General features: G+C 38.3%; 7 protein-coding genes across 11 annotated transcripts; 2 read left to right on the top strand and 5 right to left on the bottom strand.

Annotated features, from left to right (window-relative positions):
- Positions 1-3,605: 3,605 nt before the first annotated feature.
- LOC116265427 (ATP-dependent Clp protease proteolytic subunit 6, chloroplastic) lies at positions 3,606-14,501 on the bottom strand. The gene is made up of 10 exons (XM_031646017.2): positions 14,365-14,501; positions 14,205-14,278; positions 14,017-14,060; positions 8,432-8,501; positions 7,397-7,598; positions 7,219-7,284; positions 5,783-5,923; positions 4,804-4,857; positions 4,135-4,227; positions 3,606-3,914 (listed from the first exon to the last, which is right to left on the bottom strand). The coding sequence occupies exons 1-10, from the start codon at positions 14,365-14,367 to the stop codon at positions 3,867-3,869; spliced, it is 795 nt and encodes a 264-aa protein (XP_031501877.1). The 5' UTR covers positions 14,368-14,501; the 3' UTR covers positions 3,606-3,866.
- A 3,617-nt stretch (positions 14,502-18,118) lies between these two features.
- LOC116265260 (uncharacterized) lies at positions 18,119-18,912 on the bottom strand. Its single transcript, XM_031645814.1, is given in 5 exon segments — positions 18,119-18,484; positions 18,486-18,506; positions 18,586-18,612; positions 18,614-18,666; positions 18,777-18,912. Coding segments are annotated over 5 exon segments (603 nt in total).
- A 21,462-nt stretch (positions 18,913-40,374) lies between these two features.
- Positions 40,375-42,949, top strand: LOC116266415 (5-amino-6-(5-phospho-D-ribitylamino)uracil phosphatase, chloroplastic). Of its 2 annotated transcripts, XM_031647626.2 has the most exons (3): positions 40,375-40,539; positions 40,820-40,898; positions 41,356-42,949. In XM_031647626.2, exon 3 carries the CDS (start codon positions 41,554-41,556, stop codon positions 42,682-42,684), a length of 1,131 nt encoding a protein of 376 aa, XP_031503486.1. In that variant the 5' UTR covers positions 40,375-40,539; positions 40,820-40,898; positions 41,356-41,553; the 3' UTR covers positions 42,685-42,949. The 2 variants fall into 2 exon arrangements, with proteins under 2 accessions (XP_031503486.1, XP_031503485.1); XM_031647625.2 differs by lacking the exon at positions 40,820-40,898.
- Positions 42,950-55,684: 12,735 nt separating this feature from the next.
- On the bottom strand, positions 55,685-78,423 carry LOC116266448 (uncharacterized). 2 transcript variants are annotated; one of them, XM_031647671.2, is made up of 5 exons: positions 78,117-78,417; positions 77,793-77,859; positions 57,970-58,018; positions 56,908-56,952; positions 55,685-55,959 (listed from the first exon to the last, which is right to left on the bottom strand). In XM_031647671.2, exons 1-5 carry the CDS (start codon positions 78,291-78,293, stop codon positions 55,893-55,895), a joined length of 405 nt encoding a protein of 134 aa, XP_031503531.1. In that variant the 5' UTR covers positions 78,294-78,417; the 3' UTR covers positions 55,685-55,892. The 2 variants fall into 2 exon arrangements, with proteins under 2 accessions (XP_031503531.1, XP_031503532.1); XM_031647672.2 differs by lacking the exon at positions 56,908-56,952 and having other exon boundaries at positions 78,117-78,423.
- Positions 70,706-73,951, top strand: LOC126410614 (uncharacterized). Of its 2 annotated transcripts, none has more exons than XR_007575019.1 (2): positions 70,706-73,117; positions 73,221-73,951. XR_007575019.1 is itself a non-coding variant. In XM_050080932.1 (2 exons), the coding sequence occupies exons 1-2, from the start codon at positions 73,101-73,103 to the stop codon at positions 73,501-73,503; spliced, it is 300 nt and encodes a 99-aa protein (XP_049936889.1). In that variant the 5' UTR covers positions 72,926-73,100; the 3' UTR covers positions 73,504-73,951. The 2 variants fall into 2 exon arrangements, 1 of the variants encoding a protein (XP_049936889.1); XM_050080932.1 differs by having other exon boundaries at positions 72,926-73,117.
- An 8,992-nt stretch (positions 78,424-87,415) lies between the features above and the next one.
- LOC116265162 (uncharacterized protein At3g17950-like) lies at positions 87,416-90,739 on the bottom strand. Of its 2 annotated transcripts, none has more exons than XM_031645689.2 (4): positions 90,458-90,739; positions 89,863-90,248; positions 89,620-89,769; positions 87,416-88,152 (listed from the first exon to the last, which is right to left on the bottom strand). In XM_031645689.2, exons 2-4 carry the CDS (start codon positions 89,872-89,874, stop codon positions 87,688-87,690), a joined length of 627 nt encoding a protein of 208 aa, XP_031501549.1. In that variant the 5' UTR covers positions 89,875-90,248; positions 90,458-90,739; the 3' UTR covers positions 87,416-87,687. The 2 variants fall into 2 exon arrangements, with proteins under 2 accessions (XP_031501549.1, XP_031501550.1); XM_031645690.2 differs by lacking the exon at positions 90,458-90,739 and adding an exon at positions 90,338-90,439.
- A 33,543-nt stretch (positions 90,740-124,282) lies between these two features.
- Positions 124,283-132,299, bottom strand: LOC116265682 (uncharacterized). Its single transcript, XM_031646478.2, has 5 exons — positions 131,065-132,299; positions 129,216-129,274; positions 126,805-126,933; positions 125,665-125,800; positions 124,283-124,851 (listed from the first exon to the last, which is right to left on the bottom strand). Exons 1-5 carry the CDS (start codon positions 131,767-131,769, stop codon positions 124,543-124,545), a joined length of 1,338 nt encoding a protein of 445 aa, XP_031502338.1. The 5' UTR covers positions 131,770-132,299; the 3' UTR covers positions 124,283-124,542.
- Positions 132,300-139,541: the final 7,242 nt, after the last annotated feature.

Below are 139,541 nucleotides of genomic sequence, written 5' to 3'. Positions count from 1 at the left end.
CTACTGGTTATGCCTTTTCATCCATTAAGCAGGTGTTTGCTAATCTTGCCAAACCTAAATCATGCAACATGCAAATATGAAGCAAGATGGATTGAATTCATAACCTTTCACAAGGAACACCCACACTGCTAGAAGGGTTGTCGTTGTCCGTCTTCCTCCATTCTCTCATCAGTGCAGTTGGACAAGGCATGTTTGCTTGGTGTGAGAACTGCTGCAGGGCTCCATAGCAATGGAGAAAACGTTCAAAAGCCATGAGAGTAGCTGAGTATCACATGCATGAGTATGTCGACAATAAGTATGGTGTGCAAGTATGTAGGTCTCCATTCATTGAAGATGACATCGCAGATGAAGATATAGAAGACAAGAAGTTTGAAGAACGGAAGTGCAGCTACAAATGTTGGATAACTTCTTTTGTGATTGCATGTTTTCTTTTTTGGATATGTACTCATTAAACTTCTGTTTTTCTGGATAGTAGGGAATACACTCATTTGTGGATTTGTACTCATTAAACTTATGTGGACATGTACTTTTGTGGGTATAACTATGTTATTGTTATAAATTTTATTTCGACAACTATATTGCACTGTTGGATGTCATGGTTTTAACTGTGTTTTTTTTTTAACATAAATATGTTGTCAGTACCTTGTGCATCTTGTTGTTTTCTGGATGGTAGAGAATACACCCTCAACATTTTGTTCTTGTTGTTTTCTGGATGGTAGGGAATAAACCCTAAACATTTTGTTGTTTTGGTTTCCACGTCAAATTTGTTGCGTTGTCTTGCCCTTTCTTGCCAAGCCCACTAACTTTCCACTTCAACATCCAACCCATAGAGTGATGGGCTTTTGAGGTCCCTTGCTATGTTGTCTTCTTGGCAGAAGGGCTTCTCCAAGATTCTACTTTGTTGTCTTCGGCCATTAACGTACATTATGCCAGAGGAAATACCCATTTGATTGTTTTGAGTGGACAAATACATAATGTTGTTTTTTTTTTTTTGTCCAAGTGTTCATCCAATCGATACTTGCAAGATTTTTTTACCGCTTTGCAAAGCTCATAAGTCGACGAAGTCCTCTCATGTTGATGCCAAGAGTTCAATATAATAGTACCTTCAATTTTTTTATCAGCTTTTCTGCTTGAGAATCGAAGTAGATGATTCAGAGCGATTTGTAGCAATCTAGTCATCATAGACCCAATCAAAGAGGAGGAGCAAGAATCAAAGGTTGTATTGGCAACTCCATTTACAATGACATCGACTTCCTCTGCAATCTCCTCAATCAAATATGCTTTCTTGATTAGATTCTCATATGTTCCCACCACATGTGAGGGCATTGCTCATGACGTGACGTGACAAAGTCAAGCGAAGCAAGTGCTTTGCCCTTTTGCGTCGCTTTGCAAGTTCCTTGAAGTAATGGAAGCATGGTTGCTTTCGAAAGAGATCTGTTTCATCCGGTTTGATCTCTGATTCACACGGTGGTCGCGGAGCTATCAATAGTTCATGCCAATTGTGGAGCGAGTAAGTCGAGTCATTGAACCTGCCGATCCTGCGGAGGCTTATTACTGAAGACTAGGGGCTCTTCAAATGGAACGAGGCATCAGAGGCGGATATGGCTATTGGTCTTTCAGTACTTGTTGCATTAGCTAGCTATAAACAAGTTGTAGATACTTTTGCCACGTAAACATTGAGAGATGATTGCCATTTTGTATTCGCAACTAGTTGACACAATCATACACGATCATACATATAAAAGTGGTCTTATTTTTTTACATAAAAAACAATATAGTGCTGCCCTTTTTGCTTTCTATTAGTGTGTAGCTGAATACGTTCTTGTGCATCTCATAAACGATTGAAAGGAAGGTTGAGAGACAACAAAAACTCCCACAGTTTTTAAAATTTTCTCCTCCCATAGTGATCAGGAGCTCACCCTTTACTATAACCATTATTCGCGAAGGCAATTGGGTGAAATTCGCTCCCTTCAACCCATTCAAGCTAAGGGATATACTTGAGTCTTCCATCCAAATCCACAATCACAATGTCTTTGAATTGGGGCATTTTTTCCTTTTCCTTCTTTTTTTTGAAGTAATACAGGTCGAATTTCCTTACAAAGATAATGGATTAAATCTAAATATTCTATTCAGATATATTTTGCAAAATTGCTTTTGCAAAAATTGGCATTGTACTTTTCTTTCTCTCTTTTAAGCAATACGAGTGAAACTCTCCTACTTCAACTCATTCAGGATAAGAAGTTAAAACAAGAATCTTCTATTCATATCCAGGTTCCAAAATTGCTTTTGCAAAATGGGGTATCGCTTCAGTTTTTCTTTCAAAGTGATAGTGGTCTCATTTCCTTGCTTCACTCCTTTTCAAAGTGATAGTGGTCTCATAGTTTTAGCTCGGATTGGACACTATTAACTTCGACCAAGCTTATATCCAATTAGTCTTAGTATGCCTAACATTTTTATAGCTCACCATGAGCTCACGGCTCCCTGTTCATGTTTTAATTCATTTCTTCATTTCTACTTTGCTCCACTTACTCTCGTTCACTTGCTATGAGTGACTTCAGAGTAGATTTCTAGTTGAACTTTCATCAAATTTCCTATGTAACTATTTACTTTTACATGATAACCTAACGGAATTTAGCAACGGCAAATTTCCACCTTGCAATAGTAATCCAGAAAGTACTTTCATAGTAACAACAATCGCAGATTATTGGACAAACAGAAATAAATATAACTTATCTACATTGTGATACTAGATAAGTGATAAGAAGATGCCTTAAAAACGGATGAGACGCTTGAAGAGTTGAAGTAGCCAACAGCAGTGAGAGTCAAACCAAAACAATGTGAACTGCACAATTGTTTCTACATTCATATCAACGATTCTTTGACTTTGATGAGAACTCGAGACATCTACTGATGAGGATTTTGTGAGGGCTTTGTTGTTCAAGACTTCATGTTGCGCCACACGTTGTTAGAAGGGTTTTACATGATTCTCTTTAATGAAAGGCAGTTGCATCGATGTACAGGTGCACAAACTGTTTAACACTTATTCAATGGTATCTACATCTTATAATGGTGGTCTCATTAGGCTAAAGAGGGGATACAATACTTTAAACTTGATAGTAGACATTAATGCCTTATTACTGATGCATGTACATCTTTGTACTAATAGAGCATTGGTTCAAATGAAAACTGATTCAAGGGATAAGCATTATAGCACATGTGCAGGAACGTGCGTTATAGATGGGGTCGCTTGTTAACCGTCTAAAATATAAACTGCTCTGCTCTTTTAATCTGTTTCTCAAAGTTCCAAGCCAACTCAAACCGACGCAGAACTCCAACAGTCCAGTTTGGGGCTCATTTGCGAATTGCAAAGCACCCTCATATTTTAACGTTTCCAGTTAGATGCTTCAGCTGAAGTAGATGCCATATAACAACTGAAACAGGCAGTTAAGAAACAAGTTTGGAACTTCAGCAAATCATTTTTCCTCAATAAAAGCTACATGCCTACCTGAAAATATATCTAAAACAACCGGTAGGCAAACCATATGCCCTTATTGTTGGCAGAGAAACTTGTTTGGCTTGAGCTTATAGAAGAGGGCTTCCAGAAAGGTGCCAGAAGTTACTTTCAGATGCTTTCCTATTACGAATTAATAAAAGCATCTGAAAGAAGCAAAATTAAGAACATGATCAGAGTAACCAAATTATTTGTACACATTTTTACAACGTGATGAAATGCAAGCCCTGTTCATACAAAAAAGCCACGTAATACAAAAAAGCCACGTAGTCAGCCATCTGAATTAACACAGGCATCAGAATATGTCACCGCAAACTCAAGTGGTCGATCTGTCAGTTTGCTGATGTTTGGATTTCTAATACTCTGTTTCCAGAACTCCATCAATAAGTCCAAACTCCATTGCCTGAAGAAGACACATGTATAAGGTAGATGTAAATTTTTGTACCACAATTTTTTATTTCTAAACGATTTTTTCTGTCTCGGGAGTGTGCATGTGTTTGTGTTTAAGTTTGTGTGTGTGTGTGTGTGTGCAAGAGAGAGAGAGTACAAGTCTTTTTCCACTGAACAAGAAAGACAACTATCTTGACACATTGCATGAAGAAAATTGTATACTAAGAAAGTACCTCAGAAGACGAGAGAAACCGATCCCTCTCAGTATACTGCTGAACCTTTTCCAATGATTGACCAGTAAATGCAGCATACATTCTGTCAATTTTCTGCAGAGACCGAGAGGCAATTTACTCAACAAAAATAGCACATATAACATCCATATATGAGTCAAAAGTAAAACGCGTTATTTAAAAAAAAAACTGAGAAAATGAAATGCCGTTTAAAACTTAAAAAAACGTGTTCTTTTAAAAAACGTTAAAAACACGTTTTAACTTTTTTTAACGTGTTTTTAATGTTTTTTTTGCGTTTTTTTCACTTTTTTTTCTTTTTTTTTTTCACTTTTTTCACTTTTTTCATTTTTTTCATTTTTTTAATGCCAAAACAGTTTCTTGTTTATTTTCTGTTTTTTATTTGTTTCAAATCTACTTATCTTTTGATATTTGTGTTATTATTTTTTCACTTATTTTATTTTTCCCTCATTTTTAGTTTTTTTTAATTTTTTTAAAAAAATACCATTTTTTTCCCGTGTTTCTCAAGTCTGCTGTATTATGCCAGACAAAACCTCACCATTTAAAACTCCGAAACGTTATTTGTGACTATGGTCAAAACCGTAGATTAAAGAGAATAATGATATACACAATCAGCTAATATTCACAACCTATGTATGTGAAAAAGGAACTTACATGACGAGATTGAACTGCTTCATTAACTTGGCGCTTTACATCCTCCACATGACCCTGAAGCAATGATGCAAAAAGGATTGATATCATTATTAAGCAAAGTAATTCTGAATTGTATTCATCAACAAGATAACTAAATTTGGCAATGCTAAGAGGTTGGTTGATCCAAGGTCCATATGGCAAAATGTAAATTTCCTAAACAAGCTGAATCATGACACACACAGTCATTGCTATTAACAAAACTGACCAGTACTCAACACGCCAAGCCTTGGGGTCCGCCTCAGATAGAAAGTCAAAGAAAAAGGTTCTAACATATATATATATGTGTGTGTGTGTGTGTGAGTGTATATATATATATATATATATATATATATATATATATATATATATATATATATATATATATATATATTGTCTTAAATCAGGCTTTAACAAATAGTTAGTTTTAAATCTTCTACAATGTTAAATATTTAGTTTTACATCTTCTACAATGTTAGAAGATAAGCAACTTGCAACAAAAAAGCATGCACTTTTAAACTTGTAAAAAGAATATCTTGTAATCTATGTCACATGGGTGCAGGGTGCAGGTACGGATGTGGCCAACTTTTGAAAAAACTTTAGGTGTGGGTGTGGCAAGAATGTATATAATTCTGTGTGTATATATGCATATAAATCATTTGCTACATAACTATTTAACATTTTAACTGCTTTGTAGCCTTATTTATCTATATTTACATATAAACTTTTTTGAACTAGAGATAGTTATGTGCTAGTTGTGTGCACATTTAAAATTGCTAGTTTTGGCCTGGTTCGGCTGACTGAACCGGATGTGCTGTGTCGGAGAAGCACAAGCACCAGCGTCGACATGGGTGCGACAAGGGTGTAGCAGCCATTTCAAAGCACCCATGTGATAGCTTGTAATATGTTCTCATAGAGAATGCAGCATAATGTAATTACAACAGATGTAGAAAGAAAATCTTACTCCACAACCACTTTGCGGCTGATGAATCATAATGCGTGCATTTGGCATTGCAAAGCGCATTCCCTTTTCTCCTCCAGCAAGAAGAAGAGCCCCTTGGCTTGCAGCTACGCCAAAACATATTGTGCCTACCTTTGGTTTTATCTATACAATGAAGAAAACTGACTTAGTGAGCATCGTATATAGCTCTCTCCCTGCAAACAGTGAAACTGGTGGACAAGATCCAAATACAGGTGCAAGTATGTGGAATCAATCTGACAGGTGGTTGCATAACAAAACTCATATTTTTTGTCCATTAAGTCTCCATCCAACTCAAGGTAAAACACAATTCCTGCATAAAACCAGGTCCAATAGGCTCAAGGACAAAGATTTTTCAGCTTAGGCAAATGAACATTGAGATATCAGCAGGTAGCACCATATATCCACGGACTGACAAGCAAGACAAAGGAAAATTTTGCTAGCTTTCACGTGATTTTCGAATTAAAACTCCTTGCAGTGTCCACGACTTGAGAAACGAAAAAGCGAAGCACTGTGTGAACTGGAGGTTGGAAGTGGGACACCTTAGGCTTTACGAAGAAAGGTGGGAGGAAAGAATTGAAAATAGACTGGGAAAGAAGTAAAGAACTGTGCAAAAAGTAAATCAAACTGGAAGGAAGCATAAAGAAAGAAAAGGGTAGAATGAAAAACAAGAAAGAGCTAAAGACAATGCCAGGAAAGAAAGAAGCTCTTTCTATAGAAAGTGAGCTTCCTCTACAGCGAAGAAAGGACGTGCATGTCCACAAGACAAAAATGGTGTTTCCCACTATGTTTGAGAAGTGCCTTGCTTCCTGCTTCTAAAGAGCAATACCTGGAAAATATGCTTCCCACCCATTATGCACTTATGACAAGCCAGCTTCTAGTTAGCCAGAAGAGTGGTAGCTTGAGTTTGACAGTCCCTATAGATACAAGCCATAGCCAATCTTGCACCTCATGGGCCAAGATATCTATCCAATTAGTGGTTTACCCTCAAAATGTAAAAGGAAACAGTTATTATTGACCCTATAGCGTCCTCCAGTGGCTAAAACAATTGGTTATTCTAACTGGAACACTTATGAAGTAGGAGTTGATATTTTCCTCAGCTTTTCATCCTATTCATTTTTAGTTATACTTATACATAACAGCAGGCTTAAGATCATCTTCCTCAGCAGTGTAGATGGCTATTGAGCTTTGGAATAAAACAGAAAGTGTGATGGATAAAGATCCAGATGAACAATGCTGCAAAATTAGTTTGAGTATCAAAATTTTCAGGAGAAACAACAGATCGACACACATATAAGCTATAAACCGTACTACAGTCGCATAGATTTTGAACTTTGGAAGAAAACAAGCAAAATGGATAAATATACACTAGAATTATGCTGCAATGTTGGTGCAAGTTTCAAATAATAAGTACAGCTTACCCAAGACATGCAGTCATAAATAGCTAAGACAGAGTATGTACTTCCACCAGGGCAATTTAAATATATCTGCAAAATAAAAGTCAAATGCAAGAATCACTTCCAAAACACATGAATCAAATAGAGCTGAAAGAGCATTAAAACATGGTTAGCACTAAAACATGGTTATAGTACAACAGACCAAGATATCTGCTTCGCTATCGATGGTGGCTAGTGTGACAAGCTGTGATATGACTTGTTGAGCCACTTGAGAGTTAATTGGCTGCCCTATGAAGATGATGCGGTTGCGTAACAGTACTGATGTCAGGTCAAGAGGACCTCCTGGAGTCATTACTGCTGGCATTATGGGTGGATTCCCTTTTCTTGCTTCTATAATATCATAGCTGTAACAATGCACCAGAAAAGAAAAAAAAACATATTGTTATTATCAATAAGAGGAAAAGAAAACATGGAATATTATCAACAGAATAGAATGGACCAGTAAAAATTTTACCATGAAGTTTATATAGCTCTAACAAGAAAGATAGCCATTTGTACATCAACTCCACCCACATATGAGAAAGGAAATGGTTGTGCAATGAAGCATACAGTAATGCATCAAACATATTTTTAACAAGTAAAAATCATAGATTATATTGAAAACAGCAAACAGGCTTCAATACAGCAGATCTTCAAATTAGAAAGGCATCCAAAAAAACTTTTTCATGAAGTAGTTAATGAAGTCTAAATGGTTATGCATGTTTATTCTGCTTGGAAAATTTCCATAAAATTCACCTAATTATTATCCCTTCCAGGCACATTATTTTATTTGTAGGATACTAACACAATATTGTAGAACTAAGTCTTATTAAACTGTATTTTTCACATTTCAAATGCCAGGTTACACTCGTTCCCCTTTTGATTTCTTGTGCTCATCTGGTGGTCCTGCACCAGCCGGATTGTTTTAAAATTGCCCATGGCATTCTCAGTCCAAACATGGAGATTGTTTCTGCTGCTCTTATCACCTTGAGGCGGTTCATTTAAGCAGGTACCAGGTCTTCTTGGATGAGAAAGCTCTCAGGCTCATGAACAAGGCAAATGCAGTTCACCTCACAGTTGAACAAGAAAGAGGAACATAACTATGTATTTATGAACTCTCTGAGAGAGAAAAATACATACTTCTGCAGAAATAAGCTAAACACTGTAAAGTTTAAGAAAGTATATTCCAGAAAATTACCTAGATTCACTCAGGTAGTTAAGTCTTTCACCAAAATTTGAAGACAAGTCCTTCCTTTTATAGGATAACCCTAACCACAAAATGGTGAATGTGAGAAAACTCATGCACAAAGTGAATATACATATAAATCTTTTATGCAGCTATCTAAGTTAGGAAAAGAGCCAAAATAGTGCAATAAAATAAGTGTAACACAAAAATATGAGCCTTGATTATGCAACTAACTTTCAGGCATCAACAGTAAATGTTGTTGGAAAGCGAAGCAAACTGTAAGCAAACAGCTGAGACTCATCTATTAAGTCACTTTTACCTCATATGGAATCTTAGAAGCCAAAGTCAATAAAAGGAAAACTAACTTGAAAAGGATTGCTACTTCTAATCCATGTGACAGGGGACAAGCTTGTTCTAATGTTTCCCTAAGACAGAAGATGGGATATTATGGAGACTGTCAAATAATTTTTCAAACACCGGAACAAACTGAATACAAATTCCAACTAGGCCTATGTGAAGTTAACAAGTTTTAATAGTCCTTCAGGATGCAAAGTCAATTGAGTTATGAATATGGAAATATAATAACGACTGTCAGAGAGAAGTAAAATTAGACCTGTGAAGACTTTTTCAAGAAAACACCAATTTCAGGCAGTGAGGCAGATGACTTCCAATACTTTCAACAAACAAAAGATACTTGTACAATTTCTGGTAGAAAGAACTATATCTCATATACAGATCATTCCACTAGAATGAGATGCTTCAGGACCACATAAGTCATTTTCTAATGGCCTAAGGACCTAGGCTAAGGTGTTCCAAACCTACACCATGTCAGTGGCCTAAGCATTCCATGTCCTTTGTCAGAAGCTATAAAATGGACCTGTTATTCACATGCCATCATAATTCAACCAAGTCAGGCACTGTGAAGCTATATCACATGGGTGTGGGTGTGGGTGTAGGTGCTCATACATAAGAAAAGCAATTTCAGAGAACATGGGTGTGAGGACTAGCGATGTCAACAAATCAGATGTACCTTTCATTGTATCTCATTTATCAGATGTCCACATATTCAGGTTCAAATTTGAAATGGAATATGGAAGAAGTCGATATACCATATTCACAGTCCAGATCCGACCTTGAAGTTCACATCTGAGAGGTTAGTGAATGATTTTGAAATATAGACTACCTGGTAGTCTATTATTATTACTTAACCCAGCCATTATGATGGAATTCTAACCATATCTTATATAGGTCCTCTTATCTCTTACTTTTAAGAGCTTGGGTAGTGAAAAAAGGAGCGAACAAGAAGTATCAGCAACAAACGCTTTTATTATGGGCAGAACATAGTATTCATATTGACCTATTATCTGCCCTTGCATTTGGCATTGAGTAGACCCCATACACTAACTGTCCTAGTTATAACGTACCTTTTGCTTCTAGAACAATTTGAAATCCCTTTTTGATTATAGATCTACTCACAATGCTTTCATTCCTAACCTTATCAGTCAATATATAATCAGTATTTTATACATTGTGTGGCTAGTAAGGTTGGTGAACTAGACGAAGATTCAGAAAGCAATAGTTCAAACCCTTGGTAAACAAAAGCCTACAAAGCATTTCCAATGCCAAGCCTTGAACCACTCAGCCATCTGTGGTACATAACCTTATCTTATTAATTATGAGCCAAAAACTAAGTGGATAATGAGTCACTTATATCATTCAGTATAGATATGACCAATTCAATATCATATCAAAATTTTCGTCATGGGACAATCTTCCTTCAACTTTAAAGGGATAAAAAAGAACAACATACTCATCCTTGTCAAGATGATGGGTGTTCCCATCTTGTTGTTATTATATTTATAATGAACTAGACCAATGGGTTGGAATGAATCAACAAATGGATCCTATCCTTTCCAGTTTCTGTCCAAACTTTTCAACAACACCCTTCCCATGAGTTATAGTTCTATCATAAATTGATGAATCATCCCATAGATTTTTAGTCTATAACCTTATGGTGTCTTCAATTGTCATTGCCGGCTGGAATCACAATATTTTGAGATCTGGATCATGGTTTGCGTCTATTAAATAAATAGTTGAAATGCATAAAATGGCAAATTCTCCAATTGGAGGGTGTAGACTCTTCTTGCTGATCAATGTGATTACTGTACTGGGTAACCCCATCATAGATTTGATACCACCCAACACATATATGTTTGAATTGAGATAACTATCTTTTCAATGTTGTTGCATCCCCATTCCGGAAAATAACTTTGTCCCTCGTTGGCGCTTGGTCTCAAGTCCATGAAAGTGAAAGCCTTATTTCTATAGTGAACCAATTCATTGACATACACCACCAAGCCCTATGTGCAGCTGATGCCATTGAATCAGCTGCCTTACCTTTTGTACCAGCTATTAAGAAGTGTTTATGAAGTAGCATAGGCACCTTGTTTAAGTGGAGGTACCACCAAGTCATCCTTCAGTCTGCCCTTTATTGGGTCAGCCTAGTAGGAGGACTTGTTCTTTATTGATTCATTGAATCTCAGCTTAATTCAGCTATTTCTTGGCTTGAGTCAGCTGTTTCTGGGCTTGACTCGGCCAAAACTCAATTTGATTTGATTGAAACTTGGTTTGACACAACCAAAACTCATTCGGCTTGGTGGAACCCAGTAATGAACTTTGTCCTTTTTTATCAAATGAGGCGATTTAGTTACTAGTTATTTAATTCCTTAATTTTGACAAGAATCTTCTAACTTATGGAATATAAGAATTTAGAATGATTGTTCATCTATTAATTACAAAAAGTTGAAGCTAATTAGGCTTAACTTCAGGTATGATTATCTATTTTTTTCAACTTTTAGGGCATTGGGCTCCCTACTTTTTGACTTTTAGTTTTACAGAGTGTATATGTACATGCTGTATTTATTAACTACTGTATAGTTGTAAATGTTAAATATATTGATTTTAAAGCATGTTTTTTGTTTACTTGTTTTTCATTAATATATTGATTCTTGCTACTCAGTTTTTTGAACTATGCAACTATAGAGTAGGAGCAGCAGCTTCATTACCTGATTTTCTTGTTATGGAATAAGTACAACTTGAGTATTACATTACTTGATATTAGGTTGACTTATTTCTAAGTTGTACATGTATTCAAGTCATTTTTCAACCTTTTTATGTTTAAATGATAAATTGTATATTGTTTTTCTTTCAAAAACAATAGTTAACAAAACCAGGCCCGAATCACAAAGTTGACCTGCCAGGTACACCGTGAAGAATAGATAAATCACATCTGAAGCACTAGGTTTTAAAACATAGTCACTGACTGTGTTGGGTGCAGTCAACGCACCCACGACCGAGTCCATCATTTTCTAGTCTCAGTCAACTTTGACCATGCTCAAAACTGTCCAGTTTTTATGATTTTTTTTTAATGTGTACACATATGCAGGGCATGAAAGGGACTCCTTTCATGCTTATCTGCATTTCATCTTTTTGTATTTTATTTTGTTCTTACTATTGTACATATAGTCATATACATTTTTCTTTTATATAATATGTGTGTGTGTGTGTATATATATATATATATATCATCCAGTCTTGTCCATGCACCCACATTTTTTGACATTACTTCATATCCATGCATGCACCGCACCTGTACTGGTACCCATGTGACATAGAGTGTTTTCCTTTTTATTGCTGCATCAAAAACTAAATCATAGGCTTATGATAAAAAGAGCAATTCTTGTAAGATTTTTAATATGAATATATTTACGCTTTGAAGAGATGCATGGTACTGTTCTAGGATTCCCTTTCCTAGTATCATGAACCCCCATTTCCATCATCTCCAAATTGATGTTCCAAACATATTCTTGTCATTTATCTCCACACTTCCCCTAGAAAAGAAGAGGGATAAGATATCCTGAAATTATTCCATTGAAACCTTCTAGTAGGGTTAACCGTTGATACATAGTCCAAGCTTCATTATTAAATCCTTTACTCTAGGTTTTGATATTCTCTTTATTAACAAATGGCGATTATATAACTTAGCTAATAACAAAATATGCTTTTATGGACAATAAAATATATCACATCACATATAATGGTTGTTCTGATGCATTATAAAAACTCTTTGGTTTTGGGATGAAAGAACATTCTCTGCAGTGGAGCAAAATATATCCCATTTCCCCCCAAAAAAAAAAAATTGTTTTTTGGATTTCTAAAGGAATGTTGTTGTATTCCCTTAAACAGTGAATGAATTGCTTGAATTCAGTACAAACAGCTATCATTACCCCATAACAACATTTGCTTTCAGACTTTCAAACCAATCAATATAACCCTAGAGAGTGGCTTTTGCTAGAATTCAAGTTTTCCCTGAAAATTAGCTTCTGATATAAAATTTTGAATATTCGGAAATGCTCTCATTATTCCCAACAGGTCAAGTTGGTAATAAATAGCTTCTTCCAAGTTTATTCCAAAGCACGACCTACTTGCTATGCTTGCAACAATATGATTGGTTCACCAGGTGAAGAAACATTAGATGTTCGATCTCCTGAAACCAACACTTTTCATGTTATTTGTTGTATAGTAGTCTCTATAAGCTTATTCCAAATTTGTATCCCCTGGGATCAGTAAACATTTTGGAACTTATTAACCAAAGCAACACATCTTTGTGCCATTTTGAGCTCAGCACCAATCAAGAGACCTCATAGGATGGAAAGTTATAGAACTATGAGACCAAGCAACGATATTAGAAAATATCAATTATTAAACATTGTCACACATATATTTTTTTGGTTGGCCTGTATCCTATGTTGCGAAAAGGTGGTGCGTAGTCTTCTTAGGGGCTGGATCGACTTGTTTCCAACTTCTGAATTTGATCATTAGGTTTTTCTTTGATCTACATTTCAGATCGTGATTTCTGTTACATTTTTCAGGGGAAAAAACAGAGGTTTAAATTGATTTTGCAAAAAGCTTCAAACTTTTCATTGCTAAATTTTACTTGCAGTCTGAGACCTTGAATTTTCACCTCTTTCAAAAGCAGATATCGGCACTGAACATAGGTAACGCAACATTGGCTCTCTTCTAGGTAAATTTGGATAAATTCAAACGACAGCTTAGATCAATCAAATTACCCGGAACTATGTTTTCTAGCACGGTCCTACTGGGAGAGCAACAAAATGCATTTTAAGGAACCCATATTGTGTGTGCGCGGGTTTCTATGTGTGTTTGCTAACGTAGACGCATGCGTATGCCGAACCCAAATACATGCCGTATCTCTCAGAAAATATTAACTAAAATCTACAAACCAATAACATAGACCGGAATGACATAATTCCAGGTTAACAAGTAGGTAGAGCAAACATAATTCGACAAACACCTTATCTAAACAACCTATATGTGTTAAGGAGCAGAAGATCACTGAATTGATGAATTCACTCGGCAGCAGGAAAATAACCAGACAGTTCAGTACAAAATCCTAATTCAGCCAAATTCATGCTCTTACCATGCTAGCAGTTGGAAAAGACCAAGAAGGCCTGTAATAAACACTAGATAAGCAAAACAGTTCGATTAAGAGCAGATGAACACAACAAGATACTCACCAGAGGAATTAGGCAATGCGCAAAGGAAGGGCTTAAGCGAACCCCTGCACATACACACACACACATAGGCACACTCAACAACTCAGAGAGTAATAAAAAACCACTCGTCTGCGTTTCATCAAACAAATAACAAAGAAAAGGAATTAGTGGCAGCAGATTGAGAGTAGCTGAAAAGGAAATCCTTTTACCTGCTAAGGGAGGAAGGAACAGACGGCCGCCTGATAAAACCACCCTTAAGATTGAATGGTGCAGAAATGGCCGCCTGAAAATGAAGCAAAACCAGCGTGAGAGAGAGGCAGAGAGAGGGGGGAGGGAGCGAGAGATAGAGACGGCGAGCGTGTGTCTCACCATGGTTGCCACTGGCGGTCAGGGGAAGCAAAAGGAGAGATAGAAAAGCACGAGGACACAAGGGAAGCCCGAGAGGGAGAACCCGCCGTTCTTTCCACCAGGATAATTTGTTTCCCCAGCGTAACCGCAAAAGTAAGGAAATACCAAACATACCCAATTTAAAACTGATACGTATTTAGCAAATATTTCAAAACTTAGGTAGTGTTCAGATGACTAGAAAAAATGATTTTTCAGAAAGCTTGTTTTGTAAAAATGATTTTTTTTATGAATTTTGAAAAAATATCTTTCATATGTTTCGGTGGCTAGGTGAAAACTGAATTTTTGATGAATACCCTGAAGGGTAGTTTTTTCACAAACAGTGTTTTCAAAAAACTGATCTGGTTTTTCTGAAAACACTGTTTTCAAGCCATTCAAACAAGCCAAAAAAATATACATTTTGAACATTTTGCTTCTAGAGTGCCTTTTTAGTTGTATATCCAAACGCACCATTAGTCATGTTCTTTGAGATTTTCCCAACTGTAAATGCAAATTAAGAACATTGTTTTCTTTCTTACTCACATTTTGGTGGTTAGTGAGAGGTAAAGGTAAAGACTGTTTTGAAACCTGGGTGATCTTATGGTATTTCTTTCAATTTGAATACCATGTATTATTTGTAGTTCAAAGAAATAGCATTCATAGAAATCGAACAAAAAACATGTCGTCACCATGACACTCAGTCCGATCAACTATATCACACCCCTCAAGGCTTTTTTACACACGTTTTACTAAGCTCATTTGACAAATTAGATTTTGCCCGCTGTTGATCGCAAGACTTTATATTTGCATGGTTCCGGTTTGGATGGAAACAAATAGAAGGGAAATAAAGTCAAGAAAAGATAAATATGTGAGGAATTTGGATGGAAAAAAATGAAGACGGAAAAGGAAAACAATGTTATTTTGGATGAAATAGAATGAAATGAGAGGAAAGAAAGGAACAAACTGTTTATTTCCAATCCCTCTAAAAATTGAGAATTTGAAAAGGAACGGAATGGCTGTTTGTAAAGACGGCAATTGTGCATATTTTTACCAAGTTCATTTTGATAAGGTGATAGTGCATGGGAATCCTTTAATTCAATGCAGTATACTCAAAAGGAGACATGCATATACCAGAACCGTTCTACTTCACACATCACAGCCAAAACCATTTGCAAAATAAAATAAAGAAGAACAATAAAAGGAAAATATGATATGTTTAAGAAAAGGAAAACAAAAAATATCATTTTTCATTATTTTTAAATTTTCAATTCTCGAAATTTCCAAAGGAAAAAAAATTCTCATTGAAAATACAAAGAAAAATCTTGCCGATAATATATGACTCTAATTTTCTATAACATTACGGGACATCAAACCAAGGTTGTCCATCTTTTTGAATATCCGACGGTCCTTAAACATTAACAATTTTTATGTGAACAGTGTCTATAGTGGTGGAAAATGGAAGTGGGAGGAGAAACCGTCCCATGCTTTGATAATTCAGATACATATTGATGCAATGACTATTTGTAATACATGAACTATTGGACACTCGTTGAGAATTGTACGGTGATGATCCCGCCCAGACTTCAAGACCTGATGGGGTCAATGCCTAACGAGCTTTTGGCCCAGTAGATTCCCTATCCCCACCCTGAAAGCTATATTATATAAAGAAATTTACCAACTGCTATTGGGAGGTGGAAGTTGTATAACCAGGGCCATTAGCGGAAAAGCTGTTGCAGCAAGAGTAGTAAATTGTTAAAAAGCGCCTTCGGGTTTTTTTTTTTAAAACTAAAAGTGGCAATTGGAAATGTGATATCCTTGTGATTTGTATTGCATCATGCCTTTAAATGTCAGTAGTTTGACTGTTAACCTATGCATTTGGTTCTTGTGATGACATGATTGTGTGTCATATACATTTATATCATGCATAACTTGCGTTCTTTGCATCTACATGTAATTGGAATAACAAATAATGTCGGTAACCTATGAGTATATGAAAATATATTCATTTGTATCTCGACTTTATTTTTCAAGCAACCTTAGTACATCATAACTGTGAATGGGATCTGGCTAAGGAATATGAAGGTCAGTAGCCCACATATGCACAACTTTATAGTCTTAACTTGCTTACATACTCTAGTTAGTTCAAAGTATATTAGAACAATACACATGTCAGGAGATATATTCAGGGAAGTTATGGACTGGAATCAGAGATTTGATGGACATCCCAAACAGAGAGGAAAAGAGGAAGCAAACAAGGCTAGCTCATGAAAGAAAGCCTTGCAACTACACTATATATTGATATTGCAACTGCGCTAATAAGGGCACATCAGCTTTCTCTGTATGTGGATTTTGGAGTCGCACTGATCGACAGGAAGAGCTCAAATTAGTAGACGGTGATGCAAAAGCTTTCACAAAGACACTCTTTTGATTTGTATTTTGTTATATGTCATTTTTAGTATACTAACTGAATAGTAGAGCTCAGCTGGACTAAGTGAGGCAGTACTCTGAGCCATATCCGAGACCATTAGACCATTAGCATGAGTTCCCCTCTCACCAAAGCTTCCAAACTTGCCAAGAAGTGGCAGGGGCCTATTCCTACAGCTATCAACTCACTCAAACACTAAAGAGAGGTGGAGCAGGACATCAATAGACAAGAGACGAAGGAGCGAAAGCCACTCAGTTGCTTGCTCAATGGAGGAGAGCAGAAGGCACCTTGCCTAATCGGAGAAGGGGCGGAAACCACTCAAATCTTCTTTGTGAAATGGAAGAAGAAATGGGCGGGCAGCTGAGACTCTTTCCTGAAGAGAGCTCCAACCAATAGATGAGATTAGAAGGAGACATATCTTTCAGAACCAAGAACGGGATGTTCGCATTAGTAGAAGAGAAGGAGGAGAGCCCAGCTTTCCTTAACGAAGTCATCTATGTCACCAATGCACGCTTCAAAGAAAGCAAAGAGGGATGCTCGCTAGTAGCTTCCAGGGATTTCAGACCCTGGCAGGGTTCTTGTTGACAAAGAAGGAAAAGGGCATTTGAGGGTCTTCTCGTTTTCTCTCTCTTCTCCATGCGTGGGATCTCTCATGGCTGGCGGCTACCGTGCCTCTCTCTTCCAACCCCCGTACTGGCAGTGACTGGAAAACTCTTGCAAACTGACGACCTCCTCTATCTCTGCTTCTTTTTCTTGTCCATGTTCCCTTCTCTCCATGGCCGAACGTGTATAGGGAGCGGCTGTCGGCATCCTCTCTAGCGACTTCAATCCATGCAAATCCTGACTACCAACCTACGCAAATCCTAAGAAGCAACCTTACGGTGCATTCTCCTCAACCTCCAAGGAGTTTAGATGGTAAAGACCCACCCCTTATTTCAGTCACAATTAGTCCCCGTGACCCCAGGACATTGGCTTCTGCCAACAATGAACTATAAAGGATCGCATCTCGGGCATATTCTACATTATAGCGGGCAACTGATTCATCTTCCACTTCTGGGAGATCAGACAAAGCTCAATTAGTTTTTGGTAGACAAGGAATGAAGAACATAACCATATCTGCTTTTGCGCCATGACAATATCTGCTTTCTGACAAGGGAATAACAGACCATATCTGCTTTTGCGCCATGACAATATCACTCGAATTATGGGGACCTACACATATTAGTACAGTATACCGAGGTCCCTGGCCAGAACCACACGTGCAAGTTTCCCTGCATGTGACTCGTCTGTGCTTTCTGAGGCGCTGCCTATGACTCAGGGGAAGGGGGCATTCGAAACAGAACAAAAAAGTGTGAAGAGCATTGTCTGAGTGAGTAGGCATGGTGAACCTCTCCTTGTGATCGGGATGAGGTAGATGCCTCCTAGCCATGAGGCAGATCAAAGCAGAGTTTCCTTAGGTAGCCACCGACCTACAATTATCCTGACACTTTCGTGCTTGGTGGAAATAAAGCGAACAAGCTCGCTTGATGTCTTGTTCTCTGCCGCGGACTGGGATCGCTCGCTGGATAGGTCAGATTGGAGCAAAATTGTATGAAAACATATTACCCATCTTTGGGGGCAAGGGGTGGAACAACCTCTCGATCTACTTACTGCAGCTCAGGATGGGCGTTGTCTAGGCGATTCCCTGTTGCTCTGATCTCTCCTACGCCTAGGACGTTGTTGGGCCAAGAGCCATAGTGAGTTGCTGTTTCTGTTTGGTTGATTTTTCTCGTTGTTGATACCGGCAAGACCCAGTTAGATGCTGTCTACTGGCTGGTTGGTAGTGAGAGGACTCTGAGTACCCACATACCCGAAAGGGGGCGCTGGTGAAAAAACAAGAATTTGATTGTCTTCCTTGCTCTTCCTTAGCAGCAGGAAAGGAGTGATAATCTGCCTATGTTCAGGTAGATTTCCCCCAACGCAATCTACAAGCAGAAATTCCACGATTCCCTTGGTGGATCAGTCCGACGACTTAGTAGCAGTGCAGAATGGAGTTGTTCGTCCAGTGGATATGATCTATAGTTCAAGGGGGCAATACATAACAAAAGGTTCGAAGAAGAAATGTGCATCAAAGTATATAACCAACCAACCCTTATGTATAACCTATTCACATGAAGCGGCTGGATGCAATAGGGAAATTCACATTTGTGAGACCTGTTTCTAGATGCATAGGACAAATAGGGGAGTACGCCTACGAGCACGGAAGAACGTGGGTACCACTGACTATGCTTAGATTCTGAGCCCTATTGATGACTCCATCTCAATTACAAGAAGCGAAAGAACCCTTTCATAGTAGGCCTCCCTCCCACCTTGTGATCATAGGAGAAAAAGGGAAGGCATGGAGAGAACCACTGAGAACGGATATGCCAGGAAAAAAAAAGGCGGATGAAGGGCTATCGGCGAGGGAATTTCAAGGCGAGGGTAATCAGATCTAACCTTTCAAGCAAACAATGATGCTTTTTTGACTATCTCTTTCCTCTTCCCTCCAGAGACTCCCGTATTTCCTTCCCCCAATATCACGTTCTGATATTAGCAAAGCCCAAAACTCACAACTTTGAATGCACCGACGCTTTTCATTGCGTCTCACTCGCTTCACTTGACTCAATTACGCCACGTCATGCAATTCAAAGTTGCAAGTTCCCCTCCTTGAAAGTTGTGAGTGCTTTTTGGTTTGACTTTGGGAATTATTTCCTAGCGAGGGGAAGGGTTCATCATGCCCCCGACAGAAGTCAATACATTAGAAGCGGGTTTCCATCCCCAGTCGAATGACAAAAGTCCCTTTACCTAAAATGCCTTCTTTCTCACTCTTGGTTCTAGCTTCTTGGTCCTAGCCCCCTCCCTCCCCCTCTTTCCATCGAGCAAATGACCAGAGGAGAGTGCTCATTCCTCGCCGTAGGGCTACATACAAGTCCCTCAAGCCTGGAGCAGCTACTAGGGTGGGCTAGTTGTGCCTCAAGTCTTCGAGGGAGGAGCTATCAACCACTTAGCCATCTCTCCTAGAGACGATCTTCATTTTCTTGGCCTGAATCAGACTTGGCCATATGAGCTGATACTGTCACTATCTGTAGAAAGATTGTGGATCCGATCTCTATGTCTTGGATGATTTGTCACCAACGTGGTCAAAAGTGATAGTGATCAAACTGGAAGACCCCTAAAGTAGCAGTACGTTTGGGAGTTCCCGTCCTTCATTGCTGATTGCCGGCTCATTGAAGTTTGCGACCCAAAATTGTAGTTCCCATGGTCGAACCTACAACAAGGGGCCAATTATCTATGTTGCAAATTGGACTATTGGTTGGATGTTTCCTCAAATGGGTTCGAGCAAAGCTAAGAATCCTTCAACACTCCACCTCGAACCAAAATCCGTTCATCTTTGAGAGGGTGGGTGAAGCCCGTTCCCCATCCCATTCGTTGAGGTTATCAAAGATGTGGGACCTGCCACCTGCGCGATTCGTTGTAATGACTCATGGCTCCTGGAAGGTGGCTTTCTTAAAGGGAAGAAGTTCCATTTCTTCTACAAGGTTTCACAGAAGAGAACCTCGTGGAAAGAGGCATTCAACCATGCAACTGAAAAGGCTCTTTGTGAAAGATTCAACATTCAACACAAAGAAAGAGATTTGCACAAAGCCATAAACCATTGCTTCCATCATGGAAGAGAAAAAAAAGTCATTCATAGAACTAACGAAAAACAAGGCTCCTCCAATGGCCAGACAATCATAACTATATATCTCAGAAAGAGAAAGAGGCTTCTCTGACAAAGACACACCATCAGCCAAAGAAAGACCAGGATGCAGCTGCAACTAATGAAGACCATTTATGAAAACTTTAATGAAAAGAAAATGGTCTTATTGAAAGGAAGAGCAAGATTCCTCGCGTACCTCCTACCATTGTTAGGAGAGTAACCGAAAGCTAGAGCAAAGCTATGGAAAAGGCAGGTGTATGACCGTGGAAAAGCCTTTGAAACAATGGCATGGCCCAAAGAGCTCCCTAGACAACAAGATTCGTTGCTTGGGTCGTTGCCGAGAGACTATGGACCTCACCCGAGTCAACAATGTTGGGTGGGTGAGTTGAGCAATAAGAGTGGCAGAAGGATGGTCCAATCTACCCACAAAGATTGCGAAGAACGTGCTTGAGGGCAAGCTCGATCCAAGGAAGGTGGATTTTTGAGACGTGCCAAACTCAGACTCCGTCGAGAGCCATGCCAAGGGCAACGACCAAGGCTGTAGGCCGTGGTCAACCGAGCAATATAAAGTGCTTGGCTCAATGTTAAGTGAGGCGATCTTACTACCCAAGTGCTGAAGATTGCCGAAGGATGCTGCCAACATAGCTGAGATGCAGCCAACATAGTCGAGCTTGGCAAACGAGGGCCGAGGACACACAGCCAGCGATGCGGCTGAGGCTGACCACACGCGGCAAGCTAGGAGCACGCGGGATAACAAAGGCTTTGTTGATCTAAGTGAGGTTAACAAGGGAGACGGGCCGTTGAACCAAGAGGAGTTGCAGCTAATGAAGACTAAGGGTGAGCTGGATCTGAAGCCGAGGAGGAACTCGGCAAGACATCAAGGCGAGCAACACTTCAAAGGGCTCTTGGATGAAGACGTCAAGGATCTTATGGTGCAGCGGCTTAGGGCCAACCTAGGTGAGTTGGGCGTGAGCCCAGACCATTTCCAGCACACAAGGACGAGCATAGGCATCACCTAAGCAAGTGCAGGCCTAGTGCCCAAGTTATTTCTTGTAAATACTTAAGTATCGAGTCATTTGCATATGTATCGTTTTACTTGTTTGTTTTGCACCCCGGTTCAAGTCAATAGGGGACCGATGCACTTAGGAGGAGGTATTTAAGCTTATAAAAATGTGTAATGCTCATGCTTTTGATAATGAAGATTTGAAGTTTCTCTCTCCCCCTCTCTCGTGAGGAGATCTCTTTGCCGTAGGGCGTAGTGTCTTGAAAGCATTACACCGAAAACTCGATATTGTGCGAGTATGATTGTCGGAGATTCCAGAGAGGTAGCATCCGAGCCCTACCACCGAAGGGTTCGATAACGACTTCCCCAACCTACAATGCATTCTCTTTGACAACTGAAGAGTTTAGAGGCCAAGACAACAGCGGCAAGGTGCAACGGAGAGGAGTGACACCCGTGGTTCTGGTGATGGTTCTTGAAGGGGCACAATGACCATCGGCAAGTCTACAACTAGCAGTTAAGTATCCGATCTCCCCGAAATTTTCTGTTGTAGGCTTGGTTATAGCCAGCCGTGTTGATCTAATGTGCGAATCACCTTACAATCTCGGTGAAAACTGACCAAACGTGGTGTAGTTCAAGCCATTTCGACAAGGGTTGAAAGATCAAACCCGATCGAGCTAGTAGGAAAAGTACCTATGCATTCAACCATTTCAGTGGCGGTCTAACACCAGTTCTTGTCTAAACGATCTTGGGTTTGATACAGTCATCCCCGCCCACGATTTGATTGTCATTTCGCTTATTTGTTGGTGAGGAAACGAGGGCAACCAGGGAGAAGAAAGAGGACGACGATCGACTGTTATTCAGCCAAACCTAAGTGGCTGGAAACTGCGGCAGCCTGATCAAGGGGCGGAATCCGGTGAACGGTGGGCGTTTCAAGCGGGACCTATATCATCTTGGTCGCCCATTAGTTATGAGTAATCTGGCCAAGTTTGACCGGAAATAGAGCTGTATTAGTGGAGTTATGAGTGACAGACGGATTCCGGATGTGCACCGGTGTATTCAGGTAGAACCTAGTCGGAGCAGCCAAGTTGTCGTTTTGGGTGCATTTCTAGAATTGCCCCTAATTCGAAATGTTTCTATAATTTTGGGGGTTGATCTGGTCGTGTGATCCAAAGGAGGAAGGAGATTGGGACAATTGAAAAGGGAAGAGATCAACGAGAGATTCAAAAGAGCTTGGCACCAACTTGGTAACCTACTCCCTTTCGAGAATATCTCCAACGAAGGAGGAATGTGCTGCCACGTGGTGAGGCGAACTCCCTTGCGTCAAGTTAGGAAGATGCATCATGTGAGGGGTGGAAGTTGCCACATCCAGGCGAGGAGTTACAACCACCCTTGATAAATTTGGAAGGTGCCAAGACCACCCAAATCGGAAGGGAAATTGGTGGCGACAAAGTACGAAAGGTGGAAAAATGTTGGAAGGGATCTCGAAAGGGAAGGAGAAGGAATCAGCAGGTGGCTGCCAATGTGTAGAGGATCTTGCCTAAATCATTGGAGCCCTAAAAGGAAGGTGAACCATCTTACACCTTTCAGAGAGGGATCAGCCAACTCATGCAACAAATCTGGCAGGTTGACTCGAGGAGATCACGTGGGGATCTTGAACTGAATTTGGGAAAGAGAACTTACCACATACGTGGAGGAGGATCATGCCAACTAAGGAATGTGTTGCCCAACCCTAACCGCCAAGGTTAGAGAAACACTTGCCTTAGTCATTCTTTCCTAACTCGAATCAAGGGAAGTCAACATGGTCAAGGCCCTACAGAGGAGTCCAACGGGTGAAGGGTACGTGGAATACCAAGGACCAGCTAAGGCTGTCGGCATTCATCCTTGGTCTTTGCTAGAGGAGACCTCGGACGTGGCCCCGAGAGGTAAAATTTGTGCCACCCTATAGAAACAGGCATGGTGTTGTTGATTCTAAACCAGCCGACTAGGCTTATAACTAGCGGGGGGTTCTTCCAAAGCACGCTTGCTTAGGACACAACTCTGAGTTACTAGACCACATAAGTGATTCAGGCATGGTTTGGTACGACCTAGGCATGGTTTAGTAGGATGGTTTGTGGCTTGAATGCATGTATGTTGAGTGAGGAGTGATTGAATGTATCACATGTGATTTGTATTAAGCCTCATCAACCTGTAGTTCATTGTAGTAGGTTACAATCGGGAGGGCACCTTCCAAGTTTGGCACGAGCTTCCTAAATTCTTGGTTGCGTTTTGAGTAGTGGTTTGAGGTGAGCAGTTTCCTCCTTCAGTTTTGGCAAGGTGGACTACCTTTTGGGTACATGATCTCCACAAAATCCGCCAGGTAAAGATTTCCCTTTTGGACGCAATCCTAACTGCTCCAAGAGTTTCCCAACGTGGTGTTAGGATTTCCTCTAAAATCGGTGCAACACCCTCTCCTCCCTCACTGACTGAGCTGCTTTACTATACAAGTGTATGTTCTCTCATTCATGGAAAGTCAATGAAGAGATAGGAACGGAAAGACTAACCAGAGGGAAGGAAGGACTGACCAACCCTGGAGTGACCTTGACCTCGGAGCTCTTCCCTATCGTTCTGGGACAGAAGAGACCAGACTAACCGACCGACGGGAAGGAAAGAATGACCAACCAAGCCAAGAGTGACTGGTTTTGCTCGGGCTTCCCACCTGGGAACCCCTCGATGTCTTCCCACTGCTGGAATTCCTCTTTCTTTCTCACCACTGAGCTGACACTGTCCTACTTCGGTCGAGCTCAAAAGGAAAACCTTGACTCGAGTTGAGATAGATGAGACTACTCTCCCTCTCTGTCTGAACTCTTTGTCTTTTCGCATTGTTTTTCCTCTCTTCTTGCATATTTTATCTGCCATCCTCTCTATTCTTCCATTCGAACCAGAACTGACATATCTCTACCTCTACTATCACTATTCTACTCGTTCTTATCCACATGGAAAGTCATAGGTAGTAGATCACTATGGATCTTGATTCACACAAGTTAGTCTAGTTGTGAATCCACTACAAAGAAACGAGACAAAAGGGTCAATAGAGAGTGCAAGTCTTGTCTTGCTCCTGACCTCGCGAGACGAGCAGGAAAGTGTATCAGTGCCCGGTTCACCAGGTTCTACCTTTAGCAGGCCCAATCTACCTCAAAAGAAGAGTTTGATCCTGGCTCAGAATGAACGCTAGCTATATGCTTAACACATGCAAGTCGAACGTTGGGGAGCAAACCCGTAGTTCAGCATAGTAGACTTGAAGGTCAAGAGCAAGTGATGGAATGAGAACCCCAAAATGAGAAGCAGGTCATCGGTCTCAAAACCTAATGCTGGGACTGATCAATAGGAAGAGGAGTTTGAGTAGGGCTGGACAAGACAAAGTGAATGAAATCGTTATTCAAAAATTACCGAATACGAATGCACATCTAGGCCGTTGGGTAGCTGCTCACCATTTCAAAGTCTATCTAGTTGGTTCTAGAAATGGAATTGCTATTATCAATTCAGACAAGACACGCATTTGTTTACAAAACGCTTATTTTATAGGATCTCCCATTCGTCAAAAAGGTCGTTCCTTCTTTGTAATACCAGTTCATTATTCGATGAGATAATAGAACAAATGGTGACGAGAATCGGCTGTATCAATGATAATCAATGGAGGATCGGGGGGTTTTTGACCAATTGTTCAAGTCATTTGTTTCCAAAAAGGATTTGTTAGAGGAAGAAGAAGATCAATTTCAGGTCGAAGAGACCATTCAACCACCATCTTGTGAGTTGGTTTATGGATTGGATGAAGTCAGCCTCACTCCTTCCTTTAGTCGTGAGGCTGCAGGAACCAAAAAAACATTCCATACCGAAAACGAAACGCCATTGTCATCTTTCCACTGCGGTATTTTCACTATGCTTGTAGGGCAACCTGTAGCTATAATCTTCCAGAATCCTCATTGCTAGATTACATTATTTGCCTATCTATAATCTTCCAGAATCCTCATTGCTAGATTACATTATTTGCTTATCACAATCATGTCATGCACCAATTACATAGATAACCCTTATATTGTTCTCACAACATAAGTTGAGCCATATGCTAAATGCATAGACAAATCTCCCCATTATCATGTTTAATTCCATTTTGCACAGTCATTTAATAATTTAATTTGAGGTTTTCTTGAGGCATTACACATACACTTAGAATGTGCCTTCCCATGATAAATATAAGCATGAAAGTCATTTACAACGGCATGATGTAATTATTAAATGATTTTCACAAGAGAGATAATGTGTTCTACATCTAAACATATAAAAGAAAAATACGGTACTTATAAAAATCATAACCCTCCAAATCATGTGTAAACTGAAAACCATCTAGCCCTAAACACTCTAAGTGAGGTACGACAATAATTAACTTAACAACAATTGGTCTCTTCAAAGCTACTCTATGTAATTGGGATTAGGCCTAGTGGTATTTGGTATGAGTTTAGGTGGTGCATGAGTGCTTCCATCAAATAATCCCGTTAGATCATATGTAATGAGGTGGGAGTGAACTGACACTCCCAAAAAATATATAATTGACTATGTTGAGTTTAATGGACATGTTGAAGGCTATTAGGAGATTGCAAGATATTAGAACCATGTGTACCAGTTTGTTGTACACTTGACAAGTCGAATGTAAAGACATTGTTGTTGAAAGCAACACTTTAGAGGAAGATGATGCCAAAAACCTTATTGTCTGCCTAGAATGGCTCTAATACCATATCCAAAAAAAAAAAAAAAAAACTAGAGATGAGAAAAAAGTGGACAACACAATTAATGTGGTTTGGTCCTTGCCTACAACCATGAAAAGGGAATTTATTTTACTACTCTCTATCCTCTATACTCATATGGTTAAGTGTTTCCATACTTGTAAGTACTTTACATTCAACCATGCTGAAAATTGTTGATGATAGTTACAATCAGTTTTCCATCCCATGCAACAACAAGCACTTTCTTTTGGTGTTCTTTATTGCTATATTAGTGCTTTCCTTTCTTCCTCAACTTGTCTTTTTAACCATTGGTTTGTTGAGTTGCCTCTTCCTTTTTCTAACTACTAGTCTTTTATGCTAGAGACATGATAGAACAAGCTGAAAATGTGGTGGAATAGGCAACATGCACATCATGCATTGCTGCCTTATTCACAAGATTGACACCTGGAGTGACACCTGGTGCTTCAAGAAGACCTTTGCGACATCTAGGGTAGCTAAACTCATTCAATAGCACATGCCAGGTATTGATGTATAGAATAAGAATGATATGCAATATCATCATAACATATCTATCCTCACCATACTTTAATCCATAGTAGAGACAAGAATACATAAGTACAAAATGAAACCAAAACTTTAAACTATATTCCGCAAAAAACTTAATATGTATTTATTACATAATAGCAATATAAATGTAAATTACTACTAAACCAATACATCGTCTAGTGATGAAACACTAGTACAAGTAACATGTTCGTGAAAGACCTTGAGCATTACACCCTTAGTGAGCGGATCCACAATCGTGGAGTTTGTACTAATGTATTCTAAACACACCTAATGTCACACCTGACTTTTTACACTCAATTTTTGTTTCTTTCAATATAGTACATTGAGGTGTGATGGCACAACAATTGAAATAGAGCTTCGTATATTATAATAACAATGGGGCGAATAATTCAGTTATGCAACATAGTTTGTACAAAAATGACTTTCACGTGATTATCAAAGACTCTCATGATGAAAATGCCCTTAAAATAAAACATTAATGTTTAAGCAAAAGCAAGATATCAGTGAAACAAAAACACAATGCGTTCACACAACTATACACAAAATCTCTTCAGTAGAATGTGAGCTGAGCCATCTGATCAATCTACTGCTCCGGGTATGCCAAAACCTGAAAAAGGGAAACAACCAAAGATTGAACCTTCATAGTATGATAACAAACCATATAAAACTCTAACATCTAAGGTAAGGGCACATATATGAAAACCAAACATACAAAAGAAACATAATCAACTTAATATAATGCTGAATATGTGCATTCTCATAAACTGTCATTGTAATCCCATTCATATTCTATAATATGTAGGAATTACTCAATAGTCACAATCAATACACTTATTAATCATATTTGATTCCTTCACATTCATTTCATTCACAATGCATTTAATTGTCAGCTCCTATGGGTGAAAAACACTGAAACATACACGCCACATGCGACTTTTAGTTGGGAGACAACCCCGACAGTGGTCCAAAACAATACATATCCTTACACATTGCAGCGGTAAATCAATTCGCCAGAGAATGTGTAAGGATATTTTGTTTAATGCTCCAAGCACAACACACAATGATATCTTGGGGCATTGCATCGCCTGTGCTTTATGCTCTGAGTAGGTGAGACTAGTCGCGATGAATATATGTATCCCAAACATATTGCTATAACCCACTGATCTCAAATCAATTAATCTTTCTTAATTTATCTTTATAGAGTCACATTCACCTTATGATTGGCTAGCACATGAGGTTGGTTCACTTCAAGGGTGCAACAAGACCCCAAACTGCTTTCATAAGACGGTCACACATTCAATCGGTAACTAAATCAGGCGTTATGGATACTTCTACCTATTTAGTCTATTCAATGATCTCACTTCACAGTGACAATGCAAACAAAAATCTCATAACAATCATAACAATTAAACGTAACAATCACTCCATGCAAAAACTTAGATGAACCCTGTAGAGTAGTCATGATCCGAGGTTGGCTCGTAACTGTCCTAAGCAAATATCACATTATAACGCTTACTAATGCATAATGGGGGTCGATAAGGTACTCGACTCAATCCCTCGCCTAAGTGGTCATAAACAATTATAATTATAACATCCATATGTCATTCACGTAATCATTTAAAAGCAGTCAGTGTGCCTTACACATTTTATTCATTTGTCAAGAGACATGCCATATCACAAATTATTCAAACAAAAATACATTCATAGGATCCAATGATCTTAAAAGCCCATACTTGGGAAAAGCAACATACAATCCACATTTGGTCTCAGGTAGAGATTTTCCTAGAATTTTATCATACCTCTCACGTGCCTCCACAAATACCAAAATCACCTCGAGTGCTAGATCCTGTCACCCAAGATCTGCTTGATGTAGTTGGTCCACCTGCAAAAGCTTAAAACAATAAGTTTCTACAAACACACACACTGCATTCGTGGAATCTATTTATGTAGGAATTAGGATTATCAAGAAAAAGTTTGTCGACTCTAGAAAATGCCATGAGCTTCAATCTGCATGTAGGACATTTCTTTAAACTTTTCTTATTTAGAAGGTCGAGACAGACTAATCTAAACCCTAAGTCTCCCATTCAGCACATCAGTCACCCACTTAACGTCAAACATGGTGTACCCTCAATCCTATGATCACAGGCACACCATCATATTATAAACTTCATTTTACATCTCTCACTTGCTAGCCCAAGCAACAACGGGATCACACAATTGGGGTCACTAAGCATGAAGCTTCCCAAATACAATGGTACGTGCATCATCAATTAATTAGACACCTAATCTAAGAAGCTAATGCCCTATTGAGGCATCGGCATTTGTAATTATGCTTTCCCATTGGCATTCGAAGATGATGCAATACTATTTCACTAACAAGAGCGTAACATCAACCAAATCAACTATAAACGAGCATTTCATTGGTAGCCTATTGTAAGACCGAATCCTAACAGCTTATATATTTTGTCTTCCCCTCAATCCGAAATTTAACATGCAAATCAACATACTCTCCCACATGCATCATACTATCTGTTGCAGCGGAGAAGAAGAGAGTGAGAGAGAGAAGCTGCCGTGAGATTGAACCTTAAGAACCTTTCCTTACGATAACCCTCATCTCTCTTATAAAAGAGATTAGGGTAAAAAGGGATTTACAAAATAACTCAATGGAAAATAAGGAAAATATTAAAGAGATCTTATAACTCTTTAATATTACAAGGAACCTCCTAAAACATAAAACTTTTCTTGTTCAACACTCCCCCTCAAGCTGGAGCATACATATTAAACATGCTCAGCTTGTCACAACATCTAGAGAAATCACCAATAGGAAGAGCTTTGGTGAAGATATCTGCAGCTTGATCTTTTGAAGGAACATGAGCAGTGGCAATGGTTCCTGCTTGAACGAGATCTCAAATGTAATGGCAATCCACCTCAATATGTTTAGTTCTTTCATGAAAAACTGGATTGTTTGCAATGTGTGTGGCTGCTTGATTGTCACAATACATCTTCATGGGAAGTGTGATTGACACACTTAAGCTGGATAGCATGGATCTAGCCCACGTCATTTCTGCTGCTGTTTGAGCCATAGCTCTGTATTCAGATTCTGCACTAGATTTTGACACCACACCTTGTTTTTTGCTTCTCCACGATATGAGGTTTCCTCCCACAAATACACAAAATCCTGTGGTAGATTTTCTGTCCTCTACTGAGCCAGCATAATCAGCATCACTATAGGCTTCCACTTCCAGAGTCTTGCCTTTTGTGAACAAAAGGCCTTTGCCAGGAGAAGATTTCAGATATTTAACCACCATCAAAGCAGCATCTCAATGAACTTTCCTTGGTTTTTCCATAAATTGACTTAGTTTTCCCACTACAAAACTAATGTATGGTCTTGTCACGGTAACATAGAGAAGTTTTCCAATAAGGGATCTGTAAGATCTAGAATCCACTAATTCTGTTTGGTCATCATGAAGATGTATACGTGGATTCATAGGTAAATTTGCCGGTTTAGCTCCTAGCATCCCTGTGTCCTGCAATAAATCAAGAACATATTTCCGTTGAGAGAGAACAACACCCTCACCATTGCGAGCAACTTCTATTCCCAAGAAGTATCGTAGAGGACCTAGATCTTTCGTCACAAAGTGTTTTTGAAGAAACAACTTTGCATCAGAAATTTCTTGATCAGAATCACCTGTCAGGATAATATCATCAACATAAACCACGAGAACAGTTATACCTCGGGAAGCCTTCTTGATAAACAAGGAATGATCAAGAGGAGATCTCACAAAGCCACACTGTGAGACTACCTCGGAAAACTTGTGAAACCACGCACGAGGACTCTGTTTGAGTCCATAAATAGCTTTCTTCAGCTTGCACACTTTTCCACACTCCCCCTGTCGTTCAAATCCCGGTGGTTGTTGCATATAGACAGTCTCATCAAGATCACCATACAAAAAGGCGTTTTTGACATCCAGTTGATACATGTGCCAGTCATGGTGGACAGCCACAGAAATAATAAGACGAATGGTTCCCAACCGAGCAACTGGAGAGAAGGTCTCAAAGAAATCCACACTGTAGGTCTGCGTGTAGCCCTTAGCAACCAATCGAGCTTTGTATCGTTCCAAAGAACCATCAGAATTATACTTAACTGTGAATACCCACTTTGAGCCAACAATATCACATCGAGGAGGAGGATCAACAAGTTCCCAAGTGCCCCTCTGCACTAAGGCATCTATCTCATCTTGCATAGCCCGTCTCCATTGGGTGTCTAATAAGGCCTGCTGGTGACACGTAGGAACTGTATGAGCAGCCAAAGCATGAATGAATTGTTGCATATTTTTACTAACCCCATCAGTAGACACAAAATGAGATATAGGATGTAAAGTACATTGTCGTCTGCCTTTGCGAAGAGCAATAGGTAAGTCTTGACAAGGATCAGAATGAGTAGGGCTATGCGCTTCAGATGTACTTACCTCCTGAGAAACGGTTGGCAAAAGATTATGAGAAGGGTCCTGTCGACGTGTGTAGACCAGCGGTGGATCACGAAACTTGGACACAACAGACGAAGGAGATTCAACAGGGAACGACTCCAAAGGAATAGGAGGAATAGGTAGTGGGTCTGGAGACCATAGCATCTCAGTAGACATAGGAGTGAGGCTATAATAAGGTTGAGACTCAAAGAAAGTGACATCCGCACTGATATACTCTTTTTGGGTCAAGGGATCAAAGCATTTGTAGCCTTTATGGTTTCTGGAGTAGCCAATGAAAATGCATTTAATGGCTTGGGCTCCCAATTTGTCACGTGTGGGTCCAAGAATGTGAACAAAGCATGTGCAACCAAATACTTTGGGAGCCACTGGAAACAAAGATCTTTGTGGGTGCACAAGTTTAATGGGGATCTGGTTATCAATGGAGGATGAGGGTAAACGATTGGTTAAGTAGCAAGCAGTAAGAATAGCATCTCCCCAAAAATATGCAGGGAGATTAGTATGAAGCATAAGGGAACGAGCCACATTTAAAAGTTGACGATGTTTTCGCTCAACTATTCCATTTTGCTGGGAAGTATGGGGACATGTAAACTGAGGAGAAATGCCATTATCTGAGTAAAACTTCATTAAGGTAGATGCCTTAAACTCAAGAGCATTATCAGTGCGAATGTTTTTAACAAGAATACCAAACTGGGTCTTTATTTCAATAATAAGGTTTTTGAGAGTACATACGACTTCAGACCTTTCCTTCAAAAGGAAAACCCAGGTGACTCGAGAATAATCATCTACGATGACAAAAAAATAACGAAATCTTGACCTACCAGCAACTCTGCTAGGACCCCACACATCAACATGAAGAAGATCAAATAGTCTACAACTGGACGTACTAAGACTCGATGAAGAACTACTACGAGTGTGTTTGCCAAGTTGACAAGCTTCACACTGGAACGACTCTGGTAAGGAGAGATGTGGAAGGAGATGACGGAGCTTGGAGACAGATGGATGACCAAGTCTGAGATGCCACTGGAACGAGGAGGACAACGATGTGATCGATGATGCTGCAATACCCACGGGATCCGACAGGAAGTAGATGCCCCCTTTCTCATAGCCTCCACCAATCGTCTTCCCAGTAGGCAAGTCCTGAAATGAACATAAACCAGAGTCAAACGTAACACGACAATGTAAATCATTAACCAATTGTCCGACAGATAACAAATTTGTGGGAAACTTAGGAGCATATAACACATTGGGAATAGTCATAGATTGAGAGATCTTGATATCTCCATATCCCATAATGGGTGACAATCTACCATCTGCAAGTCTCACATGACGTATCTGAGGTAGTGAGTGTAGCACAGTAAACATAGAAGGCGTACTACAAAAGTGCCTCGATGCCCCAGAATCAATAATCCAAGTAGTACCTGTATCATGTGAGATAGTGTCAACAGACATAGCATTGTCAGTCATAACTGTGGAGGCCGATGGCTGAGTAGATCTGTGTGCTAGAAAGTCCTCATACTCTGACTTATTGATACTCACAGTCATTGTCTCAGGCTGAGAAGAAGATAAAGACCCATCTACTACTGATGACGCTGCTTGGGCCGCTCCAATAGAAGACTGTAAAGAGTTCTTCCCTAGCTTTGATGTAACATTTCTGCCTAAGGATGGCGCTGCAGTAGGACGACCATGTTTATCCCAACATCTGTCTTCCAAATGACCTATTTTCCCACAATAAGTGCACTGAAATCTCCCCCGACCTCCTCCTGACCCACGGCCCATGCCTCTTCCCCTGAATAAACCGCGTCCACGTCCTCCTGAAGCTGCTAAGGCAGAGGCATGGATATCACTGGCAGGTGAAGAGAGGGTCACAGCAAGACTACTAAGCCTGTTGTAGGCTTCAGCTAGATCAGGGATTTCTGCTCCAGTCAGCATCTGAGCCTTTGCTACTGCATATTCAGAGGAGAGACCCTGTAGGAATTTCGCAACCATAGACTGTTCACCATGAGTCTTATAACATGTTGGACATGGAGGACGTAATGCTTTAAGTCGCTCAGAGATGGACTTAAGGGAAGCGAAGTACTGAGCAAGACTTTGGTCACCCTGTTGCAGATTAAGTAGTTCCTCCTCTACCTGCAATATTTTGCTAATATTCCTGTCATTCGAGTAAGTCTGTTTCAAGAAATCCCACATTTGCTTAGCCGAGGTATAGTATGCAATAGTTGATGCAATTTGGGGTTGCACACTATTCATGATCCATGACATGACAATATTATTATCTTCCTTCCATGAACTATATTTTCCACTCTTTTCAACAGGTTCGTTTTCTTCTATAACATGCTCCTTTTGATGTCCAATCACAGACATCATAAACACATGAGACCAAATCTCATAGTTAGATCCATCTAACTTTACAGTAGAACCATACGAAAATGGATTTCCTCCACTTTTAACTTCATGAGAAAAATCAGATTTATTACTTTCAGCCATCATAAATCTGTCCACAAGAGATCAACCACCAATAGCGAGAGAATATATATATATATATATATATATATATATATATATATATATATATATATATATATATATATATATATATATATATATTTCTATTGAGAAAGAAACTGATCAACAAGAACCGACGTCCCACACGGCAACGTTAGATGCGCAGAAACAATCAACGTGCTGTCCAACTGTTGACAGCAATACCACAACAAAGAAGACTGCAATCTGAAGACAGAAAAACGCTGCTACCAGCAAGCCCACAACTGAAAACGAATCCCCACTGTTTGTATTGTTTGCGCTGACCAACGACTTATCTATTTATGCATCTAACGCTGTTGTACCACAGTTTATCCTTCAGAGATCATGAATAATGACAGCAAATAAAACAATCAACATAAACTTGCCATAGACGTCATAGATAGCAGTCCTCCACTTGGCTGCGTTGATCATATAACATATCAAACCATAGGCGATTAATCAGCGCAGACTCCCACACAGCTGCAATACTATATATACTTCTGAAAAATCCACGGCTGGAGTCTATTCACGCATCTGTCCTAGCGTGAATAGACTCCTCCACACTGTTCCGTTGCTGGAAAACAGCAACTAGAACAGGCGAGAGATGAAGAAGAAAGAAGACGGAGGAAGTAGAAGAGATCAAGCCTGAAAGGAGACGGAGGATCGCCGACGGTGTGCGTCACGTCCGCGCGCTGGCTGTGTGCTTCAAGTCTCCAGTCACGTCCGTAGCTCTGATACCATGTTGCAGCGGAGAAGAAAAGAGTGAGAGAGAGAAGCTGCCGTGAGATTGAACCTTAAGAACCTTTCCTTACGATAACCCTCATCTCTCTTATAAAAGAGATTAGGGTAAAAAGGGATTTACAAAATAACTCAATGGAAAATAAGGAAAATATTAAAGAGATCTTATAACTCTTTAATATTACAAGGAACCTCCTAAAACATAAAACTTTTCTTGTTCAACACTATCCAACTACCCAATATTATAAAAATCTCTACCGTGCTCCACAAATGCTTTAAATATAAATTCATCATGCTAACAAGATAATTATCAAGTCCCTTAGGGAAAATATCCAACAAAAAAATAAGCTTGTTCATTCCTGTTCACCCCTTTTACAATGCTCTAGCTGATGTAGGCTTGCCAGCGGCCACCTCAAATGCTCAACCAGCCACCAAAAGGTGAAGACAGTCCATTGCTGCCGCCTCCAACCCCCCGTATTTGTTGGAAAGAGGGGACACACATAATTCCCAAGCTGCAAGGGAGAGTTCCAAGGCGAGAGAGGGAATGGGAGAGCATGAGCATGAGAAGGTGCAGGAGAAGGACTATAAGCTTGACTGCGGTAGGGAGAGATCAGAGACTAGGAGGGAGGAGCGGAAGCACTGGACAGAAAGAATGATGGGGAGATTAAGATCGTCTGAGCTGGTATATAGTACTGTATATAACCTTGTTGAGATCCTAAAACTGTGTAATGTTCTACATAAAAATCAAGTCAAGTCTAACTCAGGCTCCACTAACCAAGATAAGCTAGAAACGTAGTAGATAATTTTTGTTCATAGGTTGCCAGTTGAAACTTCTCAATTGAACAAGAGGAATATTTCATTGTACCGTCTCGCTGGGAGCTAAGGTCCTCACCCTTCCCCAATCTTCCTAGGACATGCAAGTTGAAACTTTCTTAATTTATCTTAATGCCTTCCAATTAGGCACAAAATGTCTAGTATGTCGATATTTGGGGCCCTGTCAATTTGTTTACTTATTCAAACCATTGGCCAACTCACATAATTACATATCAGCCTATTGCCCCTTTTCTATTTTATGAATTCAAGAAATAAGTTAAGATATTTTAAATTGTCAAAAAAAAAAATTGGGACAAAGAGATGGTTAATACGCTTTGATATGATTCCGATAACTTTGCTTCCAACAATATTTAATCAAAGGAGATACTTAAAAGTCTGTTGCCAAAAGATTCTACCTTCGTTTTTTTTCCTTTCTAATGCTTTCAGTTGCATTCAAATGACACCTTGAAAAATGATTTTTGTGAAAATCCGGTTTTGTGAAAACCAATTTTTTTTTTATTTAGAAATTTCAAGAATCCAAAACCTCCAGTAAGGGTGGCTGGAGGATGAGGCAGGCGGGAAACTTCAAATTCCCTATATATATATATATATATATATAATATATATATATATATATATATATATATATATATATATATATATATATATATATATATATATATATATATATATATATATATATATATATATATATTTATTTATTTATTTATATTTATATTAAAAAAATTGAAATCTGCTAGCTACCTTTGTAGTTGGATGGTTATGTTCTTATTAAGTGTCGTTAGACGCTGCCACGAAGGTGTATTTTTTGACTAATAACCGCGGTCTAGCAATTGACCATCACAAATGCACCTTTTTCGATGGTTTTTAGTGGCACAAAATTTCCAAAAAAAAAAAAAAAAAAATCATCCGACCACATAGTTGAGCTGGCTGATTTTTAATTGCTCCCTATATTAAATATACAACTTGCTTCCTTCTCAAAGAATCAAAACTCTAAAAAGTCTGCACCCTCCCCTTTGTCCTTTTCCTCCAATACAAGCCCTTCTTGTTTGAAGATAAGGGTCAAAATGGATCCACACATTGCTTTTTCTTTCCTCATAGGAGATAGTACTTGGTCTCTTGATCCAACCTCCATGTATCTGGACCACAGTTGGACCTCACCAACCCAGCAGCTTCAACACTTGGGTTCGGATAGAAAGTTATTCCCAACAAATGGGAGCAAAACCAGATCATTTAGTAAGGTCCAAACACATCATCGGTTTTAAGTGCTATATTTAGGTGCCGGAGGAGAAGCCAAAAAAGTTAGCTGGCGGGGCACTTGATTAGCAACATTTATAAGTAAATATTAAAATTTACCAATTTAAGAAAAAAGTAGTTTGAAAAGGTTGGTGTAAGCAACTGCCCACACTAGTTCACATGTGACTACGCCATTGCTAGGTGTAAACGTGGTTGAAAACAAGCTTGGTCCAACTAGCCCGTTCACCTTCAACCTAGACCCTGTCGGTTTTGAAAAATAAAATTTTTACTGTTAAAACTTTCAATGTTTTAATTTAATGCACATAAAATTTTTGAAAAAATACGGGTGACCCTTGTGAAAAACTTTTGGAAATTTTATTGTTATAGTGCATACAGGCCAACGAAATGTGTTTATTTTTATATTGAAATCTCTTGGTAGTTTTTGTCATACATATAAGTGCCTTTCAAAAATTTAAAGTTATATAATTTGTGGTCTTTAACTCAAATTTTTGACCGGGTAAAGCTGGATATGGATCCCAATACAAAGGGTCGGACCAGACCCGATACCGGTGAACGGGGCCGGCTGCTCTGGCAGGTGGGACGGACGGTGCCTTACGGCAGTGGGAAGGTTCAAGCACGCCATCTATGAAAGGTAGGTTGGATCAAGGAATTGCCACGTGGCATCTCTCGGACCACCGATCTCTCTAGCGATAGCGTTTCGTAGGTGCAACCTCCCGTCAAAATTGGACGGTTTGGATACCCAAAGACCAGTTTGCCCTTGTTTTCTCTCCGTCACCACATCCGTCTAGGAAATCAATTTTACAACCAGCGAACGAGGGCGTTTAAATGTCTCCAGCCTTTTTTTTGTTTTTAAACTTTAAAAAGGAACTTGCCAATCTTCCACACTCGCTGTATTTTAAACAATGCACGACTTCTTATTGTGTTTATTTTCTTCCTATTAAAATTTTGAAACTATAATTTAACCCCTTCAACTCCACTTTTGCTTCATCTTTCTCTTTTATACATGCACATGTATGCGCAAGTGCATGCACAAACACATATCAGTAGCAAGGACACATGTTTGCTACTGCCTGTAATTGCTCACAAAAGTTCACATAAAATTTGTTTATTTTTATATTAATATGTCACCATCATTTATTTTCTTAAATGTTTAGGGGCCTGCCCTACCTCAAAAAAAAAAAAACAAAAAAATTATATGTAAATTTTAAAAAATTTCACTTGTCATACATAAAAATTTAAAAAAATAATATTTTGACCCCTATCAAAATATAAAAACTTTAATTCGACCCTTTTCATTAAAAATTTCTGCCTCCTCCCTTGAAAAAAACAAATATTCTTTGACATAAACCTCCTCGTGGTCATTTAGTTATTTATGTCTCAACTACCCCTTAAAGATTAGAATTTGATGTATTAAAGCTAGAAGCCTTCAGCCCAAAATTTCTAGGTCTACCACTAACCATATACACATTTAAATGTATGAAAAAAATACGGACAAATTTTGCAAGTTCGTTCCGCGGTTTCATGACGGCATTCGATCGTTATTGGTGTCACTCTTTACATAAACCGAAGATATTGGCATAACTCGTAGAGTAAAGACATGTACACATAACGGAGGAGTTTGTATTCTGCCTTTAATAAAGGTTAGAATATTCCTCGGCATAAGAAATGTTAGAATTTGTGCACAGGGATGTCAAGCGAATCAGATTCGAACCATAGATATACTCTATCATATCCACTTTTTTCAGATATCTATATATCTGGATTAGAATTCACATTCAAATTTGGATGAAAAAAAATGTATACCATATTCGAAACTGAGATCTGAATTCATAATCTTAATCTGGTTCAAATATGATTTAGATTAACATCCGAATCCGATTTTTAAACTGAACAAACCATATTATAAATATTGAGTATAAGGTATTTATTTAAAACTAACCATATTATAAATATTGAGTATAAGGTATTTATTTAAAACTATATCTGATCTTAATCTGAATTAGCTGAATATTTACTTAAATCTGAATCCAAGTAAGATCAGATGTCATTTCATATATTTGAATTCAATCGAAGACATCAATTTTTTTTTCATATCCAATTTCTTTTATGTAGCACGGTTGGATATTATATTTATTGACATCCCTGTTTGTGCATGCTCGTTTATTGTATGAAGGTTAGTCATTTGAGTAAGCAAATAGTCTAGAATTTGCCAACCAAAGGCTCGGTAAAACTTTTTTTTTTTTTGGTGGCTTTGGTTACCTCCCAACATGTGTTTCTTCACATGATTTGGCGTGGGTTTAGATCAGCTTGGTAATTAGAAAACCAAAGATAACATTTTATTGGCACCAAGAGGATAAAATTGGAAATATATTGAATTTATCTGTGCATTAATTATTATATATTTTTAAAACTTTTTTCATACAAACCATACGTTTATCTGCTTAATCATTCTTTTTCTTCTTCTTTCTTTTTAGATTGTGACTTCATTAATATGAATAATTTAGTATCCAGTCATGCAGTTTTGTTTGAAATGCTATTTCAGGGCCAAGCCATTGAGTGGGAAATTGCTCACCGAGGCCAAAAAATGTGATTTATTTCACATTGGTGGTCTCCAATTTACCAATTCATATATTGGTGCCCTTAGTTATTTGGCCGGTGACCTTCTATCATTTTATTATAACCATCTTTTTTTTGAATTAATGGTGCTTAGACAACAAATTTGCTGGCTCAAATAGTTCCAAAAAATAACTTTATCATGAAATGAACAATTTGTGATGCACTGGAAAATGCAGGTGTGAATTTGATGATATCTCTGTGAAAATTACAAAAAAGTCAATATTCAATAAAAAAAAGTTAAACATGGATTGAATAAAAAATCTAAATGGGAAGAAGGTCCTTGTTTTTTTGAAATAGTTATTTAGGAGAAATGGCCTTTGGTCTAAAATTTCAAAATCATATTTTTATACTTTTAAGGTTTCAACTAATAGCATAGCTACATTGTGATTGGTGTCGGCAGTTTCTTAAAAGTTTTTTATTTTTAAATAAGAATCGTAAATATTTATTATATATATATATATATATATATATATATATATATATATATATATATATATATATAAACAAGTGCTCTTCCACCAAATTTTTTTAACCGCTATTAGTTTTGGAAATTTTTTTAACGGCTATTAATTTTGACTTGCTTGAAGGTCTAGGTAAACTTATAACATAATTTTTAACATAGATATTATGTTTGCCATGAATTGCAATCCAAAAGAATATGAATGGACGTAGGAATTTTTTGTTATAGAAGTTAAATTATAGTTTTAATTGATAGCCCTTTCTTACCTTTGTTCTTATCAAGAAATAATACACGGAAACGTGAAGAGGCGTTCTAATGCACCGAAACCTGACAACCGTTGTAAAAATTGGAACATCCATGATCCAACCCCTTAAACGTGGGTCGCCTAATGGTGTGGTCAAGTTTTTTAAATCTAGGTTTAAAAAACAAAAGTCGATCGCAGGGCGTTTATGTGATTTGTGCAGTTGGTAACGGCGATTTCGGTCATTCGTTCTTCGTCGCGTAACCCCCTCGTGTCGGTAAGCAACGGATACTTCACAACGAAATTACCTGCAACAGCCGGTTGAAGTATAACGTGTATGTAAATCACACAGGCACGCGCACGCAAAGGAAAGGCCAGGGTGGAGAGAGAGAGAGAGAGAGAGAGAGAGAGAAGGAGGGTGAGGGAGAGACAGAGCATCTAGATTCTGAAGTTCTGATTTTCCGTAACATATCAAGCGATCTCTCCTCGCTCTCTCTGATTCTCCCACCAGGTTTCTGCACGTTGGATCTACCACAGGTTCTATATTATCTGCGTTTTCTCTTAATTTCTATATATCGTATTCGTGTTTGGTTGGTAGCCATAATTCTGCTTTTTGTTTGTTTGTTTAGTTGTCAAAGCTGGAAAAAAATCCGTTCTTTCTGCTCCTTCTCTTTTTTTGGTAGTTGGATCGGTAGAGTTTGTTTGGGTATGAAATTGATGCGTTTCTATATTGTCTTTTTGGGGTTGGAACAGTTCCGGTTGCGTTTTTTTTTTCCTTTGTTTACAACTTCTCCTTCTTCCTTCCTTGGGCAAGTAGGTTTGGAATAACCTTGGTTGTGGGAAGCTGCTGCTGTGTGTTGAGAACATCCCAGAATTTGTTTGAACGTGGAGAAGAGGTCCTCTTTTCCCTCTTTTTATTGTGTATTTCTGTTGGGTATTCGAAAACTATATAGTTTAATTTTGATTTGTAGTGTTTCATGAAAAATGGCATCATATAGCTTTTATTTTCCTTGTTTCTTAATTTTTCTCTGATAATTCAGAAAAGAAATATTGTGTAGCTTTGTAACATAAAAGTTGCTGGAATTTGATTGAAAAGGGATAAAACTCTGTTCTATTTCGTTTTCGACCACTATCTCAGCATCGGTTCCAAAATTATGGAGTTGAATGTTGATTTAGAAAGCTCGTTGAGATGGGAAGTGCCTTTGTAACCCAGTTTGATCCTGTGCAAGTGCTTGTTTGATGCTCCAGTGAAGCAAAAACCAGAAAGTTGTGCCTTTTTTTCTATAGCTTATATTAGGCTGTGATCTAGCTGAAGGAAAAGACTGATCTTTTGTTTTTAATATGTGAAAACAGCAAATTCCGAAGTAAAGAAGTATCACTTAAGAGAACTCTTCTGATTCTTGTGGATTTGGAAATCTGGAATCAGGCTTCTGGATTCCTTGTCAATAAGGTGAAGGTGAATTGAAGCACACATCAAGGATACCGTCTTCTCCATTGCATTAAGGCATTTGATTTAGACCATCTGGGCGGTATTTCAGTAGGTGAAAAATCATGGATACGATAGCCGCGGCACCTCTGGTCAGTTACAGGCCTGTGTATCAAAGATCCCCTGATAACCTCCATGTTTGCTACAAGGATAAAATGCGATTCAGTTATTCTCAACACGCCATGTTCATTTCTGATTTTTCTGGTCAAGGGCTCAAACCAAGAAATCCAAGGGTCAACATGACAAGCCTTTACAGTGCAAAGTCTGAAATCCGAGCGTTTGCAATGGAGCTAACAAAAGAAGCCCGGTCATCTAGGGAAGGGGACAGATTTCCTGGGACTCTGAATTATGCCACAGAAAGAAGTTTAGGTCCTAAACTGTGGCCGCCACCAAACAAAGCAGATGACCCTTCGTTGGCAAACCCTTTGCTTCGTCAAGAACGCATGGGCTGTGGTTGGCTAGGGGTCATTTTTGAAATGGAAGGAGTCATTATTGAAGAATCCTCTGATCTGGAGAATAGGTCTTGGTTAATGTTAGCCCAAGAAGAGGGTAAACAACCACCTCCTGGTTTCATTTTGAGAAGAATAGAAGGAATGAAGAATGAGCAAGCTATCTCCGAGGTTCTGTGCTGGTCCAGGGATCCTGCTGAATTGAGAAGAATGGGGTTGAGGAAGGAAGAGATCTATCAAAGCCTTCATGGTGGATTTTACAGGCTTCGAGCTGGGTCACAGGAATTTGCTTTGAATTTGATGAAATATAAGATACCTATGGCTCTAGTATCTACACGGCCTAGGAACCATTTAGAAATGGCTCTAGGAGCCATCAATATTGCAAATGTTTTTGCTGTTGTGGTTGCAGCTGATGATGTACATAGAGGCAAACCCGATCCAGAGATGTTCAGTTATGCTTCACAACTTCTTAATTTGATACCTGAACGATGTATTGTCTTTGGCAATTCAAATTCAACTGTTGAAGCCGCCCATGATGCTAAAATGAAATGTATAGCAGTTGCAGGTAAGCATCCAATGTATGAATTGGGTGCTGCTGATTTGGTAGTCAGAAGATTGGACGAGCTATCTATAGTGGATTTGAAGAATCTTGCTGATATAGAAACGGAGTTTGAAATGCAAGAAACAGAGGTAGAGCTGGAAGAGGATCCATCAACATCCACATCTATTGCAGTTGATTTCTGGTAGTCTCAGTGTATAAAATCTTTAAGATTAGTTTCATCTTTCCGAGGCATGGATTACATTGTATGCACTAGATTTTAGTAGTGCAACATTGTCGCCTCCTTGTATATAATTGGTGGGGTTGTCTACATTGGGCACCTTTCCTTCTATTGTATGTATTATACACACTGGATGCTGATTTAATGATGTATGATATGTAAAACAGCACGAAGAAACTCATCATCTCTTACAAGATAAGTGTTAATACAACTCAGTTTCCATCCTTTATCTATGCTTTCTCTAGCGTTCGAGTGTTCTACTGTGTCATTTCTGCATATTGCTTCTGTCATTGTTTCATGTTATCTTGGCCATCACAGGGTAATGGTTGAACCTTAACAGATAAACTATGGAGTGGTCTATTAGCACGGACGCATGGTGAGTAATAACTTGTGCGACCATGCATGTCAGCAAAAAAGGAGCCACATATTGCTCGGTCTTATATGTGCATGATATATCCTATTGACATCTGCACTAGAATTGTTTATTGAACAATATGGGCCAAGAGGATGCGTATATGATCCAGAGCCGGATCTGCAGATTGACTACTTTTTGTTTCTACCAGTTTTATATGAATTGTCAGTTTCCTAGTGTCACGTGATCGGGACTCTCCAAGTATTTGACATTGAATACCAATTTCGCATATTTTTGTCTTTCTAGCGCTTGTGGTTGTTACCATGGCTGTGGAATATAATGTCTGTTGACTGTTTTCTACTAATTTCCTTACTATATGGCAACATGCTGTTTTCAACGACATCAAAAATACGAGTTCCAGTTATGCATCAGAATTTTGCTTTTGCAATTTTAATTCCCTATCGTAGAAAAACTTGTTTTGACATTGTTAACCATACATGCCAACAATCACGCATATTTGTATTGATATAGCTTACTTACATAGCTTGCATCAACAAGGGCTTCCTTTATCCCTCTTTAAGTTTATATCTTGGAATTTGTCAATATGTCTTGCATTCATATGCATGATAACACTAGAAATGTGTTGGAGTTACTGAGCCGACCTACTGTCCACAAGTAGGCTTATCAGAAAATCGAAGTCTAGGTCATTAGCCAAACTATATTATATACTTTATTGCAATTCAGGTAAGGAGTTATCTGATCTTAAAGGTAAAGAGTTATCTGACCTTAAAGACACCTGTGCCACAAACACAATCATAAAGGAGAGATGTATGCTGTGAAGGGTGAAAAGATGTTGCACTGGTGGGGTTTTGGTTATATGTGGCTAGGACAAAATGGGGGGCGCCAGCATTCTCGAAGGTGTCAAATCTAGTCTAACCGGACAAAGATTGTTCCAGATTTGGATCGCTGAGTTGCTTCCACAGCTATAAATCCTTTTCTTAGCCAGTCTCCTTTATGAGATTTTCCGCGATGCCAAAAATTATGCAACTTACAGTAAATGTTTAGACCTTATAAAAATGTATAGGGAAACTGAAAAAAGTGCTAAACAATAATGTTCATGAAACTAGTAAGGAACAGTAAACTTGTCGTTTATAGCCATACAAGTGAAAACAAAAAGAATGAAAAAGGAATTATGTATGCTTACGGTACCTAAAGTGGTTATCTATATCCTAATATTTATGTTTTAACTGTATCTGAAAGCATTTCAAATTTGTACCGTCAATGTTTTAGCCAAAGCTGTTTCCACATTAAGATAAGGACATCTTTGACGTTATTGCAGTTGTACTGACCTACTTTACACTGTATCCACTAAAATAAATACCTTCTCATGGATCTTGAATATAGTGAGGACATGAACATTAGATCCAATGTGGAAAAGGTTATGACGGGCATTGTATTTAGGTTTTTCACCTAGGTTCCAAAGCTAAGGCTGTGCCTCGCCCAACTTGGACAGGGTTCAAGCCCAAAAATTAGGTACCAGGCTGGCCCGATAAGTTGTTGGGGCCCGGTTTACCGACTCCCTCCGATTTGGCCTGATAAGTTATTTTTAATTTTATTGAATGATATATATAATTACATATATTTTATGATTAATTATATATATATATATATTATTTTATATGAAAAAAATATTTTTAAATGTTGCCGGGCTCAGGTTTTGGATGTCAGGCTGGGTCCGGTTCACAGTCATAGGCTGTGGCCCAGCCAGAGCCCGACTCTTTGTTGGGCTGAGCCGGCCTATTGCTCAGCCTTACCCATAACAGCCATCGATTTGTGGGGGTGGGGGAGAAGGGGAAGAGGTTAGACTCCTTTTTGGGTATTCTGGCCTCACCATCCCTCTCCCCCAAAAGGCATGGTAAATTGTATTTGTTTTTATGTAGGTATTTCACTCATGTTCCGAAGCAGTCCTGAATTCTAGGGGCAAAGAAAGAGAGAAGGGGTTATGGAGTATGTCTCCCATCCTCTCCCCTGTTCTTTTTTTTAGGTGTTGTAAACTGTATTCATTTTCATGTAGGTGTTTGTAAATTATATTTGTTTTCATAGAGGTATTTCACTCAGGTCCCGAAAAAGTCCTGGATTCTAGGGGCAAAGAAACAGACAAGGGTTTACATCCTCTTTGGAGCATCACTCCCATCCTCTCCCCGCTCCTTTCTTAGGTGTTGTAAACTGTATTCATTTTCATGTAGGTGTTTCACTCAAATTCCAAAGTAATCCTAAACTTCAAGGGCAGTGGCTACAACCTTTTCAGGGTATTATGCATGTATTCGAAAATGGACTTTTGGTTGAAGTCTAGGAGTAATAAACCCAAAGTGGTTGATGGTAGGGGGTTGGGCCATAGATGTGAGATAGGCAGTCAGGGTTCAGTTCCTCTGTCCATCACTTTTGTGTAAACTAAAGCTGGGTGTAAATCTTAGGGTGAAGACAAAAAGACTGTTGGCTGTTGGTTCCCTGAGAGTTCAGATATGTTTCCCCACTTGGACTTCCATAGAGAAAGAAAGGCACAATAATGTGTTTTGGGAATTTTGTCTTCTACAATATTGATTGATTTATCTGTTAGCCAGTGAAAAGTCCTATGCAATCAAGTAAAATTACTATTCTGATATTCGTTTTTGCCTGCTCTTCTGATATTTTATTTGTCATATAGCATTTTGTTGTGGTAGGTTTTTCTATCTGGTAAACTGTTTGCTGCTTGTATCCAAGCATCCATTGGATATAAGACATGACTTTCCTCACATGAACTGGTATAAGCAAAATTTCTTTTCTTACTGAGTTGGTATGTTTGACTATCGCCTGTAGTAAGGAATGGCCGACAAAGGACTGGTTGGCCATGAGCAGGAGGGAGGAACATGAGGTGAACAATAGGCGAGGATTGCCAAACTGATGTTAAAAATATATTTGGTGGGCCTATATATGTCACATTATCGTACATTACATGTTATTTGTATAGATAGACATAGGGACGGAGCCAGAAATTTTTAATGAGGGAGACCGAATTATAGTTTCTAAATTTTGATTAGGGCTGAAATATCATTTTTCAAAATTTTAAAAATAAAACAAATGAAATTTGTCAAGATTTACATGTACTTTTTTTTTTTTTTAAATTTTGAGTAGGGGCCAAGGCCCATCCTACCCTGGCTCTGCCCTTGGATAGACACAACTTAAGGTGATCTAATAAGTTTGAGTCGGTATCATCTAATTTAACATGAATTATTTGTATAGAAACTAGAGAGGATCCATATATAGTTTATGATGGACATAATAATCTTTTAAACCTTCATAAGTTAATAAATAGGGTTGAGGTCCCTAAGGCTCAAGGTTAGGAAAAATTCTATTATGTGATTTCCTTGATTTCCATCTTAGAGGATTTTGTGTCACACCTTTGAAGGCTCTAGAAGATCCACCGGATTATTTTCCAATTGTGCGATGGACACGGTATGCTTCCGCTAGCTTCTCTATGTTGAGCATGATTGATTTTAATGGTTTTGGCATGTATAATACATTTGTTTGTTTATAGTTTATACCATCAACTGACTCACAACAATGTTCAAGTAGTGACAGCAGGTGGAGGATTGTCTGAGCCTAAGGGGCTATGAAGCAGCAGGGATGTGAAGGAGAAAGGGAAGAAGAGAAGAAGAAAAAGAAAGAGATACAGGGAAAGAGGAAGAGGAACAAAAGAAGGGAACAGTGAAAAGAGAGAAAGAGGGCTAGCGTGAGGGAGATAGATGTAGCCATGTAGGGAGGAGAAAGTTGACAGCAAAAGAAAGCTAGAGAGAGAGAGAGAGAGAGGCAACGTTACTCAAACTTTGCCACAAGAAGGGAACCATGAATAAATAGTACAACATAATAGCTCAATAGGAACTTCCGATGAAAGAGGCCTAAAACAATCGGGCAAGATTGATGAGGGAGAGTGAGAGAGAAAGAGGCAAAAAAAAGAAAAGAAAAAGGGCAATTAAAGAAGAAAGCTTAGAAAAGCAAAGATAAGGAGGAAGAACTAGAGGTTTCTAGAAGCCTCCGACTTTGTGAGCATAAAAGGAAGGGGAGTTTGACAAAGAAATATGGGTAAATGGGGAAGAGGATCTTAAATGGAATGAAATTAGGGAAAATTTGATGAAGAAATATGGGTAAATGGGGAAGAGGATCTTAAATGGAATGAAATTTGGGGAAATTTGATGAAGAAATATGGGTAAATAGGGAAGAGGATCTTAAATGGAATGAAATTTGGGGAAATTTGATGAAGAAATATGGGTAAATAGGGAAGAGGATCTTAAATGGAATGAAATTTGAATAAAATTCAGGCGAATATGAAAATCACATAGATTTATTTATGAAATTTAGTGAAATTTAAGAGAAATTGATTTTAGATATATTAAGATTTGATGCTATGCAAATTAACACAACATAAGATTGAAATTGCCTTGAAAATCAAGTGCAATTCAAGTGAAATTGGCGCGAAATTTGGTCGAATTTAAGTAAAATTAAAAATGGTTTTGAAATTCAAGCAAAATCCAATGAATCCACTTAAAAAATATTTAAGGAAACCTTGGTAAATTTAAAATAAAATATCATGAAACTCATCTAAAAGTTCTTGAAAATTTATTGAAATGATTGGAAATGACTTAAAATGAGGGGAATTGGTTAAAAAGTTCACTAATCATCATAAACCTTTCAAAATTATGGAACGCATGATCATGACTTTCTGTTATTTGAAAAGGAAAAATAATTTTATTTTGTCTAGCTGGATATCCATCATTGGAAGGATTTAACACCAAAATTCTTGGATATCCTCAAAATAACTACGATTGAGATGGTTGAGTGCCTAGTTACAAGAATACTCTACCACAAAAGAGGAATTTAGCCACTCGAAATGCATGAGCGATGAACTGAATTATTCTTATGCCCTAAGTCACATGAATATGGGTATGAATTCGTATACGAGGAAGCAGATGCAGGTACAAGCACAACAACTTTAAAAAATGTGGGCATAAGGGTACTATATATATATATATATATATATATATATATATATATATATATATTACATCAAAATCTAAACTACTCTAAAAAACACAATGAAAAAGTGAGTTAGAAATAAACTAATTATTCAAGTACATTAAGTAGTTTAAATCAGTTTTGATTTGAAAAGTATCAAGTGTGTCCAAATACCCACTTTGGCGTGGCATGGATAAAAGAAGCATACTGAAGTACCCATGTGACTTAGCCTATGTCTTGATCGAGTTTCATTAGAGATGTATCACCAACGAGGGGCAGAATAAAAGAGAATTTGAACAAAATCACAAGCAAAAGATGAAGTCACAAGTAACATAATTTAATGAAGCTTCATAAATTCATAAAAATCAGCATACATCAGAGGCAAATGTGGGGGAATATAAAGATAATCGATTTAGCTTCCACATTAAAAATAGAGATGTTCGATCCCATTCATCTAGGCTGACTATTGTAAGAGACCAAATACATAAAAGAACGTCAACAATATCAGATCCTTATAACAGGTTGGCTTCTTCGTCTTGATCTTCTGAGTCTTACCCATTGACTTACAATGGCCAGCCTTTTGTTTCCGTTTGGGTACCTCTAATGGCAAGAGCAGAACAACTTGGGATCGTCCAATTGAACGAGTGATTTTGCCCTATGGAGCATAGCTTAGCTGGTCGAACTGGTGGGCCGGTCAAAACCAGGTTGTTAGTTAAGTTCTTGTCGCCGCTACTATCCTCTGGACTACAAATAGTAGTAGTGCGACACTCTAACTGATGGTGGTAGAGTAAGGCGGTTGTAAAAATTTATGGCTACAATGCATGCCTTAATAGGTATAGAAATGGTTTTAGAAAAATACTTCCAAAATAAACACCTTTTACCTCCCATTGAAATCTTGAGCGATGGAGCGAGATGATCACGGATGTAGGGGTGAAACCTAAACTACATTAAAATTGCCTATTTTGTTCGTTTCTTTTTTCTTGATCTACCTCCTTTATAAAATAACAATTTGGTATCAGACCTAGCAAATTAGATCTTGTGAGGCCGAGTTCTTTTGGTTGTCATCTTTCTTCCTGTGTGTGCTGATCGTTGTGGTTGGCAACAACTCAAACATGTCGAACCCCACAATCAGAGCCTCTAGCCAGCTAAGTCCTCTTCTACAATCCCCTGCTAATACTTCCTTAATGTTAAGATCATGTCTGAAAACTATTTACTTTGGGAATCTCAGTTTGTGCTGCTTCTCATGTTGCATGACTTATACGGTTTTATTGATAGATCTAAACCTTGTTCGAGGAAGCATTTGACTGATGGAAACAAATAAGCACAAAAATAAATCCTGAATATATTCCTTGGGTTCTGAAAGATCAACAAAGCCTATACATGCTCAGATAGTAGGCTGGAAGACATCATTAGAAGTGTGAACCACAATGAGAATTATACATGCTGCTCATTCTTGACAAAGATCCTACAACTACGAAAAGAAGACTTTATCTCTGACTGATTATTTTCAAAAAGCTTGCATGCATTGGCTTGCATGGCATCAAAGCCAGTTGATTAATACAACATGGTTATGCATATTCTCAGGGGACTTCCATCTGAATGCGGATAGTTCAAAACATCTATTGCAACAGAACTGAAAAAATTTCCCTTGCCGAGCTGCACGAGCTGATACTAATCTAAGAGGCACAATTAAAAGATCAAGAAAAAAAAATCGTGAGTCTCCCATCTGCTGCTCATTTTCTCTTATTCAATAGATAATAACAACAAATATCGTGGATGTGGTGGACATGGTAGGGTTCTGACTTCTAAGAGCACACCACCCTATGCACACAACAAATATGCACTAAAAAAAGAAGTGGAAGTTAGAGTATTTTGGGTTTTTTTTTTTAAATGTCTTTTTTTGTCTTTTCATTTTTAATACTTTTTTGTCCTTACAAAAAAGATTCTCCTTCTTATTGATAGGGGCATTCTAATGCACATATTTTTGTGCACCAAGGGGTACCTATAACCAGCTTCGGGTTTCATGGATGAGAATGGATTACCAGGTAGTTTGTTAGTATTGTGATAAACTTTGGACATGCGGCCAAAAATTGTTTCTAGATCACTAAAAGGAACCGGAACCAGCAATCATAGCCTCTTCATGCCAATGTCTCAAACTCGAAGCAAGATAGGAATCGATTAGGCTTACAAATAAAAATTATTGGTGTCTCTTGACTTCAAATATCTGATTCAAATGTTAATATTTCAAAAGTATTGCATGTTGCAAAGATTATGCATAACTTACTCCCAGTGCATCATTTTGCTGTGATAATAATGTTTGTTTTGAATTTCATTCAGATGTATGTATTATAAAGGATTGACAAACGGGCAAGCAATTGGCTCTTACCAAACTAAAAATGGTATATATCATTTGCACTTGATCAAACCTATGCACTTTGGAGATACAAATAAAGTTGGTTAGATAGTTGAACAAACTATATGGACTGGTGGCACCAGAGGTTCAGGCACCTAGCTCTTAGCATAGTTCAGAAAATTATTGACCAATTTCAACTTCCTCTTTCTAGCAATAATGGGAATAAAAACATGGTGTGTGAATCTTGCAACGTGCCATGATTTGCCTTTTTCAAGTTCCATAAATTCTACTCATGAACTTTTCGAGATTATTCATTTTGATGTTTGGGGGCTTGTGCATGTGACAAGTCTTGATAATTATCATTATTACACTCAGGATGCTTACCCAATTATATGTGGGTCTATTTGCTTGTAAACACATCCGATGTTGCTCGACCATTTAAAATTTTCAAAACTCAAGTTGAAAATTTGTTTTGAAAAATTAAGAATTTTCAAAGCGATTGTGAAGGTGAATATGATACTTTTAAGGACATGTTTCAGGAATAGGGCGTTGAGCGATGGATTTCATGTCAGTAGCATGAAAAGCTTAGTGACTGACATCACAACATAGTTGAGGTTGGTCTAGCTCTCTTAAAATAGGCAAATCTACCATCGACATTCTGGGCATCATGCCTTCTCCACATATGTTCATTTGCTCAATCGCCTTCCACCAAATGCTCTGTAGTCATAGTCATATGAGATTCTATTCAAATGACATCCAACTATAATATGTTTCAGGTCTTTGGCTGCACCACATATCACAACCTTCAACTATATAGGAGTCATAAGCTCTATATCATGCATAAAGTAGGGGTGGAGGCAGAAAATTGTTTTCATAAGTATTAAATATATGAACAAATTTTCACTTGCCTCGCCCCTGGCGTAAAGGCTGTAAATGCTTGAACCCAAAAAATAACAAGTTTGTCATTTCTCGACACGTGGTGTTTGATGAGTCAAGTTTCCCACCAAAAAATAACAAATCACTAGGTATGCTGCCCACTTCTGCCGAACTTCCCTTTGTTCCTTCTAATCCTGGTCTCCCATCGTCTACACCACAACCTCCCTTACCCATTCAAACTGACACCCAATCAAGCTTTTCACTTGATGCGGCTACTAGTGACAATGCCTTAAATCTTACTCCCCCTAACCCTCATTATCCTCATGCTCTACCCTCGTTACGAACCCACCATATGGACATGAGGTTCCAAGATGGGACTGGAAGTGCCAAAGTTTACTTGTCAAACAAGTACCCCTTTCCTCTTGTTCTTGTTGCCCAAAACCAATAAATCTTTGAACCTAAGACTTCACTGGCATGCTGCTCGGCATTGACATTGGATTCAACCTATGCATCAAGATGTATGCGGTTCTTCACTACAATAAAACTTGGACTCTTGTCCTTGCTAATGTAGCAAACCATGTTATTAACTGCAAATGGGTTTTCAAAGTTAAGAGCAATGGAATTGTTGAATGTTACAAAGCTCAGCTTATTAGAAAAGGCTACAATCAAGTTGAAGGTGTTGACTACTTTGACATATTTAATTCAATAGCCAAACCCACTATTATGCTCATGATAACTTTTATTGTTGTTTCTCATTGTTGGATCATCAGACAACTTAATGTGAACAATGCTTTTCTACTTGGAGATTTAATCAAACAAGTTTGTATGACCCAACCTCTAGTTTTTCTTGATACAGAGAGACCAAATCACATCTATCACCCGAATAAAACCTTATATGGGCTCAAATAGGCAAAATGTGTCTGGTTTCGTCAGTTAAGTGACACATTTTTCTATAAGCAATTTGTTGGATTCACTAATATGTTGCTATTTGTTGTCTCGCAATGAATAATTTTGTTATATGTCATTGTTTATGTTGATGATATTTTGGTGACAAAAAACTCAAAGTAGCATATTGATAAACTTATTCACTCTCTTAGTCAAGAATTTTTCTTCCCAAGATTTAGGCCATCTACAATATTTTCTTGGTATTCAAGCCATCAAATAGCCCGCGACATGCTATTATTGCGACACAAATATGCAGATGGTATTCTCCATTGAGTAGGAATGCTTAGATGCAAACCCATCTCAATTCCTCTATCGACCTCACTTTCTCTTACTAAATCTCGAGTTCCATTTCAAGATCCAAAATCTATATTTAACCATCACAAGGCCACATCTCTTGTTTGTAGTAAATAAAGTCTATTTATGCAAAACGCACCATTGATCATTGGTGCACAGTTAAGCAAATTCTTTCTGCATGTCAAGGAAAGTATTCACTTTGGTCGACAAATCCAATCTGGTCCCAACTTTCAACTTAATGTTTACTATGATGTTGACTAGGCCAGTGTGTCATATGACACAAATCAACTGGAAATATTTTAGTTTTCCCTTGTCCTAATCTCATCTCCTAGAGCTCTAAGGAACGAAGTACTATTGTTCATTCCTTCTTTAGGGCCGAATATAGATTTATCACTAATATTGGCGCTAAACTTTTGTAGATTCAATATCTTCTCAAAGAGCTTCATGTTCATGTTACTTTTCCCCTTGTTATTTAGTATGATAATGTCTATGCCACATGCATGACTACCAATCGTCCTTCACCATCAAAGCAAACATATAGAAATTGACATCCATTTTATTAAGACAAAGTAGCAAAAAAGCTTCTTCTCATCTGACATGTCCCTGCCACACATCAACTCATAGACACTCTTACTAAAACATTGCCCAAGTCATCATTTGTTGCTGCTAGATCCAAACTCAATGTCCTTTTAGGAACGTTGAATTTGAAGGGGATGTTATCCAAACTCAATCTGGATCCAATCAGGCTAGATCAAGATCTTCACCAAGACAGCTCAATAATGGTGTGATGGCTAAAGGTGGCAACTATGATCCTCTCAAGTCAAACACAGTTGTAATCGATTGTGATAAGGAGAATAAAAAATTGAAGATCTCATGAGATATGATGAATTGTAAGGAGATGAAATCAAGGGAAAGAAGTTATTCACTTTCCTTACCTTGTGTAACCTGAACCATATACTTGAGTGGAACCTCCCATCAAAATATTGAGAGATGGGGATAGATAACTGCGCATGTAGGGGTAAAACCTGAACCACGTTAAAATTGCCTGTTTTATTCTTTACTTTCTTCTTGATCTACCTCTTTTATCAAATCACAATAGAAAATATGATGCAATCCAATAAAATTTGCTTAACATGGTTTTACATTACATAGCCATTTCCAAGGCCCCTTTGGCTTACAAAAGCTAGTGCAACCACTGAGATTGACATAAGTTAAAAATTAAGAAGCTTATGATTTTTTTTTTTTGTGGTTTTTTTTGTTAAAGGATCTCATTGTATGGCTGCTACACAATAATACTCATATTTGATAGATGTCACCAGACCAAAATTATAGTGTGTATGTGATTCTATGATTTATGTGGCAGTACTTGATCCATATTCGATGTTATTTTTGTTAATGCTTGTGAAGAGATGATAACTTAGATTATTGGTCTTTAATGGTCATATATACATAATCAAACATCCCCAATGAGAAGGAAGGTGGTTTAATGTACACCAAGAAAATTGATTAGATATTTTAGTTGAGGTTAAAGTCCAAGAGCACAAAATAGGTGCTTTTGCTCTCCAAGTATAAATGTTGCATTTTCATTATTGAACACAAATACTTCATTAGTCCAAAGGGACCAAAATCCTTGAATTGTCAACAACATGGGATTAAGTGAAAAAAGTCAAAACTTGTGACTATGTCTTGCCATGATACTCAAATAAGGTTAAGAAATACTCAACTAAATCCTCGAGAAGGCCGGTGCAACAATTGGAGCAAGAGCTGGTAGGCAGCCAATTTTGATTTCTACTCCTTGGAGTGTCAAATCTTTGTATTGTAAAAGGAAGACTATTGACGTGCAAATTAAAGCGCGATAGAGGCAGCACCCCAAGGCACTGAAAGCAAGTCATGTACCCTAAAGGATGAGAGGTTGGGTGGGGGCTTCGGCCTTGTGGTGAGAAACCCTACCCACTTGGAAGGCATACTCAATGAAGACATTCATGAATATGAGCTAAATTGATGGATCAGAAATTACTTGAGGAAATCAAGTTGGTAGCTTTTGGCCATTTTCATTTATTGAGGAGTGTAAGGTCACTCCCTTGTGCTCTGCCACCCATGCATAATCTACGTTTGTGGGTAGTTGAACAGCTGCATGCACACGAGCTAGTATCAGACGGGAGGGCCTCAGTAAACTCAGAACTAGGTTATACTATTGTTTAAAAAAATGCATTGAGAAAGCTGACAGTACTAGCAACGTCATGAATGATACCGCAGTTGATGCTAGATGGAACTATAGTTTGATACTCGTAATACATCTATGCGATAAGTAATACTAATTGAATAGAATTTAAATAAACGTGCAAGGTTCAACATGCATCATATTGGATGCAGCGTCTATATATGTGATTTTGATTTTGAGTTTGGCTTTCATTTAACGGGGTACTTAATGTCATTGTGGCTATGGCACATGCAACAAAACTTTGCTAGAGCAATGGAAGCTTCAAAGTTTGAACTTTTTCATTCTTAATGTGTATTCTTTTAATTTTTGGATTCATAATAGCTATTATGGATTGAATATTTATGCTTTACGTATTTTGTTCTTGTGATGCCAACTGAACAAAAAGAAATTCAATGCACCAAAGAACTAATTGGTTTTGACACCTATATTTGGCAGCATTTTTAAAGTGCAGCACTTTGGCTGCATTCTTCAAGAACCACTGTAATTTATAACCACTTGTGACTGCTACTAAGTTGATTAGCTTCTATCTTGTTTAAGGACATGTTTTTTAGTGAGCAAGAGGTTAAAAGCTCATCACCCGAAAATGACACCAAGGCCTCTAGGGTCCTGACCTATGTCCGAACCTAAGAGAGATACAACACTCATCAACTAAACTGTCACGTTCCCACCTTTTATAGTCCAGAAGAGTAATTGGTCCTCACGAGAATCAAACAGACCACAGGCCTTCTATGTGCCTGCCTGCCTGACCAGATTGTAAGGGCATGTTTTCTTGTGTGAGTTTTGATTGAATGAATTTTTCTATGAATCAACCAGCAAAGGAGGAGCTGCATAGAGATGGCAGCTGGCTCTCCAAGACATCTCTTGCAGGTTCAGGCATCTAACCGAGAGAAGAATTTACTTCTTTATTTGTAGGACTTGGAAATAGCAAATAACTTGACAAATTTTCTCCATCAGAAAATGAACAGCCAGCCACCCTTAATAATTGATTCAGAAAAAGAAGCACGTAATGCAAATTATAGCTCTATTGGGCTAATTACATAATTGCCAACGGCATTCAACTAGAAGTTGTCTTTGTATGCATGCAGGTCAGGGCAGATCCAAGATCTTGGAGATTGTGGAATCCAAAGTATCAACATTTCTCCTCAAGGCCTTCCTGAAATAATCTTTAAGGAATAAACCAACATAGCAACATACCAACATACCAAAACTTAAGCAGTAATAATAATAGTTGGTTAACAACTAGAAAATGAAACGCCTGTTCAAGGGAAATACAATGTACTGTGTCACACATGAAACAAGCACCCACAGATGCACAGATACCCACAAGCAAATGTATTTGCAGACTACAGGTACACATGCATGCACACCACACATGCATGTACCAGAACACACACCAAGCCATTTCATGCACAAAAAGTAAAACGTCAAGACGTCTTGGAAAAACGCCGGCAGCACAAAAACTCATAAATGAACCTTTTTCTAGTAAATAAGTAGTCAACTAATCGTGTCATATAGTAAGCTTTATTGTTACATGAATTACACTTATATACATGCATCCTGTTACATGGATGTGGATGGAGCAGGGAGCAATTTCAGAAAACTATGGGTATATAGACACTGGTATTCCACATAACAAAGAAAAAAAGACTTGTTCATGACTAGCCAATTTACGACTCATTTAGCATCACCAAACTCAAGTCAAAGACAATCTAATGTGCATATTGCACTTGTCTTAGCCACAAACAACTACTTTTCTCTCTCATTGTATTAACGAGAAATTTTGACGTCATGTTCATGAAAAAATAGTACATCACTGCAAAAACATATATGATATCTAAGAACCTAACATGATCAAGATACCAATAATTAGTTAAGTAAAAAAGTATAACTTTTCGTACCAACAATAGGTAAATCTAGACACTAATTACATAGAATGATTCATTAGGGAATAAGAGCCATACGTTGCACAGGGTTATGATTGATTCACTTAAAAAGAGACTGACTTCAAAAAGACACAAAGGAAAAAGGAAAAGATGACAAAAAAAATGCAATCTTGATATCTGTTTACGAGAAAGTAATATCATGTCGTATAAGAGGATACAATTGCATCGCTAAGATTTCAGTGCCTTTCATTTCTTCATTTAACCTGCAAAAAACATGGAAAATTATAGACTAGTGGTGCAGAAATAGATCCAGCGCTGTTTATGCTACCACATAGATAGCACGTCTAACGAAGTACACATTTAAGGAGCTGAGAATCAGGAAGGCCAAATAGAAAATAAGCTACCAGAGAGCTATGCCTTCTCATTTAAACGCCACAACCATAAAGAAAATAACTAATAATAGATTAATGAAATGAACAACCAAAAACTATGAGCTGTGCAAAATTTTGTCAGATAGGTTCAGGGAATAAACTGCTCAATATATCATATTCTTTGTTGTTACCTGCATGGTCAGGAGAAGGTAGAATGCATGTATTAGATCAAAATGACATCAAACATTATGTCGGTGTACCCCACTTAGGGTATTCCAGCTCCAGAAATTGCTTCATCAGCACAAAATTTTAACCGAAAATATCTTAAGAGGATATTTTTAACTGACATTATGCACCGTTTTGAGACTCATGCCAGCCAGATAAAGAATGAGTATAAGCATCCCTCATTTAACATTAAAATGTCAACAACACTTTTGAAGTGATAATGAAAAACAAGTGGAGCATAACTATCTTGCCTCTACTACATCAAAGATTTAACATGTTAAGGTTAAGTCAAGGTTAAGTTAGAAACCTTAGAGGTCGTTTGGCAACAGTAACTTATTGTTCGGTCCCATGAAAAAAATAGAACAGATTTATGGAATACTTGTCATGGTGTTCTATCAATCTGTCCTATTTTTTGGGACAGGTTCAAGGGACAGTAACCAAGTGTTATTATAGCCAAACAGCCTCTTAAGGCACAGTAGCTCCAAACACAAACTTGGATGTCATATATAAGGGTATGAAATAATATAAAATGAGGATGGCATATATAGTAAATGACAGTAATGGTCCTTGGATCACTACACTTGGACTTGCAAATCTAAAGCACTGGCTACCAAATGCACCACAACGACAACCCATTAAATGTACAAACAGGAAAAGACAAAAGGTCGGCATGAAAGAGCAAACCTTAAACAGGAGTTTATGAAATGGTTTCCCTTGGTTGCAGCATCAAGAGCTATAGAGATAGAAAAAATACCAATATTAGAAAATGCTGATGTTCCAAATCAAAACTAAAAAAGCGTTGGCATGCCCAATTTCTAGAAAAAAGTACCAAGAAAAATTGATCATTATACCAATGGATCTATTAAAGTAAACATATGGAAAATTGACAGCCAAATCACAGTGGCTTCTAGGAAAGCTCATGGCTAGACAGATATGAAGTTATTTCCTAAACTATGCACATCATTTCAATCAAATTGCTTTGCTGCCATTTGACAAATTGATCAGATGGGTAGGACAAGGAAAACAGGCACACAATAGAGTAAAACTTGGGGCGCATCTGACAGCGGCACTCCTGTCAGAAAGTATGTGGCACGGCTTTTAAGAGACTGCAACTGTTGACCAAAAGATTAGTGTTAAACCAGAGAAAAACTTCATATATTGAGATGAGAGACCTTGAAGCTTTGCATCAATGTTTAAAATTTACACTGTATGATGAGAATTACTCTAATTTTCATTTTTCTAATGCTTTAAGTGGTTGAAATATGGTATTTCTTCATTTAAATGTGATTTCTTAAGTAACAGAAAATAGTGTAAGTGAGGATATTTGCATGTAAGTTTCACCTCATTTATCCTTTAGCCTTGTATAAGCTAGTAGGATCATTGAAAAGTGATCAGCTGTTAACTAAATTGGATACCTCATTAACTGCCATATGTCAAAATATAAATCCTTCACCAGCACGTTGAAGAGGAGTCTCTTAGGATTCCACCTCCTTGTAGAATGTGTTAAAATATTTAATGTCCTTGTAACATGTGAAGAGTCTCCTAGGATTCTATGTTATAGTTAATATCCTTGTTATATGGGAAGTCTCCTAGGATTTTATGTTGTAGTTAATATCCTTGTAATATATGAAGTCTCTTAGGTTTCTATGATGTAATTAATGTCCTTGGAGCTTGTGAAATCTCCTAAGATTCTACGATTGGAGACTCTTAGAATTCTGAAAATGAGATTATAAATAGAGGCCGTGCAAACCATTTTGGCTACGGCTTCTTCTCCTCAGTTTCTTCTTGTTTTCATTCTCTCTCTCTCTCTCTCTCTCTCTCTCTCTCTCTCTCTATCTTCCTGCGTGAGTGCTGTTTTCGGGTTACAGATATTGGTGCTACATTTCTATCATGGTATCAGAGCGCCAGGTTACGTTATCTCTACCAAACGAAATGCCCAAACAGGTTTGATCTGGTTAGAACTCTTTTCTCATCTTGTCTCTATCCTGAATTTACTTTTCTCTTGCGCAATTCTTGTTCCTTTTTCTTCTTGCTTACCAAAGACACATCTTGTTATATCGTGTCTTCTCTCCCTCTCATCTTCTACCTATATACCATTCCTTTCTGCTGTCATGGAAAACCTTTCGCATTCTGGCATGTCCTCAAGTTTTCTTCCTCACCTTATTACCGAAAAACTCAACCATGAGAATTATCTGATCTGGAAAAGGCAAATCATGCCTTTCATAAGAAGTCAAGGCCTCTTTGGACATCTCGATGGTTCAACAAAGGCTCCACCAATATCCGTCTTACAGGAAATAAAAAATGAGGCAGGAGAAGTTATTGCTGTTCATGAAGACAACAATCCTGAACATGCTATGTGGATGAGACGTGATCAAAGTCTGGTTGCGTATATTTTGTCCACTTTATCTCAACAAGTGTTACTTTCAGTTTCTGATGATTGTACTGCAGAAGAATTATGGGAAACCCTTGCTGATACATTTTCCCAAATATCAGAAGCTCGAATTATGTACTTAAAGAAAGAATTTCAGAATTTGAGCAAAGGTTCAACGTCTATCATGGATTATTTGGGGCGTATTAAGGCCGTCGCAGACCAACTTGCTGCCTCAGGGAATAACATTTCTGATAAGGAAAAGGTGCAGCAAACCTTGAATGGACTTGGGCATGATTATCATGCTTTTATTACAGCTCTTGAGGTCCTTCCTGTTCTGCCTTCCTTCAACGAACTACAAGGTAAACTTCTCCAACATGAAATGAATATGAAAAGAGTCATTGAAAGGACTGATCAAGGGAACTCCCAAAATGTGTTGGCTATGAATGTAAAGTTTGGTAAGAGCCATGGGAACTCCAACCATGGTGGTCGTGGCATTCTACCAACACCACATAACCAAGGTATGTCTCCTTTGGATACTTCAAGAAAAATACCAATTTGTTTTCAGTGCAACAAGAAAGGACACATGAAGGCACAATGTTGGTTTAATCCTCAAAATAAAAACAAAGGGGTAAGACATGATTATAAACAAGGAGGACAAAGTTCTAAATCCACCGCTGAAGATATGCAACAGCTATTGATGGCCGCATTCTCAAAGATGACTATAAAGCAAAATGAGCAGGGAGAATGGTTCTTGGATTCAGGTGCAGCTACCCATGTGACAGGAAATGCAGGTAAATTGACTAACTTATCCCCTCATTACGGTAGAAGTTACATTATAACAGGTGATGGAAAATCTCATCCTATTACACATATTGGAAATGCACATATTCCATTGTCATCCTCGTCTCTATCACTGTCTAATGTTGTTCTTGCTCCCAATATCAAAAAGAACATCATATCCATTTCTAAACTCATTGATGATACAAGCTCTTCTGTTGAATTCACACCTTCTTCTGTCTATGTCAAGGACCTCCAAACGAAGAAAATGTTTGCTAGAGGGGAGCGTCAAGGGAATATGTACGTCCTCAAGGAATGTCTACCCAAGGATTCATCCACTTTTGATATAGGATTGAAGACATTTTCTCTTTCTCATAATGCGTCATCAGTGCCAAGTTCTTGCCATTTTCAATCAAAAGTAAGGGGCCCTAACCAATTTTTGGAGTCTGATTTGTGGCATAGTCGGCTAGGACACTGTGGTCGACATTTCATTGAAAAACTTGTCACAGATAGTCTCATTCCAAGATCAAGTTTACCTCTTACTTCAAGTGTCAAAAAATGTTCAAGTTGTGGACTTTGTAAGAGTCATGTTTTACCTTTCCATAATATAAATCAAAGGGCTTCCAAACCTTTTGAAACTATTTTTTCTGATGTATGGGGGCCAGCCCCTATTGATTCCATGTCTGGGTCAAGATATTATGTCTTATTCATTGACTCTTACTCACGTTTCACCTGGATTTACTTCATGAAACACAAATCAGAAGTACCTCACATATTTCGAAACTTCTATGCCATGATTCAAACTAAATTTTCATCCAATGTGGTGCATTTTCAATGTGATGGAGGGGGAGAATATTCCTCGCTTGATTTTATTGAATTTCTACGTGAAAAAGGGATAACTAGACAAATTTCCTGCCCTTACACACCACAACAAAATGGTGTAGTTGAGCGAAAACATCGACATATAGTTGAAAGCGCCATGAGCATGATGCATGATACTAATGTGCCCATTTCCTTGTGGACTGAAGCCTTCCATACTGCTGTATACATAATAAATTGTTTGCCTATGACACTCTTGATGTCTAAATCGCCATATTTTACACTCTTAGGCAAACAACCTGATTACAAGAACTTGAAGGTTTTTTGTTGTGTATGCTATGTTCACGTTGATGCTGCCTTGAGGAACAAGTTTCAAGACAAAGCTATTCAATGTAGATTCGTTGGATATGCTGATGAATATAAAGGTTTTCGATGCTATGATCCAACAACCAAACGTATCAAAACTTCAAGAAATGTCATTTTTGATGAACATAGTTTTGATAATACAAATGAAATGCCTATGACCATTGAATCTTATGATCCCTGGACCAGTACACAGTTATTCAATGCAGATCCTGTTATAGAAAATGATGTGCCTCAAAGTGAAGATTCAGAGAGAGCAATACAACCGTCGGATATGGCTCAAAGTGAAAATCAAGAAGATCCAACACAGTCATTAAGTCATCACGAAAACAATAATGAACAGAGCAACGATGCACATCGGTATTCGGGTCTTATCTACAGTCGACGACTAAGGGACAGAGATGCTCATAGTGAAGAAGACAACATGCCCCACCTTAGAAGATCTCAACGCATTCGTCATCCCATTCACAGGTGGGTTAGCTATGATTCTTTATCACTTGATTTTCAGTTATTCATGGCAAAAGTTGGCAAGGAGGAAGAACCTACTTCATTTGATGAAGCATCAAAATCACATCATTGGAGAAAGGCTATGAAAGAAGAAATGGATGCCTTGCATGAATGTGGAACATGGGAGATCGTTCCGAGGCCACACGAAAAGAACGTAGTGGGCTCCAAATGGGTATACAAAATTAAATACAAACCTGACGGCAGCATAGAAAGACACAAAGCAAGGTTAATAGCAAAAGAGTTTACACAACAATATGGAGAAGATTATGATGAGACATTCAGCCCTGTGATCAAAATGGGAACAATTCGCGTGATTATATCATTAGCAGTTGAATATGGATGGAGACTACATCAAATGGACGTGAAGAATGCTTTTCTTCATGGTGATTTAAGGGAGGAAGTATATATGGAACAACCTCCAGGATACACGAAAGGAGACTCTCATGCATGGGTTTGCAAACTAAGAAAATCTATTTATGGACTTAAACAGGCTTCACGTTCGTGGTTTGACAGTTTCTCTTGCAAGATTCAAGAATGTGGTTTTCGGAGATGTCCTCTAGATCACTCTCTTTTCATTTATCGAAAGGAAAACATATTTACTTTACTTCTTATATATGTTGATGATATTGTTATCACAGGCAATTCAGAAAAACACATAGAAGAAGCTAAAGTTTTGATGATGCAAAACTTCAAAATGAAAGAGCTTGGTGATTTACGATTCTTTCTTGGAGTGGAGATTGATAGGCACAATAATCGCCTCACATTGACACAACAGAAATACACGTTGGATTTGTTGAAAAAGTCAGGTATGTCTGATTGTAAACCTGTTGGAACTCCTAGTGTTCTAAATCAAAGACTAAGTGCTCAAGATGGGGAGTTATATGAAGATCCTACGCAATATCGAAGTATTGTTGGGGCAATTCAATATCTTACATTTACTAGACCAGATATTATATATGCTGTGAATCAAGTATCCCAATTTATGCATGCACCTAGAGATACTCACATGGATGCTGTCAAAAGAATATTAAGATATCTTAAAGGGACAGCAGGAGATGGCTTAGTTTATGGTAAGAGTGAAAATATAACTACTGGACATCAACTTATGACATTCACAGATGCAGATTGGGCTGGAGATCCCGATCAAAGAAAGTCCATTTCTGGTTTTTGTATTTTCATTGGACGTAATCTTGTGTCTTGGAGTTGTCGAAAGCAAAAGGCAGTAGCAAGATCCAGCACTGAAGCTGAATACAGATGCATGGCTGCAGGTACTGCTGAAGTTACATGGGTTAGACATTTGCTAGAAGACATTGGAGAAAAGATTAAAACATCAATGTTAATGTGCGATAATCAAAGCGCTATTAACATTGCCTTTAATCTCGTACAACATGGTCGAACAAAGCACATTGAGATTGATCAACACTTTGTTAGACAAAAGGTGGAAGACAAGGAAATTCAGCCTATTTATGTTCGTACAAATGAACAAGTTGCAGACTTATTTACAAAAGGATTAACAAAGGAACGATTCTGGTTTCTAAAAGGCAAGTTGTACATGGTGCAAAACCATGCACAACTTGAGGGAGGGTGTTAAAATATAAATCCTTCACCAGCACGTTGAAGAGGAGTCTCTTAGGATTCCACCTCCTTGTAGAATGTGTTAAAATATTTAATGTCCTTGTAACATGTGAAGAGTCTCCTAGGATTCTATGTTATAGTTAATATCCTTGTTATATGGGAAGTCTCCTAGGATTCTATGTTGTAGTTAATATCCTTGTAATATGTGAAGTCTCTTAGGTTTCTATGATGTAATTAATGTCCTTGGAGCTTGTGAAATCTCCTAGGATTCTACGATTGGAGACTCTTAGAATTCTGAAAATGAGATTATAAATAGAGGCCGTGCAAACCATTTTGGCTACGGCTTCTTCTCCTCAGTTTCTTCTTGTTTTCATTCTCTCTCTCTCTCTCTCTCTCTCTCTCTATCTTCCTGCGTGAGTGCTGTTTTCGGGTTACAGATATTGGTGCTACATTTCTATCACCTTAGACCTTCTATAAGTACCCCTGAAAGGTTAAACAGAAAGAGAGGTGATGAGGAGGAAAGGCATGAGGCATAAGAGAGGTTCATATGAGCATGCAACCAGTATTTTAAAGTTAATCACCAATTAAATAATTTAGGTTTGCAAATAGAGAAACGACTTTTTTATCTTGCTGCATCAGTTGGTTTGTCCTCCCTTGATACGCATGTTCAGACTGTCCTAGGACATTCTCCTGTGGTGCTTGAACCAGTGCACTTCTCATACTAGTAGAACTCAGAGCTTGTATAATACTTTTTCAAAAATTCTCATGTTTTAAATTATTAAAGTACTTTTGACATATGGCAACAACACTTGTGTTGTTACAATATATTATTGATAGTGTGGCGAATGTTTAATGTAATGATATTTCTAAAAACAACAATCTATGAGATGGTGGATGCCAGTGTTTAAGAACCTGGTCAAGTCAAGACTTGGCTGACCCAGAGACTCAGTCCTCAACCTTGTCAAGAAAATGAAAAGACCAGGAATTGACAAGACTCAACCAGGCATTGGATGACCATGCAGACCTAGCTGAATCAGAGATTGGCCTAAATGAATAATTGCCACATATAAATAAGTGGTACAATGCACAAAGATGATATGTAATTGATATTAAAATTGCACGTGTTGTTGTATATATATGTACTCTTTATCAAATTTTCACTATTTTACACAATTAAAGTTGCATATGCATATATTAGTAACATATGAATAAACATATTTCTAACATTTACATTTCATTACATACACAATCTATACAGATTTAGATTGATGTTATACATGTTTAGATAAATTACTTAAAAAATGGAGTTATTAAAACAAGGCCAAGTCACTAAATTGACCTGGTCAGTTGTGAGTCAATTAACTCTTAACGGAGTCCTGAGTCACAGGTTCATAAAATCTTGTGAACACAATGGATCTAAAACGGAAACGTGGACGGCAAATTTTTGCGCGGGATAAAACGGCTCTTGAACGTAAGGGAAGAAGAAAAAGAAGAATAGAACTAGAATGAAGGAAAAGCCTTAGAAGAAAGAGGAGGCGATGCTCCAAGCTTTCACAATTACAAGTAAGAACTTTGAGAAAGAGTAGAACCCTTGGGGACTCCAAGATGGTTTACACCTTCGACATGAGCCTCTTATATAGAGGCCTGACTACGTGTGGAAGACGCATCAAACGATAAGGTAGTACAATAATTGAGAACGCGTGGCACAGGCGCTGACGCTTCTCGACAAAAGGCTCTGTTCGAAAAAGAGAAAGTAGTACAATAATTGAGAACGCGTGGCACAGGCGCCGACGCTTCTCGACAAAAGACACTGTACGAAAAAGAGAAAGTAGTACAATAATTGAGAACGCGTGGCACAGGCGCCGACGCTTCTCGACAAAAGACACTTATTGCAGGTGAATCGTCACTGCTTGCGTCAGTTGGGGCTTTGCAGCTTTAGATCTTGATCCCCTTGACTGATGTTACTGTCCTGATAACCCATCTGGAAAGGAATTTACATGTTTCCAGGGTGATTTTTACGCTTTCTTTGACGTAAGTCTAGTAGTTATCAGCCGTTGCAATTTTGGTGCAGACTAGAAGCTTGATCTCCTGTAGATTTTTAAGACTCCTTAAATCGGCTTCTATGCGATTGCAAAGGGCAGCTTCCAATCCGTTCATGTACCGCCCAAGTTCTTCGAACCTCTGAAGTGAAATGCTGAATCCTTTGTCAACTGCGTACCCCCAGAATTTTGTGACTTCTGGATGTCGGAGTCGAGCAAGATTCTTGTATCTGTTAACGAACATAATAACTGGTTGCATAAAACTGGGTCCTTCGAACTCTGGCTCGGAGATTCTCCTTGCTTGTGCCATTCTTCTAACCTTAAAATAAGAGAAAACGCGTGAGTATAATTATAGAAAGAATTTAGATTCGTATTTTACGAATCTTATTGAGTATTTCCCTGACGTGGGATATAATATTTTCGATCTCCATCATGTGCGGCCAAGTTGGTTGCTGAATGTAGCGCCAACAGGTTTTCGTAGTGGAGGATCGAAAGGCCGTAGTCCACCGTTGTTCCTGTATTATTTGGATACGCTTAAGGTCTAACAGGACACAGCTGAGGATTTCATCCTCTATGCTGGAGAGTTCCTCCAGAAGTTCACCCATTCGTTGTTTTGGTAATTGCCAATCTGAACTGTGGTTCTTGGGATGAAGCTCACTGAGGATGCTCCTGTATCGCTCAATAACTGGGTCACCTGGTGGCACAAGTTGTGCAGCCTTTGCTGTTGGGATGGGGGCCCTGGATGGTCCTTCCATTCCTGTAAGCATTGTTCAAAGACTGTTATTACTTGCTGTTGTGGTTCAAGAACGCTGAGTGATCCAGTTAAGAGGGTGATCACACGAGACAACGAATCGGCCAAGACGTTGTCTTTTCCGTCGATGTGTTCAAATGACACATCGATTCCTAGCCCCGTGATGAAGTCCACGAAGGCTATCCACCTAACTCTAGAGGGCTTATTGATGTTTGATTTGTTGAAGAAGCTGATGATGGCTTGGCAATCCGTCCGAATAAGCAGCTCTTTTTGCTCCAGATAATAAATTTTTAATGACTCGAGGCTGTTCATAACGGCAAATATTTCCGCGTCAATGGTGGATTTTGGCGGGTTGAATTTGCCGCTTGCATATGCACATGGTTTTTCCATGCTCCTCGGATCATATTTCTGAGGCTTCCATTTGCAGATTCCGCCCCATCCGTCCATGCACCCATCTGTTTCCAAGATGATGAAGCACTTTGCTGGAGGTGTTGACAGGGGTGGCAGGTTCTGAACCTGTTCTTTGATCCTTTTGACCAAAAGCCAGTCCTGCTGGTTTAGCCTTTTTTCTCCTGTAGGGCTTGTTTTGCCATACAGGGTGCCAGTAATCTGCCTAGGTTAGGGATAAAGTTTCTGGCATAGTTTAGTATCCCTAACCATGATCGTAGACCGGATTTTGTCGTCAGGTCCGATTCTTGCTTTTCTACGATCCTTTTGATGATATTGGGCTGCAGGTGTATTTCCCCGTTACCGATAATAGCTCCGAGGAGTTCGATTTGTTTTTGCCCAATAGTCATCTTTGTTGGGCTTAAGACTAGCCCATTAGCTCTGCATCTTTCCAATAGTATGCGCAGATGCTTGGCATGCGCATCTTCTGAGTCAGAGAAGACTAGAATGTCATCGATGTAGACGGCGATGAAGTCTTCTGTTCCTTTGAAGCAGGTATCCATTTTTCGCTGAAAGACTGCAGGGGCGTTCTTCAAACCGAATGGCATCACTAGCCATTCGAAGAGTCCTTGTGGTACCCAGAACGCTGTAACGGGTACAGACGTGTCCATCATTACTTGATGAAATCCACTCTTGAGGTCGAATTTAGAGTAGATTTTACTACCTGATACTTTCTTGATGATCGTATTGATGCCAGGTAGTGAGTACTGGTCTTTCTCGGTGTTGTCGTTGAGACGCTTGTAGTTAAAGACCATTCTTTCCTTCCCCTTCTTTACTTCTCCAGTTTTGGGGTCCTGAGTTGTTCCAGAATGAACGATGATGACCGTCGTTCGGTGTTGACTTTTCGAGGGCCTTATCACTTTAAGCTTGAGTAACGCCGTGATGTGCTTCTCAAATGACTCCTTCATCTGAGGCGTTACGTGCTTCAAAGGCCTATCTTCAATGATAAACTCTGGATTCTTCAAGGTGATTTTGCATATGACTTTGTTCTTCGACCAGTGTTTGAGGGGATCTTCTCCAATGTATCCAGCTTCCTTGAGTTTTTCAATGATGGGCTGGAACTTAACTATGAATTTCGGAAGCGTTGGTTCTGCTGTGTAGAGAACTGCCTCTTAGAGTTGAATATACTCTAGATCATCGATTTCTTCAACGAAGGAAGAAATAACTGCTTGCTGCTGGGTATTGATAACAGTAACGTTTTTGTAAAAAGTAATAACGTCACCTTCTATCCTTAACCCGCCTTGCATAGCTCTGATGAAATTGCAGCCGATGATCATCTGTATCTCGCCTCCCAAATGCATGAGAAACGCATAAGTATAGGGGATTTTGAATTGGTTTTCCCCTATTGTCATTTTCCCGTACTTCAACTTCTTGTTGGCGCTCTGCTTGGAGTTGACGCCTGTAAACTGGACGGTGAATGTGTTGTCTTCCAGAGCTTCCTTTGGAACTGAGTTTTCATCGATGCAACAGGTGGTTGCACCAGTGTCAAGGATGGCTCTGATAGAAAATGTTTTGACTCCGAGAATATCGAAGTCGACTGTTAAGTTGTAGAGGCGGTTTCGAATGATCCGTCCCCCTCTCCCGCCTCCTGAAGTTGTATTTACAGCTTCGCCGGTGAGAATGAAACATTCATTGTCATCATTTGAGAGGAGGATTTCCTTGCCTTTTGCTCGCTGTTTGTCAGTTATGAAGAGTTCGGCAAGGTCGGCACTGAGATGCTGAGTCAAAAGCTGGTCCTGTAGGTACTGTACCTCTTTCTTGAGTCGTGTAGTCTCTGCTTCACACCATATTATGTACTCAGATTGTTGCAGGATTAGTTTGTGAAAGGAGGATGGATTGGAAGCGGTCTGCTGAACCGGCTCAACAGGGACCTTCTTCTGGAAGTAGTAGGGTCCGCAAAGGTTGCAGGCTACTACTAAGCACAGTGGGCAGCTGAGTCTTGCCCTTTTCATGGTTTGCCGTCTGCAGCATGTGCAAGTCGGATTATCGACTTGCTGATTGTACTGCCAGTTGTGGCTGCATGACATTTGTTTTGGAGGCAACTTGATCTGGGGGCGGTAGCCTCCATCTTCCTCCCCCAGCATATTTATGCTGAGAGCCTGTAGCTGATGCTCGAGTGATTCATCCATTTCTTCATTTTCAGAAATAGAATAGATGGCATCACTCAGTTCTTCCCCTTCTTGGACCGAAACAATATCATGGTCTTCGGGGAGTTCCAGACTCTCAAAAATGGCTACGCTCTTCAAGTTTTTCTTATCATTAGGGCATTCTCGGGCAAAGTGTCCTTCATCTCCACATAGATAACACTTGCACTTCTTGTTTCTAAGCAAGTGTTTTCTCTTTTCAATCCTGGCATGAGTGGGGTGAGGTTTGCCCTTGTAGGTTGTAAACCTACGCATACCGTAACTTTTTCTCTCTGGATCTTTGTAATATCCAGGGATTGGGATTTGGGAACAAAAGGATAGGTTTTTCAGCGATCGTTTGAATGCCGCATCCTTGCATTCCTGTTCGAGATACTGGTATGTGAATAGGACTCATGGAGTGAGGTCTCCTGGGTACTTGAGGTCGAATGCCTGCTTGATTTTGTTCCCCAGGTCTCCTGGCATTTTTAGCCAGTATTTTTCTGAGAGCTCTGCACTTATAAACATTCTCCCAGATTTAGCAGCAAGTCTGAGGTAATCATTCATATATTGAATGATGTATTTTACGTTGCTGCAGGATAATTTCTCCAAATCACGATACGCTTGATCCTGGATAACTATAGATCCTTGTGTTGGATCTTCTAAGGAGAAGACCCTGCGCATTTGTAACAGGATATTTTGTGTGCCTTCTCTGCCATCAGCAGTGGCAATGAGGGCTTCGTACTCGGCCTGATACTGCATCCGCCATTGGATCCAGATAAGCTTCTCGATCTCGCCGAGTAAATTCTCCATAAATTCGGCATTGTCTTTAGCATGTGAGAATCCCTTTTCTGACACCAGATTCTTGGTGATGGATTCCCATCGTGAGAAGACATCATGGAATAGGCCGATTTGTTTCGGAATGACGAAGATTACCCCTGTAGATTGTGCTGCTGTGGGCAAGTTCCACATCTCATCATTCAGGCCGCCTTTAAATTTGGTGCGCCTTTAAATTTGGGAGGCGAGATACAGATGATCATCGGCTGCAATTTCATCAGAGCTATGCAAGGCGGGTTAAGGATAGAAGGTGACGTTATTACTTTTTACAAAAACGTTACTGTTATCAATACCCAGCAGCAAGCAGTTATTTCTTCCTTCGTTGAAGAAATTGATGATCTAGAGTATATTCAACTCTAAGAGGCAGTTCTCTACACAGCAGAACCAATGCTTCCGAAATTCATAGTTAATTTCCAGCCCATCATTGAAAAACTCAAGGAAGCTGGATACATTGGAGAAGATCCCCTCAAACACTGGTCTAAGAACAAAGTCATATGCAAAATCACCTTGAAGAATCCAGAGTTTATCATTGAAGATAGGCCTTTGAAGCACGTAACGCCAATGTTGTACGTATCGTACGATACGACCCCGTATCGTACGATACGTATCGTCTCGTTTGAAAAAAACGGTACGATACACCCCCCGTATCGTAAAAAGGGGGTGTATCGACCCTGTATCGCACGTATCGTACGATACAGGGCCTGTATCGTACGATACGGGGCGATACACCCCGTATCGTACGATACCGCCTAAAAACGAAAAAGGGGGCCGAGACCTACTTATTCGGCTTCTTTTTCAAAATTTTCTTCTGTTCTTCATTTCTAACGCTTGGATAGTGCCGTGAGGGAGGGCGATCGTTCATTTTCACCGGGAAAAACTTGATTTTCATCGTCAAATCGAAGATTAAGTGGTCGATTTGTGCGTGGGTGCTTGATTTTCGTGGGAAGGAAAGAGGTTTTCTTCATTTCAGACATTTCTTCTTCGTAAGGTATGAAATCTCATGTTCTTACCATGTATTCTTAATTTTTTACCGTATAATCGTAGATTGGAAGACTTTGAGTGTTTTTCATTAAGTTTACCATAAGATTTCGTTTTTTTTTTTTGAAGATATGGATCCTACATGGCAATGGTGTGAAAGGGTGAAGGAGAATAACCGTTTGAAACTCAAATGTGGCTTCTGTGGGAATACACTTTCAGGAGGGATTATTAGAATGAAACACCATTTGGCAGGGACCTCCAAAGATGCGTCTCCTTGTGTTGGAGGACCAAACAAACCTTTGCCTCCATTTGTGCATCAACAATGTTTAGATATGCTTCATGCTTTACGTCAAAAGAGAATACAAAAAGAAATTGAAGATGCAGATGTAGGCTATAATGTGCCTTTGGAAGATGAAGAAGAAGAGGAAGAAGCTTATGAATGTGATGATGAAGACGATAGCAGTCTAAGAACAGATTTGGAGACCTCAAGAGGTAGAGATCGTAGAGGAAAAGGGATTATGTATGAAGGAGGTCGATCTGGCATAACGGGAAGGAAGAGGAGAGGCACAACAGATGTTAGGGCCAGGCGTGGTATGCGACCACCTAGTGGTAGAGTTCCTACTGGTAGGTCTAGTGTTGGCTCTATTAAGAGTTTTTTCCCTTCATATACCAGCCCAGGTGGTCAGCCGCATATTCGTGCTGCTATGACATCTAAAGATATGCTATATCATGCACAAAAGCAGGTAGGGAAATGGTTTTATGATGCATGTATTCTATTTAATGCAGCTAATTCTTTTCAATTCCAAGCCATGGCAGATGCAATTGCTTCTATAGGCCCCGGATTCAAAATGCCATCATATCATCAGTTGAGGGGAAAAATTCTTCAGGATACAGTCAAAGAAGTGTCTGAGCATTGCGATGAGTTGAAATTATGTTGGAAGGAAACAGGTTGCTCCATTATGTCAGATGGTTGGACTGATACAAGGTCAAGAACACTTGTAAATTTTCTTGTTTATTGCCCTAAAGGTACAATGTTCTTGAAATCTCTTGACTTGTCTGATGTTCCTAAGATTGCTGAGATTTTATTCAATATTTTTGATAATGTCGTACAAGAAGTTGGACCTGCAAACATTGTACAGTTTATTACAGATAATGCTGCAAATTATAGAGCTGCAGGAGATTTGTTATTTCAAAAGTATAGAACATTTTATTGGAGTCCATGTGCCACTCATTGTGTTAATTTAATGCTTCAAGATCTTAATGAGATGCATGATATGAAATCAGCCATTGACCAATGTCAAGAGGTAACAAAATTTATCTATAATCATGCATATGTATTGAGTTTGATGAGAAAATTTACAAAAGAAGTTGAATTAATACGACCTGCACAAACTAGATTTGCCACAAATGTATTGACTGTGCAGAGTGTGGTGAAACAAAGAACTCCTTTGAGACAGATGTTTGCTAGTGAAGAATGGGCTGCATATCCACGTGCTCATAAAAGAAATGCTTCTTTAGTTGTGGATATTATATTCAATAACGTATTTTGGGAATCATGTGTGAAGCTATTGAAGGTTTGTGTTCCATTAGTTAAGGTTTCCATAGGGTACTTATATGAGGCTATGGACAAAGCAAAAGAGGCAATTCGAGACAACTTAAAGGAAAAGAAAAAGTTATATATGCCCATATGGAAGATTATACATAAAAGGTGGACTGGACAGCTTCATCAACCTCTTCATGCAGCAGCTTATTATCTAAATCCTGCAATTAGATTTTCTCCTACATTTAAGAAGGACAGAGAAGTCATGCATGGTTTGTTAGATTGTATTAATGTGTTAGTGGAAGATTCTACAGAACAAGATGCTGTGCACAATGAGTTGGATCTATATGATAGTTGTTTTCGGAACATGGGACTACCTGCCGCCGTTCGAGGCAGGACAACGATGCGTCCAGGTAAATACATAGAAATTTTTAATTTACTTTGCATTTTTTACATTTGATTCTTTTAAAACTTTCACATTGATTTGTTATATTTTTGTTTAGATTTGTGGTGGAATAGGTATAGGTTTGATTGTCCAAACCTAGCACGTTTTGCAGTCAAAGTCTTCAGCCAGACATGCAGTGCTAGTGGATACGAAAGGAACTGGAGTGTGTTCCAACATATCCATAGCAAAAAAAGGAATAGGCTCGAACATAAAAGGTTGAATGACCTTGTCTTTGTTCGATATAATATGAGGTTGAAACAAAGGTAATATAGGCATATAGCTTAATTAATGTTTACACTTTACATTTTTTGTACAATATATTTATATGAAATTATATACTAACAAATTTTCTCTTATTTAATGTAGAGAATTAGAAAAATCATTAGCAAGGAAGCACACATCTCAATTCGATCCTATCAGCTTGAAAAATTTTGACGATCTAGAACCATGGATTGAAGAAGAACCAGCTACAATATTTGATGATGAAGATCTTGAATGCTTCAACCTTGAAGCTGAAGCAACAGAAGGCTTTGTTGATGAAGGAGAGTCTGCTACTGCTGGTGCTGAATATGTTGGTGAAGATCTTCCAATTCTTGACGATGAAGAAGAAGAAGAAGATGAAGATGAAGATGATGAAGATTATGAATGATGAATCATGAATGAGAGTCAAGTCAAGAGTGCTTTCATTTTATATGTATCAAAAACTTAAGAGTTATGAATCTATGGTTGTTGAACACTTGATTGAATGTTTTATGACTTTATCACTTTATGGCTTATGGCCTTATGCTTTGTTGAATGATATTGTATTATTGTTATGAATTTTGATGTTTATGAATGATGAACGCGTAAGTTTATAGCAATAATAAGTCTATCATTATCTCAAACATGTTTTCTATGAACAATTTATTATTTTTAATTTTTTCTGATTTTTTTATGAATTTTCCGAATTTTTTTAAATTTTTTCTGATTTATTAATAATTTTTTAAAAAAATTTACGATACAGTTACGATACGTTACGATACGGCGTATCTTAAAGCCCGACCGATACGGCTTGCGATACGCGTTTTACAACATTGCGTAACGCCTCAGATGAAGGAGTCATTTGAGAAGCACATCACGGCGTTACTCAAGCTTAAAGTGATAAGGTCCTCGAAAAGCCAACACCGAACGACAACCATCATCGTTCATTCTGGAACAACTCAGGACCCCAAAACTGGAGAAGTAAAGAAGGGGAAGGAAAGAATGGTCTTTAACTACAAGCGTCTCAACGACAACACCGAGAAAGACCAGTACTCACTACCTGGCATCAATACGATCATCAAGAAAGTATCAGGTAGTAAAATCTACTCTAAATTCAACCTCAAGAGTGGATTTCATCAAGTAATGATGGACCCGTCTGTACCCCTTACAGCGTTCTGGGTACCACAAGGACTCTTCGAATGGCTAGTGATGCCATTCGGTTTGAAGAACGCCCCTGCAGTCTTTCAGCGAAAAATGGATACCTGCTTCAAAGGAACAGAAGACTTCATCGCCGTCTACATCGATGACATTCTAGTCTTCTCTGACTCAGAAGATGCGCATGCCAAGCATCTGCGCATACTATTGGAAAGATGCAGAGCTAATGGGCTAGTCTTAAGCCCAACAAAGATGACTATTGGGCAAAAACAAATCGAACTCCTCGGAGCTATTATCGGTAACGGGGAAATACACCTGCAGCCCAATATCATCAAAAGGATCGTAGAAAAGCAAGAATCGGACCTGACGACAAAATCCGGTCTACGATCATGGTTAGGGATACTAAACTATGCCAGAAACTTTATCCCTAACCTAGGCAGATTACTGGCACCCTGTATGGCAAAACAAGCCCTACAGGAGAAAAAAGGCTAAACCAGCAGGACTGGCTTTTGGTCAAAAGGATCAAAGAACAGGTTCAGAACCTGCCACCCCTGTCAACACCTCCAGCAAAGTGCTTCATCATCTTGGAAACAGATGGGTGCATGGATGGATGGGGCGGAATCTGCAAATGGAAGCCTCAGAAATATGATCCGAGGAGCATGGAAAAACCATGTGCATATGCAAGCGGCAAATTCAACCCGCCAAAATCCACCATTGACGCGGAAATATTTGCCGTTATGAACAGCCTCGAGTCATTAAAAATTTATTATCTGGAGCAAAAAGAGCTGCTTATTCGGACGGATTGCCAAGCCATCATCAGCTTCTTCAACAAATCAAACATCAATAAGCCCTCCAGAGTTAGGTGGATAGCCTTCGTGGACTTCATCACGGGGCTAGGAATCGATGTGTCATTTGAACACATCGACGGAAAAGACAACGTCTTGGCCGATTCGTTGTCTCGTGTGATCACCCTCTTAACTGGATCACTCAGCGTTCTTGAACCACAACAGCAAGTAATAACAGTCTTTGAACAATGCTTACAGGAATGAAATGACCATCCAGGGCCCCCATCCCAACAGCAAAGGCTGCACAACTTGTGCCACCAGGTGACCCAGTTATTGAGCGATACAGGAGCATCCTCAGCGAGCTTCATCCCGAGAACCACAGTTCAGATTGGCAATTACCAAAACAACGAAGGGGTGAACTTCTGGAGGAACTCTCCAGCATAGAGGATGAAATCCTCAACCATGTCCTGTTAGACCTTGAGCGTATCCAAATAATACAGGAACAACGGTGGACTACGGCCTTTCGATCCTCCACTACGAAAACCTGTTGGCGCTACATTCAGCAACCAACTTGGCCGCACATGATGGAGATCGAAAATATTATATCCCACGTCAGGGAAATACTCAATAAGATTCGTAAAATACGAATATAAATTCTTTCTATAATTATACTCACGCGTTTTTACAACACGTTTTCTCTTATTTTAAGGTTAGAAGAATGGCACAAGTAAGGAGAATCTCCGAGCCAGAGTTCGAAGGACCTAGTTTTATGCAACCAGGTACTATGATCGTTAACAGATACAAGAATCTTGCTCGACTCTGACATCCAGAAGTCGCAAAATTCTGGGGGTACCCAGTCGACAAAGGATTCAGTATTTCACTTCAGAGGTTCGAAGAACTTGGGCGGGGCATGAACGGATTGGAAGCTGCCCTTTGCAATCGCATAGAAGCCGATTTAAGGAGTCTTAAAAATCTACAGGAGATCAAGCTTCTAGTCTGCACCAAAATTGCAACAACTGATAACTACTGGACTTACGTCAAAGAAAGCGTAAAAATCACCTTGGAAACATGTAAATTCCTTTCCAGATAAGTTATCAGGACAGTAACATCAGTCAAGGGGATCAAGATCTAAAACTGCAAAGCCCCAACTGACGCAAGCAGTGACGATGCACCTGCAATAAGTGTCTTTTGTCGAGAAGCGTCGGCGCCTGTGCCACGCGTTCTCAATTATTGTACTACTTTCTCTTTTTCACACAGTGTCTTTTGTCGAGAAGCGTCGGCGCTTGTGCCACGCGTTCTCAATTATTGTACTACTTTCTCTTTTTCGAACAGTGCCTTCTGTCGAGAAGCGTCGGTGCCTATGCCACGCGTTCTCAATTATTGTACTACCTTATCGTTTGACGCGTCTTCCACGCGTAGTCAGGCCTCTATATAAGAGGCTCATGTCGAAGGTGTAAACCATCTTGGAGTCCCCAAGGGTTCTACTCTTCCTCAAAGTTCTTACTTGTAATTGTGAAAGCTTGGAGCATCGCCTCCTCTTTCTTCTAAGGTTTTTCCTTCATTCTAGTTCTATTCTTCTTTTTCTTCTTCCCTTACGTTCAAGAGCCGTTTTATCCCGCGCAAAAATTTGCCGTCCACGTTTCCGTTTTGGTATCACCAGCAGGACTAGCTTTTGGTCAGAAGGATCAAAGAACAGGTTCAGAACCTGCCACCCCTGTCAACACCTCCAGTAAAGTGCTTCATCATACGCAAGCGGCAAATTCAACCCGCCAAAATCCACCATTGAAGCGGAAATATTTGCCAATGGAAAGGTCTTTGAACTTCTTTCCGAGTTCGTCTATCAGAGAATCTGATATGAATTTGAACTTCTTCAATGCACTTGATTTCCAAAAAAATGTGGTTTACGACTTTGGGTTAATGTAAGTTTAAGTAGTGACAGATCTATGGAACTTTTCTCATAACAACTAGACTATAAAAATTTCATGTGTACTAAACTCAGCAATTCGATGGTAGTGCAATCAAGAACCATAAGCAATTACGTATACACTAAATACATAAGCCATCCTAGGCATCAAATTTAATTGCAGCGGTCGATAAATTAGTCAAAGACATGGATGTTAATTCAATTTCAAACTGAATTAAAAAGTCTTCACGACACTTAGCAATGAGGAAATATTTCAGTCAGACAACACCTTGTCATCCAGTTTCATGTCAACTTTCCAAGATTGGCACCACCAACTCTGGTAACAGTGCCAAACTTAAAACTACATTCTTCCAGCCACATGTTATTTTCAGAAAGTGTTCAGCAATATCACCAATCTGATTGAAAAGTGTTACTAAATAGCCACAAGACGCTGCAAATATGTTTCAGAAAGAAGAGGAAAACTTGCATTTAACTCTGCAGAAAAACCTTTTAAATTCCACAGTTTGGCTTAAAATCAGCAGAACAGGCAAGAAAACCCTAAACAGAAAAGGACTATGTTAACAAAATCATTGAATAGGCACTTCCTAACCTCTACGTTGTGTGTCTTCACTCTTCAGGCAATAAGGAAAACGAAAAGCAAAATCAATTCCCAGAATTGGTACTTACAAAGTTGCTGCACTAGGCTGTAAGACCATTCTATTTTCCAAAAAAATAGAGCTACATTTCAAACTAATTCTTTTAATCAAATTACAAAATTGAAAACCTTCTGTCCTTAAACTGACTGCCTTTTCTGCAACATACAGGCACAATCAATTGGGTGTTAAAATGTGTTACCAGCTTCTTGAACACGACCAGCAGCATCGTTGAAGCAGCGCATGTGTTCTACGGAAGCACCAGTGACCTGAAAAAAAATGAAGGAAAGAGATGGTCGTGGGTTACTATCATCGGAAGTTCAGAAAACTCCTTGTATATACTAACAGGAATTCCGTCAAATCACTACGTAGAAATCTTTTGCAATCTAAATGATACAATCTCCCAACGGATCAAAGAGGGAACATCTTCTGCATTATTCATGCAGCTAATTGTGAATCAAAACCCTTCCCTGTTCCCCACCCCCGGCCCCCGAGACACGCGCGCGCGCGAGAGAAAGAGAGAGACCTCAGAGAGGTCGGAGCGTAGGGAAGAAAAGAGAGAAGTGAAGCTCTCGGCGATGGCTATGGCTTCCTTCTCCAAATCTGCGAAGGACTTCACCATCGCCACCTCCTCTCCAGCGCCTCCTCCGCCTCCTCCTCCCCTTTGGGTAGCCTCTGCTTCTGCTACTGCGGCAGTCTCCATGCCAGGCCGGCGTCTCTAAAGCCGTCCGTCCGTCCGTCCGTCCTACTCACGTCCGCCTTCGAGACTGGTCCGCCTATGTACGAGTGACCAGTAACAAACGAAGGTCGTTTTATGCGCGCCCGACCCGACCATTATGTCCGGGCATGACGGGTTTATACTTTTATTAAACTACGCAAATGCGTTTTCTCTTTTCAGAATATTTTGACGAATTTATGAAATGCCCTCATTCACCTAACGGTCGTAATCTTTTCACAACTAGCTTCGGAGTAGGTTTATACGCTTTCCTACAGCCAATCATATCTCCAAGATCTCTTGAAGGAGCCTAAAACAAACCTAGAGACCGGACCAGACTGATAACCCAGACACTAAACTCCCATAAGTAGTGGATACAAGTGCGTGTAAATCCCAAGGCTAAATCCTACTACAAAATATACTAACTTGTGTGAGGCCTAACAAACAAAGATGAATCAAACTACTCTACTTGGAATAAAAAGATGCATCAATCACTAGAAATAAAGCCAATGGAAAAACTATCGTATGGCAGCCGGGTCTTAGGCCAATGGCCACCAAAAAAACTACAAGAACACTACAACCGAAATGCATACACTAAAGTAAGACGAAGAATCACTCCTTTAAATTGGATATGTAGAGAACTAGAGAGCACGTATTCTACCAAGACTAGCTTGGTGTACCAGCAAAAGAGACCACGGGATGAATACCAATTCCCCCTCGAGAGGTGAGTAAACCAATGTTGCCTGGGCTGTAATAATCGGCTGCCGACGGTTCTGAAGTGCCGCGGAAGATCGATTGGCCACCTATTGAAGATTGCACGCCAAGTGTGAGGGAGAAGCTCGATCTAGAGCTTGGGTTAAACCTAGCTACGGTGGAGGTGTTGAGCTCGGTCTAGAGCTCAGACTAAACCTAAGGTGTGGCCGGCTAGGGTAGGTTTAGTTCCAATGAGCTTTGTTAGATTTGACTAGGCTAAGTAACTCGGGTCTAGTTGACTAGGTCTAGGCTTATTGGAGGTAGGTCAGGTATGGGTAGGCTAGGTAATAACACGCAAGCTTAGGGGTAAATAGGATTAAGGGATTAGGGTTAGGGAATGGTTTAGGTTGCGTGGAATAAGGATAGGTTTTCAAGGAGCAAATGTAGCTAAGCGGCACTCTAGAGAGTGTTGGCCTAATGTGGGGCTAGGGGACCCGCTCGAGTGAGGTGGAGTCCAATTGTGGACCTCCTCACACGCGGCACTAGGTGGCTGCTATTGTGGACGGGTTTAGGAGCAAATGTAGGGAATTTGGGACAGTTGGTAAATTGATAACCCTAAGCTAAGTGGAGTAGAGAGTGAGCAAGAAGGGGTGGCTCCACCAAATGTGGAGGGGACTGAGGCATGCGGCCTACCTCACACCCAAATGTGGCGAGGTGGCACGCGGATGAGATCTCCTACCAAATGTAGGAGACTCCTCTCTCCTTTGGACTTTGCCCACGCGCTCGGATGGTGGTCATGTGTTCCATATGAAGGGCTGTGATTTGAGGAGGCCTAGGAAGAGAATTACCTCAAACAAACGTAGCAGCCGATGACCAAATGTACCCCCAAATGTGCGCCGGCCCTTGGAATGGAGAACCCTAGGCGTTTCCACCACTTGCCACACAAATTCCAGAAATGTCCATGCCAACTCTGGATGCTCCTTGACTGGATGAGGGGCAAATGTGTCCACGGACAGAATATGGCCGAAAGCCCCAAATGTCTGCCGGAAAAATGGCAGAGGTGGCTGGAAAAGTCAGAATTTTTTGGCCAGCTCTAAGCTAGCTGAATTGAGCTCGATTCTCACCCAGATTCTTTCTTTCGTTTTCTTTTTTTGTAGGCTTTTTCTTTTCTTTTCTTATCTTTTTCTGCCCCTTTTCACTGTTTTCTCAATCTTTTCTTTCTGTTTTTTTCCGGTGAGATTGAAGGCTGAAACCGAGAATGAATTCTACACTCTTTTGCTCGGATTAGGCCGGTGAAACATAACCAAACTTAAGGAATTCGTACGAGAAACTAAGGGTAATCCTTGTGACTCGTAAGACTTGGTTTTAATCAAGTTTCCACCGTGGGAATTGATTGAAACTCTCGGCTGTGACTCGAGGGAATCAGGCCACTCCTTTGGCCGAATTTTAGTTCAAAACAAGCCAACGTCGTTACACAATTCAAAACTTAAAATCTAGCACACTAACCTTTAGTTTGCAGCTGTGGTCGTTTGCTGCCCACCATGAGGAGATGCAGCCATCCCAGGAACAATGCGGGCCTCTATACTTCCTTCGTGTCCAAAGGAGAATGCGCCTTTGATTGCTGGAATTTGGATGGGGAAACCGTGGGCTGTGGATGCAGCAAGGGCCGAGGCACACCTCACACCTTGGGGATCTTCAGCCAATATGCCACCGATCGAGGGGTTGAGGAGAAGACAAGATAGGGGAGAAGAAGGGAGGAAAGACCGTCGGGTTCTAAGATAGTTGCATGAGGGAGAAAGAGACCAGCCGCCGCCGACGAGTGAGAGGGGGTTGAGAAGAGGAAGAGAGGGGCGCGAGAGAGAGAGGTGATGAGAGGAGAGAGAGTGCTAGAACTCAAATGAAATTTTATTTCTCAAATTGCATGTGAAATCTAAGTTACACAAAGTTTAAATGCTAACATAAGTGACTCAGTTCACAGATGGATCGAACTGGTTCACTTTACCACAAAGCAAATGACTCGAGATACAAACCATCTCTGTCCACACAACTTGAAGTAAAATGTATAAGCAAATGAATATGGAATTGGGTGTATTGCCCCTATCTAATGAAATGAACCCTTGCACTTGGTGGGCGCAAGGTGGGGGACTCGTCTGGGTTGCCGCCCAGACTTCGGATCTTCCCCATAAGCTAGCTCGGCCTACTTGAGCTAAGACCATGCTCAGCCGAGACTCCCTACCTAGGTTCATTCTAGACCACCACTAGGACTTGGATCAAGACCGACACTAGGATGGACTAGTCATAAACCAGAGATAAGACTTTCAATTTGGCCTTCCTTGTTTGAATCCACTCCCAAGTGCTGGTCTTCTCTGGATGTATCCAGACCTAGAGCTTTTGCATCTCTACCCTCACCACCCACTGCTCGTGCACTAAGTCCTGGTTTAGCCTCCCTTGCTGTCACAGTGCCTTGCTCACCCTGTAGTTCTAGTCCTTCAGCCCTGGCTCAACTGCTCTCGCCGTGTTCAAACACGCTTCTAGGAGAAGGTCTAGGTAGACCCGTATCATTTATTGTGCCAGGGATAACTTTATACAAGAAAAATTATGTTTTTTCCCAGGTTGAAACATATTAATCTCTCCTTGTTAAGCACTTTTTTCATCGGTAAAAACTTATTTCGAAACTTTGATAAAAAAAATAACATCTTATTTTCTCATTGGTTGAACATGCTTCAGAAACCTCTATGAGAAGGTGAAAAATTCCACCTGCATCTTCATCGTCTTCAGTGGCAGGTGAAGATGTTTCATATTCTTGTTGATGTTCCAACAACACAACAATGACATTTTCACAAAGCTTACTTTAAATGATGCAAGAGTCATAAATTGGTTGTAAGCATGCTTAAGGACAGAAGAAGCAACAACATTAACAAGCAAAGATGAAAGTTGAAGTGTAGTTTTGGTGAACATTGTTTGAGAGCAATGCAAATGCTTGCAATTAGCCCTTTATAAAAATGGTTGGTGTTTGTTAATTGGCGGTCACAAAAACTACATTCGCAGTTAGCTAACTAACGTGACCATGGTGAGTTGCAATTCACAAATAGTTAGTTACCGGATAATATCAAAATGCATGTCTCACAAAGCTGACTATTTGTATCTTGCTTAAAGGGTACTAACATTTGGATAAGAAAAATCAGCATTTTCCAAACAACGTACGTGCAATAGGTGACTCAGGGTAAGCAATTTACTAAAACAAGTTGACATTTTGTAGATGAAATACATGTAATAAACTATCCATAGAGTTGAATTCCGCGCAACATTCAACTGACAAAAGTTCTATCGCTATATTTATCTATTGTACGTGAAGAAGTTCATGAGTGGAAGATACAAGAAAATTTCATCCATTGCCTATGTATCAGTATGAGATATGGAATTGTCACCAAAGTGCTCTATAAATGCAGTTGTAGATGTTGACAACAACATTGGAAAATAGCATATGCAGACCAATTGATTAAAAATGTGAGCAAAATGTAAATTGTAGAGAATTTTATTTTAGTGCAGTAGGTGATGGTCCTATGGACACACTCATACTCAAATAAAGAAGCAATTTGCTTGATGCATATGGAATAGCAAAATGTACTTCAATAGATGCACACATTTGCAGACAAAGCATAAAGGATCCTCATCTCATTCAAGTGATGTCCACATACTTGAATAAAGGAGTAATAAGCTTGATGCACATCAATTAGAGGAAAATGTTTTAGTTGATTCACGCATCCATAATCAAAACACAAAGAGCCATTTTTGTGGTTGCCATGGAGGATCCACGTGAAAGAATATAGTTTAATGATGAGGAAGATGATTAAACTTCTATAACAATTATACACTACACCATATGCTTAGTGTCAATAAGAGTAGTCATGATAAAAACCACATAAGGATGTTTATAAGGGCAGCCATGATATAGATCAAACAATGATTGCTCTAAAATTCAAAAGGAGAACTTAAGATGCATGATGCAATGCAAAGATGGTGATAACAGGACTTGTGAATAACAAATATTTTTAGGACATTCATAGATGAAGTCACACCTAAGGGTCATAGAAGCTCATGCCAAGTTTGAAGAACTAATATTTAATGATGGCATTGCTCCAAGCCAAATGTCTAATTATAGTGGCAAGTTAAGTGGTAGGTATGAGAATACACTTTTCACACCCTCTGACTTGAGTAACCATCTCTAATGCAAAAAAAAAAAGCACTATGAAACACAATGAAGCATGTGTTGTAATAGATTATTTGCAGAAGAAGCTAAAGGTAAACTATAGATTTTGCAATGCCTCTCAATCGGATGATGATGAATATGTAACAAATAGTTTTCAGAGATACTCAATTATGAGTAGACTATCCTTACTCAATGATGTTGTTATGTTTGACTCTACATTAAAAAGTCCTTCTCACTAATAACCTTTTACAGAATTTATGGACATAAACCACAAATCCCAAAGTTACATATGTAGTGGTGCATTGTATATGATGAGAGATTAGATAAAGTTTTTTTTATTGTTGTAATGGTTTACTGAAGCAATGAATGAGTTATAGCCACAAGTGCTGTTGATAGACATAGACAATACGATTGCAGCAGTCAAAGTGCAGGTGTAGCCAACTACGTATCATCATCTTTGTTTATAGCATATATTTCAAAATGCAGCAAAAAATATGTAACACATTTTCAACAAGTCTAGGTTTAAGGATTGTTTGTCAAATTGCATGTTGAACAGTCTTTCCTGTTATCGTGGAAGAAAATAATTGACCAATACTAATTATAAGACAACATTATTCATAGTTCTGATGATGATGAGAATCAACACTCTAATGCATGTTGCAGATGTACACACACCCTCTATGTTTGAGTGAGTTAAAATTGAATTTGTTGAAACTATTAATACTTTTCTAAAATAATTTCATGGGATGACAACGTGCATAGATAGGCCTACATGGAGACATGCAGAGAAAGCAATCTAGTTCAATCTTTGTGTAGAAAATTTATATTTAATCGTGTCCTTTGGGTACACGCTTTGAAGGAATAGAAACACCAATAAGGTGCCCAAATATATGTACTGCAAAGCTGGACCAAAACATGGTTGCTCCTCCAATGACTACTTCTATTTGAACAATTTATTGGGTCTATATAATATTCTGCCTTTGCATCTTGAATAAGGAATAGGTACTGTCAGTGTGTATATCTAAAAATTTTGTGAATGTTTACTCTAGTATTTCTTAAATAGTTGCAAATTAAATATACTGTCAATTCACTTGGTAAATGCCATTCAATAATTTGTGTATCATCATAAGCATATCAACGATATAGTGCTAGAGGAAATGCTTTATACTGTATCAGGGGATATGATATATATTTGCTTGACTCTATGATTTCAATTTGTCAAAATTTCTTGACCGATAAATGCTATATTTTAGTGAAGATGTTGTAATCATTGACTTAGATTTTGAAGTGAGATCTCCTTGATCATGTAAAGATTTTGTGTTTGTTTCCTAGTGTCATGTGCCCTCCGTATTTCTTCGATATGTGTCGATGTGCGTCTCTTCAGCAAGTTTGGGCTTTGTGAGTAACCTGGTGTCAGTGTAGCCAAGTCACATGATTCTCTTACTTCCTTGTTTATGCCTTCACTGGTAAGTTGGACAAAGTTAATTTTGCTGTTGATCACCAGCGCTATATAGTTGATAAATTCAATTTTGTTGTTGATTACCATTGCTAACTTTTTATTACCATCAAAATCTTCAGTGAGTGATGGATCTGAAAACCAGCAAAAAAAAGAAACTACTACATGAGCATGAAGAACTTTGCTAAAGATGGTAATCAGTTCTATACTTTGTTCTTATGTTCAAATTGTTGCAATGATGGTTGTTTGGGTGAATCTGGTCAAACTAATTTACAAGAATGGTAAATTAGTCGAGGGATCTGTTCTACTTTATTTTCACTTATTTTAAGCTTTAGTGACTACACTTAAAAATATAATACTTACAAAGATATAGTTCAATATTGATAAATTATATGTAGCAATATCCAGTTCCCCGATTTGTAGGCAGCACTGGGGGAAGCCAGAAAAATTTTCCTAATGTGTATTAGTTATGTAATTTTGAAATTTTAAAGAGAAGCTGCATGTAAAAGAAAACAAGCTGCCATGAAGTTTCATATGAAGATAAACCTTTTTTTGTGGGCCTGTAAGGGCAATTGCCCACACTATGCCTACACTTACCTTCGCCCCATAGTAGCACCTTTTGATGTTTTGAAGAAGAACATAGGGTTATATCGGTTTAAATATCACCGCTATAAACATTTTATGCAGACAACAGCTATAGGCTTTCGTGTTGCCCTCACCCCACAGGTTTTTGGCACGCCATCTGCGGCCAGGTTGGTCCTTTGAGATTCGCAAGGAGATGGCCGTGGCCAATAAGAGTATTTGTTATAGTTAAACGAGAAACCAGACAAGTTAGTAAGAGTTTCCTTGTCAATTCAAGGAAAATAAGAGATATTTTTCTTGTTTAAATAGCGAAGAATGGAAACGTGAATTATGGACGATAGAAGGTTAATATTGAAAAAATTCTCGAGCCATTGATCTTTAATTCCTTTTTAAAACATATGCAGGCATGCACCATGACGTGCAGCCCAAAGTGTTGATTCTTCTAAAATCAATCATGTGAATTACATATATGAATTTACATTTACGAAAAAATTGATAATTTTTTTAATAAACGTCAAATTCTATTCTGTCATATTTTAATAGTCATACTCTCTCTCTCTCTCTCACACACACACACACACATATTAATGGTACACCAGAGCACAGCAAAAAAACTAGTGGTTTAACATGGTCACAACATCTCATTCTAGATGAGGTTTGGACATTTATAACATGAAAATGACAAACACCATAATGCTCCTCAAATGGTGGCTATACCTTCTTCACTTGGATCAGCCATGGGCGGTATTCAGGAAATCCAAAAATATTTCATTCCTTCGGATCTATGACTCACTCATTCCAAGGTAGGCATGTCAGCAGGTTGGATTCGATTTGAATATATTCTTAATCATATCTGGTTTTTCAATATTCACATGTTCGGATTTGAATTGACAAGCACGAACAAAAAAATTCTGAATCCAAATCCAAAAACCGACTTCACAAACAAATCCGAATATGAATTTTAAACCAAATCTGGCAGATCAGATATCATTTTTTAAATTTGATCCAATCCGATTTGTTAATTGGATACATATATATTTTCATATCCAATTTGTTTGGAATTGATTGGGTAGATATTGATCCAAATCAAATATATTGACATCCCTATTCCAAACACCAACTTCCTTTCATTCGCACATATGATATGAAAAGGTTGGGTTTGTACTTTAAATTATCTTCACCAGCTGTAGATGTCATTTTGTAACTTCGATAGCTGGACTAGCATTCTCTAGTCATCTCTTGGTATCCAAAACATGTCATGCTACCGACTTACCACGTTTCAAACTTACCAAGTGGGCAATGGTGAACAATCCGTAATCTTAACTCGGTCCCCCTCAGGTGCGACATCCTAAGACATGGCAGTTTATTTGGAACAAGTAATTGTTCACCCTATGGTGGGCCATCGTTGGCCATGTTATCTCTCTTATATATATATATATATATATATATATATATATATATATATATATATATATATATATATATATATATATATATATATAGTTTGATTTATTCTAATGGATATAATATTCTACTACGGTCCTGAAAAATCAACAGAAAAGGCAATCTACCCTCCATCAACCAGATTTTGGACCAAACATAAGTGTCCATCGGCCATCCTTACCAAATGAATTACAAATGAAGCGCCACCGGTTAAAAAAATTCACAACTTTTGTTTTATAACATGTGATGATCAGCTTAAAGGCCAAAGTGGACGATCTCAGTGACAGAGATCTCTACCTTGGCAATTGGAGATGCAAACTGATCGAATAATTTGAAACAACTAAATACTTTCTGGCAAAACCTCAGCTTGGTTATAGGAAACACGTCATAAGACAACAGAAAAGTAAGCTTTCCCATCAAATCTTTCCCTTTGAGCCTATGATTTTGCTGCACCGGATAACTATCAAATCAACAATTTACTATCCTTATTGTCCAACTGCGGGTGACAAAATCTGCCCTCCAGTAATTCCAATTAATACAACCACCAATTTTTCTTGTGTCGCATCACAATTCAGGGACTTAGCAGTTGAAGTCAACCTGTCAAGCTTCTTAACATACAGTTTGAAGCTTGTTATGTTGTTTACTAATCAAATTTCAGAATCCGAACTCAACATGAGGGAGACTTGACAAGAATGAAGTGACGACGGGCACGGAATGCACAGACACTTACATTTAGTGCTGTCAGCATACTATTCGCAGTTTGTTCTGAAAAAATTACAGTGTACAATTGCAAAGCTTGTCAAATAAAATGAATGCAAATGTTAACCGGTACACAGTAAGACGGATGGGACGATAACACTTCTCTGAATTTATTTGAGCATGAGACTCAAATCCCAAAGAAACAATATTGTGACTTGGGTCAAAATGACTGAAATCTTGCTATCAGAACCTCAGAAAAGGCTTTGAAAGTCGACTAGTCAAGCTTTAGATTCACAAGGCTAGGAGTGGTCACTAGTTTGGCCACACAGCCCAGGGAAAAGAGTTAACCATGAACAGCTTATTTCTGCAGGCCGCCGGTGCAGTTTATTTGATGGGTTTTCGGCTTGTGGAGGGAGAACTTGGCCACCTGAAAACAGCGGGTTATTTCCTACAATCGATGGGTTAGCCGTGAATTCTTCATACATAAAATTGATGAACAGGTTCTGACTTCGGTTGCGAGCAGCAGCCCTTTCAACTTCAAGAAAATGGCCTAGAGATTGAGAGGCAGAAGGATGATCCAAGGGGTGACTCCCTGTTGCTGAAGATAGACAGCACCAAACCCGGGGCCGAGAATTCTTGTGGTGGCTTCTCCTGCTTTGAACATCTTGGACATCTATTCTTGCACTTGAGACCTCCAACTCACGAGGAAGGCCGATCAAGTTCCCCAGAGTGATGCTCTTCTCATGTAAGAAAGATGTAGTTGACTGTTCATGCAAGAGAATCGATCATTGTACATTACCATTCAGGTAAATTCAGAAAATAAATAAAATGAATCAGCATAAAAGTAGCTATATCATGGTTGCTCCTGGACCAGGTAAAGCTATAGATTGCGGAGGCAAGGACGATGTTGTTAACAAAACTGATAAGGATGAATCCGTTGGAGAGAAGATCAGCAATCAAGATATGGAGCTGGTAATCAAAGATTGTGATCAAATAAAAAAGGCAGAAAAATCAGAAGAAAGGGAAAGACGGAAATTTGGGGATCAGATGAAGATTTCATCTAATCTAGGCAAGAACAACCTTGCCTACAATAAGACGTGATTTCTTCCCTATAAAAGGGACTCGACTCTCCCATTGTAATCATCTTCTCATTTTATAAAGATTGTTTGAGTGCCTTCCAACCGTGGACGTAGGCTCAACCAGAGCTGAACCACGTTATTTCCTGTCTTCATATTCCTCTCTTCTCTGTTTTTCATACAAAGAAATAAGGATTTAACTCTATCCTGTCAAGTGCCATAAAAATTTGAGTATCAGATTTCACAGAACCAATGAAGCCATGATGAGAGAGCCTAAACTACCAAAACAAAACCAGCAGTTCTAGCGACCAGAGCATTCTAGGAGGAGCTGGATCAAGGTATGAATAAGTGAACAAGCAAAGTCAGAAGCAAATGAATTACATGGTCCTTGCTTTAAAAAACGTGCTTGTCTAATGACCTGAATTTGAACAAATAATGACTAAATTTGGCTTGAAATTCAGCATTTTCCCTACCTTAAAGCATTTGTTTCTCTTGAGAATTGTTCAAGGTAACCTAATGACATTAGTTTAGGAGACATCCTATATTTCTCTACTTCCTGCCTGATCCTGTCTCCAAAGTCATCCCATGCCTTTCAGTAGAACTAAGTAGTTCTGTATGGTGGAAATAGATCTATCTTAAAATTTAAAATGACTGCACCGGCACAGAAAACAATCCCAAGTTCATGCCCTTACTGTTCAAGTTGGATAACCTGATCCAAAGGACAATTAGTAAGAAAATCACTTTATCCTAGTTTTCCAACAGTGAAGTACCCAAATTTTCCACCAGACTGTGCAATTCATCAGCTCAATCAAGTCGTCTGTCAAGAACATTGAAGTAGCAAGATCGTAATGCTTATTTTTCAAGCACTAAAGTTTCGAGTTGACACCATCGGCTAACTATGCAGAGCTGTGTCATGCGAGGTAACTAGTTATGCCCTTATGGTAGACTCTCTCGAAAGAAGCCATGGCGTCTCCCAAGACCTGAAAACCTCAGACGGCACCTAGAACGAAAGAAACATAATCCGGGAGTGTACTGTCCCCCTAGTAACTTTATGTGAACACAGCAGATACATGAGCAGTAACAGAGACTATGCCCACCAGCAGAAGATACAGAAGATATGACGAAATTAGGCATAATGGTTAAACAGAATCATACCACTGTATCAAGATCTGATGAAGAGCGTGAAGACACACTTGGGGATACAGCAATCAATGTGTTGAAAGCATTGGCTTCTGTTAAAACACGGTTTTCCATCAATCTCACTCTCACATGTAAAGGTTGCAAGCCAAGGGGCCATCCATCGTTCTAATTCAAAAGGACCTAAATCAGCTAACGACCAACTGATATGAATCAAAAGAACAGAAAAAAAGCACAAAACGGAGAGGCATCAAGATAAACCTGCTGAGCCATGGATCTCACGCTTCAGTCAGAAAAGGCTGGGAAAGAAAATCATCGAGTGCCAAGAGCAACCGACACAAGATCAAGTTCCATAAACTGAGGAACTCGATTTTGACAAGAAACGAGTCAAACCACAAAACAACCTTCAATACAACATTCTAAAATTCGGGTCATCACCACCACCATTGAGCTCTGGCGAATAAGCATTTTTCTTGAAGGAAAACCCTTAAAAACAGAAAAATCAGCGGCTGCTCAAAGAGTTCCTAAAAGGGAGACAAACTGAAGACGCATTCCACTTCACAATTCACCACTGAACTAAAGAAAGAGGGAAACGAGCTGAAGTGGAACAAAGGTGGCACCGAAAGGGCCTTAGGGAGCCAATTCTCCTGCAGATGAGAGCCGGAAGTGTTAAAACCTCAACATTTTCTAATAGAAGAACAAGAATCTTCCATTTATCTACCAGCAAACAACCAACCATGAGCAATGAAAGGAGAACAAGTTAAAGAAAGAGAAAGTTAAGCCTTCAGATGGACCAGGGGCCGAGCGCAATAGAAAAAAGTATTAAAGAGAAACGAACAAATGAAAAAAGCAATACCACCAAGATGTTTCCTCGAAATGGCTTGATCTACGAGCGCCAACAAATCAAAAGTGTCTTTAATGCCGCTCTGACCAACTCCCAACAAGCACGTAAATAAGTGGAAAAAAAAAAAAACAGAAAATAGTACTCTAGGAATCTACCGAATGGCGGAAAAAATTCTGCTTTGGAAATGAAACCAAGAAACGAGAAAAATGCCAATATTGCTACAAGATTTTATTGCACCCACACGATAACAAAGACAATTAGAGTTTTCTCCCTTTTTCAGACAACAATAATGGGGTTAAGGAAAAAAAAAACAATTGAAGGCAATACAGATTCTTTCTCTGCAGCTGGCGTGGAAAGCCCACAAAGTGTGACCGAGTATTGAATTATTAGAAACAAGATCACGTGCTGATGCCATGTAAGTCCAGAGCTATTTGAAATATGCTCCCAACAGTCCCGTTGCAGAAACGTGCCTCGCCCATAGGCTTCGACAAGATGAAGTCAACCCATGGACAGGGGGGTCGTGAGTGTCATTTGTCAAGGCTCCGAAAGGAGGGTGAAACCCGTTCCAACGTCTTTTAGTTGCTTGACCATGTCAGTTTTTTGTTTTTGTTTTATTCTTTTTTGGTACATTTTCTCTCTTTTCATTACTATAATTTAGTAAAATCGCGTAAGAATTAGATAATGTAATAGACACAGTAAACATGGTTCTCACAATTCTAACGGTTGAGGTTTTTGTTTTTTATTTATTTATTTTGAGTGAGCAAGGAAGACTTATCACCTGGAAAAAGGCCCAAGCTCTTACTCAACATTCATCTTCATAAGGTATAAAGTCTGATTTCATGTTGTGTTTTTTATGTGTTTGTGTCTCTCCTTTTGCAGCACAAAGAGTTGACGCTTTAAGAATTTGAAAGCAAAACTAGTCGTCTATACGATGCCAACCCCCTTGGAGACCTTTTATTTGTTTAATTGAATACTAAAACTGAAAAATACAATTAAATTTGCATTGTTAATCGCTTTATTGAATGTTTATTGAGCATTCATTGAAAAGGAAGATACAATGAGCATTGAGTAATTGAGAATGATAGACATTATTGCATGGACTATCTCATAACAAGTTGTTAGAATTTTGTTTATGCAATATTTTGAGTTCTGCTAGTCCTAACAAGAGGATAGATGTACTTAGAGTTCTCTTTATGGTTAGTTGTTATGGTTAAGATATATATATATATATATATATATATATATATATATATATATATATATATATATATATATATATATATATATATATATATATATATATATATATATATATATATATATATATATATATATATATACATATATTGGTAAAAACCAGACACTTAATGGGGGATAAAACGGGAACCTTAATTTTTTCATTAAAAAATATTTAAATAAAATATAAACATCCTAATCTATTTATGAAAACTGTTTTGACATCAAACATGCTTTGAATCAAATTGTTTTTATAAAAAATGTTGGTTTCTTTATTATCAAAATGTATATATATATATATATATATATATATATATATATATATATATATATTAAGTTTATCATTTTTTAGGTTTTAATAATACTTTTATAATAAGCAAAAATGAATAGCTCTCGTAACATCAACATTTTGATAATAAAGAAACCAACATTTTTTTATAAAAAACAATTTGATTCAAAGCATGTTTGATGTCAAAATAGTTTTTATAAATAGATTAGGATGTTTATATTTTATTTTTTAATGAAAAAATTAAGGTTCCCATTTTTATCCCCCATTAAGTGTCTGGTTTTTATCAAAATGTTGATGTTACGAGAGATATTCATTTTTGCTTATTATAAAAATATTATTAAAACCTAAAAAATGATAAACTTAATATATATATATATATATATATATATATATATATATATATATATATATATATATATATATATATATATATATGGTACAGTTTGCATCAACATATCCTTAACATCATGTTGGTAATGTTAAATATCATATTTAAAAAAGTTTGTTTTTTGACCCTGACCTATTGGTTCTTGTTACGCTGGTGCTATGGTCTGTCCAATCTTTTCAAAGCTGATGGCATGTTCTTAACAACATTAAAAGAAGAAAAAAGGAGCCCGATGTAACCCGCATCTCCCTCCCTAGCAGTTACTCTCTCCCTCCACTTGAGGACTATGTGTCTGAAATTTCTATTTATTAGTCTTCTTCTAATTTATGAATATACTTGCTTTCTTGTTCATTTTGATATTATAATCATGGACTTTGTTTCTCATTTGGAGTTTGTAAGAGATGAAAGACAATGGAGATGGAGCTAATTAGATGTTGAAATAGTATATTTTATGATAAGCTGTAATGGATTTTTTTATATGTAGTCAATTAAACATTTGGATTTTTTTTCCAGTGAAACTAGATCTCTTTCATATATATATATATATATATATATATATATATATATATATATATATATATATACTACAGCAGAAACCTGACTTTTGCTGCGCTCATTAAATGCTGGCCATTGTGGACCGGCGAAGCGTGGGCGTGTCCGGCATGCTGGCTGACGGCGGGAGAGACAATTCCTGACACCTTGTAAATGCCGCGAAAAGCCATACCAGACCTTTTATCTCATTTGTGTACTGAATAATTGATTATGGGTTCACATCTAGTGGACTCTTTAATGAAGCTAGCAATCTCTCTCTCTCTCTTCCGTCTTATTAAATTACAGTTCATATAGATGTTTATGGACCGGAAAGTTGTTGTGACTTGTGAGAATTATTTGTGTTTGGAATCATGTCTTTCAACAGTCAATGAGGGAGACTCAAATGTCATATTTGCTAAGATAGGAAGACTTTAGAATCTTATTTTTTGAGTGTCAACAAATATAGTTTATTTTACATGAGCTAGCTAAATATAAGAATCATACGCTATAATAAATCAATTTAATTATTGGTTCATAAGTTTGCCAAACGTAAAAACACTTTATTGAAAAGTGCATGACAACTAATTTTGACTTTGGAAAAAATTGTCTATATCTGAAAATTTATGAATCGCTGTCAAGTAGATTCTGTGGCTCTTAGTTATTGAAATATTACTCAATGCGTAAATTTATCAATCCTATATAGAATGAGTAAATACATTTTGGGTTCTTGAAATATTTAGACTAGGAAAATACAAGGCCTATATGGACTGATTTATCTTATTAACATAGTTGATCATTTACAAACTTACGCTTAAATATTGCATTATTTTTAAATATAAAAAAGAAATAGCACTTCAGAAAAAGATACATTATAATTGAAACCTTGTGATCCATCCACCAATTTGATTAGATAATTCATAATTGACATAAATAATCTTAATATGGGGGGCAAATGGTTAGTCTCTAACAAGGAATCTGCAGATAAAGTTGGAATTGGGCTCCTCCATGTTGCAAGGAAAACATGATGCATCTCATTACAATACAAAAACAGGTGAGGCGTAAATTCCTCAGCCTATTGACATGAGGAGCGGCAAGAGGCAAGTTGAAGTCCCATTTTTTCATGTTCTCCTAGTTTGGGCCTTATCCATCTCCACCATACCAAACCATGCATTTAGCGGTTGTTATTAGACTGCATGCTGCATGAAGTGTGTACCTCATGCGCTTCACCGAGCAAAACACGTCTAAGCAGGTGGGTGAAACAGCCATGTTCTGATGCGTGCTTCTCACGGTCATGTGCATCTAACGAATGAGGCAGGGGATGGGTTACCGCTTCTCCCGACATGTTTTACGAGCCGGGAGATGTCTCTGTAACCCGCCCCCCAACACTCCCACAAACCACGCTAAAGCCTCCACTCTTCGATGAAGGTTGACAACCGTCTCCACTCTCGGACGAACTCATTTTCTTCGATGACTACCAATTCCTAGGTAAATATTTATTACAAATGAGGACAATCGTCAGTCCTCTCCTATGTCACATGGGTACTGGTACGGGTATGCAGACACGATAATTTTCAAAAATTTTAGACACGCGGACAAGACGAATTTTATATTCTAAAAAATTTAAAATGATAAAATAAAAAATATTAAATTAATAATTCACTCTTACAATTGATGAAATAAAACAATACAACAAAATATAAACATACTTTATTTCTAGGTAATGTAAAACAGTCCTCATGATCATACAATGAGAAGCGCAACGGGAACAGAACTGTTACAAGCACAGTCAGTCACTCACTGTTGTTGAAGAACATAACTGCTAGTCTGCTATTGCACGAGTAAGGCAAAACAGCAAAATCCCCAAATCGGCAAGTAAAAAAAACACATCGCACATAGCAATAAAGAAGAGGATCAAGATCGATGGGTTAACCAACCAATCTTCAAACAAAAACATCCCCAAATCGGCAAATCAAAAAAAAAAAAAAAACCCAAATGAATAACATGAAACCCTAACTTCTAATATCGAAAAGAAAAAAAAAAACCACTTACCTGTTTGTCACCGGCTATTGCGGGTCACCACCGGACGTCGCCGTGGATCACCGGACCTTGTCGTCGTCGCCGTCGCCTGCCATTGTTGCCGAACTCTGCTGTCGCCGGTTACAAGCACACTCAGTCGTCGCCGGTGTAAAGGTTGAGCGTGAAAAAGTCGTCGTAAAGAAAGTAGAGGGTTAAAGAATGTCGGGTTAGAAAAGTGTTTTGGATCGGGTCTGACCCAGACGTGATCCAAAATGCATCCTGCCATGTCCTCGTGTCTGGATCCACGTGTCGAAGCCGGTACACAGCCCATTTTGCCGTGTCCGTGTGTCGTACTCTATTGCAATAAAGGCTGCTGGCTATCAGCTCTTGTATCTTTGTCTTTCTTCTTTTTTTTTATTGTAAATCGTTAAATAGATTTTCTTGGCATTTCTGCTTTTGATAAAGCTTATAACATTCAGTTTTATTTTGAAATTCTAATTTTCATCATGATGTGCCGTTAAGTGTCCAAGTAGTCTGCCATAAGAAAAATCGCAATCTTTTTAATTTTCTTTTCTTATTTAACCTTTCATTACTTATGTGCACCTGATTGAATTCATGTGATTTTCTGTTGTATAGTGTGTTAGGTAATAGTTTAGGAACTGTTTATAAGCTAAGAACACAGATCAACATAAGTTAAATATGCTATATATCTTACATTGTTATTGCAGGTTGGTTGTTATTTTTCTTTTTTAGCTATAGCATTATTTTGTGGATATTATATACTTTAAAATTTTAGTGGTGAAGCTTACACTTCATATCACTTAGCCTCTCTTATAGACTCAATGTGTTGCTTCACTTCATCACATTTAACAACATTGCATGTGGCCGTCATGTTTGGGGAACAAACATGGCATGGGTGGCATTTGCTTGCAAGAGAGAGAGAGAAAAATGGGCAAAAATATTGCACCATGAATCACACACTTCAACATTATAAAATGTCAAATTGGCAATAGGAGATTTAGTTGCTCCAACCCTATAAGGAAAAATTGCATTTGATCAGTGAGTTGGGCATGAAAGGAAGCTTAAGATAATCTACTTGGTAAATGATGTTATATCAAGTTTCCCATTTGCATGAACAAACCAGAAAATGAAGAGACAGATCCATGAAGTAGTCATCCACTTTGGGTTCCATTGGAAAAGATTAGTCCTAGCTTGATGTTTAGAGCTAGTAAATTAGGACAGGATAGGGAGAGGGTGCATCTAATTGTTGGATACCAAAATATGAAATAAGTGGGCAAAGCTTAAGAAACAAAACCCAACTCTTACTTGATCATAACAACATATGACACATTGAGTAGCAAGTTGAGAACCAAACTCCTTCAAGTTTGATTGAGTTTGCACCTTCTCAAGTAAAATAAGCCAAGCAAATGTTTTGGCTTGGGGTGGATTCTTAGGGCCCCAAGGAACTGATGGGGGCCACCAAACAATCGATGCCAGAAAAGTAACACATAGAATTTGGCCAAGGAAATGGACCCAAATTAGTCTACAAACCATCTTGAGAACTCATTGAGAGGCATATCCTCGTAGTGAAGTGATTTGGCAATGAGAATCAAGAGTATCCACTATGGAGTGGATGAGGAGCTTCAATAATGTCATAGGAGGTGGCCATGAATGTTCTAAATTGCTGGCCACCACGTAAGGAGAAGGTCAATGTTAGGAATGTGAATGATCTTTGCATTCAATACTGCCAATATGAGTGAAACAAACATATAATATAGTGAAAAATAGAGAGGCTTCTTGATTAAAGTAATGGGCATGTGAGAGAAAGGTACCTGGCATGCCATGGATGCAAGCTTGCTTTGAATTCTTTGAAGTGTTGCCTCCCAGCTTCGATGAAGAACATGGGCTTAGTGCAAAGGTAGACCGAGATAGGAACTTGGTAGCTTCTTGATGGACCATCAAAAAATGGAAGAATCTGTTCCATTGGTAAAGCAAAAAAGTTGAACATGTATAATTAACTCTTGGGCTCATCAAGAGAAGCATTAATGAGCTCAGTATTCAGCTTATGAGCTAGTCTATGCAACAATTCATTGTTTCTTTACTGATGATACAAGGGAATCGCTTAAGAACATAGCAAAATCATTGTAGATTTACAACCATCTGGGTTGCTCACCAAATTTGCATCAAGATATGCAGTGTGGGTGAGAGAGTAGAAGATGGTTGAGTAAGAAATCCATGCTGAATAGTGTGCTTAATGTAACCAAGGATGTGTTTGACAGCTGCCTAATAGGTGGTAGTAGGAGCATGCATAAACTAACGTACTATTAATAGCATAAGCTATATCTAGTCTTGTAAGTGTAACATATTGTAGCACTTCAACAACTTGACAATATTAACTGAGATTTGACAAAGTTTTGCCATTATATTTGGATCATTTTTCACCTGTAGTGAGAGGAGAAGAGATAGGTTTAGCATCAGCCATGCCATTTTATTTAAGTAAATCTATCAAGTGTTAATATTTTATAAGGAATAGACCTTGAATAGTAAATTGAGCTTCAACACCTAAGAGAAAATGTAAACTGCCAAGACCTTTGATAGAAAATTTGCCTTTCATTTGTTGCAAAGTTGCAAAAATAACGGAAGTCAAACTATATGTGATTCATTTAACATCGACATAAATGAGAATAAATATAACTGCAGGCCCCATACATTTGATGAATAATGAAGTATCAATCATTGAAACCATGCCTTTCATGCTTGCTTAAGTCATAAAGTGCTCTCTTGAGTTTGCAAATATTATGTGAACAATGGGAATTAACAAAGCCTTGAGGTTGTAACTTTGAGAAGATCCCATGTAAAAATGCATAATTGACATCTAAATGTCAAACATACTATTTGCAAGAAATAATGATATCAAGAATAATACGGATAGTGGTAGGTTTCATCAAGTTAAAGGTCTCATAGTAATCAAGCCTTTGGTTAGAAGGTGGGCTTTGTACCTATCAATACTTTCATACGTTTTTCCCTAATGTAATATTCCTATTTATTGCTAACTATGTTGTGAAAAGAGGGAAGAAGAACAAGAACCTATGTGTATTTTTTCATCAAGACAATCTATTCTTCATTTATAGCCTGCTGCCATTGAAGAGCTTAGGGCCTTAGCAAAATTTTTCAGTCTTTGTTCAAAGGACAACTCATGAGGTGAGAGTATGAAATAGGACCACAAGGGTTTTGGTTGAGTCACCAGTTTGAAGATGCAAAACCATGACATGTGTTTGAGTGGTGGAAGGAGGAATGTTCAATGTTGATGGAGGTGATGCAAGAAGGTAAAGATGGTAAGAAGAGATAAACTCAAAAACTTTAGTATGACGTTCAATTGTTAGCTATTAGCAAAACATAAGAATGAAATGAAATGAATTGACTTACGAGTACAAGATATAGTAACAATAGGACAAGATGGTATGGATTGGAAAGAAAAATTCTATAATCTAAAACTTGCCACAAATATACACTATAGACTAGGTTCAATCAAAGCCAAAATACCATTTGTGCTTAGTACTGAATCCCAAAAATATGTGCTTGGTGCTGCAATTAGAGGTTATGAGTGCTATAAGGGCATAAATGTGGGTAACAAACACAAGTGAAAGTTTGTGGAAGTAATCATAACATTTTTATTTAAAGAGCAATAAAAAATGACTTTTCACGTTGGTCATCTGTGAAGGTAATCTATTGATAAGATAGATGGAGGAAGGCAAAGTCTCAAAAATTTATAGCACAAATGAGCTTAGGCTAAATAAGCAAGGTTGATTTTGACTATGTGATGATGCTTTCTATTAACTCTATGTGATGAACGAGTTCCATGACTTCAAATATGTAGGCAAAGCTCTAAATTGTTTCTTTAAAAAAAAATTGGGAGTCATTGGAAAAAGGCAAGATTTCAAATTTTCTCTTAAGAATAACTAACCAAGTAAATTGACAATATGCATCAATACAACTAGCATAATAACATGCATCTATGCAATGTTATAAGGTCCAATGCCCTCTTATTTTAAAAATTGAAGTAAAAATAGCAAAAAAAAAAAGACTTTACCCATTTAACATGGATCACAAATCCTGTCAGGTTTATCGAGAAAAATAGGAAAACAAAATATGTAGACAATATGTTGAATAATGAGGGATGCCTAAAACAGTTGATGTGAAACTCATCTTCCTACCAAGATGAAATGGTTTAGGCTCATTTTTGAAGGTGCCCATATCTAACTCCTTAAGTTTGTGATTTCTGCTGCCATGAGAAGAACATGCCATGTATTGATGTAATTAATATAACAAGTATGTGAGTGAAACTCAAGAAACACAATAAGCTTATGAATTGACTTCAAATTTTTAGTAAGGGTAAATAAATGTAATACATTTTTCAGAACAACGATAATTGTTGTACTAATGTATTCAATATTCAAACATTGTGACCTACAAATCCGAATTCGATCTCATCCAATGGAATAGATATGAATAGATAAATTGTTGGGTCATTGCCAAAGTCAAGGGTATTAGCCTTCTTCATTAAAAGAAGAACATAAATCTACAACATTAGTTTCAACAATGGTCTGTTCATCACTCTTTTGTAATTTGTAGGCTTTGCATTTCAAAGCCCCATGTCCAAGCCTATAACATGCCTGGTAGATGGTGTGAAAATTTGCAACTATGTAATTGTTGCTCCCACAAACATGACATGAGCCTATTTGGTTTTTTCTATTTCAGTCTTGAAATTTGGCTTGCCCATATGCTTTTGAACTGATTCCCATTAGCTTTCGACCTTTACAGTAAAGTTAAGGTTTCATTTCATCTAAGTGAGTTTTATGAATTAAAAGCATAGCAAGAAGCTCCTCTAAAGAGATTAATTCGACTCTAGTGATAAAGGTACTTTTAAGTGATTCATACTCACTAGATGGCAGGCTGTACAATACACAAAATGATTACAATAATCATGAACTACTAGTTTTGATGTCAATGCTAGTTGATGTGCAACAATTTTTGCTGCATAGAAACATTTGTATACATTTTCAGATCATTTCCTCAAATTTTGTTGTTGCACATTCAACTACGGATATCAAGCTCTAGATTGAGCTACATACAACCTTTTTAGGGCAGTCCAAATATGAAAGGAGGTAGAAAACATCACTACTTGACTATCGACCACATTTGTAAGAAATGAAGTGACATGGGTTGAGGATTTCGACATGAGGTAGTTGTTTGAAAGAACTTTAACATAAAGTAGATATTTTAAATTTGTAGACACATGTGAAAAAGGAAGAGTCAACCCTATTTTCTGATTTGCATTTGATGCAGAACTATCGCTACTGATTGCAATATCATTTTTGTTGTTGTTCTTTGCCATTGCATGAGGACTTTAATGAGAACCTTTTTTGTAGGCCCGTGATCAATGGTCTAATATCACAAAAGAGAGAGAACAAATTGATGAATGCCTTATTATGCCATAGAAAAAGGGTCTTATGTGGAGTTAACATGGCTTACAAAAAGGTTAGCCAACAGAAGATGAGATGGGATGGGCGGTCAGAGGTGTAAGGATATGAAAGACTCATTTCTGGCTATTCTGCTAGCACTCAAAAGCTTGAGAAGAAGAGCATAAATTTTACATAGTTTGATGCTTGGAAGAGTCTACATCCATGATAAAGAATAAGAGGTTTCATTATCTCCTTTTATCTCTTCTTGTAGGCTTACATGCCCCAATTTGTTTTGTAATTTTTCCTTACTTAGTATGCATTTACAAGATTTATCTTCCCAAATAGGGTGATCACCCATATTGCTGGCAGATTTGGTGGTAGTTTTTTATATATTCTGGGCATGCATCAAATCCTTGTAGGGAAACTATATCATTAGTTTATTGCAAAGAGGAGCCAGAAAATTCAAACTAAAGGGCACTAGCTACATGTAAATTTTTAAGGAGCACCAATATGTAAACAAGATAAATTACCATGTGGTATCAATATGAAAATTAGCATTTTTGTTTGTCTATATAGACAATTGTCCACATGGTGCCCACACCTGTCTCCACCCCCGATTTGTTGCATATCATTGACAGATGATAAATCACAAACTTAAGGCTCATTGTACTTAAAAACAATATTCTTTCTATGGTCGTGTCAAAAAGCAGCAATGGGAGAGGGCAACCTTGTGACACATTGCCACCCACCATTACTGGCCAAAATCGACCTTGGACTGATTTCTGCTCGTGACCATAGATCAAGCTATTTAGTGATCTCAATGGCAACGATTTAGTGAACTATTTAGTGATCTCAATGGCAACGATGAATCCATGAGTAATGTTGCCTCTCATAATGAATGCCCCACCCTTGCCTCCCACTCCTTCCCTGGTAGCTTCTCCACTTATTAGATCTTTCATGTAGGTGGGAAGAAGTGCTACCATAACCAAGGGAAGGCCATGAATGATCTCTATCTCCATTTCATCTCATTCCGAACGTGTCCTTCTTCAATATACTCCATGGATATGAGGTGCAAAATTGAGAAGAGAGTGAAGAAAACCATGGAGGCAACCTCGTAGATATGAGATTTTCTGCTTCCAATTGCATAAACTAGTTGAAAGAGCAGTCAAAAATTGATTGAAGACATTGAAGGTTATCCAATGTAACCCATTTAGATTTATGTGAGAATCTATTAGAACATGGAGGCACTTGGCTATTAATTGACTATTGTGCATGGTCCAAGAGGCTTGGAAGAGTTTTTGAAATATAGGCAGCTTGGTCCAACAATTTTCAATGTAGAAGTGCTTGGACCTTAGAAAACTATGCTTGAATGATCAAGAATGGTGTGATCAACTACAAAACCAGGATGGCCACTTGTTGGACCATGTGTATTGTTCTCTAGAGTGAGGAAACACCTAGAGTTGCTGGGAAGAGATATGTTCTTTTAATCCCTTGGAAAACAAAAGGCCATTAGCTTGTTGGAATTTGTGCATAGGATACTAGAAGTCTCATGCTATCAAGTGGGTGTCTTAAGTGGATTGTAGCATTGTCACAAATATCGTTTATAGGTTTAAAATGACAACATTTTTTTCGGGTACAAAGTTGAAAATTTTGGCAAAATCTTGATGAGTTTTTAAAATATTTTAAAAATCCTAAAGATAAAAGCAAAAGATGTGAAAATAAATTGTAGAAACAAAAATATGTGAAGAAAATGCATTTTTTGCATTTTCAGCATTTTTTTTGGTTTGACATTTTCTTTTGAAAAAATGGCTTTTCTTTTGCTGACCTATTTTTGACATATAAAACTTTTTTTTAAACAAGTTTTATGTGATAGTGGATTGCAGAATGCGGCTGAGATCTGTCCACATGAAAGGTCATGTAGTACCATATATGGTTGAAGGCAAGGGAACTTCTGCATCAAATGGAGGAGACATTAAGTCCGGAAACATATATAATTCTTTTTTATTTCTAGAATCCCAACTATATGAAGGCCATTAAGATGAAATGAGGCTAGCAAGGAAAACTCACTTTTGAGGATAGTTCAGGACCTAAATATTTGAACAAATGTGGATCTTCATACCAAAAAGTGTGGGAAAGTAGATAGCCTTGTGGTTGCCAGAAACAATAGGAAAGCTTATTTGAATATAGGGGTCCAAAGGAGAAATAATGGTGGATTGAAAGTTTGCAGGTCATTGTCTGAGAGTTCCAATTGCAGGATGGAAGTTGCCTCAAGAATAGAAATGAAAATAAAGGAGGAAAGGTCCTCACGATGCAGAGGAGTGGAAGAGGCAGAAGAAGAAGGTTTGGTAAGCAAGCTTAAGAAAAAAATAATCAGCAGAAGGAGGGAAGGGCATCAAGAGATGAGAATTGGAAGACCAAGGGACAAGGGTAGTGGAAAGGGCAAAAAGAAGAGGGAGATAAAAGCATTGTCACAAATATAGTTTGCAGATTTTTAAATAACGAGCTTTTTTGCGAGTATAATACTGCAAAGTTGAAAATCTTGAGAAAATCTCTATAAGTTTTTAAAAAATTTAAAACAATTAGACCTAAAAATAAAATGCAAAAAAATGTAAAAATTAAATGCAGTAATAACAATGCAAAAAAATGCCAAAAATGTGTTTTTTATGTTTTTTTTTTTCGTTTTAGTGTATCTTTTAAAAGAATGGGGTCTTTTTGGTGGTCAAAATTTGAAGTATGAAACAGGCTTTTTTCTCTCAAAAAAAGACGTTATCTGTGACAATGGGTCAAAGATTTTGAAGAAAGGAATGAAAGAACATGCGAGGGCAGGGTGGAGGGCAATTAAGGCAGGTACATGGCAGTCCAGAAAAAGGGAATTCTAGTGCAAGAAGAGAAACATCAAAAGGGAGAATTGAGAAGCCCAACTAAGGCTGATCGGTGAAGCAAAGCTGGCTTGGAGAAATTGCAGTTCAACTATTTATACTAAATTAACCAAACCCATCCTCATTTAGCTTAGGGCACATATAATCACACAAAGGTCTTAGAATACATAGGTCATGTACCTTTCCATAAATGTCTTCCATTGTGTTTTAAGTTTTTTATTATTAGTCTAGCAAAAAGATGGATGCACAATGTATTGAACATTAAAAATATAAAATTCATGAAAATTAGTTTGACGCTAAGATACCTGAATGGTGAGTCAAAAAAGTTCAAATTGTTATTTCCAAAAACCTTATAAAGTCTTGTTTATGCAACTTATTTACATGTTTTTCTTAACCTTATAAGTTTAAATAATTTGCAACCATCTCCATTGTTGAAATTATAAGAGACAACACTTATTTGGCTTGAAGTAGAAAACTTATGATGTCAGATAACTAGGTCCTTCCTTTCTCCTTAATGGATGGACACTGGTGTGCATTCAATGAGAAAGAACACAACCTATTGATTCCATAATCAGTTTTGCTATATATATATATATATATATGGTTCTAGTGATATCTATAGAAATCAAATAAGCGGCCTCTATTTTTTTGAAGGAAGGCTTTCTATTGATCCCGTTTTTAGTTTATGTTTCCTTTTTATTTTTATTTTTATTTTTTCGTGTGCTCATAGAATGGAAGAGGGGAAGAGGAAGAGGGCAGGGGCTTCTCCCCCATCCTGCCGGCAGATGGCGTTCCCAGGCCATGTGCTGCTCAGTGGTCACCTTTCATCAGGCGGCACCGGCCTGAGTGCCAGCATCCACTAGCGGGAGGGGGAGAAACCCCTTTCCCCTTTCCTCTAACATTTAGAGAGAGGCGGAGGGGCTTCTCCCCCTTCCGCTGGTCAATGGTGGCAACCAATCTGTCGGCCGGCAGCGCCCATCGGTCGGTGACCGCTGAGTGGCGCTGGCCTAGGCACTGCTGTCGGCCAGCAAAAGCGGGTAACCCCTCCCCTTTCCTCCCTAACTTTGAGAGGAAGGGGGGAGAGGTTTCTCCCCTCCAACTGACTGAAGACAGCGCCCAGGATGGTGCCACCTAACGGCTTGGGCACCACTGTCGGCCAGCGAGAGGGAGAGAAAACCCCTCCCCCTTTCTCTCAAACGTAAGGGAAGAGGGAGGGAAGAAAGATTCCTCCTTCCCACCGGCCAACGACGACACTTAGGCCGCGACTAGCGCCGCCCATCGGTTCCGTACAGCCAAGCAGTGTCGGTCGATGGCCTGGATGCCACCGTCAGCTGTCTCTCCCCCTTCCTCTCAAATGTAAGGGAAGAAGGAGGGAGGAGAAGTTTCTCCCTGCCACCGGCCAATGACCTAGGCACCACCGTCGACCGGTGGGAAAGGAATCCTCCTCCCTCTTTTTGCCTTGCCTTGGGATGGAAGGGGAGTGATTTCTCCCCTCCCGCCGGGCTGACGCCGCCCAGGCGAACAGCCGATGCCGCCCAGTGGCCTTGGTGCTGGCGTCAGTGGAGCTCCTCCCCTCCTCCCATTCCACAAGCCTTCCAAAAATAATATAATAAAATAAAAGTAAAAATAAAAAGACAAAGGTAAAATGGAGATTAAATGAGAATTCTCCATCAAATGCCCTCATGTGATGTCTACATATGTCAGTTGAACCTGAGATAGTCAGATCGATGGTTACTTTATATATACATATAAGTAATTGGTAGATACTAGACCGCTTGGGCAAAGAAAAAAAAATTAGAGCTCTTGCATTCATGTTAAAAAATGTTTAACAAAATTTGAACCTTCTAATGTGTTTATAAATACTATTTTAATATAAATCGTGTTTTAGTTCAAGTCATTTTTTGTAAAAACAACTGATGTTTATCCTATCAAAATTCTGATGTTATAAGAGCTGTTTATTTTTTAACTATTGAAAAAACAGTATTTAAGTAAGAAAATGACTAACTTAAAATATGTTTCTCATCAAATCATTCCCAAGATCATATCTATGAGGTTAGATTGTAAAAAAATATTTTAATAATTAACTGTAATAGGTCTGGTTTCTCGTCTCATACACATATGGTCCGGTTTTTACCAATATATATATATATATATATATATATATATATATATATATATATAGAGAGAGAGAGAGAGAGAGAGAGAGAGAGAGAGAGAGGGAGAGGGAGGGAGAAAATAGTTGTTGAAGCATGCATTCCTTAAGAAATCAATTACATGAATGTGATATCCATGTTTGAAAACCATAGAAAAATATACTTTTAATGGACAATTTTTTTTCAAATATTTTACATTGTTGATTTCTACGTTCCTATAGAACAATATCTAAGTATCAAATGGCACATTTTTTCTTTTGAAAAACATTGTTTTTAGTTTGTATATTTTAAATGTAAAGATTAAGTAGGTTCAATTAGTTATAAAAGTAATCATGATTTAGATTATTCTGCTAAAGATCAATGCAACTAGCTGTGCACAAGTTCTGTAAATGCAAAGCAACTGCCCAACAAGGATTTCTATCACTTTTTTCATGTATTTTGGCTATTCAAATTCAATCCATTTCCACTTTTACTGCATAATCACACGTTTGGTTAGAATGAGATGAATGGAAAGAAAACCTTGATTCGGCCTTGTGTTTCGTAAAAGCAAACACATCTTCACTTCCAAGTATGTATATACATATATATATATATATATATATATATATATATATATATATATTGCTAGAATTGAGTAAACTAACAATTGAACGAGTGCTTTCATGGTTGAGTCACTATGTAAGGTGAAACTTGTAGCAACATAGTCATTTCTTGAAACTAATTGACGCCCTATAACATGGACTACATATCTAATCCTGCCATAGTTGTTTGCCTATCTCTACAAGGCACTATATAAAAGAATATAAGGTGAGAGTCGGCATGTTTTAAAGTGTTTTCTTTTGAAAAGTTACACAAGCTAAAGATGAAGTTAAACAAGATGAGATTAGCGATTGCATGAAGACTAGGTTATTGAGGAAAGTATTTCAGTTAGAATGCCCCATGACAACCTTAGGGGCAAGTTTGGTAGATGGGATGATTTATGAGTATCCTATGAACATGCCCCAAAGATTATAACCGGTTGATGAAGTTCTAGTCCCTCATGAACATGTTCCAATCTTGGGCTTATATTTATAGTACACTCACAAAGTACTTCAATTGCCAAATAACCCCAAAGGGAGCCAATAGATAAGGATGAGAACTCCTTCATCTTTGTCATTTTGGGGCCATTATCTATTTAGATTCCCCTTTCTTTCTCAATCAATCCTTGGCTAAGGTAATCAGAAGCCTTGGCCGCCATAGCCACTTCGGACCCTCTACTCTAATGGTAGTGTGCATCTCAAACTATGAGGGGCCTTTGAAGCCCGCACCACAAACTGCTACAGCATAAACATGGGCTGGTAGTATGGATTGTTCCGAACTGCAGAAAAGCTGATGTCTTCATATAATATAGGAAGAACCCCCCAATCTCCTAGCCGCTGCATGCAACCTCTGTGAGAATACTGATTTCACCGCTACTGTTTTCTGGAGACTCTTCTTTTTTTCGTAGCGCCTGATGCAGAGGGACCGCGCTGCAAAGATTCCCCAATACCACTGTCATCAAAATCCTCCGTACGAAATCCCTGCCCTCTCTAGGCTACGCTTCTCTGTTGCATCAACTAGATCCACTCCCACCGATCAACAATTCATTTCATTTTAGAATAGATACATGTTCTGGTACATCCAATTACTTGAAGAACTTACTTAGTAGATAGTTACACCTAGGGCATGACTGTGTTGGCCCACTTATACAATCAAATGTGTAGAGTGTTGATGAATAGAAATGCATATTGTTTGTAGCCAATTGTATAGGTAAATTGTCATTTGTTTCAGCTTTGATTTTAATTTTATAATGTGTTGCTTTTTACGTCGTCAATGTGTCTGGTGTAGAGTTGGATGTGTGAACACATTCCCAATATTTTTCTCCATTGGATGTTTGCCAGCAATGCATTCCATTCAAAAGTAAAAATTGATTTTTACTGCTAAAATTTTGCGTTCTTTCAAAACTAAAGCACATGAACAAAATTTTATTGAGTACCGTACCCTCCCCCATGCTTAAACTTTGGTCCTCAACTATACTCCTTCATGCTTATGCCTAACTACATGGGAAATATGCAGGCTGAAAATAAGAATAAAAACAAGAGGAAGGAATAGTGCAACTTCAAAATCGTGAGAAACCATTTTAAATTTCACATTTATGTACCTTGAGACGTTGGGGTCACAACTGTTAGTTCACTTGCTTGTAGCACTCCTGAACAATTCCTCATGTTCAGTAAAAAAGGTACTCATCTTTGTTGTTACGGAAATCAAATAATGTGGCTATTATATAACAAAAGATAAAAATAAGCAAACAAATCAATGCAAAATAGAAAAGAAATCATATCCCTTCTAGTATATATACCTCTCACTGCATCTACATCAACGACATCCTACATTGGACGGCCCATTTTAACTTTTCTTTTCAATTCTTTCATTATATATATATATATATATATATATATATATATATAAAGAGAGAGAGAGAGAGAGAGTGTGTGTGTGTCAAGAGTGGGGATGGGGGACCAACAACAGGTCTCAAAACTATCCAACTCTCAATGCCAACATGAGGGTAGCACTAGTGGGACCCAAATAAGAGATAGTTTCTTGCCCTTCTAGCTATGCTACACCCCTTTCTGTGTGTGTGTATGAGAGAGAAAAAGAGACCCTCTGCCTTACTTACTATTAGAACTATTGATGGCTCCTTTCCTTAGTGGCCGGTATATCACTACAAAAGTGGAGGGCATTATGGGACCCAGTGGCGGGAAGGAGAGAGAGGGAGCAAGAGAACAAATGAGAGAAATAAAAGAGGTTACAATATATATATATATATATATATATATATATATATATATATATATATATATATATATATATATATATAATGAAAAAGGTCATCAATTAGCTACTACATTATATTGGTTCTTTCTTATTGAAAATTATATTTTCATTTCATTCATTCATTCATTCAAAAAGTTGTCTTCGAGCCTTTCTTGATTTCTTCTTAATTATTTTCACAATTTGTCACGTCATAACTGGAAATATGATAAGGTAGAAAATAACTGATGTAATATTTGTTTTGAAAAAAAAAATAGAAATTGGGCTTTCATTTTGGTGAAACAACTACTTTCATAAGTTGACGTTGTTGGAAAAGTAGGTCAAATTGTATGCAATAATTTGTGATTTGTTTGCATAAAGCGAAATCACTTTGCATGAAAATAGGTTAATTGATTATGATTAGATATTTTTTGGTTTGTTAACACTAATTTTAATTATATTTTAGCATGTTGTGGGAATAAATTCTACTTCTTATATTTTTGTAGCAATTTTTTCTCCCTTTGATATAGTGCTGGTGATTGAAATTATGTTTTGCTTAACCTTTAAGGAAATGCATACAAAATGAGTGGGCTGTAAATTTTCTTTATTCCTTAAATGAGTTTGAATCTCATTTACTTCTCTTTTACTTTTTTTTTTCATTTTAATTATTTGATTTTATTTTTGTTATTCGAAGAGAAGGGTAATCATTGCAAACTAACTGTCATCTATGACCGTTATTAATTTGGAAAACATCTTTCGTTCATGATTTCTAGTGCTAGTGAAAGTTGTAAGCCCTTATTTACTTGCTATTTTTCTTCTTCTAGTGTTGAGTAGGCCCAAATCTCAACTTTTCTCACTCATTTTTCTCATACTTTTCTTTCTTTTGCTTATACTTAATTATTGCACTATTGTAGTTGAATATGTATAAAGGATTTTCAAGGTATCTATGCCATATGCATATCTTATAGTAGACAATTTGATGAATGCATTCTCTATAACTTTTTTCTATGTTCATTTCATTGATGATGATTACTTGTCTTGTATAGTATAATACAATAACTTCTCTAATGCATGTAGTTTTAAATTTATATAGTATGAGACAGTGAAAGTACAATTGAAAATGACAAAGATAGACTAGTGTGGGATGATGTACAAGAACAATAATTATTTGATTCTTTATTAGAACAATCTCGTATTCCTGGTATGAAAATTAATGGATGCAGCCATGAAGGAAGTTGAAAAATCAATGATGGGAAATATGGTGAAAAACATACAATAGAGAAAATAAATAACAAATTAAAGCATGCTAGACCAAATATAACCGTTATAGGTAAAATTCTAAAAGCTAATGGATTTGGATGGGATGAAGATAATAATGTGGTCTTGACATGCAAGGTTGAGTGGGATGAGTATGTAGACAAATGTCTAGATAAAAAAATATAAAAGGTCATCTACATATAAATTTTATGAGCATGCATTTGAAATATGAGGCAAATCTACTGCTATGGGTGATCATAGGAATGCATATTCAAATATTACCAATACCATCAACAGAAATTCTATTTATTACTCTGTTAGACGAGGAAGTGTCTCAAGCAAATAATTTTGATGATCCTACAAGTAATTCATTAGGCAACCAACCTTCATCATCCAAGTCATCAAGGGATGTTTTTGTCTATGATGTGATAAATAGTCTAACTCAATAAATACAAGATTTTAACCATTTGGCAAAATAAATAAGTGATATTGCATCAGAGTTATTTAGAAGTGGTGAAATTGATTCATCTACTTATTTGAAAGTCGTTGAATTTTTGTTGGATCCACAAGATGGGTACATATTCTTTTGCATTCCACTAAAGTTGAGGACTGAATGGATGTGTAGCAAAATTAGAGGATATTAAGTACGTTTATATTTTCATTATAAATTCTGAAGTTAATTTTGTTAGTTTGGTATTTCATTTTTTACTTCTTTTATGCAGGTTTAGGTATAATTTCTATTAAGCATGTATAGTAAGTAGTTGAGTTAATATGTTTATGTTAGTTTATTTTCTGGTGTACTTGTTTATGTTAGTTTAGTCAATATGTTTCTTTTTTATTTTGTATGTGTTTTTATGTTATTCTTAGTGTGTTGTGTGTAACTTGAGTTTATGGTTATTTTTTTGTCTATTCATTAAGTTTATGCATTATTTAATTATTGACTTTTCATAACTCGTGTGCAAGAAATGATTATTTTTCAACTGACAATGGTTATTGTAATTATTTGTATGAGGGAACTATGACATGGGGTTATTGTCCATCATAGAAGAAATATTAGTCACAGATTTGTCTATGACTATATTTTTGGTCACCCACAAAATTCTTATGACCTGCGAATGGAATAAGAAATATATGTAAGCTTTTGTGAAATATTTCGAGTTCAAGGATTATAAACAATTTAAGTCATATGTTAATCGAAGAACAAGTTGTCATGGTTTTATTGACTATAGGACTTGATTTACGAAATCAAAGATTTCAGTATGATTTTCAACATTTAGGAGAAACACTCAGCAGATACTTTAATTTGGTTTTACAAAAAATACTTGTCATTAGCCATGAATATATGAGCTGACATGATAAAGACACACCTCTAAAGATTATAGGAGAACTACAGACCCACATTCTTGAATACATGAGAAGGGAGAATCAATGTCATTGGAAAAACAGAAAGGTTTTCTATACCAAAATGTCTTTGCTATTGCAGGCTTCAATATGCGCTCCTATTACATCCTTGCTGGTTGAAAAGAAAGCACAACACATGCAAAAGTGTTATATAGTGCAATGGATGATGAAAATAATCATTTACAAGTACTTCAGGGTAAGGTTTGAATCTTAAATATGATTTATAATTTGTCATTTACAACAACTAAAGATACTTTTTTTTTGTAAGAAAATACTATTTTGATGATGTTGGGTATGCTAATATTATGGGTTTTTTTACTCCTTATCATAGATATCAAAATCATTTGTCTAAATACAGTGTTTTGGTGTGCGACTAATCTAAAATAAATATGAGTTGTTCAACCATAAACATTCATTTTTATGTACTATAGTAAAATGGGTATTTGCTTTGTTGAAGGTAAGATTTATAATTCTTGCACAATGCGTAATATTCAACAGACAAGTCAAAATTGTACACGTTGCATGTATTCTTCATAACTTTATAATAGAAAAGTAATCCAAATGCATTGCAATTTGAATAAGAACTTATTGACAATCAATTCACATAATTTGAGAATGATGATGGAAGTCTACTACAATCACAAGCTTGAGGAAGCAATAATGTGCTTAGAGATGCAATAACAAATGATATGTGAAACGATTGGTGCAATAGTAAGTAATTTTGATGTTTTTAAATTATATTTTAAGGTTGATAATATGTGTATAGTCCATGCATTATTTGTATGGTTTTGTTTATAAAATATTAATGACATTTTTATTAATATATTGTAGTAAAATAGCAATTTTTTCCGATGTTTGTTTGTTGTCCTCATTTTTATGTGTTTTTGCTTTATTAGTATGTGCTTTATTATCACTAATATTCACATAAATTATTGTTGAAATACAAGGACTAAGGTGAAAATGCAATAGGTGAGTATTATTTTATGGTTGCTGGTGGCTACTTTATCACGTGATTATCATCGTTTTCAAGTCATGAACTTCAATGAAGAATATGAAAGTTCTCTTTTTTATCATGCTTCTAGAGACTTGTATCTACACATTTTTCATGTGGTTTGCATCTAACAAATTAACAAAAGGATTGTTTTGAAGACTAAGAGTCTCAAACCATACAAACGTACATTATCTTTCCACACACCCAGCAAAAAAAGGTCAAACCATACGAACCTTGGGAACCGATCAGCTAGCAACTTTTCAACCTCAATTAGGATTGTTTTGAAGACAGAGAGTCATTTCAAGCTCATCGATTTCTAGCTTAGCTCATTTCAGTTTAATCAAGTCAATTGAGCCCTGCATACTTTTTACCCAATTCAACATCCTTTGCTTTTGACCAAGGTGGGTGGGAGTCCTTTGTAGCTAGTCTAACAAACCTAGTCTTAACCTACTTAATGTTTAGACTCAAAACTAGATCAACTAAGTTTCATTGTAACTAGGGTCATTTCATTGCACTCGGCAAGTGATCTATATCATTTTTAGCCCAACCGAGTATGGATAACCCCGACCAAGTTAGATCAAGGTCAACACACTTATATCATTTTTCTCCATTTTTAGATTGTTCTCATTTTTCTCCATTTTTAGGGTTGTTTCCGTAAAGGTGGTGCTCTCTCTCTCTCTCTTGGTCTTTTCTTTGGTTGCTGCCCTCTTCATGAGTCCCCCCTTCCTTTTATTTCTATAACGATCCATCCATATGGATAGTGTGGGGCAGTAGGAGTTACTTCCATTATGTTTGGTATTTGACGTTTTCAGTTTGGATCTGATTTCAGTAAGAGTCGGTTCAGTCCGGACCCGTAATTGCTTGTACTTAAGCTGGGATTTGCCCTAATTAAGCATGCTTTTGGATTGCCTTTTTCTGTCTCGTTCTCTCCTCTCCTCTTCTTCCTTTGCACGCCCTTGTTAGCCGCCGACTAACAAATGGTATCAGAGCCTGGGATAACCACGCCGCCGCCACCGATGTCCGACTATCAAGACGTTCCCTCTTTCAACAATGCCGCCTTGGCCGCAGTAGAAACGCATCGCGCTTGGACGGAAGAAACGATCATCGAAGTGAACCGGCAGTTGCAGACCATGGAACGTGCACAAGCTGAGGCTGAGGCTCGTCTTCACACCGCCATAGCAACAGGTTTTTGCGATCTGCTGCAACAACCTCCCACCCTTGGCAGCGCTCCGTTCGGCAACTCCCACTCCAGCAACCGCTCACCAGCGCACGCGGTTCCCACCAGCTCGCCGGCACACACGCCACCAGGCTCCCTCCGCACACCCATTGCAGGTGAGCCTGGTCAGGATCAGTGTACGCCGCTGTTAAGCGCCGTTCCCCTGCTTCAGCAGCCCGTTGCGCCCTTGTTTCAGCCTCCGATCAGCGCCGGCGTCGCCTTTGGGTCATTCGGATCAGCCATGCCCACCAGCAGCGTTCTGCCCACTGCTATGCTGAACTCCGTCCTCGGTGGCACGAACAGTGGAACCCTTTCTGGCCACAACAACAGCCGAACTGATGCCCCTGCAGGATTCTTTCCTAACTCATCTACTGGTTTTTATGGGGGGAACCGACCCTGCGCGATTCAAGCCCGCCAAGATCGACTTCCCTTGATTCAGCGGAGAAGATTTACATAGCTGGATGTTTAAAGCCAAGTAGTTCTTCGAGTGCCACGGGAACTTGGAGACGATGAAAGTGGCTCATGCTGCCATGAACTTCGACGGGAAAGTAATTTGTTGGTACCGATGGCTGATAGCTCAACATGGACGATCAGACTGGAGGACCTTAATCACAGCCATGGTGGCACGTTTCGGACCCTCGGCTTATGCTAACTACAACCAGAAGCTCTCCAAAGTACGTCAGACGGGGTCGGTCATCGCCTACCAGGAGCGTTTCGAAGAACTTAGTAATATGGTTCGGGGATGGCCAATGGAAGCTTTGATCGGTGCCTTTGTTGGGGGACTCAAAGGACGAGATCCATATTGAGGTGGAAGGCATGCGACCCCTCAATTTACATGATTGTTTGTGATAGCTTGTATGGTGGAGTGAAAGCAGCAGTGATATCAGAGCCTTAGGCCAGGGGTGGCCGTGGTTCGTCCTCAAGGTGCAGCTGCTACAAGTTCGGAAGTACTACCAGGCCCGGCGAACATACACAGACCAGCGAACTGTCCTATTATTTGTCGCCTTACTCCAGAACAGATACGTGAAAAATGGCATCAAAATATTTGCTTCGACTGTGATCAACCATGGACATCAGCCAAACCCTGTCGACGATTTCACATGTACCTAGTGGAGGAAGAAAGGGACAACGCCCCGGTGGAGACTCTCGGCGAATGGGGACAAGAGGAAAGGGAGTTTGCCCAGTCGCCCGAAATATCCCTCCATGCTTTATCGGGACATAAAGTTCCACAGCTGATGCGAGTGGAAGGCCGGCTCCGAGGTCGAAAGGTCAGTGTAATAGTGGATACCGGGTCCACTCATAACTTCATCTATGAGAAATCTGCTAGAGCCCTGGGGTGTCAAATCGACCAGTAGCCTGCATTTGAAGTTGTCGTGGGAGATGGAAGTTCCTTAAAATGTAAAGGGTGGTGCACCGACAAGAAAGTGGAGATACAATGCCATGGGTTCTAGGTACAGCGGTATACACTAGCAATGGTCGGGGCAGACCTAGTCCTGGGCATCCATTGGTTGAAGGGGCTAGGCGAGGTTGTGTGGGACTTCGTTAACATGAAAATGCACTTTACACAACCAGATGAGAGGCGCCTAACCCTGTCAGCTACTCCAAGACAACTAGTCCAAGAAACCGCCACCCCACAATGTAACATGGAGCGGTAGCTTCGTACGTGCTACTCATGACCAATGGCATGGGGGAAGAGAGGTCAGGCCCCACCCTCACGGGTGCGCGACTACCTGCACTGAAGGAGGAATTTTTAGATGTGTTCGATGTTCCTCACGGATTACCTCCTTCGCACGCCTACGACCATCACATAGAGCTTCACCCAGGGGTGAAAGCAGTGAAGAGGAGACCACACAAGTATAACTTGACCTAACATGATGCCCTAACTCGATTGGTGCAAGAAATGATAGATCAGGGAATTATACAGCCTATTTGCAGCCCGTTTGTGTCTGCTGCCTTCCTGGTTCGCAAGAAGGATGGCAATTGGGGGATTTGTGTAGACGACAGTGCTTTGAATGTTGTAACGGTGAAGGATCACTATCCCATTCCTTTCGTGGAAGACCTCCTTGATGAGCTCAAGCGTGTGTTCGCACCCCACTCCTTTTTCAAGGAGGTCGAAATGCGAGTCAGCAAAATTCTTTTAAAATTGGGGTTTTGAGAAAATTTTCAAGAGAAAGGGATCCGCCCATCGGTACGAGGTCCAACCGTTCCTGCCACCTTTAACATGGGTAATTAGATGAAGGACTAAGGATCATTTGGATCATATACGAGTTATTGATGCAAATCCTATATGCTTATGCATTGAGGTTTTGGATTCAAGAACCGAAATTCATTTTTTTTTAATAAATGAATTTGAATATTGGGGGTTTTCAAGTTGGTTTAAAAACCTTTGTTTTGGTGTTATTTGAAACACATAATTCTTGAGGATTTTGAAGATTTGGAATTGAGTTCTTTGTTGTGAACTCTAGATATCACACCCCGACCTTTTTAAACCTCAAACTATATTTTTTTTTTTTCTAAACATAAGGCATCGAGGTGTGACTACCCAATAATTCAAAAAGACGATGAGCCAAGCAATTCAAAACAATGGGGCGAACTTTCATTGATATAACCATTTTGTTTCATACAAATTCACATCTATGTGCATAACCAAAATGCCTCAAAATCACTAACATTGATGCCTAACAAAAAGAAGACATCAATAAAACCAAAACATGACGCGCCGGCACTACAAACGACAATCCCAAAACCACCCCTGTAGGACGTGAGTGAAGGAAAATAACTTGTTGCCCCGGGTCCACCAAAACCTGAAAAGAAAACAACTGAAGGCTCAGCCTTCACAGTATGACAACAAGCCAGGAAAATGCCAAACTCTCTCAAGTAAGGCTCAAATATACAAGCAAACATCAGAACGATCTATCATTATGTCGTGTCAGGACACGACATGCAGAGGCCACTCAATGGCTACAATAACATAATTTCAATCACATGCAAGGCATCATCAACATGTCACTTGCATTCATAAGCACAACAGTCACATGTACAACAATCCTATACATTTCAATCACATACATTTCAGTTTCATTACTATCAGTGAATTTACAGTTCTTGTGGGTGCAAACACAGGCACGTGCACACCGCGGGTGGCCCACAGCCGAGAGACAACCCCCGTAGTGGACCAGAATAGTATGGATCTATCTATCCGCTGCAGCGGTAGAGCACTCATCCATGGATGTGTGAATTCCAAGGAGAGATACCAAGCCTTCTCTAGGACACCCAGGTTGGGAAGGCGGGAGCCTACGCTCCAAGCACATCACACAACAGTACCCTGGGGCCTTGCACCGCCTGCGCTCCGAATAGGCGAGACCAGTGGCGAAAGCGGGACAACTCCCATACACATAGTCACATCCCACTGGCCTCTCATCTCTTATTCTTTCATTCTTATACTTATACTTGCACAAACACATTTAACTGGCTAGCTCCTGAGGTTGGTTCACTTCACGAGTGAACCCACACCTCTAATTGCCTCCACACGAGTGTTACACGTAACCACAACAGTTTTGGCTAGCCGTCATAACAATATGGGTACAACTACCCACTGTGCAAACATTTGCATCATTCCCCGCGGCAATGGGTATTCAATAAACATAACATTCACATTCATCATCATAACAATCACATCTTTGAAAACTTAGCCAAACCACAAAGAGTAGTCTCAATTTGTGGTGGGCTCGTAGCTGTCCTATACAGTTATCATTCTAGGATGCTTTCTAATGCACAGTTGGGGTCGAGGAGACACTCGACTCGATACCCCGCCTCATCTGTACTAAACAGTTATCAATTCTAGCATGCAAATGCAAATGCGTAACATTATCAAAACAATTACTATAAGCCTTTCAAAACAATTCATATTATATATCAATTTATGTACATGCATACCCACATTCATCCACGAAACACTCAATCAATTCACATCACAAATCCTAGGATCCCAAGATCCTAGGAACACACATTCATTCACTTGCCCAGGCAGGGATTTGCCTGGAGTGTCGCCATACCTGTGGCGCGTTCACAAGAATCTTAAAAATGCCTCGAGCTTCGAATCCGGTAGCTCAAGGTCGACGGGACGTACCCGGTGTACCTGCAGACACAAACACAAGATAAGATTCCTACTTCATACCTCAACAATTCAAACAAAAACAAAACAAAGTCATTGAGGCACGTGTCATCGCCTCAAGAGGGTGTCGATGGGTAGTGTCGACCCACAAGTTCTCCAAAAGAGTCACTTCCCACTTCTAGCCGTGCCAATAGATGCCAAAACTCAAAGCCATCAATTCGTCTATCACTAACGCCTTTCTCAAAACTCCCTTTTTCTTAAATCAAGGCGTCTACCCCAAAGATACATCCAACTTATGTACGTTATCCCTATTTAACTCCAAGATGCACCCGTTCACAAAAACGCGTGCTACAAGCTCACTAAAACGGTCCTAAATCTTCTCCACAACCTCACAAACTCTACCATGTTTCCCCTAATGCTTCGAAAATTAATCTATCATGCTTAAATGATCATCCAATATATGAATCTTCGCTTCCCAACATAATCGCAAGCTTTCCCCCAAAAACGAAATCACTAACATGTGTTCCAAATAATCAATTCTAAGCTCTAGCATGCTCAAACAATAATTATACGCGTTCCAAAGAAAAATATATCATAAAATAAGTTCAATTTCGCCTTGCTCACCCCGATTGAAGGTCTAAACTGCTGTAATCCTCCCGGCAGCCACCTCACGCGTCCAAGTGGTCCCCAAACAGCTAAAATCCTCCAATGCCGCCACTACCAAGGCCTTCTCTAATTGCTGTTACGAGGGGGAGGACAAATCCCCAAGCTGAAAACGGATCCAACAGTGATAGCATAGTGAAAATCAGTGAGAGAAAGTGCTTGATTGGAGAAAATAGAAAACGAGCAGAAAATGAGGAGAGAGCGTGAAGCGTGGACAGAGAGGGAGGTCGAATAGAGGGAGACAGAGGGAAAAACGGAGGGAGACTGATAGGGGAGAGGGTTCGGTCAAAAGGGGAAAAGAAGGCAGTGAGGGGAGAGGACGGGAGAGAAGAGAGAGACGGTGGAGAGTGAGGGGAGTCGTTTGGTGGAGAGGAGAGACGAGAGACAGTGGGAGAGGGAGGAGGGAAAAGAAAACGGGAAGGAGAAGAAAAGAGAAGAGAGGAAGAGGCAGGGGACGACAGGGTTCACCTCAATGCCGCCGTCGTCGCCGTCGCCGCCGTCGCCTTCTTCCCTGAGCTCCGGTCGTGGGTAAGGAAGAGACGGTAAGAGGAAAGCGAGGGAGAAGAGAAAGCGAGGGAGGAGGGACAGCGTCGGGCTCCTCTCACGTGGGGCTAGGGTCCGGGTCTGGACCCTGACCCGACCCGCTCCACCCAAACGCCGCGCGTTACATCCTACCCTCCTAACAAAAAAAATTTCATCCTGGAAATTAGATCATACTTCAATGCAAGAACAAGTGCGGATATCTCTTCCGCATGTCCTCCTCAGGTTCCCATGTGCTCTCCTTCAATCCATGGTACTGCCATTCCACCTTCACTAAAGGAATTCTCTTCGTGCGAAGCACTTGCTCTCTTCGATCCACAATTCTAATAGGTTTTTCTTCCATTGTCAGATCATCTTGCACCTGAATACCTTGAAAATCAATCACATCTGTCGGATTTTGTACGTACTTTCGAAGCATGGAAACATAAAAAACGTCATGAACATGACTCAAGTCTGGTGGTAGTGTCAATCTATAGGCCACCTCTCCAATCTTCTCTAATATTTCAAAAGGTCCTACGAACCTAGGGCTCAACTTTCCCTTCACACCAAAACGAAAAACACCTCTAGTAGGGGAAATCTTCAAAAACACATGATCACCAACCTCAAAACGGAGGGGGACTGATAGGGGAGAGGGTTCGGTCAAAAGGGAAAAAGAAGGCAGTGAGGGGAGAGGACGGGAGAGAAGAGAGAGACGGTGGAGAGTGAGGGGAGTCGTTCGGTGGAGAGGGGAGACGAGAGACAGTGGGAGAGGGAGGAGGGAAAAGAAAACGGGAAGGAGAAGAAAAGAGAAGAGAGGAAGAGGCAGGGGACGACAGGGTTCACCTCAATGCCGCCGTCGTCGCCGTCGCCGTCGCCGTCATCGCCGTCGCCTTCTTCCCTGAGCTCCGGTCGTGGGTAAGGAAGAGACGGTAAGAGGAAAGCGAGGGAGGAGGGACAGCGTCGGGCTCCTCTCGCGTGGGGCTAGGGTCCGGGTCTGGACCCTGACCCGACCCGCTCCACCCAAACGCCGCGCGTTACACTAGATTATGATGATCATCTTATGATCAAAATTGATTTTGAACTCTTCTTTTGTCAAATCAAGTGATTTGTAGAATTCATTCTTTTGAAAGAACATAGGTTCCAAATTGTTAGAAAACATGTTGTTTTCAAATACACTTTGGCCAAAAGATTATGAATGCATTGCTTGTGTTTTCTTTTGAAGTTAAGTGAGGTTTACAAATTCTCATTGCAATATGACTTGGTCACTTTTTGCAACTCAAATTTGAATCACTTAATTTCTTGGGAATGTGCATGTGGTGCTATTGATTTTGAGTGAAAGTGAATGCATGAAACGAGAAGGAAAACTATATGGAACATTCATTCTTCTCTCTCTCATAATCTCTCAAAGTCCATATTGCACGTCATAGAATCTATGCATGAAGATTTATTAAAATGTAGGACTTTCTCTATATGTGCTCATTATATGATTAAGCACATGAATTAGAGATGTAGTCCATAAGCTTGAGGCTTGACATAAAATTATCAAAATGATGAAAATATATAAATGATGTCAAGTTCAATCTTTGAAATGGATGGGAGACGTGGATGACATCCACTTTCGTTTCAAAATAGCTAAAAATCAGACCTTGTGTTGATTTAAATAGCTGAAAATTGTGGACATTGATTCCAATAAATATCTTGTTTCTTATATGGAAATGACAAGTCTTTCAAATAGATTCAAATTCCAGATTTGATAGTAATGAGATCATCAACTCTTTTTGGATGATTCTAGGATAATTGGCATTTCAAATATGTAAATTTTGATATTCTTAAACCAATTCTTATGAAACATGGTCTGATTTCAACAACATACATACATCTTACGTATGGGTTTGCTGAAATTAAGTAAAAATTAAATGAAAATGATTCCATAGCCTTGCACTATGAAAATCAATCAAAACGATCATCCTTCTTAAAAACCAGTTTGGAAACGTATTCCAACCTGATTTTAAGAGAAGAAAAATGATTTTCAGCAAGAGATTGGACACATGTATGTATATATATAACAACGTATATATATATACATATCTTACTCTTCAAAATGAAATTTTATCAAGGGACCGAATGACTCATGAATCATGATGATTCATGGTTGGGTTCTTCTATGTAGGAAGATTGAAAACTTGTTTCAAATCTTTCCTACCACCCTACTACCCTTGATTAATTAAATTGAAAGACATGAATCAAAATGACTGTGAATAAGAAAGAAAATAAAACAATGCTCAAGCTTATTCGTCCATAATTTTGCCATGCAAAGGTGGATCACATTCATAAGAACGTATACATCCCTTATAGGCATTTTCATCATACATGGTGCAGCAAAATCACTCTCTCACCGTGGGATTCTCTCATGGTAGGGAGTTCAAAATGGTATTAAATTGGTTTCTTTGAAAGGGACGTGGCCTTGGGGCCCATTTCAAAATTTGATACTTGAGTTCATATTTAAGAAAAACCGACATATGCATGCATTATGCATTAACATGTACATTGAAGCGTAGGTTTCCCTTAGCTGGACATCATTCCCAGCCGTAAGCAAATGAAAATAAACCCTCCCACGAATTGTTGGAATTAAAATAAATCAACAATAAGCTAAAGTAGAAGAGAAGTGAGTTAAAATCACCTACCTTGCGGTCGCTCTTGATGCTTGTCCTTCGTCTTCACTTGTTTTCTAACTCAAGCAATCCTAAGCAAGAATCCAACCGTGGATTCAAGCTTAGCAAAGTTAGAATAAGAAATAGCTTGCTTGCTGGAATTTGGAGTGGTAAAGCGGGCTTCTCACCACGAAAATCCTAAGTAAGGGTTCACTTAAGCACCCTAACTTAGCAAAATTAATGGGGAGAATAGAAGAAAGTGAAGAAGAGAATGAGAGAAAAAGGGGAAAAGGGCTTGGACGAACCTCTTCTCTCTTCCTTGGCTTCTCCCTCCTAGCTCCTTGGCTGCAGCAATTTGATAGAATGCTCCAAAATTTCGTCCTCCCCTTTGGTGGCCAATTGGAGGTTTATATAGAGGAGGATGTGGGTTCAACCACCTTCTTAACTCACCTTGGGAACTTGCTTAAGACCTTAGGGACTTGTAAAATGAGTTAATAGGCTTTAAAGGCTCTAATTGACCATTTCTCAGCCCATTTCCACGAGCTAGGTGGGCTGGGCTAGGTTTGGTCAACATGGGTTCAGACCTAAGTGACCATCTTGACCAAAATTTTGGATGAAAATGCCCTTGCACAGGGTTTTGCCCTTATTTTGTACTATTTATTTATTTTTTGTTTGAAATTGAGCTTGAGTTAAAACCTAGTTACTAAGCTCCAAATGCCATTGAATTATGATAATTCAATTTAAATTTTAATAAAATTCAAAAATTTTATCAAATTTGATTTGAAAAGGGTATTTTCATCCAAAACTTGATTGAAAATGGATTTCAACTGAATCAAACTTTCACTTTAGAAATTCAATTTAAATTTGGTATTTGATTCATGCATTTGACAAATTCAAATGTCTATTTGCCTTTCATAAACCAATTTAGGCTTTTTAATTTTAATTTGACCGCAGAAGGGCAAAATTGTCTAAATTGATCAATTTCGACCAATTGACCAAAGTCAAAGCTCATTTGCAAGTAGTTTGACTTTATTTAAGGTAATTTGATATATTTGGGTCAAGAAAGCTCTTAATTGAGCTAAATTGTACTTTGACTGAGTTTAGTCAAAGTGGGTTTGGTTCGGTCAAAGTCTATTTTCGTCCATTAATTGGATCATGAAACAGACTTACGTTTTGACTGTGTTGAGCCCGTGGTGACCGAACCTAGCTGGAATTGGCACCACATTTGGGTGCACCCGGGTCAAATCTACTTGGATTAAGTAGGTTATGTGAGTTTGACCAGTCTAGTAATTGCTTCCTTGAAAATGATTTTGTTCTTTAAGGGCCCGTTTGATTGCCCGGGTAAAAAGGGAGAAACGGGTGAAATGTGTACCGGCGGGTGAAATTTCACCCGCTCGTCCACGACTTATCAAACGTCGTAAAACTTCACCGGTTTTTCTTCTTTTGAGCGGATGAAATTTCACCCACTCAAAAGTCCGAGCTCACAGCTCGGACTTTCGAGCGGGTGAAATTTCACCCGCTCCATTTTTTTCTTCCCTCGTTTTTTTCATCATCTCCTCTCCAGTCGACGGCACCCTCGACGACAACCCTTCCTCCCTCACAATCCTTGACGCCAACCCTTCCTCCAGTCGACGGCAACCCTCGTCTTCCTCGCTCTCACGATCCAGGCTCCACTCCGCCCTCCAACGCTCCCATCTGCCCTCCTTTCCTCCTTCCCATTTGAAGCCCATCTTCCTCTCTGCCCTCCAACGCAGCAACGCTCTCATCTGCCCTCTTTCCCATTTGAAGCCCATCTTCCCCTCTGCCCTCCAACGCAGCAACACTCCCATCTTCCCCTCTGCCCTCCAACGTAGCAACGCTCCCATCTGCCCTCCTTCCCATTTAAAGCCAATCTTCCCCTCTGCCCTCCAACGCTCGTGCCTTCTTGTCTCCCGGCTGAGCTAACTTTAATCTCGTCCCTTTTCTGTTAATTTCTTGTATCTTTGGAATTTTGATTTGTGTTTTTTTTTTGTTTCTCGCATTTTTCTATAGGACAACAGGGAACAATTTATGGTAATGCTTATATTCCTATCTGTTTCCATTGATCACTTGTTTGGTAAGTTTGAATGGGCTGAAGTCGTCTACTCGCCTACGAACTGCAGTTACCACCAGGCAGCACCATACACCCGGTCTTTCATGTTTCCAAACTAAAGGCGTGCCTCAAGCCACCGACCGAAGGAGAAGTTGGTCTTAGTGATCCCCATTGTCATACAACCTTTACGTCAAGTAGGAATACTACGACTCAAAGTGGATGGCAAGTGGCGCGTCCAATGGCTGATTGAGTGGCTCACCGAGGAGGAGATGCCAGCTTCATGGGAGGACTTGGAGGACATACAACAGCGTTTTCCATCCTTTACACCTTGAGGATAAGGTGTTATTGAAGGGGGAGTATTTGTTACAATCCATATAGGGATCGTGTGGAGCAGTAGGAGTTTAGATTTCAGTGAGAGTCGGTCCAGTCCGGACCCATAATTACTTGTACTTAAGCTGGGATTTGCCCTAATTAAGCATGCTTTTGGATTGCCTTTCTCTCTCTCATTCTCTCCTCTCCTATTGCACTTCCTTGTTAGCCACCGGCTAACATTTTTTCTTTTTTCTTTTTCCCTTTCTTTCTATTCTCCTTCTTCCTCTTCCTGTCTTCTTATTCTTCTCCCTTAAAACGGTTCCCCTCTTGGGGTGCATAGACTTCAAAATCATATTAGTATGAATCAAGGCTAAGGAAAGAATGATTTAAAGAAAAAGGAAAACATGTTACACTAGGATCTATATTTGATCTATTAACTCCTCTGCGAAAATATAGGGAGAGACAGACCACCGTTGTGTTCCTGTGATATTGAACAGTGGTGGCCATTCAGTTTGATCTTGCTTTTCTTCTAGCGTGCTATAGGCTGACATAAGATGGATAGATTTGTTTAGGACCATCATATAATTAAGAATTTCCTAAAGCTGACAAAGAGTGTAGTACAAGAAAAATCATTGCCCCTTTGTTACTTATACTGATGCTTGATTTTGTTTATTAAGTTTATGAAGTTGCACCTCCCACTAAAAAGCCTAGCAACGTGCTTATTGAATACCTGACGTGGGTGTGACGACAAGTGCTTATATGCCTGCTATACCTCTAAGCAAATTGTGTAGCTTGGTATGTTCTTATTTGAAAGTTCTTCTCTATGCTTTTCACATCCAAAGCATGATACAGATCAAAACTGTTTCTGGAAAAGAAAAAGTTAAAATTGATTTGCAATACCTTCCTCTCTTTTTGGCAGGGAAACAATGTTAATCGACAATAGTTAACACCACGTAAAGAGTGTTCACGTACAAGGAAGTATCAACACTTCCAAGATATCTCCAAATCTGTACAATCACTTTCTTTCTTTTTCCTTTTGCTTCACCCAACAATGAGCGTGATGAAGACAAAAGTAGAATGAATATAAACAAATACGCTGAATGTACAGGGCTCTTTGGCAGCTTACATTTTCCTGAGAACCATGTGACCAGACTCATCCTTTTCAAACAGGCGCTCAATGAGCTCATCCCAGCTCTTCCTCTGCTTGCATTTCTGAGCACCCAGTGACCCCTCGCCCACAACAAAATGCTCACTGCTAAATCTGTCAAAGGTGCCATACGGATATGGTGCAAATGCATGTGGAACTGCTAGTGTTACTGCTCTCCGAAGTGCTGTTATGTGTTCCTCACTGTGTTCTCTCTCTATAGTTTCTTGCCGCTCCATCCGCTGCTTCTGTGGTATCTCTGCAATCCTATCCTTCTCCAACATCAACTGGAATATGAAAGCAGATTGTAGGGAAAATTTGATACATAGAAAATGGAAACAAGATAAATACTGAACACATAGCGGCGAATATGGGTTCTCTGTACAGGAGATTCTTCATTTTCGAGTTAAACCTCTATAGTAAACCCAACCTGCCTGTAGTAAGAGCATATGCTGCCCTCCAATAGAGACTCGGATAGAAACTCAACAAAACACATAAAACCAACGTAAGGTGGGGGCAAATAATGCTAGAAGTTCAACCAAATCAAAACTAACCAAGTTAGATGCCAAGGATGAGAAAACTTAGAGAAAAATATTAAGTTCAGTCCTGTACAATAAACACTATCTGACCCCATTGCGAGAATGGTTTTTTGAAACTGACTTACTGATGTAACCTTCATCTCCATGTTTAAAATCTTATGAATGAAAAGGAAACATCATGTTTTCACAATTCGTAGATCTCAATTTATAAGGATTTCACAATAAAAAGTTTGAGCATTCTTAGCTTTACTATAATCCTAGTTGCCTAATGAAAGACGTGATTTTTGTTGCCTTAATCCCAGGTTTTCATACACAGGCATTATACCTATACGGTTATTTTGCAACAATTGTTCTCACGTTAACCTAGAGTTCAGATAATATGCACACACACACACTACTTAAAAAAAGAGCAACTGAGCTGTCTGTGTTACTCTTTTATTCAGATATGCTAAAAGAAATGATCTTGCAACCAAAAAATCCATTTCCCATCAGCATTGTCAAAATGTTTTTGAGAAAAATATAGAAAGTCACATTTCTAAAAGTGCTGAGAGGTAGGCTTACATCTAAAGCCTTTTGTGCCTCCCTCTCTATCCAGATGATTGCATGGTCAGAAGCTGCATTGCATGAGATGACAATATGCTCAAACCTTCCATCCACAGGCACAGCAGTCCTCACAACAGGTGGGAATCTTCTGCATCTGCAATAAGAAGATGGATAATCTTGCTTCGATCATGTCAAGATGGCGAGGATAAACAACTAGTTCTATAAAGAGTAATCGCAATATAACTGCTTTGCTTACAACTGTACAATTGCATTGACGAATATTATCAGCTGTAGAACAATTGAAGCTTATGCTCCTGTGAGATTGTTTATGTGGTGGCAATGAATGCTGACTGTTCAAGAATCCAATCTTCTATTTTACAAATAGGTGCTTTTCTACGTTGGAACAATAGAAGGTATCCACCTAGAAATATAGGCTGGTTGTAGCTTGTGCCAGAAAACAGGGAATCAATTCTTACATGAATCTTATTCAACACCAAAGAACAAAACAATCATTTTCTTAGAAGCCAGAATATAGTCAGTGATCATATTGAGATATTTACAAGGAAAATGTAAGTGCAAGTAGTTTTTCCAACCACACCTTCAAATTAAGGAGCAATTTTTGGTTCATAATGATGTTTTCTACCTAAAAAAAACATGTTTTATCCATGTTGGGAAGCTCTGTGCTTGTCAATCAAAATCAGCTTTCAAACTGCCAATTTGGAGCAACCCAATGTCCTCAAATTTCTTAAAGACTACATATTTTACACAAATTCCAATTACGTGTGAGCAAAAAGAGTTATTATAAAAAATAACAGCTTCACGTCTTGGCAACCCAAAAACATTGTTGGACAGAAGATTGTTGGTAATTGGTATTCTGCATTTCAATATGAATCAGCAAGCAAATTTATTGAAGGACCAAACAGTTAAATACCTTTTGATGTCTACCACTAATGTGGATCATAGTTTTTGCACATCCTGGATCTTTATTAAGGAAATACTTAAACTGCCAAAATCTTCCAAGCAACTAAAGAAAACTCAGAGACAGAAACACTTACAACAACTTCCACCAAAAAAAATGGATAACACAAAAGAAAGAAAAAGTGTCGCACACATACCTAAATGGTTTCACAAAAGAAAGAAAAAGTGTCGCAGACATACCTAAATGGTTTTCTCTCAACAATGTGGTACAGCCGACCTGGAGCATATAATCGTCTGGGATCTTTAAGCATTCTCTCCTCCGGTATGCATGTATCTCTCATACATCTCAAGCATAATATGCACGGTAAACTGGCCACAAAATTATTTTCTTTAACATTATCAAATATATCTGCCAATGCAGTTATAATGGATGCAGAATATGCTCACACATTTTCATGCACACCATACATGCAAGCTGCTTCCACGGGCAGAAGCATGTGAACATGTGCATGTGCAGTAAAACATATGCTTGACAGGACCAGGAAATAAGCCCTTACTACAACAAATTTTATGTTTACGGTTTAGACTCCTCATTTTCCACAATGCAGAAGATGGCTTTGAGCATGATTTCTTGCAACCTAAAAAAATTGATTTGTTCACGTTTGTGCAGATAGATTAGTTATCTTGACCATTTAAAGCATGCATTACATTCATCTCGCATGCCATTCTTTGCATCTCAAAAACCTACTTGGAACATTTTATTGTCCTAGTAATTTTGAACCTTCCTATCTTCCAGAAATCAAGAGCTCTGTATCTTCTTAGTGAAATGCCAACCGTATGATGGTGAATTTACAGAACTGCTGATTTTAAACTGACCGACCGCATTGCAATTGGTGAACTTTACTTTTTCGTCAAAATTTTATTTCATTCATGGATTCCAAACTAAGTCCCCAAATACTTTCTGGAAGAGTTTTTGTATAACACTATAACATACTCAAATTAAACATAGTTGACTTGTCTCCGATGTCACATGGGTGTGGGGATGGGCACTGGTGCAAACACCAGTTGGAGGTATTTTGAAAAAACTTGGGTGTTGGGACATGTCTGTACATACACACACACGTGTGTGTGTGTGTGTGTATTAAGATTTTAAAGAAATAAACTCATACACTCGTTGTTGTATTCGCAAAATATACATTATTGAACAAAAAATACTAAAATATACCAAAAAAACAAAAGAATAATAAAATATATTTTAAAAATATAAAAAATTAAGTCTAAGTCCAAGCCATGTCTTGTGCCTACACTTGTGTCCAGCCATGTCGACATGGGTGCGGCACCATTCAAGGAGCATTCGCATGACATAGCTTGTGCCCTGTCAGCATCAATACTCAGGACTTTCTTGAGCTTTAGTCTATCCCTTTTATGCTTCAAAATCAAAATTTTATCTCAGGACAGACCAGAGGATGAATGGCATTGTAGACAAAAAGCAGGAACAGAGGCCTACAACGCGGAGTTCATGCAGCACACAAGAAAGATGCATCATTTTTAAACTTTTATCTCTTGAAAATCTTGAAATATAAGCACTATTTTGTTTTGTCTTCTCCTGCATAGATTGAGGTGGGGGAGCTTCAAAACCCCCAACTTTGTGATTTTTTTTCCTTCTTTTTTTTTTTTGGTTTGTGTCAACTAGAAGTCTAGAACCAACTAGTTCTGCCTAGGCACCACCTATACAGTGTACAGCCTAGGTCCTCCAAATACTTAACCACACAAAAGGAGAATGGCTTAATGTGCTCTAAAGATAAAAACATGGATCCTTAATATTTCTGCATAAACAATGTCATCTAAATTTCAGATGTGTAAGTGTCTCCACATACAGTCTTGTATGGTCAAGAAGGAATTTCAGAGCCCTACACGTCAGGAAGACTTGTCAATCACCAAATTTCTTCAGGAGTTACCTTTCTTAATTGCATTCCATATTGACCTTGCTTTTTTTCAAATTTTTCACAAGTACCACATATATTATATATTACTCTTTCTAAAATACCTTGCATAAATCAGTTTTCCCAGTTTTAGACACTGTCAATCTTCAAAACCACATGAACAACATAGGGATTATGCCTTCTCCCATTTGAATAGCCTGGTTATAATATAATATTTTCAAAATTTGCCCCAAAAATATGAATGTTCTGTACATGGGATGCATATTTCCTCACATTTCCTTAATCTTCCCACGTTCCAGGCCCCTAGGGACAGTTTAGCTATCCATTTTTCTAGATTTTTAATTGACAAGAAATGAAAAGAATGAAGAGAAAAATGGTGTATTATAAATATGCTCCAAACTGAGAATTTAGAACATAGCTGAACCACCAAGTACAAGATACTTCCAATATAAAATTCTCAAATCTCGTATTCATCTGGATATATCCAGCAATCTCGTACTTTTAAACACTCACCACTCCCTTCCCTCTTGTATAATTAGTTATTTTTATTTCCCCCTCCACAAGTCAATCTGCAATTTGAGGGAATACCATCTCAATCCTGCACTCCATTCTCCTCCTTGCAGAAAAACAGTGGCCCCTCAAACATGGACCATAACAGGAAATGGTGACAGGAAAAACCATGAAGATCATAAAAGGATCGAGAAGTACCAGAAAAGTGATTTAAACATGTCTTCCAGAGGTGTTGCAGTTCGTGGTAAAAAATCATCCTGTGCATTAGCAACTTTGTCAAAAAGCAATGTCAATAGAATATAACATGCAATGTGATATGCAAGAACTAGCATGTACGAGCTAGCAAGAGGAGGGCTAGAAAATAGGAAGCAGTATGGGGATCAAAAGTAAAGGCAGCTATTTCACAATTCTAGATTTTCAAAAAAAGCAGGACGTGATTGGTAAAACAGCATGGGGAATCATTGAGGAAGAAACATGTGAAATCCTAGTAATAGTAAATTGATATAAACAACAGATTTCAGTAAAGAATACCAAAATATAAAAATACAATATGCAAGAAAAAGTGACAGCAATTAGGACCACTATGACTGGAAAATGCAATATTGTGAGAAAAACAGGATTCCATATCAATTGCACTTCCTGTTTCTACAAACCTAAATTCCAACTTACTCCAGGAGACTAGACTATGAAAAAAGCCAAACTGTAGAAGAAAGAAATACATATTAAAAAATAGAAAAGAAATCAAAAAGCAAAAAAGAACTATAAATATCAAATCTCACCACAATCACCATAACATTACCTCTACAAAAATCAATTTCCAAAAAATGCAGACTAGGTTGGACAAAATTGTTGCTTTTTGCTGGTGCCTGGAAGGAGTTTTGCTTTTAGATGTTCACTTTAATATCATGGTGTTTTAACATCTGTTCCTGTTCATTTTTTCCATAAACGCATACTTCTACACACTGATCTGGAGTGATAGTGAAAAATGCATGTAGAGGTTGCTAATGGAACTGCAAGTCCATCAGGATGGACATGATGCATGCTCTTCTACTTTTCTTGAACAGGTGAGTGGGGAAGCATCAGGCTGGAGTTTGTCAGTTACAAGAATGTTTCCATCATACCCATCATCTTAACCACCACAACCTCCTGGAATCCTGATGAAGTGTCAAGGGGATGACTGCAGTATGGTATCAGACTAGCATTCTCTAGATAAACACACATTCAGAAAGTTGATCATCTACCTTCATTGTTTCTCATTCTTATAGAAAGTCTTAAAACAAAATCAGGTAAGCTAGACTTCTTGGAGTTCTCATCAGCCTTGGTAAAGAAAGTTGCTTATACTCAAAAATTGTACTCTAGCCTGTGCATTCTTCTGCAATTTAAAGTTCAATGAAATAACAAAGTACATAACAGCACTTATAAAAATGACAATGTAACCATCCTTTAGCTTTCAGCCACAAGGCAGCCGATGAAGTGCCATAATCTATGTCACATGGGCACGGATGCTGGTGTGGGTACAGATGCAGGCGCCAATAAGAACAGAATACTATTGGATGTGTTTCTTTAGAAAAGTAAGTAGACCTTATTCCTGCTATAGTAATACTAAACCTTGGGGGATTCAAAATCAAATTCCCAACATCTTATGTCCTTTGGTTGTCACACATTAAGAGCCATCTTATGTCTTCGTTGTTTGGTGTGGTGAAACAACTCTTTCTTATATTTCAGATAGTTCTACTGGCATCATGCTATTCAATATTTTAACCTTCTGGTTCATTGCATTAAATTAGATGCAATTTTGCCTTATGAGCAACTTTACGTATTCTGGGTCTTATTGTGCAATTACCTATATACATAAAAAACGCTTATTGTGCAATTACCTATATACATAAAAAACGGTACGGTTAAACAAACTCCCTCAGTAATCCATCAATATTAAACAGAATCATATACATATCGAAGCAATTAGGGCAATTAAAATGCTTCTACCTAGTTTCAATAAATCAGGATATACTTGAGAACAAACTGGAAGGAAGAACATGAACCATGCCTGAAGGACAATAGAATTGATGACATCAGCATATCTCACAGCCAAATTCAAAGACATACACCTCACAGGAGCAACTGCAAAGGATCTTATCCTTTTCCTTTCTAAATTTCCTAAACGATCACGATTTTGCACTACCACCACTGAAAGCAATGATGCCACCCCAGATCCAAGCGAGTGCCCCGCAAATGTCAACGTGTAACCAGGATTCTTCTCAAGCAGCTCTCTGAGAGTTTCACACTCTGCATCCAAAACCCACCCTGCTGCCTTCAGTAAGCCATTATGGACATATCCGCCATCAAATTTCCTCTGTCCCAGCCTGTTATCCCATAAAACCGCATAATCGCTCACCTTTGCCAAATTAAGGCCGCTAACTGCAAGAACAATATCATGATTACCATGGTCAAGGTAAATTACATAAGGAGGGACTCGGCCTTGTGTGTCTTCGTATTTCTTCCGAACAATGAAGAAGGCAGGATCAATCCGGTACCCTCCAATCGGGGCCCACTGTGGTTTCTGAATGTCTTCCTCATAGACAGCGAGAATCAAGCGGCAAATTCGAGGGACTGGTTCAAATTCCTCAGGGGTGGCGATGCCCCAATTTTCACTGTCATGGCTAGCAGTGTGAAGGCAACGATTCCATGCCCAACGAACACAAGCAATACAGTATATGCATTCAAGGAGGGGTAGACCACAAGCTAGAGACATTGAGCATGATGAAGGACTAAGTACCGGGACCTGACAGACCAATCGTTGGATATGTACACGAAAGAGGATAAATTTCAGAACTTTCTAGGGAATCAAATAAAGGAAGGCTGTTTACAAGATGAGAAAGAAGCATCCTTACGGTCTCAACGGATCATCTGAAGATCAAAGATAAAGATTAGATACAGGAACACTGAAAACTAAATTAAAACGCCCCACCAAGGAAAAAGGAGTGCTTCTGCAATTGGGAGATTTGGTTACTAATATGGACGAAGATACAAGTTGTCTCATGACTGTAAAATTTCAAGTTCGGGTTTAAATGTTGCCGTAAACAGGAAACGACTCATGCAGAAAAACAAGGGGAGTGTGAAGATTGACGCACAAAGAATAAGAAGAGGTGCTCTCTCTCTCTCTTTCTCTCTCTCCTGATGCAGAACCCAGTGCAGGTTGACTATTCCGGCCACAACAGGATAGAAGAAGAAACTATTGAGGCAGAACCGGAATTCCGGAAAACGAGTCAACTAAATAGCCAAAGAACGACAAGCGAAAAAGCACGACATGGACTGTGGGGAGTTTAACCATCATTTAATAGCCAGTCCTTTTCAACCATGCTTCCTCCAATAAAATTCAAAAAAAAAGAAAAACAAATGGGCACGCATATTTTGTACCTATAATAAATCAATCGTCAGTTTTAAAGGCTAACAAGGGTCAAAATTCAAGCGTCAAAATTTTGTCACTACAATTTTTATCCATGCTGTAACAAACAGAGGCAGACATTACCACGAATAGATATCCGTGCAAATCACACATGGTTGACAAGGAGAGCGGCAGTCCCCTCTTCTACTCTCTCTCTCTCTCTCTCTCTCTCTCTAGTATGCTTTGGTAATTCCTTTTTTTAATTTAAATTTTTACATGATCAAGACTTCCTGGGACGATAACTACAACTGGAAGCTTTCATATTGGATTTCTTCTTTCACACTTCTTTATAACAAAAAAACCTTCTCTTAGATGAAATGTAGGCACACTTACTGTTAAATATTCGAGTATAAAAATTTTAGTTGAAAACCACTTCAACTTTTAGACATGTAAGGATGCATGGCAGGGTTCTAACTCATGTGGGCCAGTTCTTTCTTTGGTGAGTTACATCTTCATAAACTCTAAACTAGGGATTCTTGTTAGGAATTACAAGGATGTCAATGTACATGGCCTCTTGAGATCAATGAATACTATACTACACAAGAAAGTTAAGGTCATGTAGCAATTAAGCTGTATGGAAGAGAGATAATTTAGGACCATGACCATTCTCCACTCATACTACCATCCCCATTTTTGAAGTCCATGTTTCGAAAAAATTAAAGAGATAAACACAAAAGGAGATCAATTTTAACTGTAGTCTTTGGACTATTAACATAGTCATCTTGCGATATATAGTAGATGTTGAATGCGCATTTCAACAAGAAACAAACATGAATTTATGAAAGTCATAGCAGTTGGTTATGCTGCATTATAGATTGGCATCTCTTTTCACTAGACATTAAACATGCTGCCTTAATAAAAAGGTTGAGAGCCTTGTTCCTAACAATGTTGAATCTGAAGTTACTAGAGGATAAAAAAGAATTGAGTAATAAATTCATAATTGGTGTTGATTTGCTGCCATTGTGTGCTGCAACAACAAATACAATTTAAAAAAATTGCTTTCAATTGCATGTGCAAATGAATCTATATGATATTCGCTCATAGCTAGACTTCAATTTTTGCTTTATATTAGCATGGTTTGAATTTCGTGAGCATCTCTTTTTATATATAATTCAAATATACGAATACTCAACATATGCTTGTTAGGAGACATTATTCATTCCTTGATGATGTAATGCTTTGTAAAGTTTCTTTGTAAACAACCAATACAATGTTCTACATCACCACAATTGTGTAGTTGTATTTGAGAAATTATAGCTTATTTACACTTTTTTCAAAAAAGATCATATTTACAATGCAAAACACTTCCAAAAAAATAATACAATTTATCAAAATCCTAGCCACAAAATCATATTTGCAGTGCAAACTTCCAAAAAGAATCATGAATTGTATTACCCCAAACCTAAATAAACAAATTTACAATACAATCTCCTAAAAAAATCATATTTATAGTTCTGGTCTAAAAAGTCTTCATGTTTCTTGTTGTTTCTCTCAAATCACAAAGTCTTGCTCCAAAAAACTGTCTCCACATTTCATACAAATAGTGTTATGGCCGCCAAGTTGGGGTGCCGTAAGATCTACCTCACCTCTTACTTGTTGATTGGCTTGTTTTACCTCCCCCTTCAAAGTTTCTATGGCATGTCATTACATATGAGTTACTAGTCAATAGTGCAAAAAAAAAAAACATAATTATTTATAGAACAAATGAATGACATTATCTACAACCTTGAAATACAAATTCAACACCATTATGTGAAATGATATTTTCAACTGGTGATGTTGAGTCAATACTCACAACAAGTGTATGATCCGTAACTTCTACATGTCAATATACAATCACTATTAATATGTGACTAGATCTTGTGCCAATGATGAAGCTAATAATTGAGTGTTGTGTTAGACATGGTATATTACTTGAAGTAGAGAGAGTGACATTTGCATTCATATGTATATATATATATACACACACACACACACACATACACACACACACACACACATGAATGCAGATGTCACTCTCTGCTTCAAGTAGTGAGTGTGTGTGCGTGTGTATATATATATATATATGTTATATATTGAAAAATAATATTTATTGAATAGTCATAAATTTTAATGCATATCCTTACTACAATCACCCGAAAATGCCTCTCTATGCCTTCCAACCAAATCCATGCATGAATATTGATTATTTTTATTTTATCCATGTTTCATCGTGTCCTACCTTTTTTAATGTATTTGCCACAATTTGAAAAAGTTTATGTAGTTGAATGCCAGTGAATTTACTTTTAAAAATTTTTAATAAATGAATATGTAGAGTTACTTTGATAGTTGTCAATACAAGCCACACATACTATGCAAATAAATATTAACTTTCAAATACTCAATGCCTACAATAATAATTTGTTATAAAAATAAAAAACTAAAATCATACCTTCGTTGCATGAGTGAAAGAACTTCATCTATAGTAGGAAATAACCTTTTGACGATCACTCAAAATAATGGTGTTTTCATTGTTAATTTGACATGTTACCTAAAAGTCTAAAAAATCATATCCAACTTTCATGTGTTTCTGCCCCCACTACACCATATACCAATGGAAAACTTCCTTCATTTCCATCTTGAGCAGAGCAAGCACTAGTAGTTGACCATTACATTTTCTACATAAGAAACATCCATATGCATAATTCAATTTTCATTGATCATCTCTGTATCCTTGAATGTATCCTCCATAACACAAACATATTCTTGAATCGGTTGTTGGTCTCACTTTTCTCCATGTGATGATGCTATTTGGATTGATTTCATATAGAACTCTCAAAAAAATATGGCACCCACTTGAAAGGTTCATCATAATCACCTAAGGCCCGAGTCAATGCTCAAAGTTTTGCTCTCCATGCTTTCACATATTGCACTTCAACACCCTGTTTAGATCAGAGTTCACTAATAATATATTTGGCATCTATGTCATTACTTTGTATCACTTGATTTAAAAAAGTCAGCAATAAATTCTTTTGAAATCATGTGATTGCATGATACAGAGTAACACGAATGTGGCTCACCTAACTTTTTTGCTTCAAATGTGTGTCCATCTTCACAAACATGAGAATGAATTTGCCACTTCTAAATGTTACTTCTCCCAAGAATAACCTTACACTTTGCAGTAGTTTGTGTTGCATCATTATGTATGTATTGTAAATCACATCATTAGTCTATAGCATATTTATGCAAACACCTTATAAGCTCTTCTCTAGATTTGAAAAGATCCTACATTTTAAACTCCTTACACAACAGTGTTGATACATGGTGAGTGTCATCAAAACTTGCATCTATCTTGATCATAATCGTAATCTAGATTTTATTTGTGTGATGTTCATCACCTGAAAATGATAATGACTCACTTCTTTCAAGTACATCTTTAGATTCATATATTTCAAACATTTCTACTATTTGGTGTAGTATCATATCTAAAATATGAAAAAATGATCAACTGAAAGGTGTTAATAAGTTGTTTATGCAAATGATGGCTTGTTACAATAAGTATTTACATAAGCATACAAGCTTGCATATATGTAGTGTCAAAACTTTTTAGGACCCATTTAGTTCATCTTGACAAGCCTACAATTGGCAAAAATTTTCATGTTTTTTTTCCCTGCATATAGAGCTGTATTCAATTTTGCTTTCATCTTCTTTTAATTTAGTAGGTGGCTCATACTATCTGATAACAAAATAAATACATTTCATCTAATGTTTGATTTTTGGATGAGATACTTGTAACAAGAACAATGAGTTTTTTTCTATCAAATAACACATATAAAGTGATTTACGTGCACAAGATCTTTCAAATGTTTCATTGCAACCATGGAATACTTGTAACTGATCCTTTCTTTAATATGCATTATGTCTAGCAATAAACAACCTTTTGAAAGGGTGGATTCCAAGAACAAGATATCCAAACTTTTCATGATATTGAATCCTCCAAAAAAATTTGATGCATGAAATCAGCTTGAATTTTTCTCCATAAATGTGTACATGTACCTCTCATTAAACACTTAGCATTCACCTTGAATGGGCTTCATATACTCTAAAACCCACAAAATACTTTTCTAAGCCTCATTAAGGATGTAATCTTTGACATCTCCTATAAGACACATGCATATATGAGTGTACATAAGATGAGTACATTATGGAAAGCATTTGCAATAACTAAGGATCACAAATAATGAGGGCACACCTGACCATAGCTTGCATTGGTATCTTGCAAAAAAAATACCAAGTATACAACCACTAAAATTGGTTTGTTGTATTGCATGCTTCTGTGGGCATTTGAATAAGCACATGGGATGCATTCAAAGGGAACAATGTAAACTGCATAGGCTTCAAAATGTTGAACTCAAATTTACAATAACAATTGCTAAAATATGAATGTGATTGTACCCGCTTCAAACTGGTTTTTCATTCATAACAATACATGGTTCAAGAATTATGAAAACGTCTATTCATAAGGAAATATGGATGAAGAAAAAGCAAAGAGGAATTTGGCAATTGGAATTGGGGGGGGGGAGAGAGAGAGAGAGAGAGATGATTACCTAAAAAGGGCTAGAAACTGTTGCTGAAAAATCATATGATTGGGAGCTCTTGAATAGGGGAATGAGGGAAACAGGCTTTCTTTCCAGTAGTGCTTAGGTTAAGGGCCTTTGAGTGTTTTGAGAAAATAGAGAAGCGCTCTTTGGTTCATTTTGTAGTTGGGTAACTTTTTTTGTCAACCACCGCCACAAATGTGGTGATTAGTGACTAATGAGCAAAACTTGATACTTTCTTAGGCTTTAAAACTTGAGGAGGGATTGATTAAACACTCAAACCATGAGAGTTGATTTGTAAAAAAGCACCATTCAAACTAATCAAGGTGCCCCTTATTTTCTTTTCCCCATCTCAATGCCATAAAGAAGATATGACAGTTCTTTATCCAACTTTCAGCTATAGTGCTCCTCACCAATGCCCATGTCTTCTGGTTTTTCTAGCTTATACACTACTTTTAGATTATCCTTATTTATTTTAGCCAGCATAGTTTGTTTCATAATTTCCTTTACTTTCATTGTCGACACATGGTAAACAAGCAACATGCAAAATCAACACCATAGAGTAGACAAGGAAAATCACACCAAGTTATCCACGAAATATTGTCATTGTGTTTGGGTTCTTCCAGGCAATTATTTTTCACTAAGTTGACTAGAAAGACCCACTTACTCAACATTCTTTCTGGCTTCCTTTGTCTACATTGTTTGATGTTGATTGTATGCTCGAGTGCTTCACTCCAACAAGGTCACTAGGAGACCGAAGGTTATGACAACATGATTGGTTGGAGTAGACATCCTTCAATCATTATAAAACCTATACAATAGTAAGGGCATGTTTGTTTGAGGTAGAATCATACAGAAGGGGCTTTGCTCAGGAAGGGCATACTCATCCTTTAAAGATCATGGTCAAAGGTCTAGCTTATGAGGTCCCAAGTGAGGTGTACATTGATGGCCTCTCATGTTGGTATAACTTGGAGGTATATCATTGAATACCTCTTGGAAAGAACATTTGGTTACATTGGTCTGTTGCTTGTATGTGGATGGAGGGAGAAGGTATAAGTGGACCAACTTCCTACACTTTTCCCTTCTGTTATTTCTCTCTGTTCACTTACCTACCATGATAGTTTTGGCTCTCTCTCTCTCTTTGCAAATGTTGTTTGTGCTTTCTTTATGGCATTGAGGTGGGGAAAAGAAAATAAGGGGCACCTTGATTAGTTTGAATGGTGCTTTCTTACAAATCAACTCTCATGGTTTGAGTGTTTAATCAATCCATCCTCAAGTTTTAAAGCCTAGAAAGTAGTCCTCAACTTTTGCTCATTAGTCACTAATGACCACATTTGTGGCGGTGGTTGACGAAAAAAGTTACCCAACTACACAATGAACCAAAGAACCCTTCTATATCTGCTTAATGGATCATATCTGGATTTGAAGGGTCGGTTACTGGCATCCTCTAAGATGGAGAAGAAACAATTGTTATTGATAGTTCCTAAGTCTCCAACAAATGAGGAGGATAAATGTGGTAAGCAATGAAAAACCAACTAGAAATGTTGTTGTTGATGCTCAGAAGTCAGTCAAAGGAGCATATCTCTACCACAAATCTTGTTGATGAGGCTCGAAGCAAGCATAAAAGTAAATATCTATTAGAAATGTTATTGATGAAACTTGAAAATAAATAGAGGAGTAAAGGTGATTGTTATTGCTTGCATAGATGTAAAATTTGCTCCAATGATGGTGCATGGAGAAAATGGTGTGATCAATCATGAACATCCTACCAAAATAATTATATGGTCCAATGGCTGCCTTGAAAACCTTTCAATTAGCTATGGAACAAGGGAAGAGATGTTTGATGGGAAGAGGGTTCCACATTGGGAAAAAAATAAATATGATTGTAGAGGAAGATAAGAAGAACAGAAAGAAGAAGAGAACTATAAAACATATTGTTTGTATGGATGAAGAAGAAGATAAGCATAAGGAAGATGAAGGAGATGAGCATGATAAGTACAAGGCCACATAGTTAGATGAGGAAGATGATGAACCATAGTTTTGGGAGACCTGAAAAGGAAGGGACATGGGGTTCAATAGCAGTCTTAGAAGAGGACATATGAGAGCCGGGTTGAGGCACATGCATAAAAAAAAAATTTTGAGAGGCATGTAATAACTTGACTATAATATTATATTGTTTCTTTTTGTTTAGTACTTGATGTTGTAGTGTGTCCCTTTTGACTCGATCTAAGATTTCCAAACGTAATGCCAATAAGACATCACTTGTGATTTCTTTTTCATTGGCATTTTTTGTTGTTTGGCCTCCCACTTATTGTCACCAATAATTGTCACTAGCATATGTTTTGTTGGTGAATAATGAGTTCAAGGTTTTCCTTTCAAACGTCTTTTTGAAAAGCTAGACCAAATGCATTGTTTTTCAAAATCATGCCAAGCTTGTTTTGTATCTCTTCAAAACATTATAGGCTAGGATAATACTTAGGCATTTAAAGAATTATTGTACAT

This window comes from Nymphaea colorata, chromosome 12 (assembly GCF_008831285.2).
Source record: "Nymphaea colorata isolate Beijing-Zhang1983 chromosome 12, ASM883128v2, whole genome shotgun sequence".
NCBI classification, from domain to species: domain Eukaryota; kingdom Viridiplantae; phylum Streptophyta; class Magnoliopsida; order Nymphaeales; family Nymphaeaceae; genus Nymphaea; species Nymphaea colorata.
The sequence above is the reverse complement of the archived record's forward strand: the minus strand, read 5'-3'. Positions and strand labels throughout refer to the sequence as shown.

What these genes read in the sequence shown, in the direction of transcription:
- LOC116265682 (XM_031646478.2), bottom strand. Translation starts at nt 131,769, where the DNA reads ATGTCTCTAGCTTGTGGTCTACCCCTCCTTGAATGCATATACTGTATT. An exon ending in ATGTTTAAATCACTTTTCTG is followed by an intron (nt 126,934 to 129,215) that starts GTACTTCTCGAT and finishes TTTTGTGGCCAG; the next exon opens with TTTACCGTGCATATTATGCT. An exon ending in AGGCACAAAAGGCTTTAGAT is followed by an intron (nt 124,852 to 125,664) that starts GTAAGCCTACCT and finishes TTCATATTCCAG; the next exon opens with TTGATGTTGGAGAAGGATAG.
- LOC116265427 (XM_031646017.2), bottom strand. An exon ending in GTTCCTTCCTCCCTTAGCAG is followed by an intron (nt 14,061 to 14,204) that starts GTAAAAGGATTT and finishes GTGTATGTGCAG; the next exon opens with GGGTTCGCTTAAGCCCTTCC. An exon ending in AACTACCTGAGTGAATCTAG is followed by an intron (nt 7,599 to 8,431) that starts GTAATTTTCTGG and finishes GCATTGTTACAG; the next exon opens with CTATGATATTATAGAAGCAA.
- LOC116266415 (XM_031647625.2), top strand. Translation starts at nt 41,554, where the DNA reads ATGGATACGATAGCCGCGGCACCTCTGGTCAGTTACAGGCCTGTGTAT.
- LOC116266448 (XM_031647671.2), bottom strand. Translation starts at nt 78,293, where the DNA reads ATGGAGACTGCCGCAGTAGCAGAAGCAGAGGCTACCCAAAGGGGAGGA. An exon ending in TACGCTCCGACCTCTCTGAG is followed by an intron (nt 77,860 to 78,116) that starts GTCTCTCTCTTT and finishes ATTTTTTTTCAG; the next exon opens with GTCACTGGTGCTTCCGTAGA. An exon ending in GAAATCTTAGCGATGCAATT is followed by an intron (nt 55,960 to 56,907) that starts GTATCCTCTTAT and finishes AGATTATTTCAG; the next exon opens with GAAGGCCTTGAGGAGAAATG.
- LOC116265162 (XM_031645689.2), bottom strand. An exon ending in CATCAGATCTTGATACAGTG is followed by an intron (nt 88,153 to 89,619) that starts GTATGATTCTGT and finishes TTGCATGAACAG; the next exon opens with TCAACTACATCTTTCTTACA.